Source organism: Saccostrea cucullata, unplaced genomic scaffold (assembly GCF_032062105.1).
Source record: "Saccostrea cucullata isolate Sc308-1 unplaced genomic scaffold, CSIRO_AGI_Scuc_v1 ctg191, whole genome shotgun sequence".
NCBI lineage: Eukaryota > Metazoa > Mollusca > Bivalvia > Ostreida > Ostreidae > Saccostrea > Saccostrea cuccullata.
In genome coordinates this window covers 545,001-651,911 of record NW_026935443.1, presented here as the reverse complement: position 1 = coordinate 651,911, position 106,911 = coordinate 545,001, and the positions used below count along the sequence as shown (strand labels likewise).

At 34.3% G+C, this 106,911-nt stretch overlaps 7 protein-coding genes and 1 long non-coding RNA gene across 15 annotated transcripts in view; 4 read left to right on the top strand and 4 right to left on the bottom strand.

Annotated features, from left to right (window-relative positions):
- Nucleotides 1-8,660: 8,660 nt before the first annotated feature.
- On the bottom strand, nt 8,661-9,935 carry LOC134242880 (vesicular inhibitory amino acid transporter-like). Its single transcript, XM_062725081.1, has one exon. It carries the CDS (start codon nt 9,930-9,932, stop codon nt 8,727-8,729), a length of 1,206 nt encoding a protein of 401 aa, XP_062581065.1. The 5' UTR covers nt 9,933-9,935; the 3' UTR covers nt 8,661-8,726.
- A 1,110-nt stretch (nt 9,936-11,045) lies between these two features.
- LOC134242895 (beta-1,3-galactosyltransferase 5-like) lies at nt 11,046-12,203 on the top strand. Its single transcript, XM_062725096.1, has one exon. It carries the CDS (start codon nt 11,046-11,048, stop codon nt 12,201-12,203), a length of 1,158 nt encoding a protein of 385 aa, XP_062581080.1.
- Nucleotides 12,204-24,424: 12,221 nt separating this feature from the next.
- Nucleotides 24,425-29,392, bottom strand: LOC134242894 (uncharacterized). Its single transcript, XM_062725095.1, has one exon. It carries the CDS (start codon nt 29,390-29,392, stop codon nt 24,425-24,427), a length of 4,968 nt encoding a protein of 1,655 aa, XP_062581079.1.
- A 2,721-nt stretch (nt 29,393-32,113) lies between these two features.
- On the bottom strand, nt 32,114-55,646 carry LOC134242879 (brain-specific angiogenesis inhibitor 1-associated protein 2-like). The gene is made up of 16 exons (XM_062725080.1): nt 55,455-55,646; nt 55,089-55,164; nt 54,292-54,384; nt 44,405-44,466; nt 43,712-43,783; nt 42,507-42,638; nt 42,025-42,090; nt 41,458-41,544; nt 40,917-41,015; nt 40,154-40,307; nt 39,657-39,846; nt 36,309-36,377; nt 35,942-36,107; nt 35,435-35,578; nt 34,235-34,749; nt 32,114-33,226 (listed from the first exon to the last, which is right to left on the bottom strand). The coding sequence occupies exons 1-16, from the start codon at nt 55,500-55,502 to the stop codon at nt 33,148-33,150; spliced, it is 2,052 nt and encodes a 683-aa protein (XP_062581064.1). The 5' UTR covers nt 55,503-55,646; the 3' UTR covers nt 32,114-33,147.
- Nucleotides 55,647-56,937: 1,291 nt separating this feature from the next.
- LOC134242878 (uncharacterized) lies at nt 56,938-61,048 on the top strand. The gene is made up of 3 exons (XR_009986936.1): nt 56,938-57,043; nt 57,144-57,613; nt 61,022-61,048. It is a non-coding gene; the product is annotated as an uncharacterized LOC134242878 (long non-coding RNA).
- Nucleotides 61,049-61,092: 44 nt separating this feature from the next.
- On the top strand, nt 61,093-82,295 carry LOC134242877 (2-oxoglutarate dehydrogenase complex component E1-like). 3 transcript variants are annotated; one of them, XM_062725077.1, is made up of 19 exons: nt 61,093-61,163; nt 64,318-64,417; nt 68,169-68,275; nt 68,907-69,061; nt 69,252-69,398; nt 69,789-70,059; nt 70,249-70,377; nt 70,508-70,687; nt 70,868-71,020; nt 71,364-71,583; nt 71,894-72,044; nt 73,165-73,307; nt 73,655-73,833; nt 74,000-74,071; nt 74,510-74,527; nt 77,558-77,683; nt 78,012-78,248; nt 80,005-80,168; nt 80,710-82,295. In XM_062725077.1, exons 2-19 carry the CDS (start codon nt 64,381-64,383, stop codon nt 80,816-80,818), a joined length of 2,598 nt encoding a protein of 865 aa, XP_062581061.1. In that variant the 5' UTR covers nt 61,093-61,163; nt 64,318-64,380; the 3' UTR covers nt 80,819-82,295. The 3 variants fall into 3 exon arrangements, with proteins under 3 accessions (XP_062581061.1, XP_062581063.1, XP_062581062.1); XM_062725079.1 differs by lacking the exons at nt 61,093-61,163; nt 64,318-64,417; nt 68,169-68,275 and adding an exon at nt 68,350-68,367; XM_062725078.1 differs by lacking the exons at nt 61,093-61,163; nt 64,318-64,417; nt 68,169-68,275 and adding an exon at nt 68,433-68,452.
- Nucleotides 82,296-83,071: 776 nt separating this feature from the next.
- LOC134242876 (programmed cell death protein 6-like) lies at nt 83,072-91,444 on the top strand. 2 transcript variants are annotated; one of them, XM_062725076.1, is made up of 7 exons: nt 83,072-83,256; nt 83,515-83,826; nt 84,982-85,109; nt 86,603-86,677; nt 86,981-87,055; nt 87,433-87,601; nt 90,363-91,444. In XM_062725076.1, the coding sequence occupies exons 1-7, from the start codon at nt 83,221-83,223 to the stop codon at nt 90,405-90,407; spliced, it is 840 nt and encodes a 279-aa protein (XP_062581060.1). In that variant the 5' UTR covers nt 83,072-83,220; the 3' UTR covers nt 90,408-91,444. The 2 variants fall into 2 exon arrangements, with proteins under 2 accessions (XP_062581060.1, XP_062581058.1); XM_062725074.1 differs by lacking the exon at nt 84,982-85,109 and adding an exon at nt 84,809-84,936 and having other exon boundaries at nt 90,363-91,442.
- Nucleotides 91,445-95,891: 4,447 nt separating this feature from the next.
- LOC134242874 (axin-1-like) overlaps nt 95,892-106,911 on the bottom strand; it is a 29,576-nt gene continuing 18,556 nt past the window's right edge. For all 5 annotated transcript variants that reach the window (XM_062725073.1, XM_062725072.1, XM_062725071.1 and 2 more), the window contains 7 exons: nt 105,851-106,003; nt 104,388-104,983; nt 100,456-100,593; nt 99,485-99,697; nt 98,582-98,716; nt 98,088-98,267; nt 95,892-97,433 (listed from right to left, as the gene is read on the bottom strand). In XM_062725073.1, coding sequence (XP_062581057.1) covers nt 97,307-97,433; nt 98,088-98,267; nt 98,582-98,716; nt 99,485-99,697; nt 100,456-100,593; nt 104,388-104,983; nt 105,851-106,003 — 1,542 coding nt within the window. In that variant the 3' untranslated portion in view covers nt 95,892-97,306. The remainder of the gene's footprint in view (nt 97,434-98,087; nt 98,268-98,581; nt 98,717-99,484; nt 99,698-100,455; nt 100,594-104,387; nt 104,984-105,850; nt 106,004-106,911) is intronic.

Sequence of the window (106,911 nt, the reverse complement as noted above, 5' to 3'; positions counted from 1 at the left end):
ATGGTTGGACTTTAAAAACAACGTGAACACTAAAGTCTTTTTGACATTGTTCTAGCAACATTCTTGAGGTCTTTTCTGCAATTTTGACTTGTATTTGTAAGTGTGCTACAGGTTTTACTCGATCGACAGTTTAAATATTTAAACATTGTAGAATTTTAAAAATTATCGTCTGACAGAGAGCACTGTCACTGATTCGCGCCAAAATGGCAGACATTGTAGATATACCACCTATCGACTCATCGTGGACCAGAATTATTAATGAATATCCCCTGACCAGCTTACCAAAAAAGCTCAACAAGAGAACGGGTAAAGCAAGAAACTCGCTATTTGAAGAAGTTGATCTGAAAACTTACGAAAAGGGTGCAAATATGGTCGCTTTCCACACCAATTTACAAAGAATTTACCCGTGGATTAAGACTCTCGATAGCTTTTACTATGGTCACCTGGGGAAAAGCGATAGCTACATTATTAAATGGTATGATGAACCTGAAATCTGGGAAGATTCCAATGATAGCGCCAATTCTATTGTGATTGAGATAAGAGAGAAGGATAATAGCCTAGCATACAATGTAACATTTTTTATTACAACTGGAACCATCAGAGCCCAGGGCAGCAAGTACATGTTATTCGTTGAGAAACACTTTCCAATCCTGAAACGTGTACTCGGCCAAATTCTTCACTTGAAACTTCCACATTCATCGGTAGAACACACGGAAACAGAAAATCAGTCATCAAACAATGAGTCGAGAGTTGTCGAAACTGATGATGAGATAACACTAGTAAAAACGGCAGCTCAAGCACAGAGCCAAGATAAACGTAGTGACGAGCATCTAGTAAACCTACACAGATTTGAAAGTTCCATGACTGATGCAATAGGCAAGCTTGAGGCCAGCCAAGGAAAGGACATGAACTACTTGGTCACCCTTATCAATCAAAACAATGATGCCTGTTTAAAGAAATTACATCAGTGTGCAAGAGAATTAGAAGAGATTAAAGATGTCTGTCTATCTCTTAATAAATTTAAAATGGATGTCACCGAAACGCTCGAGAGAATGGAGAAACAGCTTAAAACTCCCATGTCTTATTCTCAAGCAGTGAGCTCCTCCAATGTTGGAGATCTTCAGCCAAAGCATGACACAGCAGCAGCGAAACCTAACATCTTACTCATTGGGACATCTAACGTGAAAGGAATCAATGAAAACAAACTTACCCCGGTTGCGGAGATCACCAAAATAATAAAATATACAATGAAAGAAACCAGGGACTTTATCCAAACCTGTAACCTACACCCAGACATATTAGTTCTTCACCCACTTACCAATGACCTGACAAAAATGGAGCCACAGGCCTGTGTTGATGTCCTAGAGAGCTTGATCCAAACAATTAAATCCAAATGGCAAAACACTATCACAATACTCTCACTGGCCACACCAAGACTGGACAACCTTGAGTACCATACCAATGGGCAAATTACCAATGCAATATTGAAACAAAGATTGTCTGAGGAACCAATGTTGTTGTTCTGCGACCACGGTAACATGCTTACAGACGGCAATCCAACCCCTGAATTTCTTGCAGAAGACCAATATCATCTTTCAGTTAAAGGAACATCGCTATTAGCAGCCAATATAAAAAAAACCATTCACACTTTCCTTAACATTCCTGTCCAAGATCGGGAAAGATCCAGATCTAGATTCCGCCACAACAACAGGAGAGGTCGAGGTCGGGGTTACACAAAGTATTAATGTTATGTTGTAAAATGTAAAACATTGTAGTGTTGTCTAGTTCTTGAAAACTTGGCTTCTGAGTTTAATTCCTTATTATTAACACTCTCAGATAAGAGATGCTTAATTGATTTATAGTAATTTCATGTGCTTTTATTTGCCACTGAATATAGAGAACATATAAATATGCAGCTAGGTCAATGTCTACATTAGATTTTAGTGTTCAGATAAATACCTTATAAAAGGTTTAATACTTGAAGCCTAGTATATATATACTTTTTTGTTTTTTATTCAACTTTTGATTATGAAGTCATCTTTTGTTTATTCATCGGTCAAAATGGGCTTCTGGAATGTAGGGGGTCTTTTGAGCAAGTCATATAACAAACTGAATGATCCAGTTTTTCTCAAACAGATAGAAAAATTTGATATTGTTTTTCTGGCCGAAACTCATGTTGGTCATGATCAATGTATCCATAAGATAGGAAATCACTACTGTCATTTTGTTTGTAGGTCTGCATCAAAGCATAACAACAGAACTTTTGGGGGGTTAGCCATGCTATGTAGAAGTGAATTTAAACCACATATAAAGATTCTAAAAAACACAAAATCGGATTTTCAGTGGATTAAGTTAGAGAAAAAATTTTTCAATTTTGACCAAGATCTATTCATATGTGTACTATATAACCCCCCGGAAAATTCATCTTATTCCAAAGGTATTGACTATGATATTCTCGAGTGTATTGAAAAAGACATACCTCATTACAAATCACTTGGTAATATTCTACTTTGCGGAGATTTCAATGCAAGGGTATCTACAGAACCTGATTTCATTGAAAACGATGATGATAATTTTATTCCTCTTGATCCAAGATACAATGCTGACTTACAAATTATTAATCGACTTAACATGGACTCTAAATTAGATAATCGAGGCAAAGAATTATTAGATCTCTGTATATCAAACCAATTGAGAATATTAAATGGTCGTACCTTTGGAGATACAGTTGGTAATTATACATGTTTTACACCAAATGGATGTAGCACAGTTGACTACGTGTTGGTTTCAGAAAAAATACTAAACCAAATATTGTATTTTAGAGTATCAGAATTTTTACCTACTTTGTCTGATTGCCACTGTTTGTTGCAATGGTCACTATCTGCCAGGTTTTGTCTTAAATCTGATATGAATGATGTCAATTCAAGTCCTGTATCTCCTAACTACATTTGGTCTGATGATTCTTCTGCTCGCTTCGAAGCCGCTCTTAATTCAGAGGACATTCAAAGAAAATTACATAATCTTTTAAATGGACCTAATCTTAATTCTCCCTCAACAATTGATAATGCTACATTAGAATTATCTAATATCCTTATTAATACTGCAGATAAGTCCCTTAGAAAATGCAAAAAAAAATGCAAAAAGACAAACAAAAACCATAAAAAATGGTTTGATTCAGACTTGAATTCTATGAGAAGAAATCTATTTAGCTACGCAAAAATATATACTAAATACCCCAAAGATCCCGCTGTCAGAAATCACTATTACAAACTGTATAGAGAATATACCAAAACAAGGAAATACAAATGCAGACAGTATAAACAATCTCTGCTAAAACAGTTAGAAACTCTACATGAAGAAAACCCAAAATCTTATTGGAATCTTATTGATAAGCTGCAAGGTACTGAAAACACGAACAGCTCGGATGCAATCGATCCAAACACCTGGGTCTCTCACTTCCAAAATCTAAACCAACCAAAACCCAAGTATGCTCAACGTCTGGCACAGCTTGATAATATTCTTACCAATCTGGAAAAAAGTAAATGTTTTAGTGAACTTGATAATCATATATCTGTAGCAGAAATTTCAAATGCTATCTCAAAATTAAAAAATGGAAAAGCCCCAGGTCTTGACAATATTTCAAACCATATGATCAAATGTAGTCAAACTTTTTTACTACCATGTCTCTATAAAATATTCAACCGTTGCCTTACATTTGGATATTATCCAAAACCTTGGTCTTCTGGGTACATTATTCCTATTTATAAAAGTAATGATAGTTCTGATCCAAACAACTATCGGGGCATTACAGTTACAAATGCAATAGGAAAGTTATTCAATAAAATACTAGACATTCGACTTGATAAATTTTTAGAAAAACATCATGTAATAAGTGATTATCAGATCGGCTTCACTCGAAAAGCAAGAACATCAGACCATATGTATATACTCAAGACAATTATTGATAAGTACTGTAATACTAAAGATGGTAGAGTATATGCCTGCTTTGTTGATTTTCAAAAAGCCTTTGATACTGTTATACACACAGGAATCAAAATTAAACTCCTCAAAATAGGGGTAGGAACAAATTTTTATGAAGTAGTGAAAAGTATGTATACATCAAGTAAATCCTGTGTCAGAGTCGATAATAAGATTACTAACTTTTTCCCAATAACTTTGGGAGTGAAGCAAGGTGACAATCTCAGTCCCAATTTATTTAAAATTTTTATTAATGATCTTCCAGATTACCTGAACTCAGCTACTGACCCTGTTTATTTAAATTCAAATTCAGTTAAATGTTTGATGTATGCTGATGACATAATTCTACTCTCCTCCACAGCGGAAGGTTTACAACAAGAACTTAATATTCTACAGCAATACTGTAACGATTGGTGTCTCTGTGTAAATACATCTAAAACAAAGATAGTTGTTTTTAACAAAGCAGGTAGACTCTCCAAAACAAAATTTTACCTCGATGATGTCGAACTGGAATGTGTGTCTGAATACAAATATCTAGGTGTGACATTTTGTTCTTCGGGTTCTTTCTCCTTTGCTCAAAAGCAGCTTTATCAAAAAGCATTAAAATCATTTTTTAAACTCAGGAAAAATTTCATTTCCCTGAATCCTGAGGTTAAAACCACTATTCATATTTTTGACCATACAATTAAACCTATTTTATTGTATGCATCTGAAGTTTGGGGTTGTTTTAATCCATTTACAAAAAAAAATAGCATACCCAATTGTACTATTGATAAAATATACTCCAACTTATTCTGTGAAAAACTCCACTTGAAATTTTGTAAATCAGTACTAGGTGTGCATAAAACTGCAACTAATTTTGCTGTATTGTCTGATTTAGGTAGATTTCCCCTGCACTTTGACATTGTAAGATCAATGATAAGGTACTGGTATAGGCTTGAAAATCTAGGCCATTCTTTCCCAATTTTAAAAGATGCATATTGTGAATCCAAATCATTGTTTGAGAAAAACATCCCTTCTTGGTACAGCTCCATTAATTTTCTTATTACCAATATCGAGGGTATTCGTGATTTAACTTCAGTCAAAATGCACAAATTCAAACGTGAACTTAAAGATTGTTTATTTAGATATTATATACAAGAGTGGAATTCTCAACTTAAATCACACTCTGATAAAAAGCTGAGATGCTATAGCACTTTTAAACAAAATTTTGGTCAAGAAAAGTATCTTAATTTAATTAAGAATTTTGAGCAGAGGAGAAGTTTTACTCGTTTTCGCATATCAGCTCACAGACTTAATATTGAAAGGGGTCGATATATAGGCATTCCTAGAGAAGAAAGACACTGCAATAGATGCAATAACAAAACAGTTGATGATGAGAAACATTTTCTCTTTTCATGTAATCACATTAAGGATGAAAGAAAAGTCTTGTATGAATTAATAAACAATTCCTGTAAGAATTTCCACAACTTGGACAGTGAAAATAAGTTAAATTGGCTCATGACTAATGAGGATGTGCAAATACTGATTCAAGTCAGTAAAATGATTATGAGAGCTGAAGTATGAAAAGTATTAGTAAACCTGGTTTGTTTGTTTTTTTTTTTTTTTTTTTGTTTTTTTTGTTTTTTTTTTTTTTTTTTTTTTTTTTTTGTTTTTTTTTTTTTTTGAAATTTAATGTGTCCCCTCATTCCCTTCTTAAATGTACAGAATCAGTCAGAATGGGTGTCTTGAATACTTAGAGTACGGGTTTGCCAGTATAATCGGCTGTGCAGAGGCATCGTCCCCTGGTACCCTCTGTATCCAAGTTACCTTTTCTTTACATTAATTGTATGCTACCTTCAAGATCACAGATTTACATTTATACAGGATAGTACCATTTGTTTATATATATACATATATTTGTGTGTAAATTATTATTTTTGTATGCATGGATATGTGTAACAATAAGTGTATGTTTATAATATATACTATACATACATATATTTGTATATAAATTATTATTTTTGTATGCATGGATTTGTGTAACAGTAAGTGTGTGTTTGTGTATGTGGGTATGCATATGTCAAATATCTATTGAACTAACTCCAAGAGATTGGTTTGCATTAAGTTTCTAATTATATGCTAAGTACTTATTAATTGAAATTACTATTTCTGTTAATACTTAAATGATTTTTTTTTTTTTTTTTTTTTTTTTTTTTTTTTTGAATGACCATCTTCAATACTTAGGGTACAGGTTTGCCAGACTGGCTGTGTAGAGGTATCATCCCCTGGTGCCCTTTGTATTCAAGATGCACTAGTTTTATATTAGAGTACTGCCATTACTACAAGATTTTTTTTTTTTTTTTTTTTTTTTTTTTTTTTTTATTTACCTTATATTTTTTATTATTTTTTTTTTTTAATCACAAGTCATGTTACATTATCCTTAATATAGAATTGTAATCAATGTTATCATTTTGTAATAATTTACCTTATAATAAACATAATAATTTTATTTAATTGTGTTTTTTTTATCATTCTATGGTTTCTATGCTTTTGACCATATCTTTTGAGTGTGGTGTATTTTTTGTGGCACCTTCATTGGATACCAATGTTTTGACAAACTTAAAAAAAAAGTCACATAACATTTGTCATGTTTCACATATGTATCCTTAATATAGAATTGTAATCAATGTTATCATTTTGTAACTAAACAGTTGGTTAGGGTTTTCATCCTTCACATATGTATTACTTGTGACCCTTTTAAAGAAATCAACAACTCAGATCCTTTCACCTTGTGAATAAACTGTATCCTTGGCCATAACTTTCTTTTGAACAGGGGGGTGGGATTTTGTATTTCACAATCGTATTTCTTGTCTGAAAACCCTACTTTGGGTAATATCAAATATATTTCATTTGAATTAAGAAATGTTAAATCTTTGTTATGTTGCCATACGAGGTCATCTGTGTTTCACAAACACATCTTGTTCCTTATATTGAGAAGAGATAGGACTTTCATATTGGACATGTGCATTACCTGTGACAAGATATTTCCGAGCATGCTATGAATTCTTACCCCTTGACCTTGACCTTGACAATTGACATTATTTTTTTTTAAAAATCAACTTCAGTGATAATTTCTAAATAAATGACATATGATAGGGTTTTCATATTAGACACAATGTGTCATAAAAAATGACATCTCATCCACAAAGACACTGAAAGCGGGGGACCACAATTCTTTGAATTTGCTTGTTTTACATAGGAATATACAGAAAAAATCTTCTTCTCAAGAACCACTGGGCTTAGAAAGATTAAACTCGTATGGAATCATTCTTAGGTGGTGAAGATTCAATTTTGTTCAAATCGTGACCCCTGGGGGTAGGGTGGGGCCACAAAGTTTTACATAGAAATATACTTAACAAATCTGTCTGAATAAATCTCAAGAATAGCCTAGCTATGATTTAGTGATATTTAAATGGAAGCATCCTCAGGTAGGGTAGATTCAAGTTTGTTCAAATCATAATCCGAAGGTAAGGATGGGGCAACGATGGTGGATCAAAGTTTTACATACGAAAACGGAGTAAAAAAATCTCAAGAGCAAAGAGCTATGTTAAGTCTTATTAACATGTTAGCATCCTCATATAGTGAACATTTAATTTTTTTTCAAATATTGACCCCTTGGGGTAGGGGGGGGGCAACAATGGGGAATCAAAGTTTTACAAAGTAATACTAGTATATAGGAAGAAAATCTTTAAAACAATCTTTTAGCTAAAGAACAACAAAGTTGTATGCTATATTGATATGGAGTCATCCTAACCTGGTGTGTTCTTGAAACGACAACGAAAGATAAGGCTAAATCGTTCAATTCAGATATTTATAGTAAAATAATACCGTTTCCATGAACACCTCTATTTATGAAATATTTGCTGTAACCTGGTTTTACTTCAACCAATGACTTTGCCACACTGTCCGCTTTATATATTAGATCACAACCAGTACTTAGATGATGTTGTTTCACAGGCACGTAGCAACACGGGGGGGGGGGGGGGGGGGGGCTGCCCCCCCCCCATTTTTTTTTTTTTTTGCTTGTCAACCTTTTCAGGTAAGTCAAAAAAAATTTCTCTGGCTGGCCCCCACTTTCAAAAACGATGCTACGTGGCTGTTTCAAACAGACTTTGTGCGGTCGCCTATTATAATCTTGGAAAGTTTTTCTCCAAATCAAAGTTGTTGCCAAGTCAGGAATTTTATAATATATTCTAAAGCCAGTCACTTTGTTAGAATACCGTAGGTTACAAATCCGCCACGCGTGCAACAGGTAAAAAGTGGAACGCCGTAATTGTACATACAATCTGTATTCTCCTTAGTCCGAAAAATCTTTTTCGGACTATATTCTCCTTTGCAGCAAGAGAAATAGAGGCTGGAATGTTCTCCTCCTCTAAAGTTTATAGCATATTTATAACCTAACGTGAAGGTCATTACATAGATCAACTAATATTAATTGTCAATTGCAGCTTTAGTATAGGTACAGTATATTAACTTACAAAAATGAGTTCACTGCTTTAATTATTCTCGATAACTTGTAGCAAATTTGCGAAGTTTAAGTTGAATGATGGGTGGAGACAAAGAGACATCTAGACTACAGTACAGTAACATTTTTTTTAATCTATGGATCAATTAGATACAAATATTATCACCATCAGCTAATTCCTCAACTCGTATCTGATCAAAACTTGCAAGATCTATTGCGGCACATTTGTTGCCAGGGCTATTTATTCCACACCCATTAATGTACTGTTGAAAGTTGTTGCTCTGGATTGATGGTCCATTGCGTGATGAAGTGCGATTCCAGAATAGTACATGCCGATTCCACCAATAGCAACCCCAAGCACAATGACAATCCAATTCACTAACTTGTCGTACCAGAGCAATTTACTACCATGAATTCGGAGATAGAAGTAACATGGCCATACAAAAGACAGCATCGTACCCGTAAAACTCCCGACCAATCCCATAAGTATTGAAAAATGTGGTAAGAACACGGCTAGCAGCATAATACCAATGACAAGAAAGAATCGTAAGACAACAGTCCACGGTTTTAACGCGTGTTGATCCCCAGAAAATGACGAAAAACGATTCTTCAAATTGAAGCATTCTTGTTCAATTATTTCAACAGTTGAAAAGTACGGAAGTGGGAACGAAAGTAGAGCTTTTAGAACCAGTATGAGGTCTATAGTGATTTTGAATCCAGGCTGTGTTAAATTGTTGGTGATAACCTCCATCGTTTCTCTTCCCCAGGTTAAGAAGCAAACGTATGCGAACACGCTTTTAAAGATGGCAGCAGCGATGTGAGTCCAGTATAACATCTGTGTGAATCGTTTGGGATTTTTCATGCTGCCTTCTAACGTTGGTGCAAATATTTGTGAAGTGTAACTAAAAACAACAATCCCAAGAGAGATTGGAAACTCCCAAATGTTGATCTTCACTGGCATTTGGTCCCAGTGCCAATGGGACACTTGAGTTAAGCAATATACTATGATGATTGCGTTTATTATCATATGAGTTACAGTGCACCAGAAGCTCAGGTTGGACACACATCGAATACTTCGTAAAAACACACAAGGAAGAAGTGGCACGGTACTGAGGATTGTCCACGTGGCAAGACTCACGTCACGTGACCGGAAGCAACCATGAAGAAGCTCTCCACTAACAAGAATATAAAGGATACAGGTCATGGAGAGTTCTATTACTTGTGCAAAAATTAGCAGACGTCTTCCGAACTTAGCCCCCCAGACTCTTTCAGCGATGTCAGCATAGCTGTTGCGAACTCTAATCTGGTTGCCACAAGAATCTTCTTCGTACAGACATTTTACTATGATCTTGCTGGTATGAGTACAGATGACGGCCACCATGGGGATCGCTAGAAGAGTCCAGTATCCGCCTTGTCGAAGAGCGTACGGGAAACTTACTATAAACATCCCCTAGAAATTCATAAACAAAAAGTATGCAAGATATTTAGAATTTTTTTTAGAGATATTTGATGTTGAAATGAGAGGGTCGAGGGGAAAAAAGAACTCAAGTGATCATGGTGATAGTATTTAACGGTAGCAAGACTAACCTGGATCGCATTGGTGATATTCCACCCGGCCTGCCAGACCGTTATTTTACCGTCAGCAGTGTTACTATTTTCCTCTTTGAATAAAGATTTCATTTGGTTGTCATCCGTTGATATAAAGTCCATTTCACTCTCATTTTCAAAAGTATGATATTTTCTCTCAGAACAAAACTTATCACTTATTTTACTCTTAATGCTATGAAGGCAAATCATATTTACCCTTTTTCAATAATTTTTTCTTGTAACTAATTTTTTGGTCCGTCCGTTACTTGATAAACTGAAACGTTTTTCGTTCTTACTTAATATGGAAAAAAGTGTGCTTCTTATTGAATTGATGATTGACAAAACCAATAAGATACCAGTATTTATTGACTCGAATCAACACTATATAGATTGAGCTTGACTTTACAGGAACCTTTCTTTGCACTGACATTATATTAAGAAATGAAATCACAAAAATAAACATATGGCAAAAAACTGCACATCTCTACCACAGGCTATTTACTAGCATTTCCCAAAAATTATGATATCCGTACGGGATTTAGATTTTTTTTCAATTTAACCCCCCCCCCCCCACCCACCTCCAATATTGATGTACAATATATGACCGTGTAAAAATTCTTTCCTACAGCATATGAATTTTTAAAAGTATCATGCAATACTTTTACATTTTTTGTGAATTAACATTGATTTTGTCTTAAATTTTAATAATTTCCCAATATACTTAATACTTGCGATAATTTCTGTATCAGAAAATTTTCAACCTTGTTCTTTTCTGGCACATTTGTCTACAAGAACCTTGTAGAGTTCTACAATTGTGACCATTTTGCTGATCCATCTGACTGACCTTTATCTGTTAACCCGTCTTTTATCAGTCACTTCTGGTGAATTTTAGTGACAATACATATTCGTGGCCTGATATATCTATGGATTTACCTAACCAACTTCCTTTTTGCTTCAGGAATTTTTGAAAAATATGCTACATTTGAGAGCTAAAACAACGATTGGTACCTATCTGCAATACGGACTGCTGGTAGCTGTGATCATCAACTTCATTTTGTTTGCTGTGTTTACTATCACACATCAGTATTTAAAATCTCGTGCTATTGTAATAATAAATCCATTTCTAGGAACCAACATTTCCCTCATTCATATCCAAAATTTCGGTTTGGACCAAATCAGGAAAAACTATCCATTGCAGGGTTTGGGTGATGAAGGAAATGCACGAGGAGATAATGTGCTTGATTCTCGGAGCACTGCATTAATGGACATAACTGCCTACCAACGCAATACGCCATTGGTTCCAACCAGGAACCTAACGTGCAATGGTTGCTTTAAATACACGTACGACTATGTTATCGAAAATCCTGGTATATGCACCAATTCCACTCACCTTCTTTTTCTTATAGCATCGGCACCCGAAGGATTCGATCAACGTAACGCTTTGCGGAGAACGTGGTTAAATGTTACTGAAACTCAACAGGGTTTGGTGAAGTATGTCTTTTTGTTGGGTTTATCTACAAGGGGTTCTATCAACGATATGATCTATGAGGAAAATGAAAGAAATCATGACATAATTCAAGGAACGTTCCGTGACAGCTACTGGAATCTTACGTTGAAGACACGTATGGGTATCAAATGGACAACAGAAACCTGTCCAACGACTAAATTCGTCATGAAAACTGATGACGATATGTGGGTCCATGTGCCAAATACTTTGTCCATTTTGCTGCCAAAGTATGGGCGGATCTTCGAAACACATATCGGAGGTTATTGTATGAAGAAGGAAAAGCCTCACAGAGACCCAAAGTCTAAGTATTACATATCAGAACGTTTATACAACAGAGAAGTTTTCCCGCCATTTTGCAGTGGAACTGGGTACGTGACGTCATTCAAGGTGGTCAAAAAGATCCACGAAATCGCGGAAAATGTTCCGTTCTTTCCACTTGAGGATGTATATATTGGCCTTTGTTTAGAACAGTTAAAACTACACACGACGAGGATAAAATGGTTTTACCACTACAACCCTCCATCAAAGCACTCTTGCTGGTACAAGACACCGTATATATTCACAGTACATGGCCTGGCACCAGAGAGGCTATATAAGATTTGGGATGAAACATGTTTACTTTAGTTATTTTTTAAAAATACATATTTATCCATTATTAGTTCATTGAATACTGACAACAAATTTAATTCGAGTGAATTGGCAGCCAAAAGAATTCACAATGCAAGAGGCCCATGGGCCGTGAAGGTCACCAGTATACTAGTATTATCTTCAACTATGACCTTTGACCCACCTGGAACTACTCTGAAATTTAAGACAAATCTTTTACACATTGATTGAGATTGTAGTCATTATCAAAATCAATGCAGGTAATGCCTCCTTGAAGTCCAGAAATAAAGATGAGGTACAAGGTATAATAAATTTCAATTTACATATATCACTACCCTGTGACCCAATCTGTCCCCAAGGAAACGAGAGCCAAAGGCTTATTAAGATCATGCAAATAAGTCTGCATGCTACATGTCCATAATTAATGAAGATTCTCAGCAATATAAATTACCTTCAATATAAGACCATCTCAGTCCAAAACCTCTGGTAGTGGTACCATAAATTTCACATTTCTTGGAAAGGGTTAGTCCTAAAAATCATACCAAAGTTTGACTGCCACTATGGCATATGTCATGAGTCAAAGGAGTATACATATCCAACTTCCCCGACCTACCCAAATGAAGGACCCAAGAAGCATTAACATTTTCCGAGGGGGGGGGGGGCATAAATTTCAATAATTTTGGTAGAGAGCTATATGTTCATTAAGATAATGTAACTTTTGACTATTTAATTGAGTACATGTAGATAAAATAGATCCATGTACTAATATCTTAATATGAGCATGCACCAAGGCCCACCTTAGGGCCTAATTAAACCATTTTAAAATTTTGGCAAATGGTTGACAACTCACAGCAAGACACTATGATCATGCAACACCGATTTAAAATATTAGATATCTGTGAGAAAGATTTCATATTAAGGTGTATGTGTAAATAATGAATTTTTCAATTATTCATTTTCAGTTATGACCAACTTGGTTCCATCGCAGTCGGAAACAAGTGGCATTTTTATTTTTGGAAGACCACATTACTTTTGATCTTTCCAAGAAATCGTATTAATCAGATATGCTACGTACCAAAGTTTTTGAAATTGATTCAATGGTTTCAGTGAAGATGAAAATGTTTAAAATATGTAATCAGGCGCGGATCCAGGAATTGAAGTTAGAGGGGGCGCCAAAAGTAGGCAAGGGGTCTGGGGGCCGCCTTGAGGACCCCAGTGGATCCAGGGCAAAGCTTCTGGGTTCTAGAGATTTTGTAGGGTAAAAATGAGGTCTACCAAGTAGACATATTAACATTTTCTAGACGAAACTGTGATTTACGTTAACTTTGACAATTTTAGGGGGGCACGCGCCGGGTGCGCCCCCCCCCCTTAAATCCGCCACTGGACTAATGTTGAGCCTTACAAAATGAATGACAGTTGAATACTGTATACAGGGAAATTTTTGCCCCATTTTATTTTCGCCCCTTTTGCCCTCATCGGAAGTGGGCAAATTTAAAACGGGGCAAATTCAAAGTAAACAGTATAATATCTTAAACAAAAATCTCTCTGGGCAAAGAAGTAAAGCCACGAAGGTGCAAAATCGGCCTACATTTTTAAGGAAATTTTAACGGAAGTAAAAGAGAAAAAAATGATGAATATATTATTATCTACTAGTCTTGAGCTCAAAAGGTCCGCGTCACATTTTTCATTTGATGACGTAATATTTGTACAGTAAACGTCTAAACACGTGCACTTTGCTGATTTTTAACAAAATCAACCATTTTTTACATCTTTAACTCAAAATTTGACTTTGGTCACACCCTATAAACAAAATGAAATTTATGTCATTAAAAAGAGGATAAAAAAGTAAATACATAGGGCATATTTTTATTTTGTTTGTCACGTGTGGCCACATCGAAAACTTAACTTTTCTTTCCATATCAAACCTCTGAAAACCGACCACCACAGCAGATTTTCGGAAATATTCCATGATAATACCAAAAATAATAATTTTTGTGCTTTCTACTTTAAAAATGTATCAAAATGAATTGTCTTGTATAATGGATTTTGTGTTGTGGTAGGAAAAAGGAAAACGAAAACCATGTGCTTTACAAAATATAACAGCATGTAGTATTGTCGACTTCTTTGTACCCGTACCGTGGTTCTGACCCAAGACTTTTTCTTGAAATATTTAGATTCAATTTATTATATTTCTAATATGTTTTTTTTTTTTAATATATACTCTTTTTGCATTTTTTTTTTTTTTTTTTTTGGTAAATTCCTGTTTACAACTCGATCCCAACGCCTCGTCGCCATGGTCACTATGTAATCAAAGGGATATTACTTCTGAAACAGCCTACAACAGATAAAACTACCAGCACAAAGGTCCAATAAATCAATTGAAATTAAATGTTTGGCGATTAAAAACGCAAATAATTTCATGACATCTGCATCGCCAAACATAACAAATATCGGTATTATAAATTGGCTAAATAAAAAACAGGAGCATACCAATTAGCGTTTTAAAAATTACCAAGAATGTCTTCGACATTTCTGTATATTTACAGTTGAAAACATTTCAAGAACCAAGACATCATGATATATGTGACGAATTATTGAACCTTCTGTACATGTATATGCGCCGATCTAGAGTGGGAGATTTCAGATTTAAAAGATTCTATCCAAAAGGGTTATATTGTTTTTATTGAATATATGAACGAACACATAATCAATTCTACACATATGTAATTTACGAGAGGCAACCGTACAATGCATAAGACATGAAAAACGTGCTACCGTCACGAGTATGCATTTTCAATTTTTTTCTCTCTCTCTCTCGAAACAACGCTATTTTCACCAGGGATTAAAATGAAAAAAATATTAATATCATTTCTAAGTAATATGACTTTAAAAAATATTCCCTGTATCTTCTGTAGATGACCACTTGCACTCAAGTTAAGCAACAGGTCTTTTTAAATAAAGGGGGTAAGGTTGGCAAAACAAAAAACAAAAACAACTTATTCTTCTAAACCAAGACAGTAGGAAGGATACCCACTTTCACCTTGGATCTTTCATATTGTCAACTGCTTAACATAAAATATCTCAAATGTATCGTTATAAAAATGTCTAATTCTTTTATTTTTTATCACACATTTAATACATGAATCGCATATATTAGATGAAGTGGTGCGAAACAGAAACTCAAGCATGCAGATGCTTAATTATCAAAAGTGCACATATTCGGAATAATAAATTCATGATTATTTACATGTATACGTATTTTCAAATTTAAAATCAAAAGAATAATATGTGTCAAAATTTATATCACAACCCATTATTATATCAAACCTCGAACAATATTAGGCCTGGGGCCTCGATCCCTCCCTCGGACTCATACTTGCATGGTATTGGGTCTGTTCACCCTATCAATCTGTTCACACAGAGTCCGCTCTCCTTCGATCATTGTAAATATTTTATGTACAACAGTCTTTGAAATTTAATTTTAGGGATCTCGGCTAGATATATACATACAGGATGTGATACAGATTTGACCATGGAGATATTTAATAATTAAAAAGTCGGATGCGTTAATAAGCTGCTCAACATGTAATTTACTTTTTTCCCTTTCAGTTTTCATTAGAATCTAATTTCCTGTTCGAGTTCAAAGTCAGATGCGTAAAGGTCTGCTCAAATACATGTATAGCTACATGTATTCCGTAAAAAAGTTTTTTTTTTAAGTCGACTGTAGTTAGATAAGGAGTCCTCCAGTTTTCACGTATTTCTTAGTGATGTGATTGTAATATCGGGTGCAGTGATTTAATTAAAATACTTATCAAGTAAAACTCATATGGAAATACATGAATACTAATAATTTGAAACTGATAACACAAATCCGCAAATTCAGAAATTATTTCCAGGGGGGGGGGGGGGGGGTCCACCCCAGTCGAAACAAAAAAAATCCAACCCAGGAAAAAAAACTAAACTCGCCAAAACATAAAAAGCCAATTTCGTAGGGGGGGGGGGGGTATTGCCTGAAATCTTTCACTTTTCATACCCATTTTACACAATTTCGCGTTTTCCAGGCGGGGGGTCTGCGTTTCCAGAGGGGGTCCAAGGTAACTTTTTTTCTTGCTTTAGTATATACATTTAATAACCTTGAAAATCCCCCCGACCCCCTTCCTGTAGATCCGCGTATGAATCCGGGTAACAAAAATCATGTACAAATTAAGAGGGATTACATCATATTATTTATAATTAATGCAGGCATCGATCCAGGAAAATTTCCAGGGGTGGGGAACCCCGGTCGAAAAAAATAATTTTTCAACCGGAAAATTTCTTGACAGGCTAAAAAAACGTGTGTGTGTGTGTGGGGGGGGGGGAGTTAGTCGTTGACTTTTAAAGCTTCATTTCTATATCTTTTATGACTTTTACTACCAATTTCACATAGATCCACATTTTCAATGAGGGATCTGCATTTATAGGAAGGGGTCTATGCTCACTTTTAATTGGCTTAGTATATACATTTATCAACTTTGCAAATTCCAGCGGAGGGATAGGGTCTGGACAGAATTGAACACTGATGCACGTACATGGAATTGCCATTGGTATTTGGTTAGACGACAATAAATCTGGTACCTATATATGGGACCTCTTAAAGCTTTAAATAACAAGTTGTAATGTAGAATGCAATAAACAAACTCTTACATTTTTCAACTGCGTGTAAATACATGTATGAAATCTTTTCAATGGTCTGTATTGATAGCATCATTCAATACTACCACGAGATGTTTGTCGGTATGTATTGTCCATCAGGAGACAGGAACCTAGTAGAAGTCTTCTTACTTCGGGCTTGCAGGAAGCAATTTCAGTTGGAAGGGGGGGGGGGGGACACAGTCACATTTCTTCAGCTGGGCTCACTATCAACTACCAAAATTTCCTCGACAAGCAAAAAAAAAAAAGTCATCAGACGTATTATTGAAGGGACACAAGCATATACTACCTATGTTTTCTATAGTATTCTATATTTCGGCAAAATTAGGAGGAAGGGGGCAAGGTTTAAGATTAATTGATCTCTGATGAGCCGAACCGTCACCATTACCGTCTATTATGTTACACTATTTCATTGGAGATGTCTGGGAAACTGCGTAAAACTTTAATTGCATTCAAATTGACGACCTGATAAATGACGTCTTCAAACTTTATCCACTTTTCAACCTGTTTTTTTATTTAATGTTTATAATAAATATATATCATGTATTCTATAGGTATTCTCGGGTGAAACCTTTTTGATTGCTTTTTTCCCTTCATATTAACATGTATGAAATATTTTGGTGGATTTTGTTTCTCACAGCAGCAGGAGAATACTAAGTGGAATAAAGCCCTTAATATCTCAAATAATTTATTTTATTTAAGGAAACTAATTCTTAATAAAACATGACATCATCTAAACAATTGCTAAAATATTCAGCTTAGTACACGTGCTCTTTCTTTTTTCACAACAAAACAACACCACCCCCACCTCATAGCCCCTAAAACACTCGATAAAATATTCAATATTTAATATTTACATTCAGTGTAATTTTTCTTATGAAATCTATTAGAAATCCACGACGTTCAAATTTCTATAACACACGCGAAACCTTGTCACCGCGCGTGAGAATACACAGTAGGAACTAAATGCATTTTCAATACTCTAAGAAAACCAAAATGTAAAATGTTTTATTTAAATTTAATGAAAAACTTTAACCCTGAAAAATTAACGTAAAAATTAACGTAATGTGCGTTAAGAATTAGTTTGTCAATTTTTTCCTCGCAATGTTTGTTTGCGTCATTTAACTTTGCAACGTCATCTAACGTCGTTTGACGTCACAGACAGCTCTTACATCTATCAACCACGACAGTTTTGAAGGGCTCTAAATCCACATTTAAGATTAACGAAATGAGCAATTATGAAAAGGAAAAATTAGAGAATGTAAATATAAGCATTGAATTCATATTTTGGGATGTCTTCGGTCTTATAACACACCTGGCCGTGCCGACAAATTATCATACCGCGCTAACGCGCGGTATGATAATTTGTCGGCACGGCCAGGTGTGTTATAGGACCGAAGACATCCCAAAATATGAATTCAATGCTTAATTGTAATCCTACTCTTGTAAATTATTTTCCATCAGTTTAAATTTGTTACCTCTTATAAATAATTTCAACATCATGATTTTAACGTGTTTAACGTCAACGTCCTGACGTCATAGTATTTCATTCGAAAAAACAATGCTTATTTTAAACACTTGTAAAAAGAAACTATAAAAGATATTGTTAAAAGATAAACTGGTTTACAACATACACATACTAGACTATCATTTAACAAAAATTCATAAATTTTGAATACGGTGCGGATTTTGATGCTTTGTGGCTCTTGTTCTTTAAAACAGGACCAACTTGTTTCCAAATGTGAAAGAGCAAAAATAACAAGGGGCAAAAATAACCCTGTACATGTATACAGTAGTAGGTAAACCAAGTGACAGATGACCCTAAAAACATTATTCTTTGCACATCTATACACCAAATTCAACAAACCACAAATTCTTCACAAAGATATATAAGATTTTATTAAATAACATAAAACAGGTAATATTTAACATGCATTCTCTGTAAGCACCAAAAAATTTACTATAGGGCTTGGAAACGACATGTCTCCGATTTTGATGAAATTTGCACCTCAGATGCACCTTGGTACAAAACCAGCAAATATGGTGTTAGAAGTTTCCCACGTGCACCCGGTTGCCATGGAGACGGATCCATTGAATTTGGCCATTTTCGGCCATTTTTGACCAAACAAAAGCATGAAAATTGAGGAAATATGAATGCATTTTTATCTTTATGTAGTGAACTCAAATATAAATCTTTGTATCATAAGAAAACATCAACTGTTAAAGAATACAGGGCATATAACCAGTTATTCCAGAATTGACCCCACTCTTAGAAAATGGTTCGGCAAAATAGCATAGTTTCTCAAAATGTAAAAAATGGAAAATTTGGCATTTTTTGAGAAATTTAAAGTTAAATAAAAAAAATTGTCTACGGAAATTTTTCAAATCATATGCGTGTCGTCAAACTTCAGTATTAGTAGTGTCCCCTCATGAAAAAATTGGAGTGGGATCTCAAGGCTATTTTTAGTAACATATATCTAAAAATAGACATATTTCAGAAAAATCCAAAAAATGAAATTTGGGCAGAGTTTTAGATGCCTTTGCAAAGTAATTATGAAATATACTGTAAAAGTCAATGTGCTAATGTCAGAGACTGGACACCAATAACTACCATGCATATTATTTTCAGGGATTTCCGTTTTCTATTTATAGCTTCAAATGCCTAAATATAGACATGTCTCATAAAATGATGAAAAATGTAAATTTTTCCTCATTTTGAAGCTCCACTGAATCATAAATAATAAGTATATGGATCTCTCCAATATTTCATCAATTAGAACAAGGAATAGTATAATATCTCACAAATTATTGAGGACAGGCTCTCATCTCTATAAATAGTACAAATGTCTAAAAATAGACACATATGAAATTAACTGTTTAATGTTGATTTTCCACTAATTCTCAAATTAGAGATATGAAATTTACCAACTTACAGTCACTAACTGTAACTGATATTATGTGACTGACAAGAACAAAAGAACATTCAATGGAATGCAGCATGATAAGCAAAGGTTTTCATTTCTATTTATAGTAACACATGTTTAAAAATAGAAGTGATGCAAAATATCGGGAAAATGTCGTTTTTTGTACTTTTTTCTAAATTTTGGATGAATAATTGTTGACTCTCTGTTTTTAACTGCTATTGGCATATGGTGACCAACAAGTAAAAGAAAGCCTTATATCAAATACAGAATGAGAAGCAGAGGTTTCCATTTCTATTTATAGTAACACCTGTTTGAAAACAGACGTACTGTAAACTATCGGAAAAATGTAGTTTTTTGTACTTTTTTTCACATTTTGGATGAGCAATTGCAGACAATATGTTTTTACTGCTATTGGCATTCACTGACCAACAAGTAAAAGAAAGCATATATGAAATACAGAATGTGAAGCAGAAGTTTCTATTTCTATTTATAGTAACACATCTTTGAAAATAGACATTCTGCAAATTCTCGAGAAAATGTAGACTTTCGCACTTTTTTTTCTAAAATCAGGGATGGTCAAAGTGCGGACAAACGGCTTTTTTTGTTATTGACAGAATGTGACTAACGAGTATGAAAAAGCTTTAGCTAAAGTGTATAAGAGTAATGTTTAAGGGTATTTTTACATTTCTGCCTATAGTAACACATATTTATAGATAATCAGGAAAATAAAGAATCATTCGTTTTTCTCAAATTATTGACAGAATGTGACTAACGAGTATGAAAAAGCTTTAGCTAAAGTGTATAAGAATAATGTTTAAGGGTACTTTTACATTTCTGCCTACAGTAACACATATTTATAAATAATCAGGAAAATAAAGAATCATTCGTTTTTCTCAAATTAGGGATATGAAATTTGCAGTCAAACTTCATTAGCTGTAACTGACATGGCTAATTGTATTCGGTGCGCCAGCGCGTCCACCTCATTCCAATACATATATCACAAAAGTATGTTCTCCCTGCATTAAAACACTCAAATGACAGCGATTTTCTTTATAAATTAAGCATTATCGTTTATACTCAGGTCGACAGCCCCAGCTCGATTGAAATTCTTTTGTTAGGTGGATCCAGAAAATTTTCCCTAGGAGCCGTTGTCTCAATTCACTATGTCAGTTTAAACTAGAACTGTCCAAACGGGACTAAATACCCCCGCTGGGTTTTTCAGAGGTGCTAAATCGTGAATATTTAATGGATCTTATTCTAAGAGAAGAGAGAAATGCTAAAGCATTTTTAATGCAAATGTAATTGCTCATAATATTTTCATAATTAAATGAAACGAAGGCGCATCCTAATAAAAAAAAACAGACTAAATATACGGACCAGACACGAATTACGAACTTTTTCTGTCAGTGACCTTGACCTTGCATTAATGGCCTTGGATCAAAGTAATGACAGAAAATCAGGTAATAAGCAATGTTTGTGTGAAGTAGTAGATTCAAGTTTAGCCATAAAAAAGATATAGACCAGACATAAATAATTTTTTCTTAAGTGACCTTGAACTTCCCCAAATGACCTTGCGTCAAGGTTATGACACACTCTTAGGTCATGAGCAGTCTTTGTGTGAAATGAGAACCTACCAAGTTCATCCATAAGAAAGATATGGAGCGAACACGATTATGAAATTTTTCTTCAGTGACCTTGAACCTTGAAATTTTCTGGATTTTCAAAGAATTTCAATCGGACTTGGGCTGTCGACCTGAATATAAACGATAATGCTTAATTTATAAAGAAAATCGCTGTCATTTGAGTTTTTTAATGCAGGGAGAACATACTTTTGTGATATATGTATTGGAATGAGGTGGACGCGCTGGCGCGCCGAGTACAATTAGCCATGTCAGTTACAGCTAATGAAAGTTTGATTGCAAATTTCATATCCCTAATTTGAGAAAAAACGAAAGATTCTTTATTTTCCTGATTATTTATAAATATGTGTTACTATAGGCAGAAATGTAAAATTACCCTTTAACATTACTCTTATACACTTTAGCTAAAGCTTTTTCATACTCGTTAGTCACATTCTGTCAATAACAAATAAAAGCCGTTTGTCCGCACTTTGACCATCCCTGATGTTAGAAAAAAAAGTGCGAAAGTCTACATTTTCTCGAGAATTTGCAGCATGTCTATTTTCAAACATGTGTTACTATAAATAGAAACAGAAACCTCTGCTTCACATTCTGTACTTTGTATATGCTTTCTTTTACTTGTTGGTCAGTGAATGCCAATAGCAGTAAAAACATATTGTCTGCAATTGCTCATCCAAAATGTGAAAAAAGTACAAAAAACTACATTTTTCCGATAGTTTACAGTATGTCTATTTTTAAACTCATATTACTATAAATAGAAATGGAAACCTCTGCTTCTCATTCTGTATTTGATATCAGGCTTTCTTCTACTTGTGGTCACTGTACTGACTCCGGACAGGAAATTAAGGAAACAACGTTGTAAATGCGTCCAATGATTTTATTTATGAGGATGATGAGATATGACGATGACAATGACATGGAAATATGACTTGAAGTTGAAGTTGACATGGAAATGACGTGAATGACGTTGACATAGAAGTAGACTTGGAAAATATGACGTGGAAATAACTTGGAAATGACGTGGAAAATATGACGACGATTTACTACAAAAAATACAAAGAAAAAATACTATAAATACAAGATATTTCAAGCAAGTTACACATAATAACACATCCTAGCAAATAATCATGATGTATTACATGTTCTAGAAAACACTTCCAATACACAAAAACTGTCGTCAAAATGTAAACAAAGAGGCATAACTCTTCTCGACACAAATCATGATAGAAAAACATGGCAATAAAAGATTTATCTCCCGTACGTAATAAATGTGCACATATCCAGCGAAATTACAATATGTATGTCAATATTGTACCTAATTTACTAATTGCATTATAATTATCACTCCAACATAGTGCACAAGTACTTTCAACAATAACTTGATAGCCAGGTTCATAAAAATGCTAACTTTACCGAGATGACAAATATACAGTGTATACAGCTAAATGATTCACATAGAAAAACTCACCAATTAGAAGTTTCCTCCGGTGAAATAAATATCAGTACAAAGACTGGAAAATATCATAGTAAACTAGCAAATGGCAAACTGGTAACAAATGCGGCACCAAGCCCTGCCGCGTTCTGCCATGATAACACGGGCTCTACACAAAAAATTACTATGCCCCAAAAACGATGACGTCACATCACACTAATGACCCTAAAAAGTCTAGTAACCGAAATGGCCGTAACAATCCAGCCCCCTAATTGTGGAACAAATGTGACACAATTACAAAAATAGATATATACATTATATCCATTAACCCAAAAATTGTATAAAAATACAATGCAAGTTAAACAGGTTACACTGTACTAAATTCTCATCAAAAATGATATATGCACATGATAAACATAATACCTAGCAAATTCAATACATGTACATGATAAAGAAGAATATTCATATATTCAAAGTCTCTAGTAAGCACATCTCAAACAGTCTCTTAGTCCATTCCTAGGATCATACACAGCTTATCGACAGGTCGCGTTAAAATGTTTGTCGAAGTTTTCACCTTGACCTGACGCACAAGTCCATTTCTGTCAGGAATTGTCTCATGTACTACTCCCATCGGCCAAGAGTTCCTTGGGGCGTTCGAATCTACAACTAACACAATATCACCGATTTGAAAGTTTCTCTTGATATCATGCCATTTTTGTCGTTCCTGGAGAAGTGGTAAGTACTCGCGTACCCAACGATGCCAGAACAAGTTGGCCATATATTGTATCTGTCTCCAACGGCGTCTGTGTTACAGATCTGTCTTATCGAAGACTCCTGGAGGAAGGTTAGGTTTCCTCTTCATCAAAAGCAAATGGTTTGGAGTAAGTGGCTCCAAGTCACCGTGTTGATCCGTGTTCTTGGTTATTGGTCGGTCGTTGATTGTATATTCAATTTCACACATTAGAGTATGAAGTCCTTCATCGTCAAGTGTCTGCTCCTTTAGTACACTATTCATGGCTTTACGAATAGATCTAATTAACCTCTCCCAGGCTCCCCCGTAGTGTGATCCAGCTGGTGGGTTAAACTGCCAGTCTACGTTCTTTTGTAACATCGCAGATTGGATCTGTGCTTGGTTCCATTCTTGTATGGATTTTTTAAGTTCACGTTCAGCACCAACAAAGTTAGTTCCGTTGTCAGAACGTATTTTCTTTACTTGTCCTCTTCTCGCTATAAAACGACGTAGTGCATTTATGTAGGAATCTGTATCCAACGAAGCTGCTATCTCTAGATGCACTGCACGACTAGCTAAGCAAGTGAATATAACACCATAGCGTTTCACACGGCTCCGTTTCACTTTGACTTCAAATGGTCCGAAGTAATCCACACCAACTCTGCTAAATGGTGGTTCGTCTGGGATAATACGATCTTTGGGCAGACTTGCCATCTTTTGCTCTCCAACCTTAGATCTCTGTCGTCTACAAGTAACACACTTTGATATGACTTTTCGAATTGCAGATGGAGCATGGATAAGCCAGTAACGTTCTCTCAGCTTAGCTAGCATATGATTTCTGCCACTATGTAACAAATCCTGATGAATTCAAGAATTAGAGTGGACACATGATGATCTTTGGGTAAAATCACTGGATGTTTCATCTCCTCTGGAAAACTTGACTTGTGTAAACGACCACCGACTCGCAAAAGACCAGCATCCAAAAATGGATCAAGGCTCCGGATTCTGCTACCATGACTGACACTAGAGTTTCTTGACATAAGGGTACTTATTTCCGTAGAAAATTCTTGCCACTGAATGAAACCAAGTATAGCTTTTTCTGCTTCTTTCAAGTCCTCATAGGAAATGTAAGCCTTGTCGCGAGAATCTTCCTGTACCATTGAGCAAGAATCGAGTCTTTTCACACGAACACGTCTCAACAGTTCTTTTCGTACCTTCAAAATCCAGGCTACACTACGTTTCAATAAATACCAAGACGAATGATGTTGAAAGAGTTCGTTAATATCTGCTGTATTCTCTCGTAATTCCTGTGATTTTGAGACAACTGTCTTTACAGTAACCTTTTTCACCTCTGGGTCATTGTCAAACAGTTCTGTGTCAGTGAGGTGTGAAGCTGGTGTTGGCCAATGATCCTCAGGTTCAAACAGGAAATTGGGGGGTGTGATCCAGTTCTCTTGTTTCAATAAGCCATCTACAGAGATACCTCTAGATGCATGATCCGCTGGATTCAACCTTGTGTTGATGTATCTCCAGTCAGTTGGTTGTGACCCTTCGTGGATAACTGCTAATCTGTTTGCAACAAAAGTATGAAATCTCGCCGTACTATTCTGAATATAACGTAGAACGGCCATGCTGTCGGTCCAGTATGTAATACGATGGACAGGAATGTTCAATTCTCTAAGTAACATCCTATTGGTTCTGACGGCTACCGTAGCTGCTGTCAACTCCAATCGTGGAATAGATGTTGTCTTAAGTGGAGCAACGCGAGATTTTCCCATAATAAAGGAACAGTGACGTTCACCAGAAGCGTTCTCCATGCACAAGTATGACACTGTACCATATCCAGTTTCGCTCGCATCAGCAAAATGATGTAACTGTACCATGAGTGGATGAAAACCATAAGGTTTCAGACATCTGTTCAGTTTGAAGTCCCTCAATTTCTCGAGATCTTGGTACCAATTATTCCACTGAATAGCAGTGTCATCTGGAATCTTATCGTCCCATCCAAGCTGAAGTTTGCACAATTCCTGCAGAATGATCTTGGCCTTGAGTAGTAGTGGAGCTAAGAATCCCAGTGGGTCAAATACGCCGCTCACCATTGACAGAATTCCCCGCCTCGTAAGTGGTTTCCTGTTGAAGTCCAGTTTAAACTGAAAGATGTCAGAATTCACACACCACTGGATGCCGAGGGCTCGCTCTACTGGTAGTGTATCGTGGTCAAGATCTAAGTCCTTGACCTCCTTAGCTCTATCGGATTTTGGTATCGAATACATGACCTCACGACTGTTGCTGATCCACTTCGATATATGAAATCCCCCACTTTCCAAGAGTCCCTGTAACTCTTTCACCAATGTCACAGCATTTCTTACAGAATTCACTGACTTCAGACAATCATCAACATAGAAATTCTGAAGAACTGTCTTTATTGTCTCATCACTAAAATGTCCTGACCAATCTTGAGCTGTTTTTCGTAAACAAAAGTTGGCGCAACTAGGTGAAGATGTGGCTCCAAACAAATGCACGATCATCTGGTACTCTAGTAAACTACTGGAAGGATTTCCATCTTTCCACCAGAGAAATCGTAGAAAAGTAGCGTCTTGTGGCGGAACACGTACTTGGTAGAACATACTATCTATATCTCCCATCACAGCAATTTCCTCCTCTCTAAATCGCATCAAAGTCCCGATGAGTGTGTTTGTCAAGTTAGGGCCTTGTAATAATTGTTCATTCAGTGAAGTCCCTTGGAACCTCGCTGCACAGTCGAACACAACTCGAAGTTTTTTCTTCTTGGGATGTAGTACACCATGATGCGGCAAATACCAAACGCGTCCATCATCTTGATTCAAGTCTTCTATAGGTACCTTTCGTGCATAGCCTTCGCTAATAATTTTGTCCATGAAGACTTTATAATTGTCATGGAATTCACTGTCACTGCAAAGTTTCTTAGCCAACGAATTCAGTCTCTGTTCAGCTTGTTTTCTGTTGTTTGGCATTATCACATTTTCTGATTTGAATGGTAGACCAATGACATAATGTCCATTTTCAAAGCGAACTGAATTTTTCACAAAGTCGAGAAATCTCCTGTCTTCCCTTGACGGCTCTGGAACATCATCGATAGCTCTTTCACTAAAGTCATGATTGAATTGGTATCTCACTTGCTCCTCTAATCTTGCGTCGATGCGGTTGGCTGTGACGTATGTACTGTAAGTACCATTCTCGGGTCTTGTATCTAGCGGTCCATTGATTACCCATCCTAACAGAGTCTTAACAGCGAATGGACCTTTGTGTACACTAGTAATCACATCCCATGGCTCCATTGCTTTTGGTACGTTAACACCAATCAACAAACCAACATCACTATCTATGGTGTCAATATGTACATCACGCAGATGCGGCCATCTATGTAGGTCCTCGGATGTAACGATGTCTTTCTTAGATATAGGCAGATCCGGTTGAGTGTATATAGGAGGTAAGTCAATTGTGTGATCACCATTTAAATCACTCACTTCAAGACCAGATAGAATGCAACAGTTCTCTGTCCTCTGCTGTCCCATGGTTGTTAAGTTAAGAACAGTCTTTTTGCCTTCAAGGTGTAGTGATCTTGCGATTTCCTCTGTACAAAATGTCGCTGTACTCCCAGAATCCAAGAAAGCATAAGTTGTAATAAATTTATCACTGTTTCTTGATTTCAGACGTACTGGTATGACCGGAAGCGCTTGCCTCACTGAGTCCCCAGCCCCCATATGCGCTGTTGAAGAAACGGCTGCAGATGAGCTGTTGTTGTTTTGATCGGTAGTCATTGGGTTTTCCTTGCCTTGTCGAGGATTCACATGAAGTATAGATGGGTGACACTTCTTACAGTGAACGCAGTATAACTTGTGTTGACAGGCTCCCTTAAGATGTCCTGATCTCAAACACGAGAAACACAGTCCCTTAGACTTCAACACTTCATATCTGTCCTTTAGGGGTAGCTTCATAATGTTCCGACACTCTTCCAATGAATGTGATGTGCCTTGACAATAAGCACATGGTTTCACAAATCCAGATGATTTTGGTCTATGTTGTTCATATGCATAATTGTTTGTAGATAGATGAGATTCCACGGTCTTAGTTGCAAAGTTCCCTTTCTGTTTTGAGAATGTGGCTGGTTTAACATTCTGTCCATGGGTTGAAGATGTTGAGATATTCATCACTTCTCTTCCACAGATAGGGTCGTTGGCCTTTTTAGCTTCCTTACGAACAAACTTCACTAAGTTCTCAAACTTCACAATTTCTCTTCTGTCTTTGAGCTCGTACACAACATTTCGCCACTTTTCTTGTAAGTAAAACGGAAGTTTCTTTATAATAAGTTTCATGTTCTCTGGATACTCTAAGGCTCTAGCGCTGGCTACGTTATTGACAGCATGCTGACACTCGGTAAGGAATATTGCATAGTCATCAAGTCCCCTTGCATTGTCTTGTTTTATTGATGACCAATTCAATGCTTTTTTCACATAAGCTTGCGCAACAATGTCTGGATCACCATATCGATCTTTGAATTCATCCATCGCTGCCTTGTATCCTCCTTCAGCATTTAAGTGTGAATATCCAGTCACTATTCTGTTAGCCTCACCACTGGTAAATTGCAGAAGAAAGTTCAAACGTTCTTCATATGAGCTGGTATTAGCACACACCCTTGTATTAAACTGTCTAATGAATCTCTGGTAGTCCATTGGATTCCCTTCAAATTTCTGTATTTCTGATTTAGGCTTATTTAGTTCTTGTGCCACAATAAGTAGGCCTTCATGTTCACGATTATGACTGTGTGGATGTCCTGAATTGTACAAGTCACCGAAGGTTGGTAACGCAGGTACATAAGGCGTACTATGTTGGGTCGACATAGGAATGTAAGGAATACTATGTGGCGTACATGTAGTCACACTAACAGGCACATGTGATGAAGTACCTGGAGTCACAAATGGTGTATTCCAGTTCTGCTGACTAACAGTCCTTGACACAGATGTAAACAAAGGCGCATGTGGATTCAAGGTAGACTGTGTGGTAGACACAGGTATATGCAAATGCGGTAACTGCTGTGCAGTTGGTTTCGGTACAGGTGAAAACAAAGGTGCGCCATGGTGATGTAATTCTGCATGGATATCACTCAAAGCTTCGGTAAGCTGTTGGTCCCTCAATTCACTCCTTTCAAGTTCTTCAATAATTTTAGTTCGAGCGTCACTGATCTTTAGTGCTGTTTGTATGTGAAGTTCTTCTTCTTTCATTTTTAATTGTAGTTTGGCCTCCTCTATCTGTTTCTTTTCTTTAAGCGCAGCTGCTTTTGCCAATAGTTCTGCTTTATGTTGTTTTTCCTCAAGCTTGGCCACTGAATAGTTACTTGACTTCGAAACAATGGATCGTTTATCAGATGGAACACCTTTCGAATGTCTTGAAAACCATTTCTCGACTGATGATTTCACATCCGTTAGTTGTTTATTTCTTCCGGTGAATATTTCTTCATCTACCGTCTGCTCGCTCGGGGAGATGAATGCTTTAACTTCTTCCTGGAACTCTAGAAAGTCCTCGTAATTGTCTAACCATTTACTGTCAGCAGTTTTGATGGTGTCTTTATCATCTGATGACTCCAAAAGTCTTTGTAAATTATCACTAAGTGCTAACAGTGTCTTGTAACATTTCTCTCTGTTGTTGAGCTTAGTCTCAAAAGTAAATTCAGCACCTTTTTCAGTCATCTTTTTCTTCCTTTCACTCCTTCTGGGCTGACCCTCCTGTGACTCACCCTCCTCTCCTTCCTTCATCTCATCTTCTAATTGTAAATATTTTGTACTGACTCCGGACAGGAAATTAAGGAAACAACGTTGTAAATGCGTCCAATGATTTTATTTATGAGGATGATGAGATATGACGATGACAATGACATGGAAATATGACTTAGAGTTGAAGTTGACATGGAAATGACGTGAATGACGTTGACATAGAAGTAGACTTGGAAAATATGACGTGGAAATAACTTGGAAATGACGTGGAAAATATGACGACGATTTACTACAAAAAATACAAAGAAAAAATACTATAAATACAAGATATTTCAAGCAAGTTACACATAATAACACATCCTAGCAAATAATCATGATGTATTACATGTTCTAGAAAACACTTCCAATACACAAAAACTGTCGTCAAAATGTAAACAAAGAGGCATAACTCTTCTCGACACAAATCATGATAGAAAAACATGGCAATAAAAGATTTATCTCCCGTACGTAATAAATGTGCACATATCCAGCGAAATTACAATATGTATGTCAATATTGTACCTAATTTACTAATTGCATTATAATTATCACTCCAACATAGTGCACAAGTACTTTCAACAATAACTAGATAGCCAGGTTCATAAAAATGCTAACTTTACCGAGATGACAAATATACAGTGTATACAGCTAAATGATTTACATAGAAAAACTCACCAATTAGAAGTTTCCTCCGGTGAAATAAATATCAGTACAAAGACTGGAAAATATCATAGTAAACTAGCAAATGGCAAACTGGTAACAAATGCGGCACCAAGCCCTGCCGCGTTCTGCCATGATAACACGGGCTCTACACAAAAAATTACTGTGCCCCAAAAACGATGACGTCACATCACACTAATGACCCTAAAAAGTCTAGTAACCGAAATGGCCGTAACAGTCACCATATGCCAATAGCAGTTAAAATCAGAGAGTCAGTAATTATTCATCCAAAATATTAGTAAAAAGTACAAAAAATGACATTTCTCCGATAGTTTACAGTACGTCTATTTTTAAACACATGTTACTATAAATAGAAATGGAAACCTCTGCTTCTCATTCTGTATTTGATATAATGCCTTCTTTTACTTGTTGGTCACTATATGCCAATAGCAGTTAAATACATATAGTCAGCAATTATTAATCCAAAAATTTAGAAAAAAGTACAAAAAATGACATTTTTCCGATATTTTGCATTACGTCTATTTTTAAAACATATGTTACTATAAATAGAAATGGAAACCTCTGCTTCTCATTCTGTATTTCGTTTATGCTTTCTTTTACTTGTTGGTCACCATATGCCAATTAGCAGTTATAAAAACATATAATCTGCAATTGTTTATCCAAAATGTGAGAAAAAAGTACAAAAAACTACATTTTTCTGATATTTTGCAGTACGTCTGTTTTCAAACAGGTGTTACTATAAATAGAAATGGAAACCTCTGCTTCTCATTCTGTATTTGATATAAGGCTTTCTTTTACTTGTTGGTCACCATATGCCAATAGCAGTTAAAAACAGACAGTTAGCAATTATTCATCCAAAAATTTAGTAAAAAGTACAAAAAACGACATTTTCCCAATATTTTGCATTACGTCTATTTTTAAACACGTGTAACTATAAATAGAAATGGAAACCTCTGCTTATCATGCTGCATTCCATTGAATGTTCTTTTGTTCTTGTCAGTCACATAATATCAGTTACAGTTAGTGACTGTAAGTTGGTAAATTTCCAATCTCTAATTTGAGAATTAGTGGAAAATCAACATTAAACAGTTAATTTCATATGTGTCTATTTTTAGACATTTGTACTATTTATAGAGATGAGAGCCTGTCCCCAATAATTTGTGAGATATTACAATATTCCTTGTTCTTATTGATGAAATATTGGAGAGATCCATATACTTATTATTTATGATTTAGTGGAGCTTCAAAATGAGGAAAAATTGACATTTTTCATCATTTTATGAGACATGTCTATATTTAGGCATTTGAAGCTATAAATAGAAAACGGAAATCCCTGAAAATAATATGCATGGTAGTTATTGGTGACCAGTCTCTGACATTAGCACAATGACTTTTACAGTATATTTCATAATTACTTTGCAATGGCATCTAAAACTCTGCCCAAATTTCATTTTTTGGATTTTTCTGAAATATGTCTATTTTTAGATACATGTTACTAAAAATAGCCTTGAGATCCCACTCCAATTTTTTCATGAGGGGACACTACTAATTCCGAAGTTTGACGACACGCATATGATTTGAAAAATTTCCGTAGACAATTTTTTTTATTTAACCTTAAATTTCTCAAAAAATGGCAAATTTTCCATTTTTTACATTTTGAGAAACTGTGCTATTTCGCCGAACCGTTTTCTTAGAGTGGGGTCAATTCTGGAATAACTGGTTATATGCCCTGTATTCTTTAACAGTTGATGTTTTCTTATTATACAAAGATTTATATTTGAGTTCACTACATAAAGATAAAAATGCATTCATATTTCCTCAATTTTCATGCTTTTGTTTGGTCAAAAATGGCCGAAAATGGCCAAATTCAATGGATCCGTCTCCATGGCAACCGGGTGCACGTGGGAAACTTCTAACACCATATTTGCTGGTTTTGTACCAAGGTGCACCTGTGGTGCAAATTTCATCAAAATCGGAGACATGTCGTTTCCAAGATTTTTTGGTGCTTACAGAGAATGCATGTTAATATATGTTGATAACAACTTATAATATAGAATTTCAGCTTGTCTGTGCAAGTTTACTTTTTGCATATATTTATATATACATATATGTATTAAAAACAGATATACATATGAAGAGGCTGCAACAAGCTATGGGTAACAAACTGCAGGTTAAATAAATCCATAATTTACATATATAAAAATAGAAAACTAAATTGGAAGAATTGGTCAAAAAAAAAAAATTAATAGCTTTCATAAATTTTAGATAATGGGGTTATGTCAGCACAATCTCTTTTTCTTGAAGTGAGAATGAAAAGTATAGATTGCATGTTTTCTTCATTTGAATACATTAATTACATAATACATATAGTTATAACTTTAAATATTTATGATGAAGTGTTTACATATCTGTATAGGTTGAACAACTGGTAACTGTGAACAAGAACCAGCAAAATTTTGAATTCCTACTAATGCACCATTTCTTTATCCCTGAGTCATTCTCCAGGAGCCAGAAATGTATCTGAACACTTTGTTCTATAAAGACATTTACAAGTATTTATATCTAACTCTTCTGGATATACATTTATATATTTACAACTCTCATTCAAATCGTAAAACCACCATGTAAAAAAAAAAGTCATTACCTTCAAGATAACGAAAGTTAATATGAAAAAAAAATGAAATTTGAGGGGACTTCAATGGGTAAAATAGCACTTCAAATTTGGTACCTCTGAAATCTATAAAATTTGAAATATTAATTATCAGAACTGGTGATGTACTCCATTGTGTGTATTTAAGGGTGTGGCATCTAGAACTAAAGAAACGATTTTCAAGAAATGTGAGGACCTGAAAACAGGAAATATTGTGACCAAAATGCTAATGTACAAACTTTATTTTACAGTGTAGATAAATATTGGAAGCATTAACAAAAATTAATCTCAATATGATAAAATACAAAGAATGAAATATTGATAAACAGAAGAAAATCATATACAGTCAAGAGATTGTTTTGTTCAGTTTAAATATGAAGAATTTGTTCTGCAAGTTGATGTTTCTATCCCATGTGGCATCTGCGTACTAAAATCGGGGTTTGGATCTGTCGTTTGTCATAGTTCTCCTTAAACTAACATTGGCAAATTTAGGATTTCTTTGGAAACTGTCAAAAAGACAATAAAATAATGTTATCATATTACACATTTAGCATACAATTACAACACAATTTATAGCATATAACATCTTGTGTATCAATTCTATAAATTACATGTACATACTTGAAAACAAAACGTTTAATCTACTGTAAATCACTTTTTATTAGCGAGAACTTTATTTTCGCGTAATTACGCGAGACAGTGTGCTCGCGAAAATTTAATTCTCGCATATTTTAGTATTACTAATAAGATTATAGAGAGCAATAACCTCAATTAGTGAAAACTTTGTCTCACTTATCAAGTGTCAATGACTATCTCACGAAAATAAGGTGTCATGAAAATTAAGTGATCTACAGTATCTAAAGGTATATCAAATAAATACTAATAAAATCAAATACAAAGACTATAAACTGACATACAAATGCTTATATTTTCTATTTGATATATTGTATTTAGCAGCTACTCTCTATATTAAATTATTTTGATTTGGTATAATGTACGTGTTACTTTGTTTTTTGATATAATCTCATGTCTTCTGTAAATTGGATCAAAACACCTCATGCAATTAATATATAGGTATAATTTTATGTGATATTGACAATTAGTAGATGATTTTTTTTCGGGGAAATGATAATGATTCCAAAGCCTTGGACATTTTTTCAGTTAGTATCAACATGCAGTTTAGAAACAAAGTAAGTGTTTACATGTTATTTTAACATGCCATGCTCACCCAGAAATGAACTGAACAATGAATTTATATTTGTATTAATAAATTAAAGAACTCCTACACAGAATTAAAAATCTCTACAAGTCTCTTGGGTGGGAATTTTTTTAGACTGTTTTTCATTTTTTACATCTTCAACAGGGTTTGTATTATTACATGTATTGGGTTATGTTTGCACTTTCAGTGTTTTAATAAAAAGGTAATCTTGTTATAAAAATGCACGTACAGACATTTTTATTATGACACAATTGGTCAAGATTTCCGTGACTCTAAATGTAAATATGTGAATTACTCTGAGTCCTCTTCATCTGTCCCAGAATTCATTGCAGTTCTGCGTTGCTGTCCGCCAATGGGAGGGGGCCCAGGCGGGGCGGGAGGAGGGGGTGGGGGAATGCTGTGTTGCTGACGAGACATGTGACTATACCCTGGCATGCTTCCCTGGGTGTTCTGGTATAAATTGTGATACGTATCAGACTGTGCAGCTGAAGCAAGAGAGTTTGTGATTGGTGCAGAAGAGGAAGGAGGGAGTGGTGCTGGTGGAATGGTGTAAGATGATTGGTTGGTTTTCTGGTTTTGAGATGAAGGGTTTCTTCTGGCAGGAGATTCCGACATGTGGGATGAATTTAAACTTGGTGAGGCTGAGGAAAGGGAAGAGGAGGGGGTCCCATTGCCTGGGGAGGGGTGTTCAGAGGCAAGAGGGGGTGGGGGTGGGGGCAGAGGGGGAGATGGGGGATTATTGCCCCTGGCCTCTGGTCTAGAATAATTGATGCCCTGCTGATGAATGGTTGATGCTTTCTCTCCAGGTTGCTGTTCACAAAGAGGTAAAATTTAAAAGAAAATATATACACTGATATTAAAAATAAAATATCTTTCACCAATTATCTTTAAAGCTTTGATAAGATTATTTCCTGTTAATATTCACCAGGTTCTTTTAGTATTTAAAAGGTAGGAACTCTTATAATCAAACACTATTTAATAGAAGAACAACATTTAACAAAGAAAAGGGTTAACATTTTTTACTGGATTGAAAGTCTGTTAATGTCATGAATTATGTGCTATTACAACTCAGTGTTCATTTATTTACAGATCAAATCTGATAGAATTTGCTACAACTCCCTCAAAATACCGAAATATTCATAAATATAAATAGCAGAAGTTTATTCCCCCACTATTTTTAAGATCGTTTTTTTTTTTTGTTTATTGCCAGTAGAAGCCTCAAACAGAAGGCATGTGCATAGAACATTAGTTGTTTCATGTCAGTTTTAAACTTTATTAAAATGCCCGCATCTTTAAGTTCAGTATCAGTACATAAGGTACTTTGATTTTTTTTTGTACTTAGGGTTGCGAGATCTTGCATATTAGCAATATCTTATCCCAAAACAAATCCAGTTAGTAAAAAACATTTTTTACGGCATGCAAACCCTACAAACACACCAGTCAAACAATTGTTATAAGGTATAGGTCTATAACAACATTCCAGCAGGCAATATACCTGATGGTCTGAGGGCAAAAAGTGGTAAATGTGGTCCATATCAGAGCTCATATATGCCCCCTGCCCTGTGAATTGACGTGGTAAAGAATAAGAGCCCATAAGACCAGGATGTTGTCCTGTCCACCCGGGTTGGTGGATTTGTGACTGAAAAGTTATGGATTGGTGAATACATGTGGTAGTCTACATGTTAAATAAAAATATTGATCAAGCAGAAAGCAGTGCCTGATTTAACATGAATGAACTAAAGCTAGAGATTCTATGTGTACCAGGAAACTACACAAATGAAAATTATAAAGCACAGCAGCATATAAGTGTAATATTTATAGACAAATTTCATGCAGTAATATTTACACTTAAAATATTTCAATTAAATTTGCCATTTATCTTGTAAATGTAAAAATTGAAGTCTGAATTATTTGCTATTTGAACTTTGGCTAAGTTTTTGTTTTTAAAATCAGAACTTGTATATAAAGGGTAAAGTATCATTCACTTCGTTGTCTCCCTTACCCTCATGGGTAGAGGACTGTGACTTCCTGGTAATCTGGTTCCCGACCCTTCATACAGGGACTTGGGTCTCTGGGCACTTCCTGGCATGCTGTGCTCCATAAAATACCCATCAGCATCGCCAGCATCATCCAACAAATCTCCCATACTCTTCACTCTACCATTCATCCTGGAATCATTAGAGGAAGATATACTTTGTGAAATATTGATTTTTGATCCATAACTAAAAAAAAATTTCATGTCCTCAAACATTCATTTAATTTAAAGCATGATTTCCTCTGTTTGATTCTCATTCATTACAAGGTTGAAGATTTATCTCCCTTTATTCCTAAAAACTTTCTTTGAGGAGACCTGTACAGTGGGATCTTACATGGAATGTCCATTACGCATTGGGGGCATATGGAAAGGCTCTGTGAAGGACAGGGGGAACCAACCATATCTGAAATAGAATCATTTTTACTGAAAATCTTTGAAATTCTATAATATAATGTAAACTTAAACATGAGGCCCATGGGCCACATCGCTCACCTGAGCACTGTGGCTAGGAAAAAGCAGAATTGGTTTATACTTGAAAAGCTTAAATCCAAAAGTAGTCCAAAGACCAATCATGGCTTTGCTATTCATGAGAAGAAGATTTTTAAAGAATTTTCCTATATATTTCTATGTAAAACTTTGGTCGGCCATTTTGGCCCCACCCTACCCCCGGGGGTCATGATTTGAACAAACTTGAATCTACACTACCTGAGGATGCTTCCATATAAATATGATCAATTATGGCTTTGTCATTCTTGAGAAGAAGATTTCTAAAGAATTTTCCTATATATTTCTATGTAAAACTTTGGTCGGCCATTTTGGCCCCGCCCTACCCCTGGGGGTCATGATTTAAACAAACTTGAATCTACACTACCTGAGGATGCTTCCATATAAATATGATCAATTATGGCTATGCTATTCTTGAGAAGAAGATTTTTAAAGAATTTTCCTATACATTTCTAATTTTCTATGTAAAACTTTGGTCGGCCATTTTGGTCCTGCCCTACCCCTGGGGGTCATGATTTGAACAAACTTGATTCTACACTACCTGAGGATGCTTCCATATAAATATGATCAATTATGGCTATATCCCAAGTGAAAAAAATCCTCAAACAAATCACTTTAAGAAATCACTAATGAATCAGTGATTTGAAGATGATTTGTAAGTGATGCAAATTCCCATGCAAATGAGCTAACAAATCACTCCTAACAAATTGTAACCAAATCACTCTGAAATCACAATGAAATCACTTTAAATAAATTTTGTGTAGAAATCACTTCTGTTGAACAAATCGCAACCAAATCACTCCGAATAAATTGCAAACAAATCATTTCAAACAAATTGCAAACAAAATCACTTCAGTTTAACAAATCACTTTCAAATCACTCCAGGTGGATACACACGTGTGTGCATGATGCTCATGTAACCATCTCTCAAATATTTGAAACACATGCATATTTGTTGTATATTAACAAAAAACTTTTGGCAAGACTGTTTTAAAATATAAACTTTTACTTAAGGATGTGTCCTCATTAAGATGGCATCATGTAATTTAGATATACACACATGTACTTGACTCCAAATTCAGAATACGATATAGGCATTAATTGTTGACTTTTAGAAGTTGGTAAATGTTTTCTTATCTGAAATAAATATTTTTCTATAGCCACTTTGAAAAAGCCAGTGAGTTATAACTTTGCTGAAGCTAATGTAGCTTTACATAGATTTTGTTTTAAACATGAATTGTCACCGACTTTGTTGTTGGTAGAAGAACAATAAATTGCATGTAAACCATATGGGATATTAACTAAATCTAAAGAGGAAATGATAGCATAATACAGTTATACATACCTTAAAAATGTATTTTGCATAGTTATGGAAAAAACATCAGTTTCAACAAAAGAAGAGAGGTGTGAATCTAGAACAGCACAATCTAGCTCCTATCATTTCAATTCAAATCTGATGAATGAAAATTGGCGGTAGAGTTTCTAATACTGACCAATCAGCAAGCCAGGCGGAAGTTATGAAGTAAATCATTCTCAAATCACTCTGAAGAAGGACCATGAGTTCAACAAATCATTTACAAATCATCCAGAAGAAAGACTAAGTTAACAAATCATCTTCAAATCACTTCGAAGAAAGACTAAGTTTAAGAAATCATTTTCAAATCACCTTGAAGAACGGATAAGTTCAACAAATCATGAAGAAATCACTGTAGCAATTTCCTAAGTTTAACAAATCACTCTGAAATTGTCTGAAGTGGGAAAGAAATCACAAGCAAATCACCCTTTCATAACAAATTGTAAGCAAATCATAGTCATCATTTTGGTAGAAAATGATTTGTGCATGATTTGTTAAATGAATTGCTTACAAATCACTGAAACAAATCACTTTAAAGTGATTTTAGAGCAATTTGTTGGCAATTTGTAAGTGATTTGTTTGAAATTTTTTTCACTTGGGATATGCTATTCTTGAGAAGAAGATTTTTCTATGTAAAAATTTGGTCGGCCATTTTGGCCCCGCCCTACCCCTGGGGGTTATGATTTGAACAAACTTGAATCTACACTACCTGAGGATGCTTCGATATAAATATGATCAATTATGGCTTTGCTATTCTTGAGAAGAAGATTTCTAAAGAATTTTCCTATATATTTCTATGTAAAACTTTGGTCGGCCATTTTGGCCCCGCCCTACCCCCGGGGGTCATGATTTGAACAAACTTGAATCTACACTACCTGAGCATGCTCCCATATAAATATGATGAATTATGGCTTTGTAATTCTTTAGAAGAAGATTTTTAAAGAATTTTCCTATATATTTCTATGTAAAACTTTGGTCGGCCATTTTGGCCCGCCCTACCCCCGGGGGTCATGATTTGAACAAACTTGAATCTACACTACCTGAGGATGCTCCCATATAAATATGATGAATTATGGCTTTGTCATTCTTGAGAAGAAGATTTTTAAAGAATTTTCCTATATATTTCTATGTAAAACTTTGGTCGGCCATTTTGGCCCCGCCCTACCCCCGGGGGTCATGATTTGAACAAACTTGAATCTACACTACCTGAGCATGCTCCCATATAAATATGATGAATTACGGCTTTGTCATTCTTTAGAAGAAGATTTTTAAAGAATTTTCCTATATATTTCTATGTAAAACTTTGGTCGGCCATTTTGGCCCCGCCCTACCCCCGGGGGTCATGATTTGAACAAACTTGAATCTAGACTACCTGAGGATGTTTCCCCATAAGTTTCATCTTTCCTGGCACAGTGGTTCTTGAGAAGAAGATTTTTAAAATATGCCACCAAATTTTCATTTATTCCCAATTATCTCCCCTTGAATGAGGGCGTGGCCCTTCATTTGAACAAACTTGAATCCCCTTCACCCAAGAATACTTTGTAGCAAGTTTGGTTGAAATTGGCCCAGCGGTTCTTGAGAAGAAGTCGAAAATGTGAAAAGTTTACAGACAGACAGACAGACAGACGGACAGACAGACGGACAGACGGACGCCGGACAAAATGTGATCAGAAAAGCTCACTTGAGCCTTCGGCTCAGGTGAGCTAAAAAACAAGATTATAACATAAACATATGTCAACAATATATAATAAAATAAAACAACATCAATAGATGCATCAAATATACTGTTTTTCATCATTTCAACACTACTGCTATAATTCGTACTTTCCAGCATTTGTGTTGAGACCATACTGCCAGCCATCAGAGGACTTCTCCCCCAGTATGTTGATGATGTCCCCCTCCATGAAGGACATTTTAGTGTCCCCGTCCCCGTCATGTGAGTACACTGCCCTTACCTGGAGCCCAGAGATAGGGGGAGGTGGGGGAACCACCCGACCGTGGGGCAACGTCCTCGCTGTTGATGGAAAATGACAATTTTGAATTGATTTTATCTATGTGGTCATTGAATATTTTCCTTTAATTAAAACCACATCCCTCAATTTTTTTATTGGTTTATTTAAAACCTCTTGCCAGATGCTTTTACTCATGTTGACATTCTAGACAGTTATTAGTACTTGGCTACTTTTATAAGTGGATAACTTCTTCATAAATTAACACTGCAACTTTGTCAACAATATGACTTTAGTACAAACTACAAAGGCATCTGGTAATTTCAAGTTGTAACACTGATACTATAAATAAACTAAGCCCAGTTTTCTCACTGTAAGTGTCTGAGGCTGTATCTGTCTGTACAGGAATCGGGCGTCTGTAGACATCATGAACACTCTGTGACCGTTTGTAGGGACTGCCCAATGATCTTGTCTCAATGTCATTTCTGTACACCCCTCCATTCATTTCACTCATGTGGTCATGATCCTGAAACACGTTTACCATAAATAATCTTCCATATTTATCATTGCAAACACTTTTTCCATGCTATTATTAAAATCCATCTTTCATGCAGAATTGTATTGTGTTTGGTAGAAAAATCCATGCCCTCAGATCCTGCTATACATATTATGCCTTATGAAAAGCACAATGATTGAAAGAGCATCATAGATTCAAAACTGAAATGCCTCATGTCATAATTTTAAGTCAAAGCCTATAAGTATTTTTTTTTTCTTTTCAGAAGACAATTGCTTTAGCAATTCATTTGACTTTTGTCAATCTGCTCTTATTCTTCTTTTGAGTGTTTTCTTTTTTTTTTTAATTTTCATGTTGTGTATGTTGATTTTCAGGATTCATTTCAAATATTTCAAAGAATGTTTAGTAAAATTCTGAACCTGAACAAAAAATATATTTCAAATCAAGATAAATATTACCCGGTATCATGCAATTGTTCAGTCACGGGCCTGACTTATTACAACACAAATATGCCATCTACCTAAAACTAGTTTGTCATAAACAGAGATCAGATTATCTGGATGACACTGGATCAGATGACAATAATTTTTACTGGTTACAGCGTAATATTGATATTCTTACTGGCATCATCAACAGTCGGTTCGCTTCCTGTGGCAGAATGTGGGGTTTGACGGAGAGCTGCTTCCATTTGATGAGGCCTCTCATATACGACTCTGCAGACTGGAATTAAGACAGTAATGAGGATTTATTGTTAGGCTATATAGATGCAATTTGATAAAAGAATGGTAGTTCATGTGTATATTTTCCAAAAAAAAGTTTTAAGGGGGATAACTCTTCTCTTATAATCTGTATTTGATTTGAATATATGCTTCTTGAAGGAGATTCTTCAAAACCCTATAATTTATACATTAATCCTTAATCATTTTTTTTTTGTTGTTTATATATGTAATTTCTAAAAATAATAATAATAATACACCTGCAATATATAACACATATTAGCATAACCATATAAAGTAACCTTGAAAACAAAAGCCGCTCATTGAACAAGTTCTAAAACAACACAGATTATTAGTGGTAGAGAGTGACCATCTTTATGAGCTCTATTTATGCAGTCTTTCATCAGAAATTGACGACAGGTAAACAGAAGAATCCAATAACTCACCTGTTTGTGGTGATTGGCGTACAGTGTTGCCATGGTATTCAGTCGATCCAATAAAAAACAATGACATTTTCTCTCTTCAAGTAGAGCCTACAAAGTATTACCCGGTAATGCAGATTTTTTTTAAAACAACTCAAAATGATACTGATAACAAGGTTTTCAAAGTTTTTCCATATGATCACTATTAAATTTACTTTGAATAGCTACCCAAACCTATATTAATTTTTCTAATTTCTCGGGGTTTTTAAGGGATAGAATTTTATTCAATAGAGGACAGACTCTTTTATTTTTTACATTTCTATCACTGAATATCTGTATTTTATAAGTTGACAAGTAGCAAAAATTGAGTTCACAGAAAGGGAAATTGTCAAATCTTTGACAATTGGAAAATAAAAGAAACCAAAAAAAATTGAACACCTCAATATCTAAGAAAGATTTTCAGATCTCATTATCAAAAGTAGGGTCCTTCATAAAATGTACAAAGCCTCTGAGGTCTGACTTGAGGAATTTATAGACTTCCAAACAAATAAACTTCTACTTGATCATGTCCAGAACTGTCACCCATCTTACCAGTTTAAGTCCACTCAGTCTAAATTCATCTAACTTCTCTTGACATCTCTCTAACGTTTTAATGTGCTGAAAAGATTTACAAATTCAATTGTCAGTGTTGAAAAGGTATTTTTGAGGAGAATATATTGTAAGCATGGACACTGTCAGATTTAATTAAAAAGTATATCTTAAACTACAAGAATGAATTTTCTTTTACATAATTAAGATACAATATAACATTAAACACCATTATATTCAAGAAATGAAAATTTGCAAATTTATCAATTTTGTTGTTCAAGTTGATTTGGCTATGATAAAGTTAGAGGATATTTAGATTTCAGTACATTTATTCTGGAAAATTTCTGTGCACAAATTATTTCAAAATTCAACAATCTCAGAAATGTGGAGTTGCAAATAAAATGATGTATGTATATTTTTGTTCCTCATAATAATAAATCAAATAACGTTTTAATTAATTGATAAATTATCATGTTGTCTTCTACCTGTGCTTCTTTTTGCTCCTCAAACATTGGTTTATTTCGACTCTTTTTGCGGAACTTTTTGAGTGATTCCGTCGCCTTGCTGTACGGAGCAAACACAACCTTGTGACCCGTGGCATATTTTTTGTACTGTGACTGAAAAAGATGTATATTACTGTTTTAAACAGGACTTGATTGATCTTTCACATTGTAGATATCACACAAAAACTGGCTTCGCTTTTATTTATTATGGATATGTTATGTTATAAATGTCTGTAATGCTTCTATGGCAAAGTAATGTATCGACTTCATTAATAAACCAGGTCATTTTCATTATTTCATAGGCTGTAATGACTTTTTTTTTTTTGGAAAAAATGCTATAAATCAATTATATCTCAAAATAATTTATCTGCATAATCTAATTTAAAGGCAATGTCCAAAATAACCCTTTAGGTCCAAGCAACACTTGTAAAATCAGAAAGACCATTTGTGAGAATTGTTTCTTTAGCTGGTTTGTTCAGAAAACCTAATCTTTACCAGTACATCATTTTACATTGTTCCTGTTCTTTCATGCTGCAGCAATTCTAGTAAAACAAGGTGTCAGATAAATGTAAGCTAATAAATTTTATATTTTTAAGAAATCATAACTTGAAAAAAAAAAAGCGTTTTGCTGACCACCAAGTAAAACTTGACAATATCGATGCTAAAATTGTTTGCACATTTGCAGTATGTGAAAGTAAAAGGTGTTTAATGTTGTATTTCATTGACTTCAAGATGAGTGAAAGGCGATCAAATTTTCAGACAAGTATAATTTAACACTTGTATTCATGAATTGAGAGAGTCAAGAGGTGCTTTGCATTGTTTGTATAGGGATAAACCTGATTTGGTACAAATGTAAGACCCAAAGAGTAAATATTCCCGACTCCCACCCAACTGAACTATTCCTAAATGTTCACCCTCTACCCCCTACACATATCCCAGTGATTCATTACCCTGCAATCAATAGGGTACTTTATCTACGGTTGTATATTTTGACTGTGTTTAGTAACAACCAAATATTTTGCTAGACAAGCCCATCCGATGTGTGTAATTATCCTCTAGTTTGCGATTTGCTACCTATATGGTTTATTCGTCATCAGGTTATTACATAATTGGGGAACTCTAAATCAAATGTATGCAGCGCTAGGTGTAACTATATTGTATCCATTGGAAATTGATGAAATATTTACCGATGATCTTTTGAATTCATTTTCCAGTTTCTGTTCTAATGGCAAGATGAGTTCTGTGAACAAGGCTTTGGACTGCAAAAGAAAATAATAAATAAAGGTGTGCAGTATATCATTTTACATTCAATGGCATACATATAATGCCCTTTATTTCTTTCAATTTAAATCTGGTATGACGCCAGTGGGTATGTAACCTTTTCAACTTTGATTGAAATCAAAAGTGCAGAAGACTAAATCTATACTTTATTCAAAATCTCCCAAAATATTATACAGTGAAACCTTTTTATCTTCGACTTGATAGGACTGGTAAAAAGCTTTGAGATATCCAATATTAGAGATATATTCAATGCTGAAATGTTTTTTCTAAGAACAAGTGATTGAGACTTCCATATCATTTTGATATCCATGGTACTGAAGATCACAATGTTTGACAAACAGAACTTCAACTGAACCTTGATTTTGTTATGTAGACTATATGATAAAACCTTTTTCTTGGTCATATACTACATATAATAATTTATTCCAAGAGAGAAAAACCTCTGAATTTTAATTGTCAGCAATGAATTAACTACTTTTAGGGTCATGCACATAAAAAGAAATCTGAAATCATGCTCCCTCTGGGTTACAGTACATGTATATAGGTACATAAGCTTAGTTTACAGTAGGTTTGACTTTATACCTGGTCAATGAACTTACATTTTCTTCAATCCTGGCTTGTACTTCCTTTTGAACCTCTGCTATTTCATATATTGCTTCTCCTGCAACAAAAAACAGACTTTGTATACAAGTACAGTAAAACACACTTATAGTGAACATGCATATAATGAATAAACACTTACAGCGAAATGATTTTCATGAAATATATTGTAAACTTAACAGATTATCTGTAACAAATTACACTAACAATGGAGCACTATCGTCCATCCCTGGCACTTTGTTTATAAATAAGTTTGCTTTATTTTACTTTGAAAAATCTAACTAGAAGGTTTTATTGCAAAAAGCTGCTTTCAGAAGGCTGGTAAAGTAACATATCTAATCAACTTCTCTAAAAAAAATAATTTCCTGATATTTTCACAATTGAAATGCTAAAATCTTAGGAAATCATGTTAATACCGGTAGTTGGTGAAGAGGTCTTTTAGATGTATCCACCTTAAATATCGTATTGATTCTAGATTTCTTTAATACAGGAACACCCAAAAGAGGCTTAGTAATGTTTGCATTGATCCACTCAGTATATAGTTTATTCATTACTACATGACAAGCTGAAGAACATGCAATACATATCATGATTTTTTTTCAATGGAAATCAAAGAAGGCACAATCAATAAATAATCACTTGGTGGGTTAATCTTCCCTTCTCTCATTTTTTTATTTGATGTGTATACACATAGTACCAGGCTCTGTATATAGCAAGAAATAAAAAAGATTTACACCTTTAAATCCGCCCCCTGGGCCCCCATCTTTGCCCTAGTTTATGGATGTCTTTTAAAATAACTTAGTGCATTATATTAGTATAATAAGGGCATTGCAAAGTGGAGCTTCCCCTTTAAGAGAGCCATATCTATAAATCAAGGCAGCATTCAACATGATTCCAATGCAAATTATGTCATTTCGCACATTGAAGGACAAATACCCCCCCCTACACACACACAAGTGTGTTACTCATACCCCCCCCCCCCTCCCCCCAAGCTCTGTTGCAAAGTGATAAAAATTCATTTATCTACTTCACTTCTCTGCTTTATGTTAATATTTTTTCACCTTTTTTACAATATTTTAGAGAAAGTTGACATATGTTCCGGTCCCTGTTAATCTAGAAAATGCCTCTGACTAGCTTTCGACCAGTAAAAAACACTTTAGGTACCGGTAATTAAATTTTGTTAAAAACATTTAATTGGCCAAATATTCAGATATTACCTAGCTGAAATGAAATAAAGCTATCAGGTATTGTCACTTGTAATCACTTTCTAACAGTTTAATTATCTTTTGTTTACCATCTGTCTCCTAACAATGGAGCCCAAATGAGAATCTTATCAGAAAGCAAACAGAAGTAACCTGAACTGTTTTGTAGCCCGGTTCACCTGACATTTTTTATCTCTTTCATTTTTAAGCGGCTATGATCATATCAACTCTGGAACTTTTTTGTTTTGTTTTTAAATTTTAAGTGCTTGAGGGCTGTCATTTTTAACAAATTTTCAGAATTCTCAATGGTAACAGTAGATAATTTATGGGAAGAGAGTTACTTCCCTTATTCAAACTACTATAGGGCAGCAAAGCCTAGGGGACAAAATACATATATTAACCTTTTCTAATCACCCAATGCAAACATTAATATGCATTGTCAACTGATATATTATGCAATATATGCAATACGGGAACAAAGTCAATCAAATCAACAGCTGAACTGAACAAGTACATCATCCCTCTAACCAACTTCAGTTTTCCCTTGCTGCAAGCTCTCAAATATTTTTCCTGATCCAAGTTTTACTTATGAAGATATACAACAAAAATTATGCTTTGAATGTCATTTAGAAAAAAAAAAACCTCCTTCCCTTTTTTTACATAAGATAGAAGAATTACACGCTTAGTTTGGACTTTCAGTAAGGCGTGGCATTCTCGACGTTACCTAATTAGCTTTGAACTGAAATTTACACAGCTTCCCTTCACTGTTGAAATATACATATGATAGAAATGTGGCCGAATGTCAACTGCTGTAGTAAATAGCCAATTAAAAGTACTCTCACGGCACAGAGGTGGGGCATAAGTCGTCTGATCGTTGTCAACAACAATTTTAAGTTCCTATGTTATTAATTTTGTAAGCAATGAGAATCTACTAGTATTCTCCATTACGTAGCACCGAGAAAGTCCAAAGATAGGGTAAAATACTCCTAAGAGGACAATTCCTCTTCTTTTTTCCTTGTTGCTTTTTCTGTCCATTCTTACATCCATCGGTAAAATGATTTTTATCTAGTTTATTCCTTGTTTCATATTTCTGTTTATCAACTTTTTAAGACAATAATCTACATTCACAAAGTGCTTTTATCAGATTTACACACAAAAAAGCAAGACATTGCCAAATGGCCTTCAAAGGGATATTTCACTACACTACAGTAAAACTCCTTTTATACGAACATGGATATATTACAAATTCTCAGATAAAGCGAAGTTATCTTAGATCCCCAGCTAGATGAATTTAATGAATACCTTATATGGATATAACAAATTACGGATAAAGCAAACTCATTTCACAGGTCCCTGTGACTTTGTTATAACCGAGTTTTACTGTATTTCAATAAGCTTTTTAAATTGAATACATATAAGGAATATCCAGCTGTGTAAATGATTTATCAATCATATGAAAATCAAAATTGGATGAATATGACAGTTACCCTATCCCAGGGGTTCATGATTTTAATAATTTAGAGTCCATGCTACCCTAGGATAACCACATAAGTTTCAACTTTTCTGGCACAGAGGTTCTTGAGATTTTTTTAATGACCACACCCTATTTTGTCTTTTCTTGATTATTTCCCCTAGGAAGGAGGCTTGGCCCTTCATTTTTATAATTCAAACTCTGCTGCATTGAAGTATGCTTTGTACCAATTTTGGTTAAAATTGGCAAAGTAATTCTTGAGAAGTTGAAAATGTGAAAAGTTAACGTCGCAGCTGCATCAATGGAAGATCGGACAGACAACAGACAGCAGGCTATTCCATTGATCAAAGAAGCTCACTAATAAGCTTTCAGCTTAGCTGAACTAACAAAAAACACTGGGAGTCAATACATTAATTAATCTCCTACTAGATATAAATATATATGAATGTGATTTGTATAGGGTGTTTATTTTTATCCGTATGTGGCCGTGCCCTAGCTACTATTCTGATGAACAGTTAGAAATAAAAATGTCACACAGAGTTATTGGGTGTGATATAAACATGTTATATGATCATAGTATTAATACTAAATCTTACTGGATAGTGTCAATAAACTCTGGTGACTGACATCAATTCATAATGAACTGATTGCTACATTGTCAGTCACGATTCCAGCAAATTGGTTTCTTTCAAAATTCACCATCAATACTATATTTGATTCTTCTAAATCACTAGTATGGGAGAATTGCAGTTGACCGATTCCATTTCTGGACGATTACATTTTAATTTTTCAGATTTATGATTTTGATTGTAATTTTATCATTGTTCAGAACTGGGGGGGGGGGGGCATATTGCTTTGCTGCTGTCTGTTGGTCAGTTGGTCTGTCAGTGTCATTTCCGTTCATTTTCTTCACAGCGGTTGCACAAACTGGAATGAAATTTAGTATGCAGATTTATCATAAGAATATCTATATCAACATTTGTTTTGGGTATGATTGAGCCATTTTTGACAGAGTTATGCCCCTTGGGCTTAAAAAAATTCCAATTATTTGGGGGAGGAGGGGCATAAGTGTTTTACAAACATTTCTTGTTTTTGTAATTTTCATATAACTTAGTATTTTCAATGTAAAAAAGTTAAACAGAGATAGGTAATTTGAAGTTCACCAGTATTTCTGCAATGTTTAATTAGAGTTTGATGATGGTTGACTTAGAACAATGATGTCATCCATTTAGCCCCATCACTAGATTCCCATGTCCCCATGTGTCACTGTCTAAAGATAAATAAATGTGTTACCTCGTACCAGACCGACTATTTGTTTTTTACTGACTGCCATACCTACAGCAACCAGTAAATGCTGTTTTACTACCCTACACCTACAGGCATTGTGCAGTTTCTAAGTGTATGAATTATTTCTGACTTGATATTTACTCGATACTGTACTTTAACAACCCAGAAGATTTTTCGAGTTCTTTATGCTGCTATAATCTGAAGATAAACCCTATTTGAGCATTTCTTTTCTAGCCTGATTGTGAAGAGTTTTAAAAGAAGATTTGTGACAGGGAATGGAAAAAAACTTTTTATATTATCGTGTCCCATTGATAAAATGAGATGCATCCTCTTTAAACATTTGAAACTCAATGTTAGGGTCAAGGTGGTGTCTGGATGTCTTGAAAACAGAAGAATTTTTATATCAATTATTTATTGTTGAAGTGAAGATCTCAGCCTGCATAATTATAACAAAATTCAATTGCTCCATAGACAGAATAACTTTGATAAACACTAAAATTAATGAACTTTCAAGTACAGTCAAACCCCATTCCCATACATTTTAACCCACTGTGATGAAAACGAGGGAAAGTGGAAGCACTTTACTTTGCACAAGACTTCCATTTTGAAACATGTAAGTATGCTCTAATGAACACTGAAATATTTTTCATTAACAGCACCTCCAATGAAGTATACAAATTAACACAGCATTTACATGCAAAGAATTTTTTTTCATATGTGCTGGACATGGCGCTAAAAAGCAGAAAATTCCATGTAAAGCGGTACAGCTAGTCAACATGCATGTCATTCCTTACACTTAAGAAGAAAGAATTTAAGAAAGGTTGAAAAAACATAAGGTAAAGGTGCTTTGGAATTCCACCTCACTTCAATATATCCACAGTATTTGAGAATCAAATTTTGAAAAATCAAAGTTTGACTGTAATTCAAAGAGAACTAGGCAAGCTTTGGTGAAACAAACATTTTTCATTTTTTACATGATTTTTTTATCATATATCCTGGAGATATTTGTCCAGAAATACATTTTATAAAAATTTGAAAGTCCGACTGCCTGACCAACATCAATTAACGTCAATATGAATCAGATAGTCCATGCATAATGTCACCTAACTTCACCCCTGGTAATACATGTAAGAAAGGTGACTTAAGGCCGGTATACACGATGAGATTTGTAGTATAATACAAGTATTATAATACTTTTGTATTATAATACTATCTTGTACACACGCTAATACATATCTTATAAGATTGTAAATAAACTATTATTCCCACGTGTTTTCTCTTGCCATATTTTTCTCTCTCTGTCAAAATAATAAAAATGATAATAATAAGCTCAGCTTCTAACATCTTTTTTGTGGTAGCTACAGCTTGATATATTCCACAAGTCCTCTTCCCCTTCCCATAAAACCACGAGTTTTTCGATATCTTTACTCGAAAAGTCGGACTGATGATTATTTACCATGTGTTTTATTTAGAAATCATATAAATAGGATGACCCCCAATGTGAGTACATTTGATTGGTTGAAAGTGAAAGGTGAGTTAAGACTTGTATTAGGAAATAGAGCATTGCTCTATTCTTAATACAGTTTTATAAGATTCGAAAAATCTTATGATACACTGTATTAAGAGTGTATACACAGTAAGATTTTGTATTATAATACAAATCTTATACTACAAATCTTACTGTGTATACCGGCCTTTAATTACCTGGTTTTTGCTTATTTGACACAGTCCAAATCATCTTACGTAGGCACTGCCCCGTCTGACAAACTGACAACTTCATTAGCATACAACACCTATCTGACACACAGGTCTAGACCCTAAATTACAGTCCTGGTCTGGGCTGTACTGACTCAACATTCATACTTATTCCCATAAATGATTTTGATTCACATTCTCTAATGCTTACAGAATTCATGTACCAAACACTGTAGTGAACCTTCTACCTATCTTGCTGATTTACCTCCCTTAGAAATGTGTTGATTTTATGAACCAATATTTATATATTTGTATAGCACCTACACTATTTTACCATCTTAGGGATCTTTGTATTGACTTTAAGCTTAGTTCCTAATTCTTTATTCAATCTAGGAAATGAAACCTCCCTTCCCTTCTCTTACCCCCCTCTCTCTATCTCTTTCCTCCCTCTCTCTATCTCTTTCTCTTCCCCCTCTCTCTTTCCCCTTCCTCTCTCTCTCTCCCTCTCTCTCTCTCCTCTCTCTCTTTCCTTTTTTTAATCTCCTCTCCCTCTCCTCTCTCTCCCTCTTCTCTCTCTCTCTCCCTCTTCTCTCCTCTCCCTCTTCTTTTTCTCTCTCTCTCCCAACATCTTCTCTCTCTCCTCTCCCTCTTCTTTTTCTCTCTCTCTCCCTCTTCTCTCTCTCTCTCCTCTCCCTATTCTCTCTCTCTCCTTTCCCTCTCCTCTCCCTTGCAGAGGATGGACTAGGGACTGAATGAATCACTGATTTAAATTTCCTTTTCATCTGAATATTAATATAATATATTCTTCCTTGTTTATTTCATGTGTTTCTTTTTTCAATGACTAATTTCTGTATGATATTAAAAATCAAAGATCAAATTACATAAGTTCCTCATTTAAAATTTTTTTGGTTACATATCCACAAGTCATTTTGGTTATCTTGCATAAATACAGCTGATAAAACACTTGAGATCAATCAGAAATATTTACTGTATAATCCTGGTATCAATTTCATCAATACCTCCTGTCACCTGGTGCATGTATTTATTGATAAACATCAAACACCAGGTGGATACAGCCACAATCCGGATGTAGATATTTCTCAAGGGGTGAAGGATGCAATAAATTTCATTCTGGTTTGTAAATTTCTGACCCATGTGATGTCCATTTTTGGGCAAAATCTTTTTATAACATGATTTTGGCCAACATCCTTTATCTCCAAGGCCATCGAAAAGGGGGGTGGGGGTGGTGATTGCACATAGAGACACTCAAAATTATCCCTTTGAAACAATATGAAATTTCATTATATACATGTGTAAAGCAATGTTGCTAGATTCTGATTACATGTATTTATATGCAGGGGTGCCAAGTTCAAATCCGAGATCAGCCATCCTTTGGTGACATAATGACCACCCCTGGACTTGTGGGTGAAAGTTCTGTCTGGGGCAAATAATAACTTGAATTGTGTATAAATAAAGGTTGGAGACAACTTATCAAAGAGGGATGAATGTAATGGTTTGGACCATTTGTGCCTGTGCAGCTCCATTAGTAGAGAACCTGACTAGTGATGCAGGGGGTCCAGGGTTCAATTCCTGGTCCAGCGATACATTTTCTCCCTTCATGTTTATTTATAACAGGCCTGGTGCGGTTTTGAAATTTATAAATGTTGTCTGTTTGAAGTTAAACTATTCTGTCTTCAGACACACTAAGTCAAATGTGCCATTTTTATCCCCTGGCAACGGAGTTGGAGGGGATATAGTAGCAAAATCATGTGTGTGTGTTTGTGTGTTATATCCTGTGTGAAACAGAAGTAACATAATTTGCACTGGGATTGATGTTGGATGGAGCCTTGATTTATAGATATGCTCTTTGTGATGGGATGCTCCTCTTTGTGGTTCCCTTGTTTAACATTTCACTTGGAAATGTACAGTTAACTTATCATTCAGCTTTTGACTAAAATAGGTCACATTCATCTTTATTTTTAAAAATCTGTAATTGTAGGTATAAAATTAGGCATTTTTTTTTTCAATCAAACAGTCTGCCAGAGTCTTATATATGATATACAATCCATTCAATTTTTGATAGTGCATTGTAAACATATTATTTTAACTCAACCATAAAAAAATAAAGAAATAAACCCTGCTAAAACCCTTCATGTATCAATCTGTTACTGACTTTCTGGTCCAACAGATCAGCCAGTGTACACCCTAACCCCATCAATTATAAAGATCAATGGCTAAAGCTTACAAGAGGACAAAGGGAGGAATCATTAAATGACAACTGTTCACAACAACAAAAGGGAGATGTCATTATCAATCATGTCCACCGAGGACACATATACATATACACCTATGTAATCCTCAGCTTTTCACATTTTTCATCTTTTTATCTTTTAAAGCATATCTTTTATTCTTTTGTTTGGGGTCAATAGATGCTTGAAGATGAACACTCAAACGTGATAAAATTTTACATTTTCCTTTTGACTATTTTCTACGAATACTTCATCTTTGTGCTTCAACGGAACACATTGATAACATTAATATTTAAAAAAATTCAATAAAATCCTTTTACACACATGGCAAACAATAGGGAAGTATGCATACAAAATGAATCATATGATCTTAAAAAAAAAAACAACCAAAAAACAAACAAACAACAACAACAACAAAATACTATATTCATGAAGTACGGTACATATGCTATGGTGTTATTAGCTTACAGGTTTGCATCAATTGTATGCATGAACATGAGGAAATTTAAAACTTTCCTGATATACTTCAAAACACAAGGTACAGGTTAAATGTAACAACTACAATGTAATACTTCATACAGTTTCCTTGTTCTTGTGATTTCATTCTTTTTTATAGTTTTTTGAGGGGGAAAATATATGAAAACAGTGAGTCAGAGTCAGCCCACGTACATCAATGTTTTAACCTAAAAGTAAAAGTCCATCATCAATAACATCAAACCTTTTATTCCCCTTACTTCCTCCCTTTTTCAAAATTTCCTCCAATTTCTATGATTATATATGCCCTCTTTACTGTTAAAATTTATAGATATCCCATTCTTTGAAATGCACTTTGTTCCACTATGTATAAATGCAATGTTGTAATTGCATCACAGAAAGTGTGAAATGAATACATGTGAAAGCTTACATTCTTTGAATGTACGAACTCTTGAGACTTTTTTCTTGGAATGAATTCAGCAGAAGCGACATCAATTTTAGTATTTAGTAAGCTGTGATACTTATTCTATTGAGGACATAATTAACTTTCTGTTATGTTACTGGCTACCATATTTGCATAAAATTACAATTTTTATGACTTCACATGTATAAATAATGTATAAATGTCATGAGTGTCCCTTAAGTTATAAAAAATAATGTTTATTTCTTTTGTGTTTCATACCTTAACAAAGAGGCCTTCTTAAAAAAATTAACTTTTTAAGATTAATCCTTGAATATACAACAAAATCCAAATTAGAATTCTTCAATAAATTTTGTTTGCAGTATTATCTTATGACTCGATCCCAAAGCATCTTTTAAGTTTTCCCTCCATAAATTAATCAGGGGGATGGGAAGGATCTTGTCTCCCTTTAAAAAAACAAAACATGGAAGAAAATTGTATAAATGCCACCTCCCTTTAAAAAACAGAGGGCAGGGAGGATCCTGTGAAAGTTGTCTCCCTTTAAAGAACAAAATGCGGGGAAGCTCTGCTATAGAAATGTTCCTCATCCGCAAAAACAAGTAAACACTTCTTAACAAAATCCAAAACAGTTGACAAATTTTCAAGACCACACAACCTAAATCTTCTGTATGTTTGAAAACATGGGGATTTTATGGCTTAAATTCATGATTAAAAAAACGATCCTCTCTGATTGTTTTTTTTAAATTTGTCATTCAGTTGTAAGACCTGGCTATTTTTCAGTCTTTAAAATCACAGGTGTATACAATCATATGATTAAGCCATTTACAACCGATTGTAAAGTTTGTTTGATGTATCACTAGACATTAAGTATCCTGAATTGTTGTAAGAGGCATCAGCTAACAGGGGGATTTATCACGAATCTACGTGCATCTAAACAGAGCCTGGGGGGATTTCCCATAGCCCCGACTGATTCATTGAAATTTGTCATGCATCAGGACGGAATTTGGAATAGCCATTCATAAAATGTCCTTTTTCCTTTTAACATTCAAAAAATCATTACTGATATATTTGAATAAATATGGCGTACCTATTTCTTCTGTGCCCCCTGAGCATGTCGTGCGGGCCGTTTGTCCTACCCTCAACAGTGCCTCTGTATAGGCCCGGGCCGCAACTGTCAGGCCTAGAAATGAACATGGACCATTCATATTATAGCATCATCTTATTGCAATATTTTTCTAAATAGCATTTATAGATTGATCCAAAGAACTAACAGTATTTTGTTTTAGCAACAGTATATAAAATATACAAAATAAATTATTTACAGATTGGTCAAGAGAAGTATATATTAGCAACATTTGACACATTTATCAAAACTAACAAGGTGATTCATTCTATGAAGTATACATATAAATATACCATGGTTTTATAGGGGGCATATCTTTATCTTAATCAAAGTCATTACTGTAGGAAATATTACCCCCTTGTCCTACGAGGTACCACAACCCCATCCATTACTGTGGTCATTCTCGGGCCCTAAATCATACAGTAACCACACCCAAAGTGACTGCACACAATACCTGTTTCATGTCTAAATGTTCCCCTAAGGTGACAAAAGTCTGGAATGTGTAATAATTTCTCTGACATAGTTTTGACATTGTGAGCCCCCTGTGAGAGAATTATTAACAGGCATGCATCACTTTGTAGTTAAATCTATTAATATATACTCCCTTTGAGAAAAAAAAAATCTAGCTGATGGAAAATTCATATTTTGTCTACATAGCTGTCCTGAGCGACGGATAAGTTAATGATAAGTTTTTGTTTCCCTATCTTTGTTTTGGGGACGGTGAAATTATTGTGTCAACATTTTATAAATGACACTCTTACCTTGCAAGGCCTTGTGGTACATTTTGCCGCATGCTACGATTTGTCGGACACCTGGGTTGAAATTCTCCGCAAGATTCTGCTCCAAATTCAACCAAAATATGTATTAAATCAATAGTAAAAATTTACTCTAGATTTTTGTATATTTCATACTTGCAACGTAAGAGAAAAATCAAGCTAATGCAGGTAGGGGGATAGAAATGTCTCAATATTTTATTGATCAAATGGACACGAGGATTGTTGGCTATTAAGCATGTTTAGCAAATGACCGGAAATTTATACCTGTCTTTGTACAAGTAAGGAAAATAATATTGATTTTCAGCATGCAGGTGTGGTTCAACGTTTTATAGTAATAAGATAAAATTTTACCTTGTAAACCGATTCTGTTATCTTATGATTTTCATCGGTGTTCTTCATATTTTCCAAATTAACTGATAATTCCAAAGCACTAATTTTTAAAAGTAAAACTTGCGAATTAAATCCCACATGCACACACACTCACGTTAAACCATCACTGCGATCTGTAGCGCTATCACAAACATTTGACAGCTGAAACCCAGGTGCGCAGTGTACCGTTATACACTGTACGTCAAAGGTCAAAGGTCACGTACATTCAACTTCGTATAAGGGATATTTTGTTGTCCTTCCTTGGCGAATAAGTAACAAAATTGATTTTCATTTTAAATTAATATATTATCTATGCAGACTCAGAATCATATGCTGACCAATAATTTGTCAGTTTTACTTTCTGATATACCCACCCCCTCCCCACCATTCAATTTAAAAAAAATCTTAGGATTATTCTCCGTCTAAGGCAGGGCTAACTGGTACCTGAGTAAAAATATATGTGGAAAAAAAATTACGCAGTCTAGATATCATTTTTTTTTTGTATGATCGATGTAAATCTTTTATCTCGAAATTAAGCCGCCCGGTCGGCATTTGTATAAATTATCAATTATTAATTATTAAATTATTAACACGATCTGTGAATGTTAGGGGTGTATGTGTGTGGGTGGGGGATTACTTTTTAATCCACAAACCTACTTTAGAAGAAATTATTCATTAATGTTTATTGCAGTAAGATTTTTTCCACAAAATATTGTAGGAAAGACAAAATGTAGCTTGCACGGATCATGATGGGGATGTCCTCCATTTTTAAATGTATATATATACTAAACTTTACAGATAAAGTGATCTTAAATGTTTCTCTTAAGTACCTGTCTTTTACACACCCAATGCTAGTGTTTTAAAACAATGTATTTTTTTTAAACTAAATTTTACGCAGGATTTCATGTGAAATTGGTTTTTATGTGCCAATTTATGTTCCAGGTGTCAATTTCCTTTAAAAGTCAACAATTCAAACACACACACACAATAATCAATTGAAAATGGAAAATGAGTTTACTTTTTTTTTGGTCAAGAAATTTCTGGATTGGCTTTTTTTTTGGAGTGCCCCCTCCCCCGGAAAAAATCCTGGATACCCGCCGGTGTACATGGTGTACGTAGTACATATAATAAATGTGTAATAATGTATGATCTCGTAAGTCTTCTTACATTTTCTTTTAAATATTTCAATTATACCGACATTCTTAAAATTGTATTATTCGGTATTTATTTATTCATTTGTTATTTTATTTTATTTTGTTTTGATTTATTTTATTTTATTTTATTTTATTTCATTTCATTTCATTTCTATAATACGTTGAAAAAGACATAATTGATTATAGCTGTTTCTACTTTCTTCCTTATGACATTAAGTTGTATGCGCCTAAGGGTCAAAATCAAAATAATCAAGATTGCGGGATGGGGGCTGTTCATCAAGTGCTCCAAGAGAGATAACTCTCAAGAAAATTGTGTTGTGCTATTCTATTGGTTAAAAAATATCCAATAAAAAAGAATATTACAAACCCAATTCGGGGAAGAAAGTTACTGCAAGGACTTCATCATCCGGCATATTTGTAAGTTTATGAGTCGCTCGAAAACACAAACACTTCATTTTGAATGAATGTAAAGTTGTTGAACGTATAATTATAAATTGTATTTCATTCTCTTTTTCAGCGATCTGCGGAGATTATCCCTCAAATAACCTGTGTTCACTTGTCGCATGACCTTGACAGTAACGTACACAACGTATACTTTAAAGTCTGGAAATTGAAACCTTTCACATTTGTCTGTTGGAAACAGTACAGTCACCACTGCCCCGGGGAGTGGTTTTTGATCAGCCACACTGCGCCTGTGGTGATTCGATTGAAAATCGCCACGCTGGCTCGTGAGCATATGTGCAGTTTTTGTCACACCAAAAGACACTTGCATTTCATAAAGACGTGAAAATGTATCGTGCAAAAACGTTTCTCTCGGGTCTTTCCAAGCCACAGACCCTTGGAATTTTACTTCAAAGGACTTGTGCCAGTACACATACCATCCCAGAAAGGACTCAAACGACACACTCGTTTCTAAATGGCAGCTCATCTGTGTACACCGAACACATGTATGAAGCATGGCTCCAAGATCCCTCAAGTGTACACAAGGTGAATGGGGGTTTTGTTGTGTTCTCTGGATTATTTAATTTCAGAAGTATATATTCTGTGAAAAATGTGATATCAATTTTTTAAAGTTCGATAGTTGTATGGAAAGAAATTGAAACCTGAAGGTCCATAATTCATACAGGTCATCAAGTGTTTAAATTGTTCTATATTTATCCTTCCGTTGACGGAGGGCTGTTGACTTGATGAATTTGTGAAACACACCTTTTCTGTTTAGTACACCAGTAATTTTTTTCTAAGTTGATATGAATATTGTCAGTGCAAACAATATTGAATTTGTATAGATTTTATCTCATAAGGCATGTGACATGTTAAAGAGTTGTCATGTTTAACATGCACTTGACAATATTACATTCACAATCTGTATTTAATTTGACATTTAGGATGTTTGAAATCTTAGAATTTTTATCAATCAAACAACAGATTAATTTTTTGTGGGTATGTCTTTTAACCACAATTATGGCACATTGGGTAACCCCAAGAGAGGTTATGAACCCCAATGAATTTTTTTTTACAAAAAAAATGAACCACAAGGACACCACAAGGAACCACAATGAACCTCTTACTTAATTGTAATGAATCTAAAAATGGTTTATATATGCATTTTTCAGATGTAATTCAGTCACACAGATGACCTATTTCTGATCTTTTAGTCCTTTGCAAGCTTTACATTAATTACTTATTTTTAGAAGCTTTTCAGCTTCTTTTCTTGAAAATCTTAACCAATTTCAACCAATTTTGGCACAAAGCATCTTTAGGTAAAGGGGAGCACAAGTTTTGGATTTCAAAATCTCTCACAGGGGATTAACAGCCAATTGTACTTAAGAATCTAGGTAACACCCCTTACTTATGCACAATACCACAAAGAAACACATCAACACCCATAAGGAACCAAGTCACACTCAAAGATACAGGGTCTACATGCACGCAACTTTTCAAAATTGAAGATAAATTTTAAAAATAAAAAACTCGAGAATCAATAAACAGTAAAAAAAACTTATTTCTGACTTTTTGAGAAAAAAAAGTATCTGCCATCAACAAAGAATCCTGATTTTGAACAGATCTGACTCTTATACATGTATAATAAGTCATCAAGTGTTATGTGTAGTACATGTGATAACAGACCAGAATTGATTAAATAAATATCTTTTTACTTTGCTTAATAAAATATTTTTTTTAGGAGGGCTTATTTTAATTAGACAGGAGGCAAATCCAAATTAAATACATGGCCCAGAGATGTAGTTTTTTAATTGAAGGTGAAATATCCCTCTACTCCAAATTTTTTTTTTGAATTCCAAACATTGATTTTCTTCAATAACAGTAGCATTAGATACAAATGGAAAATAGTTTGAAGTATGAAGGATTGCTTGCTTTTTCAGAAATTAATATTTTGTCTATATACATGATATAGTAAAGAAAATTTGATATGGTAATTCCATTTTAATTTTATTTCTTGTGATATATCTGTTAGAGAGTTAGTGGAGTTGATTTCTTGCTCATTCTTCCGGAATGTAAATTAGGCAGGTCAATAGTTCAGGAGCTACAGAAGGTCTAATATACATGTAAATCTTGTGCGTATCTGTCTCTTTGTCTGTCGCTAAGGAGTTTGTGTTTGGTGTCAGTGGGCAAGGACTTAAAATTGGCATGGGAGTCCTCGTGTTATTTAAATCTATGTCTGTAACATTTTTAAAATCTTTATCTACAATTTTATTTCACAATAAAATGGAAATATAAGCAACCACTGTCTGCTAAGTAAAGTATGCCATAGACATCAACGATAGTGGGAAACATTATGGGATAATTTAAATAGACAGTGATTCCTAAAATTAGAAATATCAATTATTTTTTTTATCCCACAATAAAATTTTAAGTGTGAGGTACATGTATATATGAAAGAAATGTTTCATGTCATACCTAAAAAATTCTGATTAGAAAACATAATGAAGCATTTCTTTGGCCCTTCATTTTAACAATTTAAATTCACCTTCACCCAAGGATGTCTTGTACCAAGTTTGGTGAGCTAAAAATGCTTTGTGCCAAAATTGGTTGAAATTAGTTAAGCTGTTAAAGAAAAGAAGCTCAATTTGTGATTTAAATGCAGCCTTTAGCAGTATGCATTCAAGACCTGCACTAATGATTTCTTTGAAATAGGTCACCTGTGTGACTCAAATGACTAAAAAATGCATATATAAACCATCTTTAGATTCATTAAAATTAAGTAAGAGGTTCATTGTGGTGTCCTTGTGGTTCATTGTGGTTTCCTTGTGGTTCATTGGGGTTCATTGTGGTTCATTGGGGTTCATTGTGGTTCATTGTGGTTAAAAGACATACCCATTTTTTGTTGTTGAAAATTTCACTTTTTAGATTATAGCCTTGGGTAATGCTAAGAGAGGTTATGAATGATGGGATTTTTTTTTATTATTTAAGAAAATGTTCTTTTTCATCTGTTCATCATGAAAGACAACATGATATAGTTTCCATCTTCCTATCTGCATCAGTTCAAATTCAAATTCCATTATACATGGTTCAGATGTAATTCAGTGCACCAAAGATAATATTTCATGATGAGATTTTATTCCTTAAAATGCAAGCTTTACATTAATTACTTATTTGGGAATTCATATCTTGATTCTAAAAGAATATACTTATAATTTTATGAGGTTTTAAAATATCAATTTATCATGGGAAAAGGTGTACAGTATGCTCCCTAAAATTTTAAGTTTCTGACAGCAAGGTTTGTGTTGGTAGGCTATTACTGACATAACTATAATTTATCTTGGATACAAGATTATGTAACAGTGGCATGAACACAATATTGCACTCCAGTACGTGTAAATCCATATTAAATATACAGTGGAGCCTCATTTGTCAGTGCTTTCCCAATATTTCAAACCAAAGGGTTAGAAATCATTTGTAACAGGCTAGGGGCTGAGGTTTATGAACAGAATCTCTGTGGACCTCACAAAATTTTTATTTCAAGTAGGCATTTTTGTCAAATGAAGCGGTCAATTTGGCCGGTAGCCGGTTCTTAAGGAAAACATTGTTTATCCGGACGCTTTTGTTGCTAGTCAATTTGTTCGGATATGTGAAGCCGCTGTAGCATCCGGATACATGAATTACCAGTTAAACAAGACAAAATAACGTTAAAGAATTCTGTTCCGATGAAAAATCGTCCGGATACTGAAGCGTCAGGATATCTGAGGGTCCACTGTATGTGTATCATTTCGAATCAGGGGTCTTATCATTTGTTTTATTGTATTATATTTTTGACCCATTTTATAGAAAATTGCAAGAAATTGAAGATAATAGGGCTGTCTAAATTAGGGCTTAATGTAAAAGTTCCAGATATGTTAGGATGTTGAACTTCAATGTTTTTTTTCTCTTCTTTCTTAGTCTTGGGATGCTTAATCATCGACATGGAGATTCATAAGATTTTTACAATTAAAACCACATGTTTTAACCTTCGACCTCTGTAGATACATACAAACAGAGCCAGGAGTACTACCATGTACAGAGTCTCATCAGATCATATCAGGTGGGGTTTATATCCTAATCTTAGTAACAGACCAGAATCATGGAAATATTGTCAACAAGCTAAACTAGTCTCAAAGAAGAACAATCTTACTCTAAGTACATTCTTTCGATAAAAAAAATGTCTGGTTTATAAATGTGAATTTTTATTGTTGTAGATATTCAATATATAATATGATCAGTGAGAGAAAAAAATTCTTTCCCTGTACTTTAAAGAAAAACAAATTCTTTGAAAGATATAAAATGCTTTTAATAATGTATCCTGTTTGTATATATGCCTTGGATTTTTCATATTTTACTTTTAATTTAGATTTCAGAACAGATTCATGCTCCATTGACTAGGAAAACATCAAATGACTATTTATAGAATTGTTTCATTGAAAGAAAATTCTTTTCTAGGAAGTGACTTGTCCATAACATCACCTTTATTAATACCTTTAGTCTCAACATGACTCAGAACTGTCATCACTTGTACACTTATTTCACATTTTTTTCTGTTATAGAAGATAGGTATACCAAATGGAATAATTTGCCATCAGTAATTGTCATCTCTTTACCATTATGTTTGCACAATTTGTGATTTAAATGCAGCCTTTAGCAGTGTGATTCCCAAGACCTGCACTAATGATTTTGTTGGTTTAGAGACCTATCTGGTGAACAGAAACATCAATGATCTGAACTTCTACATGAATATTTATGGCAAAGATTACTGTTATCTGAGTATTTTCTTGTTGGGGTTTGGAAGAAAGTAATTTCCATGACTAAATCTTTAATTTCATTCTAGAGTAAACTGTCACCATTTATCAGTATTATTTGATAAAATCAACAGAAAACATTGCACGATGTCTGAGAAAGTATTGATGTGCTCACTGCTCAGTCAGAGAGAGATCTTTCTCACTCTTAACATTAAACACCAAGCAGGGTGGCTTCTGTACTTTTAATACATAATGTCTAGTTGTGAACTAATTGTGGTTTCGTTTTCCTCTCATAATCCTGTCTCATGAGGGAAAATGTCAGGGAAATGAAACTAGGGCAAGGTCATGTGAGTTGTTTACTTCACTGCATTGCATCTCATTGTCATATGGCAATGTTAAGACAATGCTCTATTACATGTATTTCTATATAGATGAAATACATTAGTGAGCTCTATATTTATTAAGTACAGAAAAATCTAGTCTATGCAAAAGTTTTCTGGGTCACACGGGACATTTTGATTTGTCAACAAATTATGTCAGCTAGACCAAAAAACCTACATAAGAAAATGAAATGTGTAAATATGTGGCCTGTTGTAATAAAAAATTTATGCAGCTGAATCATTTAATTTGTGTATCTCGTTCAATTTTGCATAGACTGCTAATTGATATCTTATTTGTTTATACAGTGCATGTCAATATATGATCAATGTGGTTATGAAAAATTGTTCATTCATTCAGTTCATGTCAATATTGGAGAATGTTCTTGTAAATATCTTCCTATCCACTGGTTCATAAGGTAGAGATATTATTATTAATTTTCATATTACCGTAAATCTGGAAATTTTTGCTGTAGATAAATTTTTAGCAAATTTGCGAGTTCATTGCATTCACAAAAATATTTTTCTTAGAAATAGATTACTAATAAAAAAATGTAAAAAAAAGCAGTGGTCATTTGCAAAAGAACTCGGTTCATGTTATGCATAAAATGGCCCTGTAGATATACCAATTGGTTGATTAACACTTGATGTTCCAATTGAAGCAGTAAAATGAAATAGAGGCTTAGTGCTTTCATTTCCTATTAAAAATTTTCTCCTAAAGGTCCAGGTCTTGGAGATCTGGCTTTTCGAAATTGCAATGTTCTTGAATTTTAGGATAAATAGGTATATTTGAGTGCTTTCAATAAAGAAAAAAATATCAGCGCACTCTCTGATCTAAAAAATAAAACATGTCCTTTAATCCCCAGAAATAGTTCTATCATTTAGAAGTTGCACATTTTAGATCAGAGGTTGCGCTCTATATCAAATATCGAAAAATAGCTTTAAAAATTGGCCGTTTTTGTAGACTTTTTCAGAATATGAGGAAATTGACGCATTTCGTGACGTCATAATGCATTGACTAACCAGAAAATTACGTCATTTTATATAGACACGCAGTCATCAAAGATCTTAGTGATATTTCAATGCATTGTTAACTAACACTATGCAGTTTCAGTTTTACAGAAATTCACAGGGCCAAATAAGGCAAAAATGAACCTTGTTCTTTTGAAACGTAAAAATTAATCAACAGCATTTTGACCCGAATTCGCCAAATAAAATCGACGTAAAAATTTCCAGATTTATGGTATGGTCTTTGGAGACCTCCATTGTTTTTTTTATCACACATCATGCCATGTTTCAACCCACTAGGAACGAGGACATAAGATCGCTCACCTGGATCCCCTGGGGATAAATTCAGCTGACCTGGATTCAGAGTGTCCCAAAAGTCTTATGCTGAGCTCCCACAACTTTGGTGGGTATATATATGACACAGTGCAGATGTGGTATAGTACTTTTGAATAGCACCTGTACTTCTGTATTGGAATGTACCAATGCATATCTTAAGTCTCTGTATGGGTTCTTTAGATTTTTTTTTTCATAAATATTTGCATGTAGGTAAATATTGAAGCATGTGGTATATTTTTTTTTATTGATTTATTTGTAGATACAATGTATTAGAAATTTTTCTTTTTTCATTAGAATGATTGATTTATTTGGAGTTTTCATTTTAATTGTTGTTACTAAGTAGAGAACAGAAAGAAGTTACCAAATGAATCTGGAAGCATACAAGTGCTTAACATTAAACTTGAAATAGCCTATGCAACATGCAGCACTTTACAATAATGCAAATATTTATTGCCTGATTATGAATGACATCTAGATATACCCAAGGGACTGCTTTGATATCACAAAGTACAATGTTGACAGATTTTTCGTAGCTTTTCCAGCATACTCAAAAGTCATTTTTAGCAAAGCAAGCGGGATGCTTTTTTTCCACATAAGCACCACAACTGCAAACTGGAACCATGCATCTTTAATACCTGTAGCGTGGCTAAGAGTTTTTAATGACCAGGCTAAAAGGTTTATTGTTTGCCAGCTTCAGTTTTATGTTTAACGCTATGTCCCCTTTTTGTTTTCTTGCCTTTAGGAGCGTGGTCATCATTACGCAGATTTAGATCCACTGGGAATAAATAAACACACTTTTTCTAACATGGGAATCGAACTAGCTTATGATCATTTCCAGTTTGGTAAGAATTAAATACTCCAGTCCCCAAGGTGTGGTGGTAATTGTCTTTTGGTTGTGCCTTTTTACAGAAGCCTGTTATTTTTGGTTTTCTCTTTTATTATACATCTTCAAAATTTGATTCAGATGAATGAAATTAATTTTAACAAATTTATACACTTCTCTGTTAGCATGTTAACTAATATTTGTTTATAATAACTGTAATTCAGAATAAATGAACTTAATGTCTTGTTGTAAAGATTAAAATAAGACCATAAAAAAACAAAAACAAAATGTGTATAGAAAATTGAATTTGATCCAGCTAGCCTGCTTATAAAGCTTTTAATTATATACATATATTAATCGACTGCGTAGTATTTATGAATTTCACAGCTCTGTAGCTTTAGATGCAAAGGAAGATGTATTATCTATTTAAGAGTTGTGATTTTCAGCACTCTTCTCATAAGATGTAGTTTAAAGAAAATAGTTTTATAATAATCTTGGATAGAGGGAATCGGGGAAAGTTTTTATTATTTGCATGCACATAAGGTTTGCATGATATGATTTGGGAAGACATAATGATCCAAATTTGCAGCAATAGAGAATAATTAAGTGTGCCAGCAAGATGAATAGCATATTTACAATTTAGTCTTTTTTTTTATAAATTGAAAAGAAAAATGTGGTTTTGCTTGTCAAACATATAACCAAGAAAATTTGCATGATTTTCAAATGAATGGATCAGACACAGAAATTTGTACATGTATTTAATTTGCACTAGATGAAAACTTTTAATTTGAAAATGTAAGAAGTTCTTTTAGAAATTGGTCAGAGAGCTGTATTAAAGTTATTATTCATTATCTTCTCTTTTTTTTTAATTTAAATAAAAATTGTGGAATAAGGTATAACTAAGACATAGAATATTGATTAAGTGAATCTTGTTAGATGTATCACCAACATTACGTAATACTCAGAAATAGATGTACTTTGTTAATGACTTTAAAAATTGATTTTTTTCAACTTTTCATGTGTGCGTCCCTACATTTATTATTGAGTCTGTTGACAGAAATGATAACTTTTATTGCTGTGTTAAATTGGGAAAGGTGATCTGTGTTGGAAAAGTCTTTATCACAGGATTATCAAACTTTTTAAAATGAGCAATCAGCACTCACTTATTTACCAGTCTCAAGTATTTGGCAGGTTTCATTGTAATTATAAATGGGAGCCAGTGCAACTAAGAATGATGTTATACATTACAATTGTAATTTTCAGACATTTTAAGGGGAGATTATAAAAAAAAAATACTTCTTCAAACATCTTCAGTTATAAACTTCATTAATTGAAAAATTAATTTTCACAGGATTTAATGATTAAATGAATGTTTTGGTGTTACTTTCAGATTTACATGGTAAATATTTATCAAAAATGTATTTTAGCAAAAATTTCATTATTATACTCGAACCATTAAAATTCATAAACACATATTTAACAAATATCTATAAAATCAATACACATATTTTCATACTAGATATTACAAACATTACAAACAAACTTTAATAGATCTATGAATCAACCAGAAGACATAATGTCAATATATTGGATTATTTAGTATCAACAAAAGATATCAGTTTCTTAGCAATTTTGCATTCAAATTTCTTTCAAAATAGTTGCCTGTCCTTCTGTTCTCTAAGTTGTGTATTTTCATTACCTGACAAGTTCTGCGTTAAGAGTACTCGGTCTAGCAACATTCATAAATTTCTTTGAAATAATTCAGTGGTTTTGTACCTTAATTAAGGTAAAGAAGTAAATCCTCTCTTGGATTTGTATAAACTTAGGTAACTTGGTGGTAATACTTGAAATTGTTGCATCATTCTGAATAAAAGGAAAGCATAATACTTTCAGGAAATGTACTTAGGTGTAATTTTGGTTGTATTGTTGAAGACTTAAGATTTGTCCTTGCTTTGTATTTTAATTAAACATTGGACAAAAGAATTGGGCCTATTTCTGAGGTACAGGTTAAGGTTTTTGACATGAATTATGAAAATTTCTGACTACAAATATAAGAATTGGCCTCATAAGGCTATTGCAAAAAGATTGTCTTTAGAAATAGTTAATGAGATTTACTTAAAAAAAAAATAGCTTCATCTAAAGTATTATGAACTGTCAGAGAATATCCTAAAGCCTAAGCCAAATGATTTCTTTCTTGAAGAGGGAAAAAATTACTGGTAGCAGTACATACATGTATCTTTTATGTCTCAATTGTCTGCATTATAGACATTCCTGTTTTGACTCGTTCTTCATAACCATCGTTATTTTTTAACAAGATTCAGGATACTTCTTGCCAAATTCTTTCATCCAAGTTAATCAAGCATTTTATAACCTAAAAATTAAATGAAAAGGTGAAAAATTTCACACAAGGTTTGGTATGCAATTTAAGTAATTTTTTGATATTTACAAATTCATGAATTTTAAAAGGTGTTCCATTTTGTGTTAGGGTTTTCCTGAGGCCCATTCCCAAGTAAACATTGACTATATTGTCTAAATATTTGCTCACCCCACCCCCAATCAATTTAAGCAAGAAAAACAGATCCCAATCTGTGCATCAACATTCCTCATTTTATTTACACTGGGCCAGTTTTGAAAAAAAGAGGGAAAATCAGCATGTCTATTTAAAAAATATAACTTACATTCTGGACAAGATATTTTCAAACTATTTTTTTTTTCTATAGTTATCATTGGAACATCTTCAGATCAAATATATCCCATGTCCTACAGGAAAAGTCATGTTATTTGCAGAAAAAAAACAACCAATCAAAATTTCATAGCTCTTTGCAAATATCCTTTAAAAAAAAATAAATAATAAAGATACTGAATTTTCATTTTACAAGAATACTCAACGCTTGTCTGTCCCCCAAATTTGATATGTCATCTTGTACTTATTTATCATGTTTAGAAAAGTAACTTTTTATTTTCTTTTCTGGTTTATGCATGACAATGTACACTTGTATTACATATTTGTTTCCCAAAAGGAAATGAAACACACTGTTTCTAAAATTTATAACACATAGTATATAGTTATATTATATTCCAATAAGAGTTGATATGTTTAAGTATTTATTTTTTAGTTTGTAAATTTTTCAGTTGAGTTATTTAGATGGATAATTTGAAATGCACAAAATAATTTCATAAATGAATGACTAAATTCCTCTTCAATATATTGGTACTTCATACATTTGTGTGTACATTTATTGAAAGCTGCATCTTTATACATGTACCTATATAAAAAATGATACATTTATCCATGATAATTTGAGTATAGATGGTTTGGCAGCTTGTCTGTATGTCTTTCATGATCACTGACACAGTATATATCTTAAACAGTATGAGGTAAAAAATTTTGAAAAAATCAAGGTTGCATCTAATAAACTTAATAAAGTGAAATGAGATACAATTGAACACAAAATATGTCACAATGACATTTCATATTTATATTTGCTTTGATAAATATGTGTGTAAGTCAACCAGATAAAGCTTACAGCTGAAATGCTAGTACATGTACTTTTAGTATTTATCAAGCATACTATGCATCACTTAAATTATGTCTTCCTTATAGATACATAATAAATATATCACAAAAATGAAAATTGGTAATCTATAATACCTATTTCTAATTTCCTTATGACTGAGTGTATCATGTGTCGAAGCAGTTAATTTTATTTCTAAACAAAACACAGTTTGTACTTCTGACCCATTTCCTTATGACCTAGATAATGTTTTAGGTGAAACTGACCTGGATAGGAAGTTTTACTTACCTGATGACAGTGTGACCTACATAGGAGGGGAAGAGAAGTCCCTGTCCCTGGGGGAGATCATTAGGAGACTAGAGGTATGTATTACATAAGGGGAAAAATCCCTCGCACTAGGGGGAAATAATATGTAAACTACACGGGGGTAGGGGGGATCATTAGGAGACTAGAGGTATGTATTACATGGGGAAAAATCCCTCTCACTAGGGGGAAATAATATGTAAACTACACTGGGGGAAGTATTTAGGAGACTAGAGGTACGTATTACATTGGGGGTGAAAGGAACCTTTTTCAGGGGGAAATAATATGTAGACTAGAGGTGTGTAAAGCATGGGGGAAACCTTACTTGGGGAAATCATTCATAGAATAGAGGTTTGTATAACCTGGAGGGAAAGTAACCCTCTCATGGGAGAAATCATACATAGACTAGAGGTGTGTAGAACCTTGGGGGGGGGGGCACTGATAGGGGGAAAATCATGTGTAGACTAGCATTATGTATTACAAGGGAATAGATTTATCTGAAGCACATATTTTATGATGTAAATGTACTCATCTTAAAGTTCTGCAATTGACAAGACTTACAATGTATACAATTATACATCTTTTAAAAAAGTATTTTAGTTCAGGTCTTCACAACCATATGATTGTTTTAGGACAAGATTTTTCCATTTGTACAGAATCTCATGTCAATTTTATTTTCTTTCTCATTAGAACATCTACTGTAAGCACATTGGAATTGAGTATACTCACATCAATAATGAGGAACAGACTCGCTGGATCAGGGAAAAGTTTGAGACTCCCAGAATACGAGAATTCTCAGCGGAGGAGAAACATGTCACGCTCGCTCGTCTTGTTAGATCTCAAAGGTGATAGAAAAATTTTATAGTTACAAACTTGGAAAATGACACAAACTGTTTCTTTTCGAGAGAGAAAAAAGCTGTATGAAATATTTTATTATTATTTATATTAGTTTAAACATCATAATGCACTTTGATTTAGATTTGATTTATTTTATTAATATTATTAGTTTAAACATCAAAATACACTTTGATTTAGATTTGAGGAATTTCTGTCAACCAAGTGGACATCAGAGAAGCGTTTTGGTTTGGAGGGGTGTGAGGTGCTGATTCCAGGAATGAAGACCATCATTGATAAGTCTACAGAGTATGGAGCCGAGAGCTTTATTGTTGGAATGCCACACAGGTATAGAAATTAAACCTGTTTTCATTTGATAATATGTACAGGTCTCAGAGTGCTCAGGAATTTTGTCAATTCCACTCTCGAACATGAAAACAGTTATTAATTCTGTTTGTACGTAGTGGTACAATATGTAATGTTTTTATTATAAAAGTCTTTAAAACACTTTCTTCAAAATATCCAACATAGCTTTTTTGAACTATTCATTTTTTGGTACCAAAAAAATTCTTATCAAATGATTGTAGAACACAATACTTTACTGTGACAACTGTGTTACAACTTGTATCAGAGTATTTCAGAAGAGTGATCATTTAAGTTTTTTTTTTTGAAGGTTGATTGGAACACTGCCATTTTTCTGTTGACTTAATATTTACATGTATATTTTATCATTTTCAGAGGAAGGTTGAATGTTTTGGCCAATGTCTGCAGAAAACCCCTGGAGAACATCTTCTGTCAGTTTGACTCCAAGTTAAATGAGGAAGATGAGGGCTCTGGAGACGTGAAGTACCACCTGGGAATGTCACACCACCGACTTAACAGAGTCACAAACAAGGAAATCAAAATCGCGGTGGTGGCTAACCCCTCCCACTTAGAGGCCGTGGGTCCCGTGGCTCAAGGCAAGACCAGGCACGAACAGGAGTGTATGGGAGACACCGATGGGAAAAGGGTAGGTAGTGGCAGAACTGAAAGGGAAAAAAGCGTTTGGATTCAAGAATGATTGATACATGTACTGATTTATAGGGAGCTCTTTAGGGGAAAAAAATATATTTAAAAGATTAAAAAATTTAAAACTTTTGTATTTGTAACAGATACTAGTCTCGGGACAAATTTGACGTGTTATTTGTGTATGTTGTAGGTGATGAGCATTCTTTTACATGGTGATGCAGCCTTTTCTGGCCAGGGGGTTGTATATGAGACTCTCCATTTGAGTGACCTACCAGCATTTACCACCCATGGCACCATTCACATTGTGGTCAACAACCAGGTACATTATAACCTATAAAATTTAAGCAATCCACAGAAAATTGGCCCCCACAAATTTTGATAATTCCACAGTTGTTATGGGTTTGGATGTGAAAGACACATATAAAAGCTTACAATGGTTTGATTTACAGATTGGCTTCACCACAGATCCCCGTTTTTCGAGATCCTCCCCCTACCCCACTGATGTAGGGAGGGTGATCAATGCCCCCATCTTCCACGTCAATGCTGACTATCCCGAGGAGGTGGTGTACGTGTGTAAGGTGGCTGCTGAGTGGAGGGCCACATTCGGAAAAGATGTGGTGGTAGATCTGGTGAGTAAATGGGCCAGTCTTTATTTTCTAGTAAAAATTTACACATAAGATCCTGTAGAAAACAAGAGCATGGAAATTTTATTTCGCACAAAAATTATTTCAAAATTATAAATCTTGGTAATTATTTAAAACAAGAAAAAGCTGTCTTAAAACCTTAAATTATTATGCATTTTCCTTCAGGTTTGCTACAGAAGAAATGGTCACAATGAAAATGACAATCCCTATGTAACTCAACCTATTATGTACAAAGCCATAAAGAAACAACAACCAGTGATGGAGAAGTATGCAGATCAGCTTGTCAATTCAGGGGTTGTCACCAAAGAAGATTATAAAGTGAGTACATTTGTTTGGCTAATACATTTATAAACCAAGAGTCTCTACTGAGAGGGTGATAGTGTCATTCTTTTGATTCCTAATGCTAGCACCCCACCTATATTTACTCCTTAGTGAGACACCTTTATGGAAGGGGTGAATTTTAATTACAATGTCATCATTCCTGATGCCAAAATTGTACGTAACCAGGCCAATGCCCATGCTAAATTTTATAACAAATGTAAAATCCATTCATAGTGGGAAAAAGTAGTAAATTTAGATGATTTATTCATGTTCATCTTCAAGCAGTAGTGTTACATGCATGTAGAGACACACATGTTAAAACCTTTCTTGTATTTTCTAGAATGAAATAGAGAAGTATGACCAAATCTGTAAGAAAGCTTATGATGAATCCAAGAATATCCTGGTGAATAAAAACAGTGAGTGGCTGGACTCGCCCTGGGGGGACTTCTTCACTAACAAAGACCAGATGAAGGTGGCTCCCACAGGAATCCCTGAGGAGGTTGTACGTAAACTAGGGGTCCAGGCCAGCTCTGTCCCCGATGATCTCAACGTTCACTCAAGTAAGGAGGAAACTTGTTGAAAAGAAATTGTAATCTTCAGCATTGTTCTTTCCTGTCTGAGTTTTGGCTCAAGAATCTTATAACTTCAGATATGAGTTAAAAATACATACATGCATAAATTAATTAATGTTCCTTGTTTAGTCCAAGTTCTATAAAATTATTGCTTGTTGATATTTACTTTATCAAATAGAAATGTAGAAAAAAAATCCAATGTTTTTAGCATTCAGAAGAATCTCTTTCCTTAAGTTCTGCAAGTTCCATATGTTTTTTTTTTCCACGAAAGTAATGGTTAACTGAAATGCTTGTTAAGGTTTAAGCCGAGTTCTGAAGGCCCGTATGAAGATGGTTGAGGAGAGAACGGTAGACTGGGCCCTGGGGGAGACTATTGCTTACATGTCCCTCCTGATTGACGGCTATCCGGTGAGGCTCAGTGGTCAGGATGTAGAGAGGGGCACATTCAGGTCAGTATATTTAGACACATTAAATGATGAGATGTAAATTGGCTGGAAATATCTATAATACAAGATGTGTTTGTGAAACACTATGCGCCCGGCATCAACAAAGTTCGAAAAAGCTATTTTTAGTATATAGGTCACAGTCAAGGTCACAAGGTCATTGACCTTGGTGTTGTTGGTAAGAACTTAATTAGTGGGGTATTCATACTAAATATAGGTCCCTATCTCCTATGGTTCAAAAGTTATGGCAAAAAGTGGGAAAAGCTATTTTTAGCATATAGGTCACAGTCAAGGTCACATGGTCATTGACCTTGGTGTTGTTTGAAAGAACTTTATTAGTGGAGTATGCATACTAAACATGAAGTCCCTATCTCTTATGGTTCAAAAGTTATGGCAAAAAGTGGAAAAAGCTATTTTTAGCATACAGGTCACAGTCAAGGTTACAAGGTCATTGACCTTGATGTCATTTGAAAGAACCTTTTTAATGAAGTATGCATACCAAATATGAAGTCTCTATCTCTTATGGTTCAAATGTTATAACAAACAGTTGAAAAACCTATTTTTAGCATATAGGTCACAGTCAAGGTCACAAGGTCATTGACTTTGATGTCATTTGAAAGAACTTTATTACAGGAGTATGCATACTAATTATGAAGTCTCTATCTCTTATGGTTCAAAAGTTATGACAAACAGTTGAAAAACCTATTTTTAGCATATAGGTCACATTCAAGGTCACAAGGTCATTGACCTTGATGTCATGAAAGAACTTTATTAAGGAGTATGCATACCAAATATGAAGTCTCTATCTCTTACGGTCCAAAAGTTTTGGCGAAGGTTAAAGTTGACAACAGACAAACAGACAAACAGATAAACAGACAGACAGACAGACAGACAGGACAAAAATAATATGCACCCCGAAAAAATTCGGGCGCATAAAAAAAAATATCATTTTTCTGATAAATTGTACCTTTGATAATGAAATTGAAAGTGGTTTTGAGAAGCAAATTAGTATTTCCAATAAATTAGAATGTAAAGTCAAATTATTAAAATCATGTTTGTAGTATTTTATTTCCTACTTATACAGAAACTTTTAATTCAGTGCTCAATGTTAAAAATCTATTTTTAGTCACCGTCATCATGTGATCCATGATCAGAACATTGACAAGAAGACGTACTGTCAGCTGAATGACCTGGACGGACTGTTTGAGGGGAAGAAGCCTGCCCCCTACACCGTGTGTAACAGCTCTCTCTCAGAGTACGCTGTGTTAGGTAGGTCTGACATTAGTCATATTATTTAGAACACACCCAGTTATAAGTTTTCTCTTTAGAAATGAGTGGCTATTCAATATGGAATAGGTTTTATTACCTTGAGTTCCCTGGAGTATACACATGTCAAAATTATATTTTCAGTAGTTTGACAAAGTTCCTACTGATAAAGTTACCCATTTATCTTAATTGCAAAATAAATTGGTCAAAACTTGTGTCAGTATTATCAAATATTTCAAAGCAAATTTAAGTGCATGCTAGGTTTATGTTGTTTTTTTTTTGTTTTTTTTTTAAAATATTTAAGAGTCGTGTTATTCAAAATCTGTGACAATATTTTTGTAACTTTGTAGGATTTGAGGTGGGCTTCAGTCAGGTGGATCCTAACTGTCTGGTCCTGTGGGAGGCCCAGTTTGGAGACTTTGCTAACACAGCTCAGCCAATCATTGATCAGTTTATCTCCTGTGGACAAGATAAGTGGGTCAGACAGCTGGGACTGACCCTCTTACTCCCTCATGGGTATGAGGGCATGGTAGGTAGATTTTGATTTGGTTACAATGACAATTTATTATACCCCCACACTCCAAGAAGAGGGGGTGTGCTGCTTTACCCTTGTTTTGTTACATGTACGTTACTTCTTAGATGTAATATGAATAATTGCATTGAACTAACATGAACAACTGTACTCACTGTTACAGGGTCCTGAACACTCCAGTGCTCGATTTGAGCGATTTCTACAGATGTCTAATGATGACCCCAGTCAGGAGCTGGTAAGTGTTGCCAGCACAGTGTTGCCAATACAGGGCTGTTATCTTGCCTAGCCTGGGGTGTAGGTTTCATAGGTTCATATAGGTAACCTAATGATTGTAATTATTATAGATTCAGTGTTTCATTTAATCAGGTTAAAATATGATGGTGTTCATTAATGAGAAGTTCCCAAGCACCTACTAATACATGTATATAGTTTACTAATCTTATCGTTCACGTCACTGTAATAACTTTGAAATAGTAAAGGATGTACATGTTAATTTTGTACCCAGTCGATGTTTATTAATAGTTTAAAACACTCTATGTCTAGAATTATGTCTTTATACACTGAGAATATCGGTTCAGACAGGAATGCTCGGAGAGTGAAAAGTGGCTTTATATGTGTAATATAGAAGACTGATCTGATTTAAATATTGGCACGAACGAATGTATTTTTACAGATCCTACAAAAACTGGAGGTAAAAAATTAGAAAACCATGGAATGACTCTGCTGTTGTGCTCAAAGCCATCATTACATTTCACGTCATTTTAAATCATATACCCTCTCTCTAAGTGTAGTTATCATATTATCACTGGTTTTGATAAAGTAATACATGTACATGTACAGATTTATATGAAAATTCATATGATCATATACAAGGGTAACCATTTTAACATGCCCTGTTTTTAATATTGGAGGCTTTTTCCATCTCTCTGTCTTTCCGTAAGCATTTGTGTCTAGGTTATATTTCTCACTCTGAGGCCTAAGACCATCAATCCTTGTCCGTTCATGCACCTTGGGGTGAATGTGTTTTGCAACCGCAGACAAGGTCATCATGGCCTCATTTTGGATGTATCATTTCATATCTTTCACTCTGTGAAGCTTGCGACCATCAAACCTTGTCAGTTGATGTTTCTTAAGGAGGAAGGTGTGTCGCAAAGTAGGTCACTGAGGTCTCATTTGGAATTTATGGCTATACTTATTCAAATGGTCAAATGGTGTCCAGGTGATTACATGTACTTGCAAATTATGAGACTTGGAAGGATGTTTTCATGAGGCAGTGGAACAAGGAAGTCCAATTCCAAACTGAGCAATAGAGTCCCCCATTACCTTTTCTTGAAAAAGAACACTATTCACGACTTACAAAGAACATTTTATAATTCTGTCAGATTGTTGAGAATGACTTGCATGTACATGTATATTGCAACTTACTGTGTAGTCCCATTATGATATACTTCTGGGTGGATGTTACTTTAGAAACAGAAAAAAAAATGACAGATGATGAAGGGGATATGGTTGCATCACTGTAAACATACATTTACATTGAATACTGTATACATTCTATTGATTTTCATGGCATGAAATGCTTGATTCATTGGCTTATTGCCTGTAACTTGAACCTGGAGATGAAATGCTTGATTCATAGGCTTATTGCCTATAACTCAAACTGTGAGATGAAATGCTTGATTCATATAGGCTTTTTGCCTATAACTAAAACTTTGGAAGAATGCTTGAGTTATAAGCTTATTGCCTATAGCTCAAACCTTGGAAATCATTGCAAGTATGAAATAAATGATTATATTTTGAATAAAAACTTTGGAGCTTCACAAGCTTTGAGATTAAAACCTAAAGCGCACTGCTCATTTAGAAATATGAATGCTCCATTAAGACATGAACTGCATTAAAATCATTTAATTTGAAAATGAACCTGAATTGTCAAACAACCAATGGTTGAAGTAAAATAAGTGATTCTTGTATTCAAACAAAAAAAATGTTATCTGCTTACCCAGCTGTGCTGTTTTTACCTGACACAGATAATGTCTCTCAATGCTATGTATTTTGATTTTTACTCCTTGGTCAAATAATACATGTTGTTGTATTTCATGGAATGTGCCTCCTTTATAGAAAATTGATTACATTATGAATATAGATTTGATGTTGTATAAATTAGATGAATAATTTGCATTATAAAATGGGTTCACTTACTTTACAAGTACCTTCTGAATATACTTGTTTATTCGTTAGCTCGAGATACATGTATGCAAGTTTTTTGTGTCATGAGAATCCTTTTCATTTTTAGCATAGCCGATGGCTTGATTGCCACATTTTCTCCGTCGTCCGTCTGTCTGTCCGTCTGTAAACTTTTCACATTTTCGACTTCTTCTCAAGAACCACTGGGCCAATTTTGACCAAACTTGGTACATAGCATCCTTGGGTGAAGGGGAATTTAAATTGTTAAAATGAAGGGCCAAATCCCGTCATATAAGACAAAAATATGGTGGGGTCATTAAAAAATCTTCCTCTCAAGAACCACTGGGCCAGAAAAGCTGAAACTTATGTGGAAGCATCCTGGGTAGTGTAGATTCTAAATTGTTCAAATCATGACCCCCGGGGGTAGGGCGGGGCCACAATGGGGAATCAAAAGTTTTACATAGAAATATATAGGAAAAATCTTTGAAAATCTTGTTCTCAAGAACCACTGGGCCAGAAAAGCTGAAAATTATGTGGAAGCATCCTGGGGTAGTGTAGATTCTAAGTTATTCAAATCATGACCCCCGGGGGGTAGGGGGGGCCACAATGGGGAATTGAAGTTTTACATAGAAATATATAGGAAAAATCTTTGAAAATCTTCTCCTAAAGAAACACTGGGCAAGAAAAGCTGAAACTTGTGTGGAATCATCCTGGGGTAGTGTATATTCTAAATTGTTCAAATCATGACCCCCCAGGGGTAGGGCTGGGCCACAATGGGGAATCAAAGTTTTACATAGAAATATTTAGGAAAAATCTTTGAAAATCTTCTTCTCAAGAACCACTGGACCAGAAAGCTGAAACTTATGTGGAAGCATCCTGGGTAGTGTAGATTCTAAATTGTTCAAATCATGACCCCCAGGGGTTGGGCAGGGCCACAATGCGGAATCAAAGTTTTACATACAGTGTAGAAGTATAGAGGAAAATCTTTGAAAATCTTCTTCTCAAGAACCACTGGGCCAGAAAAGCTGAAACTTATGTGCACATGGAAGCATCCTGGGGTAGTGTAGATTTCAAAATGTCTAAATTTTGATCAGTGGGGTAGGTTGAGGTCGCAATATGTATTAAAAGGGGGAAATCTGGTAAAGAACAGAATGGTCAAAGCTTCTCAGGTGAGCGATGTGGCCCATGGGCCTCTTGTTTATTTCTAGCTGTACTTAATATCTTAAGTTATTTAAAGCATGCTGTTCCATGCATTGTTCTTTGTTAACATCTCTTTGTTAATATCATCTTAATTATGTTAACACCATTTAACTTTCACTTGAATTCACCATACTGTTAGAGAGAATTTTCAATATCTTTGAACATCTCATATTTTTATATGGCAACCATTTTAAAATTGGTTTTCATTTTGTTCAACTTTACTTTCCAATTTGAAAGACTTTTTGATTTATTAACTTTTCTGAAATGTTTTCCTTATTTCCATTGTCTACAAGTTTGAATTCCAGTTTAATTTTGAAATACATTCCTATGTTTCCAGATATTTGGCGATGACTTTGCCATGCAGCAACTTCATGACATCAACTGGTTTGTGTGTAACATCTCCACCCCAGCCAACTTCTTCCACGCCATCCGTCGACAGATCCTGCTGCCCTTCAGGAGACCAGTAAGTCAAATAAAACAAGGTGCTTTGTTTATAGATGATCACACTTGTACTATCAAAGTTCTGACAGTGTTAAAAGCTCATCTTCTTCAGGAGGATGCCTGATTCTTAATGTAAGGATTAATAGTACATGTATGTAAATAGCCTGAAAATAAATGTTTAAAAAAATACTTTGTACTATGTAAGAAGAGTAAAGGACAAGTAGAATCAGTATCATCAACTCTATATCATATTCTTCCTGGAACTTATGACTAGAGACATTTTTGTCATCAATCAACATTGATTTTATTCTCTTAGTCCTATGTCACCAATTAGCGATTTATCCTTTCAGCTGATAGTTATGAGCCCCAAGGCCATTCTTCGTCTCCCTGAGGCCAGGTCCTCCTTTGATGAGATGATCGGGGACACAGAATTTCAGAGAATTATTCCAGACAACGGACCGGCCTCAGAGAATCCAGAGGCAGTTAACAAACTGGTCTTCTGTACAGGAAAGGTGTACTATGAAATCGCCAAAACCAGAAAAGTGACTGAGAAGGAAGGTGAAGTGGCTGTTGTACGCATTGAGCAGGTATTTTTAAAAAGATTATTAATTGTTACATCTTTATAAAAAAAATTTCCCTCATCTTTCATATCAATTCAGCTGCTTTGCATATATCACAATTATATAGAATCAAAAAGTGCATTTGTTATCAGAAAAAAAAAAATACCACTGACTACTTTATTTTGGAGTTCAGCTATTTGTGATGCTGTTTTAATGCTCTGAATGCTTGTTTTGATGAAATTAAAGACATTACATTTTTAGCTCTACTGGTCAGAGACCAGAAGAGCTTATGTGATAGTAATGCGTCCGGCGTCCGTCCGTCTGTCTGTCTGTCTGTCTGTCCGTCTGTCTGTCCGTCTGTCTGTAAACAATTTTTCAAAACGCTACTCCTCCTACATTTTTAGTCTGATTTCAATATTACTTGGCACACAAGTAGACTACATTAAGATACATAGAATAGTGCATCGGTTTTTGATTTCGATGAACGGTGTTGCCATAGTTACTAAAAATAGAATTTTCTGTGAAATTCCTTTAAAAAACTACTCCTTCTACAGTTTTGGTCTGTTTTCAATATAACTTGGCACACAAGTAGACTACACTACGATACATAGAATAGTGCATCAGTTTTTGATTTCGATGAACGGTGTTGCCATGGTTACTAAAAATAGAATTTTCTGTGAAATTCCTTAAAAACGCTACTCCTTCTACAGTTTTGGTCTGATTTCAATATAACTTGGCACACAAGTAGACTACACTAAGATACATAGAATAGTGCATCAGTTTTTGATTTCGATGAATGGTGTTGCCATGGTTACTAAAAATAGAATTTTCTGTGAAATTCCTTAAAAACGCTACTCCTTCTACAGTTTTGGTCTGATTTCAATATAACTTGGCACACAAGTAGACTACACAAAGAAACATAGAATAGTGCATCGGTTTCTAATTTTGATGAACGGTGTTGGCATGGTTACTAAAAATAGAATTTTCTGTGAAATTCTTTAAAAACACTACTCCTTCTACAGTTTTGGTCTGATTTCAATATAACTTGGCACACAAGTAGACTACACTAAGATACATAGAATAGTGCATCGGTTTTTGATTTCGATGAACTTTGTTGCCATGGTTACTAAAAATAGAATTTTCTGTGAAATTCCTTTAAAATGCTACTCCTTCTACAGTTTTGGTCTGATTTCAATATAACTTGGCACACAAGTAGACTACACTAAGATACATAGAATAGTGCATCGGTTTTTGATTTTGTTGAACGGTGTTGCCATGGTTACTAAAAATACAATTTTCTGTGAAATTCCTTAAAAACACTACTCCTTCTACAGTTTTGGTCTGAATTCAATATAACTTGGCACACAAGTAGACTACACAAAGGTACATAGAATAGTGCATCAGTTTTTAATTTTGATGAACGGTTTTGCCATGGTTACTAAAAATAGAATTTTCTGTGAAATTCTTTAAAAACGCTACTCCTTCTACAGTTCTGGTCTGATTTCAATATAACTTGGCACACAAGTAGACTACACTAAGATACATAGAATAGTGCATCTGTTTCTGATTTCGATTAACGGTATTACCATGGTTACTAAAAATAGAATTTTCTGTGAAATTCCTTAAAAACGCTACTCCTTCTACAGTTCTAGTTTGATTTCAAAATAGGTTGGCACACAAGTAGACTACACAAAGATACATAAAATAGTGCAATGGTTTTTGATAAGTACAAACCAGTAGAGCTACAGTCTCGACAGAGACTTCTGGTTCTTCCAACCTCTAGGTTTCTCCATTCCCCTATGATCTGATTAGGGATGAGATTGATAAATATCCTAATGCCAGCATCTCCTGGGTTCAAGAAGAACATAAAAATATGGGTGCATTCCAGTATGTGGAACCCAGACTTCGTCACCTTCTGATGAATATGGGAAGAGATGAAAAAGTCAAGTAAGTAGTTATAACACATAATCGATGATCTCATGTCTCCATATGAAATGATGATCCTCAAGAAATTGTCCCTTGGCTAATGTACAGTCATGTTACCTTTTGTAGTTTGGAAAAAATTACAACCATGATCGGAAGAATTTGTACAGTCTAAGTTTCATTTACCAGAGGTTTTGAATTCTTTGTTATTCAAGATCCTGCATCACTGATGTTTACGATTTAAATTTGATGATGAATTCAACAAGAAATTGATTTAATGGCAATTTTTATTTGAAATTTAACTGACCTCTGTGAATGCCTTTATTCAGATATGAAGCCTAACTTAATATTCACCCTTTTATTAACAGTACATGTATACATAATCGTTCTTAACATTTGCAAAGATTAGCAGTTTGAATGATCATTAGAAGAATGTTCCTGAATGTTCCTTTCCTTTATCTTGTTTTAATCTTTTTCTTCAAACACAGGAAAACATCTCTTTATACTAACACTGTATGCCATAAAATTTATGTTAAAAACAATTTCAACAAACCTTTTTTTTTAGGTATGAGGGACGTTTTCCGGCTGCCTCCCCAGCTGCTGGTAACAAACAACTCCATGAGCAGGAGTTGGACGCTTTCATGAGCAACGTCTGCAATCCTGATTTCTACTGAAACAGCTACAACAGTGAATCCAGAACAGAATTTATATAATGTTAACGTGAAATCAAAACCAGAACACCAAATGCCACTGATTGTGCCTAAATTGTTTTGTTCTTGACTTCAGCACTTATATATTTTTTTTCCTCCATTTTAAAGCAACATGTGCATGAATGCTTGTCTTATGAAAGAATGAACATAACAAAGGAGCATAATTCTTTGGACAGAATCTCCATGATGCTATATTTTTCTGGGTTGGATTTTTCTTTTCAGTTTCACAGAAAAAAAGATATATTAGTCAAATGTATTACATGTATAATAAATTTATGTGATTAAATTTATTGCAAAGATATTTTTCCCATGTAATTTTGTGTGATATGCAACCTATTTCTGTTTAAAAGGCAATTATTTTTTTTTTCTCCAATTGTTAAATTTTATTGTTGATTTGTTGCAAATGTTATCAATGATTTATGTGTGTAGAATCTTTTTGTTTATTTTAAAGGAGGTAGTTTTAGCAGACTTGCTTTTTCTTCACCAGAACTTGTATGAAGTACAATTTCAGGGACTGTTTTGTAGAGGGGGTGTAACCTCTTGTCACCAGTGAATTAACTATATCTTGTGATTACATTTAAAACCAGAAATATTTTACACTTTAATAGATTCATAATTCTTTTCTTGTATTTTTCTTTTGACTTTAGTAGCATTGAAGTACTTAAATGGAGTGAATGCAAAAGATTTCTAAACATAATAATGATAGCAGAATAAAAATTGTTCACAAAGTACTTGTACTTAATTTGTCATTTATAGGTTACTATGAATTGTTTCAATTTACATTTCACTCTGTAAACAATTTATAGAATCTCGATAAGCTTTTTGAATTATATTACATACACAATTTATGACCAAATATGAGGGCTACAACGTCTAAAGAAAGCAAGTCTAAGGCCTATGATTTTGAGGTTCCAACAAATCATCTATAGCTGTAATCACAGATTTGGTGTTTTCTCCACTTCCATTTTACGGGGAATTGTTACAAAGTACAATATGGCTTAGTTTATTCAACAAAACTAACAAAGATCCTCATCATGTAAGACATTAGTAATGAACAATTTGAACAGTTTAGATTAAACTTGCATAACAACTTAACAATTGTCATCTAAGTTTTTCTTTGATTTTAATTGTCATCTAAGTTAACAATGATCATCTTTTAGGAAATCTGCACATTCATATTGTATACAGGATATGTAAAAGCATATCCAAGTCAATAGTAGAAAATTCATCAGAGAAATAATGTACAATTTTAATGGGATTTGATGAATATTTCTGGTTTGTAATGTATGTTAAATTATTTTGTAAAAAGAATGTAAACAAGATAAATACTAATGTTTTATTTATTTGATTAGAATTTTTTTGACTTGTATGTCTCCACTTCGCCATTGCAAAGAACTACAGATTATTTATAATTTTGCAGATAATAAAAAATTACAGCTTATTCTTGTTCTTGTTATTTTTTTCTCTTCCTGTGTTGTTGATCTTGTGAGTACATGTACATAGATCAATGAAAATCAAATCTGTAAACCAAGCAGAAAATTAACTTCAATTTAAAAACTTAATGTTCTTCAAAATTGCCAGAGAAATATAGGTAGTGCAAGTTTAAATTGGAACGTATCCTATACTTGAATTACTGAAAATGAAGTTTCATGCAGATTAAGAATTATTTAAAAATGTTGAATACAAATAAAATTATACTGATCAAGTGAACAAGTTGTATAATAATAATAATTTTACATAATTTGCAAAAGTGACATATTTGAATCATTTCATATTTCCTGAAATGAAAATTGCTTATGGTTACATAAGTATAACAATGAGTAAGACCATCTTTAAAAAAATGTTTGGTTGCCCTCTCCCGACCGACTAACTAAAAATGACCTGATTCAAAACTTCTTTTTTACATTCCAGGTCACAATATTCCTCTTTTCCATTCAAAAAATATGTTGAAATGTTGTGGTCAAAGATTTTCCCTACCTACCCAATAATTTTACCCCTGAGTCTGGAGAGGGCAAGCAATCATTTTAAAAGATGGCCAAAATTGAAGAGTTTTAAAAAGCTTTGCATATGAGAGTTTGTTAGGAATGCACAAGATCTTTAAATAGAATAAATACTTTTTTGAAAACACATAAAACTTAAAATTCAAACAATATGTTATACCGTGTAACTAGTTTTACCCAATGCTGAAAAGCAAGAGTCATCTGCCTTTGATGAACTCTTCCACAAAGTGAGACGCAAAACAACCTTGGAAAAATGAAAAATAGTTGATGTATGTCCTGTGATGAATCATTTTTAAATTACACGTTGGTGTATATATATAAACTTTGATACCATTACAACATTCAAGTTTATTTCATAAGATTAAGATGTCTTGGGGAGCGCCTGGTGCAAGACCTCAATATGTAAGTGTAACTGGAATAGATTATAGAAACTACTCTGTACTTTCAATTTCTTGATAAGCTGATTTACTGATAAGGAAATGTGATGATGAAGAAAATATATAACAGGAACTTTTCATGTTAACTGGTGTTCTGATCACAAGGGAGACTTGTATATTTTAATCATAAGCTCAGACAGAATACCCAACATTTGTGTTAAAAGTAATATACATTACATTTCTATACAAACATATCAAGATAGTCTTATATTTTTTGGAACAGGGTGGTTATGGACAACCACAGGGTGGTGGATACAACCCATCAGCTCCCCCTGGTGGTGGAGGATATGGTGCCCCTCCCCCTTATCAACAGCAACGACCATCAGGATATGGACAGCCGCCCCCTCAATATGGTGGAGGAGGAGGATACCAACAAAGTGGCTACCAGCAGCCACCTCCACAGTCTGGATATGGAGGGTATGGTGGAGGACCCCCTCCACAGGGGTATGGTGGTCCAGGCCCCGGGGGACCACCTGGGGGTTATGGCCCGCCCCCACCTCCAGGAGTCACGCAAGATGTGTGGAACATGTTTCAGGTCTCTTTTTGTTCCCCAACTTGTTTCTTGGCTCTTTATAAATCTTAATGGACAAGTATATCCCTTGTTTGATCTTTTGTACAGAATTGATCGAAATAGTAAATGCAGGGACATATGTACTTTGAGATAGGCAACTACTTCAGCACTATGTTTATTTTCCCAGTGCATCATATTCATATACAACAGTTAACATTTTAGAAACTGTATTATCCCCAGTAATAAAACAATTTCTTTTGTAACAAATTTAATCTTTTCTTTTTGTTTCTCTGAAGTGGATTTTTAAAGCATGCATAATAAAATAATTTCCCTATGAAGCAAATAAAATGAAGTAAATTGTCAAATGTAAGGAAGATAAGGGGCATGCATTGATTTGGAATATACAAAATGATTAAGCTATTGTTTATAAAATGAATGCCCAAACCCAGGCTAAATTCATTAGTTAATAATTAACATGAGAAATTTTGCAACATATAAGATATTGCAAGAGTTGTCTATTCCATTAGTGATATATGTCCCTGCTGAAAGTCAAAATTTTCTGCATTACATATTTTGCATATTTACTACCGAATATTGTGTTGTGATTTTAGGCAGTAGAGAAAATTTTCCCTGAAGATCTAATTTTTCCCTTTTGATGAGTAAAATATTTCCCTTACATAAAAAATAGCCTCAAATATTTTTTTCCTTCATAAAAACTGTAAATTTAAAGTGAATTTTGAGCATGACAAATATGTTTTATTTGTACTTTATGTGCTTTAATTGGTCATAAAAATGCTGAAATTCAATTGGCCCCCAAGCAGGGCTTGCCTAATGAATTGCAATTGGTTCCCAACCCTGCCTGTAGACTCATTTTCCCATGTTTCTCCAGAAAGTGAGTAACAAATTTCCCCATAAACCTAGATGTCCCATGATTTTCTGTAATTTCTTTTTTGCCAAAAATTTATATTAAAATGCGAATATATTGTATGAACAATTGTGATTTTAGGCAGTAGACCAGGACAGATCAGGAAAGATAACTGCTGTGGAGCTTCGACAAGCACTATTGAATGGAAACTGGTCCCCTTTTAACCATGAAACATGTCGTCTAATGATCGGCATGTTTGATCATAACAAGTGAGTTTGTGATAATGAGCATGACAATGTTGTTGTTATTTGTAGGCCGTAGATCAAGATAGGTCTGGTCAAATTAGTGCACAAGAGCTCCAGTTTGCTCTAATGAATGGCAATTGGTCTCCATTCAACCCTGAGACCTGTAGGCTCATGATTGGCATGTTTGATCGAAACAAGTGAGTTAACAAATTTCTTGTGAACCCTTAGATGTGCCCATGATTATTCCCAAATAATTTCTTTTTCATGAAAAAATTTATATTAAAATGCGAAAGCCAATCATTGAAAATCTATGTTTACTTATTAAAATAGATTTTCAGGAATCAATCATTTTGTTTGGAAATGAAGTACCGATAGAACCCAAAACTTCTGTTTTGTATGAGGTTGTCGATAATTCATTATTCATATCAGTCACAAAGAGCGTGGATAGAACATCAGTTAATTAGATATTGCATGAATACTTTTAACTACATTTTGAAAAATCATAGATTCAGACATGGCATTCAAAATGTTCAATAAGTCTTAGGTGGTGCATATGTATGCAGTCAATTCAAAGTGTATATAGATTAAGAGCTGTTGCTTATTTAGAAGTTTAAGATTTGAGAGGTATGCATGTGATGATGGTGTTCTTTCTGTTATTTGTTTCAAATTCTCTTGTTGTTTTTGAACTAATATTATCACATTACAAATGAGCACATTCCTTAAAAGTAATCTGAAATATTTATGCTCTAGTTATAAATAATCATGAAATTAATTTATACAGTGTTCCCAATTTGGGTGAGCCATGTTGTACTTTGTATTATAGATTGCTCACTTTGATACATGTTCTCTGATTCATGTTTTTTTTCTTTGCATTTAATTTATTACTGTTCAGATTATTAAAGTTTAAAGCAATATGAGCTGCATTTTAAAGAATTTTATTTTGTTATATGCATGTGTCTTATGGGCCAATAAACTTTTTTCTTTGGGTAGTGTAGTTATTAAATTGTTAAATTCATGACCCCAATATAAATTCAAGTTTTACATAGAAATATATAGAACAAATCTTTAAAAATAATCAAACTGGGCCAGGAAAGCTGAAACTTATGTGGAAGCATCCTGTAGTGTATATATTTAGGATTGTTAAAATCATGACCCCCAGGGGTAGGGTACAGTATGAACCCAAATTTTACATAGAAATATATAGAACAAATCTTTAAAAATCTTCTTCTCAAGAACCACTGGGCCAGGAAAGCTGAAACTTATGTGGAAGCATCCTTGGTTAGTGTAGATTTCTTGTTAAAATCATGACCCAGGGGAATTGGCCACATTAGGGAGTCATAGTTTTATATAGAAATATATTGGAAAAATCTTCTTCTCAAGCACAGTGGGCCAGGAAATAAAACTTGGGTGGAAGCATCCTGGGGTAGTGTAGCTTTATTAAAATAAAGATGGGGGTTGGGATTAATGTAAGTAGAGGGGAAATCTGGTAAAGAACTGCATCACCAAAGTTACTCAGGTGAGCGATGTGGCACATAGGCCTCTTGTTCATTAGAAAATAACAGTAATTTACTGAAAAATATACATGTACATTGTAAATGTTTTTAGGAAATAAGAATGTTAAATTGCATTTATTTTTTCACTCTTTATGTTAAATATTTTATGTAACACTTTTTAAAATTGTTCATTTTAGGAATGGAACAATTGATGCCCAGGAATTTGCAGCATTATGGAAATATATCCAAGATTGGAAAGCATGCTTTGAGAGGTTAACAAAACTTAATGAACTATTAGTGATTCAAATTGCAGTTCACAATCACTTTTCCATAGACTACTACATGTATATCTTCATTGAGATTTGGTTTCATTTTTTTTAAATACAAAATTTGCCTCATTATAATGAAAGATTAACATGTTTTCTTTTGAAAAATGAAATTAAGCCATAAGAATATGTGTCATGATAATTTTTTTGCTTACATGCACAGAAAATGTAACAGAATATGGCATTGTGTTGTACATGTCAACAGTTGCAAAGGAAATTTAATTTACACTGTGCTTTACATGTTTACAGGTTTGATACAGATAGATCAGGAAACATTGATGCTAGGGAACTTCACACTGCCTTCCAGACATTCGGTTATAACCTGTAAGCCATTTATTTTTTTATTTTTTGGCTTGTATATAAGGAAGTGACACTGACTCATACATGTGTATATCTCCAGAGGCCAATATGAGTTATCTCCCTGTTGCAAAATGAACTGCTGCTATTTAAAGATTTGACTCAGAGTCAGCACAAACCTCTTATCATGAATAAGGCACTAATTAGTCAATGCTGAAGTACTAATCTGAAATAATGTGGTATATGACACGTCAAGCACTTTTAATTAAAAGTCATGAAATGCAGGTGTTATATATACATGTACCTGAGATATTTGCAACATACAAATAAAATCAATTTGGTTATTTTCTTTTCATTTTATTTTTATGAATTATTTCAATTTTTTGTAATGATTGTAATTTTAGTTCTCCCCAGTTCTGTGATACTGTAGTCAGAGTGTTTGATCGACGTGGTGCCAGGAACATCAACTTTGACGACTTCATTCAGGCCTGTGTGATGCTAAAGACCCTCACAGACAAATTCAGGGTGAAGGACACACAGCAGAGAGGGGTTATAAACATCAGCTATGAAGATGTAAGCTTTTAAAACACTTAAAGCTCAGGAGTTCCTAAAATTTTAATACGTTATTTATTGTTTTTGTTACTGTAAGGCTATATCTGTTACAAAACATTCAGATAGAAGGAAACAAATTTTACATTGTTTTGTGTGTGTGTGTTTTTTCCCAAACTAAAATCTTTAAATGCAAATCGTCTAGAAGAAATTAATAAGAATGAAATGACTGTAAAAAATTATTCTATAAACTATTTATCCCCCCAAAATCACATTGATCATGCTGTGTAATGTGTTTTCACCATTGCCAAACATGACTGAATAACAATGATCGAAAACTGTACTGTACCAAAAATGAAGTTTTTGTAATTTGTATCAAACTGGGAAAAAATACCACAGTAGACTGATTTGATATTGATGAACCTTTCACTCAAATTAAAAGTTGTTTTTTAATTGTGCTTCATAAAAATGAAGCCGCAATGAAACTTATTTGTCCAAGCCCTAATTATTTTAAAAGATCAGAGGAATTCATAAAAATTTCAATTAAATTCATGAAATTTCTTTTCTCAATTTTGAGAAACCAGTACCGGTAAACCCTTTCATTTACTAGATCCTCAGTTTAAAGTTTGTCTAACAGACATTTCATATTTAATATTCCAGGAAATCCTAATAAATTGGCTTTAATAAGTTATGCCCCTTTCAAGTTATTCTTTTTGGAGAGAAGTACTATGAATAATGTCAATAATTAAAATTAGTCATATTTTGTTATGTTGCTGTAACAAAATACAGTGTGTGGTATAAATGACACAATATTAAGTGTACCCATGATTTTTATTAGAAGATTTGAGGGTGTATAGTTTTTGCCTTGTTTGCCTATCTTTCTGTCTGTCTGTCTGTCTGGAAAAACTTTAACAATGCCTATAACTTTTGATTAGTTGGAGCTATGGCTTTCAAATGGTACATGTATATTGCTTGTGATAAAACCTTCATTTGAATACCAACAATTTTGATCGTTTGATCTTGACCTTGGAGTTGGAGCCACTGTTGCAAATATTTACCCAATTTTATAACCTTAGCTATAACTTCTGAACAGTTGGTACTAGGGCTTTCAGATTTCAGATTTTAAGTTATTATTACAAGACCTTTCCATTGGTTTAAATATTCTTGACCTTATAATTTGAACCACTTTTGAAAATTTAAACCTTGGCCATAACTTTTGAACAGTAGGAGTAGGGCTTTGAAATTTCACAGGTTTATTCCTTTTGACAACAACCTTTGGATACCAACAATTTTGTCCTTTTGAGTGGCGTCGGTAGTCTAGTGGTTAAGGTGCCGGACTCCAAACAGAAAGGTTGTGAGTTCGAATCTTGGCTGCGGCAAGTCAACGTTGTGTCCTGGGGAAAGGCACTTTACACAAATTTCCTCACTCCACCCAAGTGTAAAACGGGTACCTGGCTATAGACAGTGAAAGATATTGTCAGAATGTTAGTGTTCTAGCACCTTAACAGCAGCTTGCACTGAGAAAGATTCTGGATTGTTATGGTCTGCTGGGGTAATAATGTATTGTAAGGTGCTTTGAGTAGCATTTATGCTAGAAAAGCGCTATATAAAAACAATCATTATTATTATTATTATCTTGACCATGGAGTTTGACCTACTTTTGAAAAATTTTAACCTTCACCACAATTTTAAACCATTAATATGTAGGATGGAAAGGAGAAGTGAGTAAATATACATGTACATTGAAAATTCATAAATACATACCGTATATGCAGAATTTTTAGCAAGGATTTAATTTGGCATTATTAGCGAGGGTGTTGAGATCGCTAAAATTAAATATTGCTAAAAATTAATTGCATTTTATCTGTAATAGCTTCTATAGTGAGCATTTAAAATCACTAAAATTACATCTCACTAAGATTAAAGTACCAGTTTTTAAGGACAAATTGCTAAATTTGCCTCTTGCTAAAATTTCAACTTATATGGTATATAATGATAAATATATGGCTGGACTGATTTCTAGTCAGGTGCTCTAACCACTGAGCTATCCAAGCCGACGTCCTCAGTCAAGCCTAAATTCCTACTTTCCCCCCTCTTTAATCTTCACCCCTGAAGACACAAGTTCACCTTGTTAGGACATAACATTAATAATATACTATTTGTTATTTTGACTAAACAAGGTAGGCCACAGCACCATCTGTAGTATGGGAAGGAGGAATGAACAAACTTATACACTGTACATTGAAAATTCATAAATACATATATATTGATAAACATATGACTGGACTGGGAATTGATCCTGGGACCCCTGCATTACTAGTCAGGTGCTCTAACCACTCTGCTTTCCTGCCTGATGTCCTCAGTCAAGCCTAAATTTCGACAAGTGCAAGGGCTTTTATATTTTGCATGTATATTTCTTGTGACAGGGACTTCCCTTGCTTACTATTTAATAATTTTGACATTGACGTTGGAGTATGATCTTTTTTTTTTTTCTTTTAGAAAACATTAACCTTGACAATAATTTTTTAATGGTTGATGCCTGGGCTTTCATATTTTACCAGGTATATCCATTGTCACAAGTCCTTTCTTATGGGTAACAACATTTTAGATCTCTTGACCTTGACCTTGGAGTTTGACTTGCATTTGAGAAACTTTCAGCTTTGCCTTTAGCTGTCATACGGGGGCATCAGTGTAAACACATTTTGTTCATTATATTTATTCTTTATTCAATGAGAAAGTCATTGTAAATGTCATATTGTTTGTCCACAAGTCCAATTTTTTTCAGTTCCTTGAGATGGTTTTGGACAACACCATTATGAATGTGAAGTGATCTCTCGGACTGCCCACGTAATTCTTGTTGACCATATCTTCCACACAGGGACACAACAAATCATCAGTTGACCACAGTTCATCATTCCCAGCACTGATTTCACTTGTTAATCTTCTCAGCTTTTGATGAGATAGCTGTTATATTTATTGATATTCAGTAGAGTCAGGATTTTCCCCTGATATGTATATTTTTAATGTAGATTTTTCATTACTCTTTATTATGTGTAGTTCAGGAATGATATTTGTGTGTAAAAATCAATAGAAACTGCTGTTTTTTTGGTCAATTTTTATCATATCAACACTGCAAAAAACCTGTTAGATATTTTGTAACTTAGTTCTTTATGTCATAAAAATGACTTGAAAGAAAGTTTGCATTGAACAAATTTTATGCTTATCATATGTGGAGGGGGTGGGTGTTTGAAAATGTTATGAACTATTTTTTTTGTACAACTTTGATGTCATATGACATGGGGCTTAATTGACTCTCGAAAAAATATCATTCTTCTAAAATTCTTTCTATTTCATGATAAAATAAATGTAGGTGGGGGTGTATATCTGAAGTGGTTATGAAGAATGGGGGAGAGAGTGTGTGTGTGTGTGTGATGAAGAATAGAAATTTGCCTCACAAAGCTTTGCTTTCTGTTTGATCTTATAGGTAATGAATGAATTGTCAAGGGCTTTCTGTATAATCATTTTACTTTACAAAAATATCACCCTGTGATCATGTCTTGTTATTATTGAAATTCTTAATTGATTAATGCATCACTTTGCATTCTTAATTAAATTCTTTTCTTCTCTGTGTTATTTTTAAATGCATTTTATTGAATCCTTTGATCAGGTGTTGCCTGCAGGCAATTAATATTAATCAGTGCAGTTTGTCAGCAAATCTTATAATTAATCTTGTTCTTGAACAAGTCCCAAGTATTTTACAAGTATAAGCAAGTTATTCTAGAATTTAGTGTTGTTAGTTATTATAATCGTAAATTTATCATTTTTTTCATACATGTTTATACATTATGTACCTTGTGTGAGTAAATCAATTGTTCATAGAAATAATCATAAATAAATGAAAAAAGACTATGATATATGGTGTTTAGCATTTATTTCATCTTTGAAAGCAGCATTTTATTTTACTAGTAACGAATCCATAAACATTGAGACTAATCTATAGCTTATTTTCCGTGGATTTCGCTAGTCTCATTGTACTTTTATAAATGCTGGTATTTCACTTCGAGTTATTGCCCTTACCACCTTTAGAAAACAAAGTTGCAGATCCATTGACTACCCCAGGCTCTCCCCAAAAAGATGTTTTAAGGTGAAATAAGTGCTTACTAATCAACTCTTAGGGTTTGTGTGAAGAACTTTGTCGGGTTGTGGAACAAAGGAGTAAATCTCGTGTTTACAACACCACAAAGCGCGTAATCGTTTGATGGTAACAATTTCTTAGTCTTGTTTTTTCTCGACTTTCTGTCGTATAGATATTTACCTGCCGTTTTATCACACCTGTAGAACCTTTGAACAAGCGTATATCAAAGCTTTGATATTTTCTTTCTCTTAAACACAAGATGGTGGGAAGGAGCGTTTTGAGCCGGTGAAGGCATGTGTACTGTAGATTTATTGTTGTACAAAAGAATGCTTTCACAAGATCACACAGTACTTTGATATTTCGTCATGAAGGTCAAAGTTTTTTTTTCTTTTTTTTATAAATTATACTTTTTATGAGATTTTCAAGATATCTGTTTTAAGATAGACTTATTAATACTCTAGGGGTGCCCCCCTCCGTATATTAAACTATAGATAAATTGATGTTCCCCCTATGCAGTAACGTTTGACTTCTTTTTTATTTTATTAGTTTGCTTGTCAGGGGATTTTTTTGTATGGGCATGCCCTCCCCCCTTGTACGACATCAAATACTATGAACATGATTACGGGCGGAAGTGGCCTAGAATCTTATCAAATCCAAGGCATTCATCAACACTGGATGTTTTTTTTTAAGTGTTGTCCCCTCATCCTCCTCCTTTCCCCTTTTCTTGATTTTTTTTTTTTTTTTATTTTTTTTATTAGTACCTCAAAACAGTTCACATTATAAAAGTCTAGACCTTCAGCTCTAAAAGTCTTGGAAGTTTACTCATGACGAACAAATAAAACATGAAAATCGAATTCATCTAAACTACCCCTGAATTTTACAGTTAAAATAGTTTCCAGATCAGGAATTACAATTCTAAATATCGGTATTATGTGGACTGATATACACCTATTTTGATTATATTATTTGTCTCAATGCATAACGATCATGCTGTAAAATGTTTTTCAAAATATCTACCTCTATGTGTTAATAATATTACTAAAAAGACACTCAGCTTAACATAATTTCTGAGTCATTAGTTTTTCTGGAAGTATTCTCTTCAAAAAATGTTTTATAATTCAATTGATTTGATAATAGCGTTGTGGAGAATGAAGTCAAAGAGCATAATTTATACAGAAGTATACATAATAGATTTCGATTTACACGTTTCGTTTTGATCTCCCTAATGTAACGCCGTAACAGTGAACGGAAGACTGCCCCATTCTTAGCCCTGTATTGTGTATTGTCGAGTACTGAAATTTAACGACTTCAGAGTCAAACAATTTAAGCAAAGCGACAAATTAGAAGAGAATTTTGTTGTTAACAAACAAGGGCATAGAGTGGACTAAGTTTGTTTGATGTTTTGTGTAATGTGCACACAATGTTTCAAAATCAACGAAACAATAAAACAAATTTCCCTGAAGATACAAGATACAATTTGCCAGTATCTAACATATGCCCCCTTAATGTCATGACCTTGACCCGTGAGGCAACACAGGTCATAACACTTCTTTACAGTTACGACCTTCGACACCTGAACTCATCATCGACAGTGACTTCTCAGAAATGACCTTGAGTAAAGTTAGAATCATTTAATTCAATGACTCCAAAGTTTCAGTCCGGAAACTCAGTAGGAACATTGACCTTTGAGACATGGCATTGATTAAAGGTCACGACACAGACGATAGCTGCTAAAGCAACAATCCAACAACATAATAAAATCCATTCCAAAATCGATTCTCTTGTTACGACCCGAATATAGAAGACAGACAGACAAACAGACATAAATCTTGAACAACACCAATGCGCCCGTAGCTCTTCTTGACAAGTGAAATTATCACAACGTTAACTCACAATATTGAGAACAATAGAAGCACTCTCAAAGAATGAAGAAATTATCTTGTAAAACTATATCCAATTCCTCTGGATATAATGAAGGGTGCCTTGCTAATGCCAACAGAACTGAAAATTCTATATGGTCTTAAGGTCTTGTTTCTTTTTTTAAATAATGACATTTAGATATTTTCGTATTGGATTTGGTGTTCGAACCCTCCAATCTTCCTCAGATTTTATGAACACCTATGTTATACATTTACAAAATTTATGTTTCAAAATGGGAGTCCAGATAGAAAAAATCAAAATATCTGAAAAAAATTGACAAGCAAATGAAAGAAAAAGTTTTTCCAAACTTTAACATCTGTTTTAGGGGTGGGGCGGAAGGGAGTGTTAGGTTCTATCGTTCCAGATAAACTTTGTTTTTAATATTGTTTTAGATATACAGTGTGCGGATATGTCCATACTGCAACAAAAGGGAGAGGGATGCCATATGTTTATTTTAGAAAAAGTTGGGGGAGATATTCAATGTCCGCATTTCTGTTCAATTGGTAAATCCCATTGCACATCTCCAGTGGATTACATGAATAAATGCACTCGTTGTTTTAAGGAAATTGAAATACTTTATTCATATATGCATAATACTTGATACTATTTAACTTTTTTTTTATTTTGTCCGTTTGTCATCTGCATGACAAATAAATATTTGCTTTCCGACGAAAAGCCCCCCGCGGTGATGTATGCTTTTGCGGAAGAAAATGGACACTTAAATTGACAACCTTACATCCGCATTGGACCCTTGGCCGTGGTACTTGAAAGCTTTGATATTTCTAATATTCAGTTTGCTTATTTCCTTAGTGTTTCATTATTCATGCTACTACGAATGACAAATTTGCTTTAGAGACCCGAAACAAATACCTTCAAAGAATTGATTAAATATTAACTCAGATAGCTTGACAATTGAAAATTATCGGAAAAACATAATTTCAATGTGTGCACATATCGTAAAATGACGAAATAAAATCAAAGCGATCCTTTGAAATCTGAAACTCGGCGTCGAGTATTTTGCTAGAGGATTCGTACGTCTGTATCAAATTCTCGGTTAAAAATCGTGTGATACTAAAATAATATGCAAATGAGTGGCTTTGTTGGTTTAAAACTGATGGTTTTAGGGCGACTTATGGATTTTCTATCTGCTATATCCGCAGTAATTAATAAACCCGGGGACACAAAACATCAAACATAATGATAAGCTGATAATTGTTGTCGCATGTCATTGCAAAAATTTGACGAAAAAATCCTAAAGACCTAAGTCACGTAACGCACGGATAGAGAGAAAAGAGAGAGAGAGAGAAGATTCCAAACCCCTATAGTAATTTAAGCCCATTCATGTACTGAGTTAAATTGATAAATAGGTGTATTCTTTTTTATAGTCTTGTTTCCCCATGGTTATTAATAGCCTGTAGAATCTTTATTTTATTATGTATACCAAGGCATTTCATTCAAACATCTTGTTTATTTGATACGTGTCCACTGTTTAAGACTTTTTCGTCGTACATATCCATCACATTTCGTCTCATCAAGCATGAGCTGGACGCTCGACTGACCAAAGAGAATTGACCACTCCGTGTGAATATTTGGCACAGTTTCACCCTGTAAGTTCATAAATGCCTAACCTATATGTATATTTGGGGTTTTCATGGAGAGTTTGATGGATCTTATCGATTCAAGCTTGAGGCCCAAGGGCCTTAAAGGTCACCTGAGTATAAGCACCCATAAAAAGGCAATTCAATAAGTATGTTTTAAAACAAAATCAAAAGAGACAGACAGGTATACTTTGCATTACTACAAAAGAAATAGAAAGACCACGGATAAATACAGTCTGGTACTCAGCAACATCTCTCAAAGTGTATCAATGTCCCAAGCTTTCAGTGCAGTCTACCCTCTCATTTGACACCTTCACTAAAATTACAAGAATATTGCGTACAAACAATAAACCCATATCTCAATTCATTAAACTTTTTCCTCTCTCGGTCTTTGAATGTACAAATATACAGTATTTTTATTATTTTCAAAGTTGTGCGACCTTGAACTTTTTAACCTCAAAATCAACGGGAGTCTCCTTTTTTCCCATAGGGAGTTGTGACGTAATATTTCATTACAAAAAGGCTAGTGCAACAAGTTTGATACATGTGTGCATCTTCCAATCAAGGGTATGGTGAAAATTTTAGCCATTTTTAACATGAGCAATATCCATGGTTTTGAGCCTTCTTTGTTTTCATCTTCAACAAAAACAACAGAACTTGATTTAAAATAATGTACAAACTTTATTGTGTTTTTCTATTTTTACACATATGGAAATGTTTTCATTTCTACCTAAATGATGGTGAATGATACAAGACTCCATGGCGATGAGAGTCAGTCATCCATGACAATGATACTTATAGTTCAATATATACAGTATATCCTTATAATTAAATATCATAAAATTGTTATAATCTTAAAGCTGTCAACATAAATACACACAACCATACAACAATTACGTAGGAAAAAAAATCACAGATAATTCAAGGAATTTTTCTGGTTGCGTGAACCAGAGGACATCATCTTTACTGGCAGATGTGCATGTTCATACAAAGTGTAAGCAGTTTTACAGGGAAAACATTACCATGAAAACTCTGTATAAAGCCAAACATACAAGCATCTGAGACTGTGTGTTTTCCAACATACAAATAAATACATGATCAATGCCATTATTTCATTTCACAAAAAACAATTGATTTTGTTCATATAAAAATATTCAATACTATCTTGACAGTCTTTCTGATAGAAAAAAAAATATCTAAAAAAAAATTGCCCCACCCCCTCCTTTTTCATTAATACTTTAAAAGAGTTAAAACTAAAAGTTGTCTTCCAACATTACATGCAATTGTAGTAGACTTTGTATAATAAAATTTACTGAGAAAAGTTAAATGAATATCAAAACGTACCAATGTAATTCTTTAAAATGATAAAAAAGACTGTTATTTTATTAGGCACCATTGTTCTTCAAGAAAAGAAATCTTCTAAGAATAGTCATAAAAGGATGGAAAAGGGCAAGCGAAAGTTAAAAGATTTCTTGCATGAAGAAAAAAAATACTGATGTAGCATAATGGTTGATATCTGACAATAAATAAGATATACGTTTCTTGAACAGATATGTTTTTTTTACCCAGACTTCCAACACGAAATTTTGATGTACCCTGCAACAAGAGCAATGAACTCCTACTCTTATTTTTGAACATTTTAGTTGCTAATTGTACATGGATCTGGCTATTCCATGTCAAAAATACCCCTGAGTTGGCTTATTTACATGTTTCTATATACACGTTCACTTGTCACATACAGACATACAGATTCTCAGCTCAACAACTCCCATGAACAATATACAATATTGGCACAAAAGAATTTTAAGTTTGTATTAAAAAGAAACAAACAATAGTTTAAAAAAAAATTCACAAAATTTAAAATTTAAGTAAAAAGAGTGACATTCTTTTAAAAAAAGTTTGCAATAATTTAATACACAAAGTACTTCTTATTGCAAATGAATAAATTAATAAAGAGAATGGTTTCTATCATTAGTCTGCGTTCAACACTTGACAATAGCACTAAAAGTGCAGGACTAAATGATATCAGTGCATCTGCACTAAAGAGTCCAAATGGAAGATTTGAAAAGTTAGTTCCTAGTCCATTTTATCAACTTTTGCGACAATCTTGCCGTCCCACAGTGGGAGTACTTCGTCATCATTGCTGATTTCCTCAAACACAACCTCGCTCTCAAACTCGTTACTCCGCTTCTTGAAGAAATACCTGTAAAACATAAAACGAGATATATATAGAATTGCTGTCATAACAATTCAATGACTAATGTTGAATTGCAGAAATGTAACAGGACATAACTCATCTATCAGACTAAAAGCTGCATTGTTGAAGCATTAAAGGACAAACCTCATCATAATCTAGCCTCAGATATTTTTGACACATTAATTTTGTTAAAATCTTCTTGAAATGTGTTCTCATGTAAAGATGTCAGATTACTTTGTGTGGAACAAGACACCTCATTTCTATCATACAATGCACTCAAAACCAAACACCTGTCCAATGTGTTCTATACCTGTCGTTTGTAGAAAACATCCTGGCATGGGTTTCATACCATTCACCGCTATATACGAACCATTGTCATTACAAATTGTTCATCAGAGACTACCTACCACATTTTTACATTATCTTATCACTAGCGAAGATCTAAGAGATTTTTAACATTTCTTCAATTACAAGTCACCTGTGACATAATAGCAGAAATGAAACCACAATTTTGTGCCAATTTTCTTTTCCACATTCAAAGAAATTGAGGAACCCTGATAAATTTCCACACGTTTAGAACTTTTGAATTTTTTTCCCTACAGACAATGCAGCAAAGAGTTTGGTCTAATCAATATTTTGAGAGAGGAAAGAGAAACCTACTTGAAATTTCCTCTGCGGCCGATCAGCTGTTTGAACATAGCCAGAGTGATATGTCTGCCCTGTACAGTGATTCTGTATGGAATGGGCTCCGAACACAGGTAGTAACCAATCACGGTCTCGTCCGCTGATCCGCTCGTATTGGCGCTGGAGGATCCAGACTTTTTATTACTGCTCTTCTTCCTGTTCAAGTTAAAAATGTCACTTAATAACCACTAATGCACATGTTTACAGTTTACACAATTATTTTTCTAAAATTACATTATTATTCTCTCCAGCTGTTCATTTTTTGACTTTTTATTTCTTGTTTTGATGCATGCATTCTTAAAATATTCAAGACATCATACATCCCTGACATTTATAAAGAAAAACATTGCAACTTGGATAATTCATTGTGAATTGGCCTTCAACTCGAGCAAGTTTTTTCTTTAATATTGTTGTTTTGCAAATTAAAATTCATTTAACAGAATTTCTATCATATCTGAAGAGGCACTCACTCTAATGTGCTACTGTCACCGGACATGTCTAATTCACAGGGTACGGTCTTAGCGCCGGGGATAGGTGTTCTAGTGGCACCCTGAGACAAAGAGGCCACTTTTTTGTTCTCTTTGGTTGTGATACCGCCAAATGATCTGTGAAAAAAGACATAATGGATTAATGAACAAAAATCTCTTAAAAAGAGAAATTAATGCAACTTTCACATAAAAATCAATCGCCCTGAATGAATGCAGAGCAGCACTCTGACAAAGAAGTGTATGGAGTGTATTAGTGCAGGGCTGAACGTAGCCGTAAACATCAAACAAAATGGTGTGGTAATAAATTGGAGATAATGTTTTTGAGGGTTGCCTTTGAATCTTTTTGAAACTCTTCAGCTGTCAGGCTTTGCAGTTTGTGTGAGGAGAGCAGTATATACAAATTATTGATAAAGACAAGCTATACATAGTATCCTTCATGCAGCAGCATAAAAGAGAAGCATCAAAGATCATCTGCAAATCTAATTTCACAAATTCCCCCATCTGAAGTGCTCTCCTCTTTTTTTATAACAAGAAGAAACATGGGGTGGAGTGAGTTCTAAGATGTTTAGCTCCTCTCAGCATCTGTCGAATTCCGTTTTTCACATGGTTACCGTTTGGCAATAATCTTTGCTCTTCTAAGATATGCAAAATTAATTCTCCCCTCCAAAAAATGATTCATCCAGAATTTTCTCTTTTAAAAAACCAGGAATCACTTAAATTCTTCATTTCTGGATGAGATGTTTTGGGTTCTATTTTTCTTGATGCCAAACAACAAGTTTCATGGTGTTTAACACATAAAATGCCACAGGTAATTACACTAAAATTCTCCCAGCAACTTATCTATTTTTATTTATATTCTCCATTAAAGTGCCTTCAAGTACTCACCTAGATTTGACGGGTGTGGAGCGCTCCTCTAATCTCCTCTTGGCCTCCTCCAACTGCACCGTGGTGTTTGGAGGGGTGGGGAGGGGCATGGAGGGGTCTGTAGCAAAGGGCTGGGAAGGCATGAATCCCCCAGCCCCCAGGTAAGGCTGCATCCCCCCTCCTCCTCTGTCCACTGACCCTGACCTGCTTGTGCCCAAGCTCTGTTTCTTTGACCTACAAAATTAACCCAACATTGATATGTGTGACTATATATATAGAACAGTGCTCCCTTTTTTGCAGGATTATTTTAACAGCTCCAAAAATCTTAATTACTTGCAGGCATCTGCCTGGGATGGTAATAAAATGATTCTCAAAATTTCAATATTCATTATATCATCTTTCTAATACCGAGAGCTATGTATCTTTTCATTCACACAGAGAATTAAATCGGTGGTAACCTTCCTAATAATCAATGAAACTAGCTGTGAATAAAAATATTTTCAATAGCTTGTCAAACTGATAAGGTAGGCTGTAAGTGAAAACTTGAGTTTCCATTGAGCAGCACTGATAGGATAGAAGAACTTCAATATGGGGTGCACTTCCATTACAAAGCTCATAGTAGCAAGGTACAAAACCACATGTCAATGAACTTAAGATGAAGAAGTGTTCAGTTACACCAAAATCTGAAAAGTCTGGGTTAGAAATGATAATGTAAAAAATCTCCTATTGCTCCAGAGGTTTTAAAATGTGCTATCTCTTTTGGCAACTTTAGTGGTTTTCAAGGATAATGCATAAAAGAGACAGAGGTTAGCAAACATTTTTTTTTATCCCTGCAGACTCATTATAGAGCCAGGAAAAAATAATTTCGAAGAAGCAAGAAGGCCCTGTGCATACCCTGTAGGCATCTGGTATTGTATAGGATGAGATGTGTACTATTAATTAATCTCTCTAGGAAGGCCCAGATTGCTTAACGAGTCTGCCAAAACACCTACCCAGATTTGTACGCAGGGGTTGAAGAAGATGCTGATGCACTAGGGCGTGACCGCTGCTTGTGGGATGAGCTTTTGTCCGAGTCTGCACAACCCGAGTTGGAGTTCTCCCGTGCATTGTCCATCATCCAATTAAGCACCCTGCAGATAGTAAAAATAAATAACATTGTAAAACCACATGCTCAGGATCTGGTGTTTTGTTTTTGGTTAAAAATGTATTTTTATCCCCCAATTTTAACATTCCTTTCTTGTTTTTCAAGACTTTTTATGTTCAAATAGTTAAACACGTGTACTTTTGTTTTTATAGTTAAACTTTTCTTATCAGTATAACATAACCCTGTAATTAACAAATAGCTAGTTATTTCAGGTTTCACTACGATTTGTTTGAAGTGTCGAATTTGAAACCCTTTAATAAACAGCACTATCATTAATCTTACAAGGCTAAAGCCATTGGTTTTTCTTACGCTATAGGTAAAGAGATATAAATAAATACATATATACATGTCTTATTGAGATAATCTTCAGAGTTAGAAATCTGGTCAGATTGCAGTATGAGGGTTCAGAACATTTGCCCGTGGAACTTGAGCGTTTGAAGTTGGCTTATATTTCTTTACAAGTCTCTCTTCCTGCTGTTTTTTTTCTTAACTCTCCATCACAGCTGCCCTAAGCTCTTCCAACAATCAACCTAGCTAATTTTTTTCTTCTCTCTCGACTAATTCCCCCCCTTCATGATCACAATATCTCTGTTTTTGGCAAAATGCTAATTTTTCATCTTATATTCCTCCACTTTTCTTTTTATTTCCCTTCAAAACAATGGGAGAGAAGAAATTTTTGTTTGAAACGGGATACTCTGTAGAAGTAATAAGAGAAATTCCCTGGACCAATTAATTCTGTGTTTCATCTGCGACATCAAAGCCCGGATCCTACAATGGCCCTCTTTAATGTTTCAGACTGCCACTTATTCTAGTACACTTTAAACTGGATGAAGACCTGTTTTGCTGATGAGAAATGAAAGCACTACAAGCCACTACCAGGTTATAGACAGAAACATCTTTTAATAGATCTCTGATGTTGTGTGGGATACAAAGTAAGGGGGTTTTGAAATCAAAGCATGTTTAGCTTCATCCAATGAAAGCTCTTTTTTCTTAAAAGGATGCTTAAAGCTGCTGAATTATTTATATTCCATACTTCAGGATAAAAAGATTCAATTCAAGTCATATTTCTTATTAAGTTTTAAAAATATCATCGTTCTAATAAAGAGATGTTTTTTGTTTGGTCATGGCTGAATTGCATACCAAGTAAAACTCGGTTAAGTGTCCTTAGGGAGGCATTAAAATATTATTTTAAGTCTGAAACCTTTAACAGGAGTCTTTTATCATGGCATCTTTAACAAATTCCTTATATGGATATATCTTTCCCTAAGCACTTTTATCTATCTGCAGAAATCCTAAATGTGACGATATGCAAATGAGACAGAGCCTTAATTGCTGCTCATCATTCAATTGCTAATTATAAATCAAAATAAATTAGGGCTGCCTAGACTACAGCAAAATCAATCAGCACTTCAACCAAAATATTCCTATACAAGAGGAAATCAAAAGCATTTAGATCTTTAATGGGATTCAAATTTACATCTCATTTACTAACATCAAAGCCGAACGTTTAGAATCCAATGACAAAGGCGGATTTTTTTCATATTGAGTGTCATTCAATTCATTTTTCTGTATTTCTTTTTCGGTAACAGATGTGTGTGTTTTTTCCCTCCAAAAGTATAATAATATCCCTTTAATAAGGCACTTCTATGTTGCGGATTTACGACCAATCCAAACGTACTTCATTTGTCTGAGACCCTGGCATTATGACTTCAAAAATGTGACATGCCTTTGTTGGGGAAACGTTCACTGGTTCAAAGGTATCCCTTCCTTTTGATTTTCATAAACAATACTTTTGTGGCAAACGCATATACCTTACTGTGAGGAATAAACATCAAAGGATATACCACTATAGAGAGATTGTAACAGATCAAGCGCTAATGCATATAGACTGATTAATGTCCCAAGTCCCAAGGTTAAAAACACTTTAAAAGTCCTTTCAAATGTGTAATTGGGAAAAAAAAGAATCATTTTCTTCAAAATCTTTTGCCTAAATGTATCCATTTCCTAACCCAGAAAACCAGATAGATTTTGTTACACATGACGCTTTATCACTGCAAACTCTCCGTGGCAAGAAATGCAGACTTTCGTGCAGTGTATACAAAGAAATATAAAACATTGGGAGCTAAGGGTCGCCCTGTCACTGAGTACATCTAGATCTCCAGGCCCTGATTACTTCACTACAGATCCTTAACTTCACCAAAAATAAAGGGCTACAAAATGAAAGTAGGATTAGCAGAGATTCCAAACTTTTGAAAATTGCAGCAACTGCCTTTTTTTTTTCAAGAGACATTTACCTATTACCATTAAATAAGGCAGTCTTGAAATAACACAAGCTTTCAACCATAAAAGTAAATTTATTCCATAAAGAGAAAGAGAGAATATTTTAGCTTGACTTTGTGCTGGCCCGTGGCACTTTGATCTTCTCTACAAATTGGTGCAAACATTTAATGAATAGGTGGGCCATTTCTTCCATAGCCTTTGATCATGCAAGACAGAAAAAAAAGGCAGACTGGCTGAATTCATGTAATTTAGTCTATTTCAATACTCATGCTAGCAAGCAATCATTTTGTTTCTGCCCATTTTTCCCTATCTTAACATCTATGCTTCCTTTGTTGTCTTTATATACATGTTTGTATATTTTTTTTAGCAATTGCCATCATCAAAAACCTAACAATTTCAGACTAAAGGCAGTAGACAAGTGCTCCAATCGCAAGGAATTCCTCTGTGATGTCAGAACACTGGAGAGGTTATATCGCCAGCCATGCCCCATAGATAATAAAGAGAAAAAAACATTACCCCAAACCTATGATGTAATTCCTTTGAAGTGGTAAAGATTTCATTGATGTTTTTTGTAATACATAAACAATTCCCGAATGGCAGAAAATCGTATAAATATTGAAAATTTTATGGTGTAAACTTTCTAGTCAAGAGTGCATCTGCAGCAATCAACCACAGGGTAATTAGTGGTAGCAATCGAATAGAATAACCAACATTGAAATAAGGTAAACAGTCTACATTTTGTAACACACTTATTTTTTCCCCTTATCCCAAAAAAAAAGAAAGAAAAAAAATCTGCATGATTTCTAACAAGCCTTATCCCAATACACATCGAAGTCTCTTCGCTGTCTTTCAATACTTGGTTGAGACCTATCAAAAACACCTATTTATGATGATTTACTTTAAAAAAAAAACTTAAAAGACTTGCAAATTTCAACCATCAAAGAGACAAATTCATCTTAAGAAAAACACTAGATATGTGTTTTTAGGTACAAAGTTTCATTTATAAATATTTCAAAGGATGAATTATTCATTGAAAATCAGTACATTAGAATTTCAGCTCCAATATTGACACTAATCAGCCTTTTAGTTCGACTCTAATCAGCACCTGCAAAACTGTCATCAAGTGACAAATTGCAAGCCGTTACTTTTCTTTGAGGTTGTTGTAAATGTCTCGGCCTGGGGCATGCTAACAGGACTTTATTCTTTGTGTTTTTATGAATAATGGGTAATTCTAGTACAAAATTTCACGATCTATCATTTGTGTAAGAAGTTTTTATTAAAAAAGAATTCTTAATATTAAGTAGAGGTGTTTAACTACTCGTATTCATGCTCTGTTATTAAATGCAAGGTCCAGACCTCATAGAAGGGTCAATGTCATACTCAAGATAAATTTTACCTCCATATTTACTTTTCAATTAATGAATTGTACTAGTGTTTAAAATTTGAGTTCTGATCATTTCAAGGTCAGGATAAAAAAAGAAATACAGAGCAGGTACTCACTTTTCTGTTGATGGATCGTTAGGATTTGGCATTGGAGGAATCGATTCGATCATACTGATTCCACTGTCTATATTAGAGCTTGTGTCCGAATGTTTACATTTGGTTGACTTCCTCGGGGTTCGGCCTCGGTCAAACTCCGGTGCTGTGTACACCTTTTGGGAGTCGTACTCGGGGAAGGCCCGAGACTTAGATGAGGGATGGTGATGATGATGGTGGTGATGAATATGCCGATGCGTCTCAAGGGCTGGCTTGTCCTCCCCCATCCCACTGTCAAAGGACGAGTAGTAGTCTGGTCGCTTTCTGTGCACTTGTTTGTGTGAAGGCAAGTTTGGCTGGGATTGATTTTTGCTGCGACTTAGTGATCGATCATGTGACCTATGATCAGCGTTGGGAGGTGAATGGCGCCCGGGGGACCGGCTGGGTGTCTGACCCACGGAGCTCTCCCAGATTCGAGAACAGTGCTCCTCCAGAATGGAGTCGGGATTGTCCTCGTCGATCACAGCGGAGGTCATGAGAGGTAAAAAGGAGGTAGAAGACAGGTCTTTCTGGGCTATAGACGTGGACAGTAGAGAACGGTCACCCTCCTCAACGTCCTTCTGGAAAACAAACAGCAGCTTAATTTTAAACTTTGCACCAAACTTTACATATCCTTGTTCCACAATATTTTTGAAAACTTGCAGGGGGTTTCAATTACTTAGCATGTTTCCTTTTTTTATTTATCAAACTTTGATCTTGACCAGGACCTATAATCTCTTTTTGCTTTTCTTCATGCAATGCATAGAAATAAATCTTATAAATATTTATCAAAACAACTTTTCCCCCATATTTTACATTCACACCTTTTCTTATTATTACATAGTTGTCTATTAGAATTTTCTTCAAGGTTTTGCTTTTTACCTTGATAAAACAACATTGTTGTCCAGGTTTCCCAAAATATGTGCATTATACAAATATAAATTGTGTTGGTTTTGTTTTTAGTAATCATGCAAATCCTATGAAATATAAAGCTTCTCGTTAAATAAGAAACTCTTTTTTTCTAATTCATGTTAACCATTTTAGACTTTAATTGCAGTCAGATGATTTTCAAAACATGTACTTAATCATTGTAACAACTTATTTTTGTTCTTATGTCATAAAGTGAAATTAATTATGCTAAAAAAGGGAAGATTTTTTTGTTTTGAAAAGGAATAAAAAGCTTTTCCAAAAAAGTAACTTCATTGTATGCATGTTTGCAGTTTAACTTTGAAATTTTATACTTATTTTATTACTCATATTATTCAACAATTCTTTTTATATCGCATGCGATTGTATTTCCTTCTCAAGAGTGTAAATCATTTACATCTCTGTGTTGTAAAAAAAAAACTACAACCATCAATGTAATCCGAACTATTAAGTATTCATAAATTTGAATAAGAAGTGATTCAAGTTGACAAGATTAAAAAGGCGAAATTCCGTGAACATACTTCGTCATATATCACTCGATTGAGGGATTCCTCTATGCGACGATTCCGCTCGTGGTCTTGTAAAATCTTCTCTAACTTCTCTATGATTAATGCTGCGAATCTTGGAGGGTCGGTTTCTGCTAAGTTGCGGTCTTTGGGAAGTCTGTCAGTCCTCTGTGACATAAAGAAATACAAAATTTAAAATATATGTGACATTTCCCCAAGTGTAAAAATTTTTGACAGGTCATACCCTAAAGGAATGCTGGACTTTTTAAGGAAATTTAAGTGTTATAAGGAAAGCCAAAGCAATAATTATTTATTCAGCACCTTTATTTTAATTGCTGAACAATTAAATAAGATAATCATCTAATAGCTTTACTACTAATACAGGTTTTCTCAGAAAATGACATCCAAGACTCAGAAATGCCTCAGGTTCCTTATGCCTTTAAGTCAAACATAAACACTGGAATAAAGTAAACAAAATCACAGATTGCACACTATTTTGTTTTCATAAAGAGTCCCTTCCTTGTCATTGAAATACATGTAATATCAAAAGTAATATGCAGATACATATTTTTTTTGTTTTGATTTAAACTTGAACTGTGTGGTAAACCCATCATATATTTTTTTTTTACTTCTGCGGTGCTCTTTATCAAACTGGCATACCTAAGCTATACTATAATCTGTTCAAAACATGACTCCCCTTCATCAATCCAAGAAACGAACATTAGTTATCCTCCCACCCAAAATGTCAGAGTCTGTCAGTTGCTTCAGCTTTACAAACACTGGGTCAAACTTTTCTTCATTCATTATTTTTTCATATTCATCATGCTCTTTTTTGAAATGTAAAATACAACATATCATCCCGTAATCACCATATCAAAGGTGGAGTGTATGCATAATAATTTTTTTTTCTTTCCGCCTACAACAATGACTTCTTTTCCACTTTCAGCAGTAATTCTGTTTCTTTTCTGGACATTTTCTTGTTGACTTCACATTTTTTAAAAACAAACTCACTTCACACAATTTTTTTTTCGTTGGAGGAACATTCTAAAATTGTGACATTATAACAACAAAAAAAA

Excerpts from the sequence above, each read along its gene's own strand:
- LOC134242876 (XM_062725076.1), top strand. The coding sequence starts at position 83,221 with ATGTCTTGGGGAGCGCCTGGTGCAAGACCTCAATAT. Across the intron at positions 85,110-86,602 it reads GGCATGTTTGATCGAAACAA|GAATGGAACAATTGATGCCC; the intron begins GTGAGTTAACAA and ends TGTTCATTTTAG. Across the intron at positions 87,056-87,432 it reads CAGACATTCGGTTATAACCT|TTCTCCCCAGTTCTGTGATA; the intron begins GTAAGCCATTTA and ends TTGTAATTTTAG.
- LOC134242895 (XM_062725096.1), top strand. The coding sequence starts at position 11,046 with ATGCTACATTTGAGAGCTAAAACAACGATTGGTACCTATCTGCAATAC.
- LOC134242877 (XM_062725077.1), top strand. The coding sequence starts at position 64,381 with ATGGGAATCGAACTAGCTTATGATCATTTCCAGTTTG. Across the intron at positions 69,399-69,788 it reads ATTGTTGGAATGCCACACAG|AGGAAGGTTGAATGTTTTGG; the intron begins GTATAGAAATTA and ends TATCATTTTCAG. Across the intron at positions 70,060-70,248 it reads GAGACACCGATGGGAAAAGG|GTGATGAGCATTCTTTTACA; the intron begins GTAGGTAGTGGC and ends TGTATGTTGTAG.
- LOC134242879 (XM_062725080.1), bottom strand. The coding sequence starts at position 55,502 with ATGAAGAACACCGATGAAAATCATAAGATAACAGAATCGGTTTACAAG. Across the intron at positions 55,165-55,454 it reads TAACAGAATCGGTTTACAAG|AATCTTGCGGAGAATTTCAA; the intron begins GTAAAATTTTAT and ends AATTTGGAGCAG. Across the intron at positions 42,639-43,711 it reads ATGAATTCAAAAGATCATCG|TCACAGTACAAAAAATATGC; the intron begins GTAAATATTTCA and ends CATCTTTTTCAG.
- LOC134242880 (XM_062725081.1), bottom strand. The coding sequence starts at position 9,932 with ATGTTTATAGTAAGTTTCCCGTACGCTCTTCGACAAGGCGGATACTGG.
- LOC134242894 (XM_062725095.1), bottom strand. The coding sequence starts at position 29,392 with ATGAAGGAAGGAGAGGAGGGTGAGTCACAGGAGGGTCAGCCCAGAAGG.